At 41.0% G+C, this 107,409-nt stretch overlaps 1 protein-coding gene across 16 annotated transcripts; it reads left to right on the plus strand.

Annotated features, from left to right (window-relative positions):
- The first annotated feature begins 17,619 nt into the window (after positions 1–17,619).
- On the plus strand, positions 17,620–98,333 carry smoc1 (SPARC related modular calcium binding 1). Of its 16 annotated transcripts, none has more exons than XM_077238355.1 (15): positions 17,620–17,999; positions 36,111–36,276; positions 40,003–40,089; positions 44,069–44,181; positions 44,596–44,695; positions 47,484–47,534; positions 48,636–48,683; positions 51,786–51,875; positions 51,983–52,063; positions 69,493–69,685; positions 71,014–71,096; positions 74,945–75,050; positions 75,833–76,077; positions 82,846–82,879; positions 96,474–98,333. In XM_077238355.1, exons 1-15 carry the CDS (start codon positions 17,895–17,897, stop codon positions 96,511–96,513), a joined length of 1,542 nt encoding a protein of 513 aa, XP_077094470.1. In that variant the 5' UTR covers positions 17,620–17,894; the 3' UTR covers positions 96,514–98,333. The 16 variants fall into 16 exon arrangements, with proteins under 16 accessions (XP_077094470.1, XP_077094464.1, XP_077094476.1 ...); XM_077238349.1 differs by having other exon boundaries at positions 51,786–51,869; positions 82,846–82,899; XM_077238361.1 differs by having other exon boundaries at positions 51,819–51,875; positions 96,477–98,333.
- The last annotated feature ends 9,076 nt before the right edge of the window (positions 98,334–107,409 follow it).

Below are 107,409 nucleotides of genomic sequence, written 5' to 3' on the forward strand. Positions count from 1 at the left end.
ACAAAGTTTTATTGAAAGCCGATTTTGCCAGCGGATGATGTACCGCTTTAACTGTCCAGAAAGTATGAAAGAAACCTTGACAGACTGGTCATGAGATGTATCCAACAAATTATGTTTTATTAACAAAATTAACAAATTGCCTATCCAATCAGTACAAGAGTTTATATATACCCATCAATACTGTGTGTATATATACCAAAAAAAAATGTGTGCATATATACTGTACAGCCAACTTATGTCTTAGTGTGAACTCATGAATAGCAAGCCATTACATTATCAGTTGTGCTAAATTAAATCTAAAAACAAACAGGATGCGTTTTAATTGGCCTCCGGAGCCACTTTTCATGGAAAAGGATTAGATAACTGGAGGGGGAGTCTGTGGTGGTGACCCACTAAACTTTTGACCCAGTGTAAGAACAGTGCGAGTTTAATTGGCCCCGTCCATGGATTCCGTCAGAAGAGCTGTGAGATCAGGGTGACATCAGGGAACGTGCAGGATGCCTTGTCATTTTAGGGCATGAGATCTGGGGGGTTTACGGGAGATATAGACATTGCACAGTTCACTGTTCACAATGGTATGTGCTGGGGGTCACAGAGAGGTGAGTTGCATGGTATAGTGATGAAAAAGGTTGGGGTTAGCGGATGGAGACATAGCATATGGAAAGGTTTCTATGCCTTAATCAAGACACATCAGGGTTTTTTTTTTCCCATCTGGATTGCATTTCAGTTATGAGCACTATGTCATGTCTAAATTGCTGCTAACATATAGTGGAATATAGAAACTTGACAGTGTAATGGTGAGTTTTTGTAGTTTTTGTTTTTGTTTTTGTAATCCTCATGTTAAACTTTGATTATACACACTGTGCTGTAATCAAAATCTAATTGTAATTAAAGATGCAGTAAGGGATTTCTGAAAAAAAGCTGCTGAGAGTGGATCGGACTGAGAAGCACAACACACTTGTAGCCAATCAGCAGCGGGGGGGGGGGGGCATGTCCACTCATGATGGGGGAGGAGAGATAGCGAGATTTGAAGAAAGACTGTAGAAAGAGAGATGGCTGAGAGACATTACAAAAGAGAAAAGCTCAGAGGAATTTCACTGGAAAAAGAAGGAGTATGATCAGGCAAGAGCTTTAGGAACCGCATTAATATTAGAAAAGCTTTCCAGCGCTGGAGAGACCTAAACGGGAAGAGCTGAAAACGGACACAAGGTTGCGTTGTTTCTGCTCCATACGTGAGTAACATTGGTTTTGTTGTTTCACAGAACCGAGATATGCTGTTGTTGTAATGTAAGCTCTAGTAACAGCACAGTTTTGAGTGTCATTGTTTGTCTGGAGCTGCTGGCAACTAACAACTAGCTCTTGCTTGTATATACTCTTGTCTCCTGTATGTTCATTTCTTGTTCTTCCTTGTCATTCGTTCGTCATATTTGCTTTATTTTTCTCAAAGCATTATTTTGCTTTGCTTCAGCAGAGGTACAGAAACAAAACAAAAACTGTACTCAATTAAAAGTACAAGTACTTATAGAAATATTTACGTAAAGTAAAAGTAAAAGCAATAATCTTAAAGGTTACTTGAGTAAGAGTAAAAAAGTATCCTGTGAAAAAAACTACTCAAGTAGCTAGTAAATAGTTACATCGGATCATATATAGGCATATATATACACACATATTATTATTTCATTTATTTATTTATTTAAATGACTATTATTATTATAATTAGGCTATCTTTACCACAAAAACTGAAGAGACAAGCATTATTTCTGGCATCTGTAGCCCGAAATCATTGCCTGTCCTTTGGTTTGTATAAAAATAATTTATACAACTACATTTGAATTATTAATCAATGTCGAAATAAAGTGAATCTGCAAAGTTTTGCATTCAAAGGCGTGTAAAGGGAACCACTGACACAGAGAAGAAAGAGTTAAAGGGATGGTTTGGAGTAATTTCAACCTAGGGTCCTTTGCACAATGAGCTCGAGCCATTATTAAAGCCATTATTAACACTAGCCATTAGTTACATCTTATTGGAAAAGCCCGTAAAAGTCTTGGTGTTGCTGAAGATTTTTTTGGTATATCCAAAACATTTTTGTTTACTAATAATTGTTGCAAACTGGTACTACCAACAAAATATTAGTGCATTCCTGGAATTGGGCGTCATTACACTACATCCTTATTCATCGCTTTCTGCCAGGACTTTTATGGGCTTTTTCCAAATCACGGAAGTGACCTCGACGTCCAGGTTAGCGGTAGCATAAACCATAGGCAAGTGATATTTAGATAAACTCCTGATGTACTTACAAACTTTCCAATGCCTCGTTTTATGAGTACAGAACCTATTTGTACTACTGTAGAAGTTTGGTACCATTCCGGGCATTATTACTGGGGTAAAAGTGGGGTAATTTACAAGATACAACCTTGGATCCATTAGCGCCTGCACTAATTCATTCGGCTGATATCTCTAAACAAGCTCTAACTTTAATAATGTTCGACCAAGGGAAAAAAGCTTCTTCTTTTTTCTTCTTTTATTTGGGGTGTTTGGCTCGAGGTCATGGTGCAAAGAACCCTAGGTTGAAATTACTCCGAACCATCCCTTTAAAACTCTTCACAAGTGCTCACGTTTAAACTGGTTAAAGGGGTCATATAATGGTACATGCACTTTTACAAGTTGATTGTACTGCAATGTGTGTTGGCAGTGCCAACCATCACACAACCATCATATAATGATAATTTTAATTATCATTATATGTGTTCCCCTGTCTCAAATCGAGGCGTTTCACCATGTGACGTCACACGGCGCATGACGCCCCTCCCACGGTTGTTGATTGACAGCAGTGTTTCAACACAGCCCCGCCCTGAGCGAGCTGTCATCATAGTCCGTCATTCTTAATACACTGGAGCGGAATGGCGTCTAAGCGATTGTGTTGTTCTGTTCTTGGGTGCAATAACAAACACAGAAATCATTTTGATGTTCCTAAATTTGAATCGCTGAAGACGCAGTGGCTGAGTTTTGTTTACGATGGGAATATTCCCAACGATCAACGTAAATGCGTTCATTTTTGCGCGAATCATTTCACACCAGACTGTCATTATAAAGCTGGTTTTGCTAAGAAGCTGCTCCTGAAAAAGGAATCGGTACCAACTATTCGTGTTCCTGCTGCTCCTCCTGAAGAAGTGAGTACAACGTTTTATTAACCTTTTACGATACATATTAATCTTTGCAAATCGCTTGCACGCTTCACGATGAATGCGGCTAATGTTTACACTCAGGGTACATTAGAGCATGTATTCTATGTAACGTTACGACGTTCTCAATATAATTCATAATCCCACGTTTATAATGAACAACGCGTTATGGTTATTGTGTTATTAAAAACTGTGTACGCTGGTGTTACAGTTAACGTGCTAACACTAAGTAAAACATTTTCGTACTGCACTAAACATAAACATACAACAAATTCTTAGGTATCCTTCAACTACTGCTAGAATCATTACTGACATGACAGGACATGTTTCAGTCACGATAGTTGTACCGAACACTGAGATAACGTTACGCATCACTGACAAGCCTACATTTACCAAAAAAAAGTTTTTCAACATAAATCTGTCCATGAACTAACCTATACAGTAAACACATAGCGTATGTATCCCACTACTCTACCCTGACAGACATACAAAAAATAGATCAAAGTGACATTACGTTAACCAACCATTCAGAAACGTCCTGTTCGAGCCTTAATGGTCGAACTTCTTCGGGTCATCTCGGGTCATCAGTCATCTTGTTCCGGGTCCGTCTCCGGTTCAAATTGGTATGGCAACACTACAGATGTGTCCTCAGAGACTCCCGCTGCCATCCTTTTGCCAAAATATACCATCAACTGTTGTCAAGGCAACACTCCAGGTGCGTTGTGTCAAAAACGCCCCAAAGAACAGAGGGCGGAGTCAGCAAGCTCATTATAATTTAAAGGCATATACACTGAAACGGCGTGCTGAAAACAGAGCTATTTTTGAGCAGGTAAATTTTGTGTTTTCTTAAAATACTAATGAGAATTTTTAATAAAAGTATATTACAAAGTTTTCATTTTGTAGCAATGTTCAGGGAAGAAGGAGGCGGGAACCGGCAAACAATCAAAATATACTTTATTTAAAATTAAATAAACAAACCAAAATACCGCCAGCAGCCCCTCACGGATGACTTCTGGCTAAAATAAAATAAAAATACAAAAAACAAAACACAACTAAAACACAGGCCTGTTCCTCGCTCTACCATCAACGTCGTCGCTCCTCCTTTATGCTTCCGCTACTCCATGAGAGATGCGAGACCGGTGTGCTACACAGGTGTTGCTCATTAGCAATCGCATCACCGGCCTCACGCCGTTCTCTCACGTCCCTCGGCCGTCCTTCGCCACACATTTAAATCCTAAAGATTCATATTAACTTGTACAAAAATGGCATTATATGACCCCTTTAACAGTGTCTAAGGCAGACAAAGGCATTCGTTTTTAAGACGAGTTCCCCTGCCACTGCACAATACACACAAATTACAGCGGGATGGCGGGTGTTCATTTCACAAACTGTGAACAATGGCTTCTTTAATGTATAAATTTAGGTATATGTCCAAGAAACTAGTAATGTCATACTTTGTAGTACTGCTATCGTGGCGTAAGCTAATAATCTGTTTGGTTGTAAAATGTATTACCTGAATGAAATGAAATTGAATGGATTGTCCTGTGGAATTATTCATTCACAGACAGAATACAAAGATGTTCAACTAATAAAGATCTTCATCGCTGGCAAACAAAATAATACATTTGCAGATTTGCTTTCACTAGACTGTAGGTCCACGGCCACTTCATCCAACACTCTTGATGTTCTTAAATCTTCCTGTTACGAGTCCGAGTGTGAAACCGCTTCAGGCTGATAAAACGTTGTTGGGGTAATTTCGATTCACCTGGCTACGCAGAAGCGATAAAAAATTCTCAGAGCCACCAGGCACTGGTTTATGCAAATTAGCGGCCGGATCGCATTAAGGGTTTTTTGTTAGAACGGTGTCGTGTTAGCGGCCCCTAAGTTAATAACTAAGTGAATCAATCAAAACTAACTTTAGCTAGACAATAACTTTATACTAGAGCTGCTGTAAAGCCAAAACAATCTCTGTTACTTTAATTTCCTATTATCACTGTAAAGCTGCTTTGAAACCGTCCATATTGTTAAAAGCGCTATATAAATGAAGGTGACTTGAGTTGACTTGACTTCAGACGATTCAGTGCGTGCAGGAAACCGAACAAATCATTCAAACTGATTCGCAAACTGATTTAGACATATCTGTCAATTGTTTGATTAAGTCTTTGAACAGAATCGATTCAAAGAGTGATTCATTTGTGAATTGAGCATTGCTCATGCCCAGAAAAAAAAGATACGGAATAAACTACGCATTTAACAACATATTGCATTAAAATAAAGTAACAAGAGGAACGTCGGCCAACTTAACGAAGTAAAAGTATTTTTTTTTTTCATTAGAAATGTACTCGAGTTAAAGTAAAAGTAGCCACATTTAAATCTACTCTTAAAAGTAAAAATTTTCTCAAAAAATACTCAAGTAAATGTAACGAAGTAAATGTAAGTAAACCCATCTCTGCGCTTCAGCTATGATACAAAAAAATCATCAAATCTTGCATTGCGTGTTTGACATTTTGGGGGCGGAGCAATGAAAGGATGGGTGTGTTTGTTTGGGTTAATAAAAAGTGTTTCTCAGAAATTGCTTACTGCACCTTTAATTTCACTGAAATTCAGATTATTGGATTTTAGAACTGGTGCATTGTGGATGGATGGATAAAAAGGTTTGGTCTATATATGAAATTATAGACAGTATGAGACATCTCTCTTTTATTTGGCAAACACATGAGTTCTATTTTTTAAGTTTTTTTAAATTGCTTATACTATTTCTCAAACTGTGGCTCCTTTTCTCTGAACTCTACACAAAACCACAAATAGACACAACATGCACAACATCACACATCTCAAAAGCAAACACTTCATTCAAAACTATTATAACTCTTCTAAAAATGTTGTTTTTGTATAATAACTGTACAAGCAAACCATCAAATGATCAGCCATACACATAAAACTACACACAAATGTGAAAAATATTGTCTTTTGCTTGTTCAGTGAGCAGTGGAGTGTACAGGAGTTTGTCACACAGGAGTTTGTCACACAGTGCGTATGAGCACAAATACACTGTATATACAGTATGTGCACAGTTGATGAACTTTACAGTTATTGAACTGAACTGAATCAACACTGAAGTGACTTCAGCTTTATAATGACTATTGGCGTGTTAGAGCTGCTTTACAGCAGAATTTGAATCTGTTACTACTGTGAAGCCGCTTTGAAACGATATAAAGAACTATAGAAATAAAGGTGACAACTTATGAATATTCAGTTTATATTTAAAAAATGAACATAAATGCAAGGGTGAAAATTTGTTTGCTTCTCAGAACATTAAGTTTTGATTTCTAAGTGATCAAATTAGGTATATTTACACTTTAAACAGAAATGCAAGGCGTAAAAGTAATGTATTTGTTTCTCAAAACATTGAGTTCCCTTTCAGGGAACTCGAGCTGCGTGAAACGCTGTGGGAACGCCCCTGCATGAGTGCGTCATGAAGCACGTATGAAATCAGTACAATGGCGAGACGGAACGTCATAGGTGGGTGACGTCATCGACCAGGAAACTATACAAGCACCCCCAAAACACAAGCGCATCAGCTTCTGAGTCTTCAGCAAGCGCTCTGTGTATGAAAAAGTCTGTGTCTCAAGTGTTTTTGTCTGTCCTTAGAAATTGCTAGGCAGGAGTTTTTCACACACACATATATATATATATATATATATATATATATATATATATATATATATATATATACTATAAAAGAGACTATATATATATATATCATGGCGAGCGAACAGCAGTTCAGAAAGTGTGTTCATCCCTGCCCACGTTATATTACGGGTGGGGACACACACAATCTGTGTGTTGTTTGTTTGGGAGTGCTGCATGCCCAGTCAGCTCTCGAGGGAGCTGATTGTGAGCATTAGGAGCGTTTGTCTATAAAAACGCTCCGCTCCCGCCGAGCCCTCTTCGAGGAGAGTGGTTCGGTGCGCGCTCCCCACGGTTCGGGTCCCGCTGCTGCCGAGGCACAGCGAAGGCTTCAATCGTGGGGATCGCAAATGGATCTATCAGCGGGGATTGAGATGGGCTCTGCCTTATCTCAGCCCTTACCTGGTAGATCCAGTGCCTCAGATCCGGGTTCGGAAGCACGCGCTGCGGTTTCTTCCGGCCAGGCTGAGGCACCATCACTTCAATTATCCAGTTCTGAGGATCTGGATGTTGAAAGTATTGATACAGCAGAGACTGGGGACTCGTCACTTCAGTCTCCTGCTAGTGAGGAGCTTATGGAGGTGCTCACTCGTGCTGTAGAAAAATTAAGCATCGAGTGGCCAGCTGATAGACAGGAATCTTGTTCAAAGAGTAAACTAGATGAAAGATTTCTGCCCTCTCGTGCTGCACCTCCACGCCGGTGTCTTCCTTTCTTTCCTGACCTCCACACCGAGGTGTCGAGGTCATGGAAAAGACCAGTGTCATCCAGAATATTTAACCAGCAAACATCTGTTTATTCAAATATTTCTAAGGCTGAAGAGACTTTAGCGAGTCATCTATCTCCAGTTACGGCATCGTCATTTAAGACACCGGCATTGCCCACCAAGCCATTAAGAAACACCTCGGCTTTGGTGGGCAAAGCTTACTCGGCGGCACGTCAAGCGGCAGCGTGCTTACACACTATGTCGCTATTACAAGCCTATCAAGCAGACCTATTAAAAGATATGAGTGAGGGGGATGAAATTAGTGCTGACGTAATTCGAGAATCATCTAGGGGCAGGGCTGATCTGAGGACAGTTATCGTTGCCAAGATGGCCTCGTCAAAGAAGAGATCCTGGCACCAAAAGCGTCAGGATGCTGAGGGTGGTCCCCACCGAGAGGGGAGGGTGTTCGCCGCATTACACGGTGCCCGTTCTCTCTCGGTGCCCTCAGGGGCCTGTTCTGCCAACCCAGCCTGCGTGCCAGGGCGTAGACGGTCCCAGCGAGCGTTTTCCCGAGGGATGCTCGTCCACTCTGAGGAGTGGCCCAGAGTGGTCAGGCCAGTTGTTCCCTGCCGGTGCGCCATTACAGGGCACTGTGTCTACCACTCAAAATATTCCAGAGGCCAGTCTCGAGAGACTGGTACCCTTAGTAGAATTTTTGGCAGAGTGGAAAAGCCTTCCAAATGTATCTCAATGGGTCCTACAGACTATCGAGTGTGGGTACGTGATTCAGTTCAGATCATGCCGCCTCGCTTCAGAGGGGTTCTGCCCACAGTGGTGGGCCCCGAGCAGGCTCTGGTTATGGAACAAGAGGTGAAAACTCTTCTGCTGAAGGCGGCTATAGAACGAGTTCTTCCTCCCAGCAGCGAGTTGGGTTATTACAGCCGATATTTCATCGTTCCGAAGAAGGATGGGGGGTTACGTCCAATTTTAGATCTGCGCCTATTAAATCGCTCAGTAGGGAAGCTCAAGTTCAACATGCTGACTCTCAAGCAGATCGTGTCACAGATCAGGTCCGAGGACTGGTTTGTCACGATAGATCTAAAGGACGCATACTTCCATATTTCCATCCTTCCACAACACAGGAAGTTCCTGAGGTTCGCTTTGGAGGGCAAAGCGTACCATTATCGGGTTCTTCCGTTTGGCCTAGCACTGTCTCCCCGAACTTTCACGAAATGCATGGATGCAGCTCTGGCTCCGCTGCGACTCCAGGGCATACACATTTTAAATTATATCGACGATTGGTTGATTATAGCTCAATCGGAGCATCAGGCGATTCGGCATCGAGATGTCGTGCTCGCCCATATCAAAATGTTGGGGTTAAGGCTCAACGCCAAGAAGAGTGTGCTTTCTCCATTACAGAGGACCACTTTTCTGGGTGTGGTTTGTGATTCGACGACGATGCAGGCACGTCTGTCTCCTGCTCGTATAGCTTCGATTCTCTTAGCCGTCAAACAGGCAAAGCTAGGCCAGTCACTTACTGTAAAAGAATATCAAAGAATTCTGGGTCTTATGGCAGCAGCGTCCAACCTTATACCTTGCGGCCTGCTGTACCTGAGACCGCTGCAGTGGTGGCTCAGGGCCAAGGGGTTCTCCCCGAGGGGAAACCCGCTCCGCATGATCAGAGTCACGCGACGGTGTCTTCGCGCCCTGGCTATGTGGAAAGAACCTTGGTTCCTGTCCCAAGGGCCTGTGTTGGGGGCTCCGTGTCGTCGTGTAACACTAACGACGGATGCCTCTCTCCCAGCTCAGGGTCTGTGGCAGGGCCATCGTCTTCAATGGCATATAAATTGTCTAGAAATGCTGGCGGTGTTTCAGGCTCTGAAACACTTCCTCCCAGACCTCAGAGGTCATCATGTTCTTGTCCGGTCAGACAACACATCGGTGGTCTCTTACATAAACCATCAGGAGGGTCTGCGTTCGCGCCCGTTATACAAGCTGGCTCACCAGATCCTTCTATGGTCCCAGGGGAAGCTTCTTTCATTAAGGGCGATTTATATCCTGGGGTATTTAAATCAGGAGGTAGACATCCTGTCGAGGCAGGGGCCAAGGCCCAGGGAGTGGATACTCCATCCCAAGGTGGTGGAGCTCCTGTGGAAACATTTCGGTCGTCCCGAGGTAGACCTATTTGCATCCAGTGAAACATCACACTCCCCACTGTGGTTTTCCCTAAGTCATCCAGCCCCTCTGGGGTTGGACGCGATGGTATAGTAGTGGCCGAGGTCACGCCTGTACGTATTTCCCCTGATTGCTCTGCTCCCAGGAGTTCTTGAAAGGGTTCGCCGGGACGGGGTCAGTCTACTGTTGGTAGCCCCGTACTGGCCGGCCCGAGTTTGGTTTGCGGACCTAATTCCGATCAGGAGGGACCTTCTTTCTAATGCGAGTGGGTTGATTCTTCACCCCCGCCCAGAACTATGGAGGTTGTGGGCTTGGCCTCTGAGGGGGCCCAGCTAATAGAATCTGGTCTCTCTACTGAGGTCGTGGAAACCATCCTCCACTCCAGAGCTCCGGCCACTAGGAAATGATATGCCTTGAGATAGAAGATGTTCACCTCTTGGTGTGGGGAACACCAGTTGGACCCAGTTAACTGCCCGGTGGGTGCAGTGCTGGAATTCCTTCAGGAGCGTTTCTCCACAGGGTTATCCCACTCCACACTGAAGGTGTATGTGGCGGCCTTATCTGCTTATCACATCCCTTTAAGTGGAGCATCTCTCGGGAGACACCCACTTATAACTCGTTTCCTTCATGGCACTTTGAGGCTGAGGCCAGCAGTTCGCACGAGGGTGCCGACCTGGGACCTTGCGGATGCTCTAGAAGGTCTCTCTCTAGCACCGTTCGAGCCAATTGAAGAAGTTTCTGAGAAATTCATTACTCTAAAAACTATCTTTCTTCTTGCTATCTCTTCATTAAAGAGAATAGGGGATATTCAAGCTCTATCGGTCTCTCCCTCGTGCTTGGAATTTTCACCCGGCATGGTTAAGGCTTTCCTCCTCCCTAGACCGGGATATGTTCCCAAGGTTCCAACTAATGTTGTCAAGGCCTATTGTACTGCAGGCTTTCTGTTTTGACGTCGGACCAAGAGAAACTAAATCTGCTCTGCCCAGTTAGGGCTCTAGATGCTTACGTCCACAGAGCTGCCCTGTGGAGCAAATGTGAACAATTGTTTGTTTGTTTTGGACCCCCTAGGAAGGGCTGTCCTGCATCTAAGCAGAGGTTGAGCAAGTGGGTGGTCGAGGCCATCTCACTTGCCTACGAGTCTGCCGGTCAGCCTTCTCTTTTGGCTGTCCGGGCTCATTCAACCAGGAGTATGGCTGCCTCTAAGGCTATTTTGCCAGGAGTATCAATTCAGGAAGCTTGCAATGCGGCAGGCTGGTCCTCACCGCACACATTCGTAAAGTTTTACCATCTTGACTTCAGCTCCACTCCAGGGGCGCAGGTGCTTTCGTCCGAATGTGCGCCTTGACTACACATGACGAACACTTGCTCGTATGGCGACGTTGGTATTAGCGTTCCCAGAGCGTTTCACGCAGCTCGAGTTCCCTGAAAGGGAACGTCTCTGGTTACGTATGTAACCTTAGTTCCCTGAAGGGAACGAGAGGCTGCGTGTCTGTGCCATACTCCCAGCATGCCCGTGAGCACTTGCTTCAGTCTTATCAGAAGCTGATGCGCTTGTGTTTTGGGGGTGCTTATATTGTTTCCTGGTCGATGACAACACCCGCCTATGACGTTCCGTCTCGCCATTGGACTGATTTCCTACGTGCTTCATGACGCACTCACGCAGGGGCGTTCCCACAGCGTTTCACGCAGCTTCTCGTTCCCTTCAGGGAACTAAGGTTACATACGTAACCAGAGACGTTTTGATTTCTTAGTTAACAAATTATGTGTTTTGCAGACGTGGTCTGAAGATTAGGTACTGTACATGAGTGAATGGCCTCAAGTCACACTTTTAGAGTGTAAGCCATTTTTAAAAACTGTACTACATTAGAGCATAATATCTTTTCTTATTGGACTTTTTTTCTGGATTAAAAGTAACCAGCGAAGCACCGCTGTCCACACAGTGAAGTGGAAGCTTATTGGGATTTTTAAGTTTTGATCTTAAATTGCCATGCTCCCTTCAGATAGTCATGCATGCTGTTAGGTAGGCCTATATTTTGTCTAATTGCCCAAGCAGTAGTGTATTTATTCTCTATGCCATTCAAAAATGTTTACTTCTTATTTTTTACTAAGGCTGCATTATTTGATAAAAAATACAGCAACAACAGTAATATTGTGAAAAGTAAAAAAAAATCCTGTTAGTCCTTGTGACTGTGTGTGTGTATGTGTGTGTGTGCGTGCGTGTGTGCGTGCATGCGTGAGTGCGCATATGTGTGTGTGTGTTTGATTTACCTCTCAATACAGGTATAGGAAGCAATACTTTGTAGGCCCCAAACATGCAGTATGGACTACATCCAGCCTTGCGACCCAGCTTCCACCTGGCAGGCCTGTCCTTGTGAAGAACGGGACCTCTGAATGCCCCCAGTTCACATTTCTTGCTTGGTTTTGCCAACAGCAAAGGCCACGCTTTGCTGACATTTTGACAACTCTGCGCTCTCGACCCCTTGGTCCCCCCCCCCCCCCCCCTCCTCCATCGAGCTGGCACAGAGGGAACGAAGCCCCCCTCTCCGGTGGGGTGAAGGTCCCTGGGACCAAGCTGTTAATTCAATCAGGAGGGTGGTATGCTCAATTAGGCACTCATAAGGGCCCAGGAAGGGTCTGGGGCCCCAGCAGCCCTACCCCTGAGAGCCATTAATTGTGGATGACAGTGTGTAAACACTCGGGTGAATAGCCGGTGCAGGTGTTGGACACACCACTCGTTGGACACTGTCTCAATGGTTCTTTTCACACCCCGCGTCTATTACTCAGTACTTAATTGTGTAGTCATACTGTAACATGGACACCTTTAAATAAAACATTACGCTGTTATGCCACAAATGCTGTCGACTGAGCTTAACTTCTACAGAACATGGAATATTCCCTCAATATACATTTATATTAAGTCTCTCTTTTTCTGTCTCAATTACGCTTTGTCCATCAGATGAGGTGGACGAAGAATAAATCGAAATGTGCGTGCGTGTGTGTGTACAGTGTGTACCGTGTGTGTGTGTGTGTGTGTGTGTGTGTGTGTGTGTGTGTGTGTGTGTGTGTGTGTGTGTGTGTGCGTGTGCGTGTGCGTGTGCGTGTGCGTGTGCGTGTGCGTGTGCGCGTGTGCGTGTGCGTGTGCGTGTTCAGAGGTATCCTTTAAAGAACACCCCAAAGAAGGTGTAAAAAGTCAGTGACTGGACTGAACTCTTTGGCCAGGCCTGGAATCATGTGACTCCTCCAGATACGGGAGCTTGTGAAAATTGCAGCCAGTACATGTAAAAGACATGGAATTCCACAAATGAAAGCCAGATGAGGGACTTTAAAGTGAAAGGGCTCTGCATCTGACCTAACATTCTCTTGTTTGAAGTCCTCTCACTGTCCATCTCTTTTCTTCATTCTTCCACGGTCAGGTCAAAAAGGCACTTGTGAGAAATATGGACGAAGATGTATTAAGCAATACTCAGATCTGATATGCCTTGTTATATGAGTCCCTAAACTCACAATGCTTTATCTTAAAGTATTAAGTGACGAGGAATAAATACATACATACACACACACACACACACACACAAACACACACGGTGCTGGGTTGATTACTTACTAATTGCAGTCAATTACAGATTTCAAATTACATGACAAATGTTGTTGAGTCACAATAGGACAGGGACATTTTAGGTAATATATTTGACTACTTTTTAGATGAGTAAATTATTAATTTATTACATTTAAAGTCACAGGGGGTACTTAAATATATTAAAGTACATAAAGTCAATATAAAGTAAATATATTTTTATATTTTATAGATAGAAGTTGATAACTTACAAATTGTAATGTACTGAATGTAATGTAACGAACTAATTCCAAATTACAAGACAAAAATTGTAGTTAGTAAAGTAATCCATTACAGCATATTTTATGTAATATAATCAGACTACTTTTTGATTACTTTTGACCATCACATTGAATTTAATAGGATAATATTGTACCATATTGATATAAAAATACAAAGAGAAATAAATATATGTCTTTCTTTGTTATCAACAACATGAAGTGCATTAAACATTACATTAGGTCAGGTTAGTTTATTTTTATTTATTTTTTAAACTAAAATAAACTAAACAAAAAATGTAAATAATTTTAAAATAATAAAAATCATAATAAAAATGTGTTGAAGGACAAAGGCCTTACAAAGACACATCAACACATTATTCAATTTCTGAGTAATAATTCAAATAATTAATTAATGTGTTCGAGTTGATTAAATATGCAATGTTGCAATGTTGCAAAAAACAATTATTTCTGTAAATCCAGTGGTCAAATGCTGTGTGGCCTCTCAATTTTCTGTGTGATTTTATTCACCTGAGTGGCTAATCTGTATGTGAAATTCCAAAACTGCAAGACTTTCTGAATGTATACATATATTATGAATCATGTACTGCTATTGTGTGAATATGTAATCATGTGATCAATAAAAATGTAATTTTAGTCTGATTATTAGAATTTTTAAAATGTAATTTAATCTAATTACAAGTACTTAATTTGGTAATACTTTATTTTGCAGTGTCCTTATTACATGTTACATGCACTAGTAATAACAGTAAATTATGCAGAATTACATCCTAATCCTACCCTAATCCTATAGTAAGTACATGTAGTTGCTTAATATTGCCACGGTGCACTGCGGGTTGAAGAAGGACTCAAAGGCAAAAGCTCCAATTTAGACAGTTTACTCCAAGAAACACTCACAGGTACAGACAGGCAGGAAGACAGGCAATCACACGCATGAACACCACTAAACAAGACTAAATACGACTAACAACCGACAAGGACTAACTGAACAGAAGGCAACTAAATACAAGTACAAATGAACACTACCGAGGTGAGGACAGGTGACACAGATGATGATGACGAGAAACAGGTGGATAATGAGGGAGTGAGTTCAGGTGTGGAGACAAGGAGGATACTGGGAAGTGTAGTGAAGACGAAGACTGTGACAAATATTACTCAGTACTTAAATATATAATTACACCTTAACAATGACCCCTTAAAACAAAGTGTAACCCTTTTTTTTGTAATCCATATTACATGTATATTACCCATCACTGAGAACACAGACACACCTGTAGGAACGTACAGCCTCTAATGAGATCTCAGTTATTTCTCCATTGAGATTACACTGAGACTAAAATGAGACTTCTGCTTCTTTTTCTCCTGAGTAAAAGAACACAGTGTGCAGTTTCAGGACAGATTTTGCAATCATAAATCTGAGATTTCAGTATGAACTTCAAAATGTCTCATTAAACTCATCCAATAATAAATTCTTAGTCATAACTATGCACATTAATTGGATAAACTGGTTTAAGGTGACTTTGTTGTAATTGCCTTTAAAAAATACTTTTTTTAATAAAAGAAAGGTCTTTTTGGTAACACTTTGATTTACAGTGTCCTCGTTACACGTTACATCTACTTAATAACAGTAAATCATGCATAATACATGCAAATAACCCTAAACCAAACCCTAATCCTAGCCCTATAAGTAATTCATATTACTCCATACTTAATTGTACAATTACACTGTAATATGAACACCTTAAAATAAAGGGTTAACTTTTTTGTGATAATCAGCATTGTGCAATTATGCCACAAATACTGTCAACTGAGCTTTACTTGAACAGAACATGGAGTATTCCCTTAATATACACTTACTAAATGTTAACAATTTAGTCACTTGTCTATTTTATTTCTCCAAATGAGTTTTATATGAAAAAACAGAGACTCTTGCCACTAATTTTAAAGCCATGCATTTCTGAAAAGAAGAAAAAAGTGCACATAGTAAATCATTTCATGGATTAATTAGACATCTGGCGAGGATCCGTACATCTAAGACAATTGCTGTCAAAGACATTAGCTGAAGGAACCTCTCAGGACTGAAACTTTAACTTCTCTGAAAGCTGGTAAAACCACAATAAAGCTCGGTCCAGATGTCTAATTATAAAAGCTGTAAATGGGTTTAACAGCAGTTAGAAGCACACAATTTAAAGTACAAAGGTATTAAGGACACTTAACATGAAGCGGGCCTGTCATGCTTATCTAAGACATCATAATAACATAAGAGACCTCTCCTCTGTACTGATGTGTTGATGAAAGCCACGAAATGTGCGTAGCCTGGTAATAATTGCGTTGGAGTCGGCAGGGTGCCCGCTGGTTTGGGCTGGCTGCTCTTGTCTACAGACACCTGCTAATTTTCTGTCGGCTTTGCTTGCTATAAACAGACAGTGAACCGCCATTGAGGATCTTTGGAAAGGGTCGGTGTGATAATTGGGCAGCACAGACCTTTCTGCTTGTTCGCCCTTTCCTTTCTCTCTACCCCTTGTCAAACATTTGTTTCAAGTCCAGCCAAGTGACAACAGCCGTCTGTGTTGGTCAACGTTTCTCCAACAACAATATTTTTTTTTTTCACACGCCAGAAAGCGTCTTTGTTTTGTATGAGGACATGGTTAAAGGAAAGTGGATACAGGACATAAAGTGATCTCGTTAACATTCCATTAGACACTCCTGTCCCCCCTCGCCTCCCCCAGAGGAACTTCACACAGTCCCGGACACACAGACCAGCTGACACGCTGTGGAACACGGCATAACCGAGATCCCAGTGGAAACCTAAAGGCAGATCGAGGTTCATCCCACATCCATGATAAGAGAACCACACGGAGGCAGACCTGAGCAGACCTGAGCTTCTCTTTCTCTCCTTTTCTCCTTAAAATGCAGTTGAACAGGGTAGAATTTATCTTTTGAGAAGCTGGGAGAATGGTCCAAATTTAATTATAGATTTTTAATTATAATTTTAATAATTTTAAATAAGTTTTTTTTTAAATCAAACATATTATCTAGATAGATAGATAGATAATGTAGACAGACAGACAGCTCTATCTATCTATCTATCTATCTATCTATCTATCTATCTATCTATCTATCTATCTATCTATCTATCTATCTATCTATCTGTACGTCCGTCCGTCCATCCATCCACCATCCATCCATCCATCCATCCATCCATCCATCCATCCATCCATCCATCTATCTATCTATCTATCTATCTATCTATCTATCTATCTATCTATCTATCTATCTATCTATCTATCTATCTATCTATCTATCTGTTTTATTTTATTAGTTTACTCTTCCGCTCTTTCTCACACACTTAGACACATAATTAATAAAAAAAGATAAAATGGAGTGACACAATTGTACAAGCTAATAGTCACGTCTTGAAAATTATTTTTTACAAAAAGTAAAATCGAAGTAGCCTAAGGCATCACAATATTTATAATCGCTTGATTAGATTTTTTTTCTTATAATACAATAATACAAAACAAAATATCCATAGAATATCAATATTTTAAACATAAAATGGGCTTTATAATTTAATTGGGAATATATAAACAAGCGCAGAATTGCTTGTCAAAGCCATTGCCTTCACTGAATGAAGTCGCATTTATTGAAATAGGCTAATAATCATAATAAGAAGAAGGAAGATTAAACATTTGTGACATCCTGCCTCATTCTCCCTTAGCCTATATAAAAAATAAATAATATAAATTATTAAATATTACATATATCAATTATTAAATATTACGCTTTTTATATTTTACGCTAATAAAACAACCATACAAAAATAAATAAGTTGCGTTTAGGACAGTTGTGTCAAAGAAAGTCGTAGAGTGCGTCATTACTCTTGCTATAACCCAAGTGGACTGATGATAAATCCGCGGACTTTTGCACCCCCACCAACGTCCAACAGCAATGTCATTGGACGATCCCGCTGTCAATCACGCCAAGCAATCCCACCTCCTGAGGTTTTAAATGCGTCCCAAAGTGTAGGACAAACTATTCAACCTGTAGCTCTGGAAAGGACAGTACATCCCACGCAGTGGAAAGAGTGTATCACTACGACTATCTTCATCTTGTCTGCGTTCTCTCTGGCACTATGAAAACGCACACATGTGAAGGAGAAACCCGCTGAAGACGAATTTATCTGGGAACAAACTTTTGGAATTTCATGCAACTTTGGGACCTTTGCCAATTTATAAGTTAATCTTGTCCGTAGGCTGTCAGTTGTCTTATTACTTCAACGTCAGACAGAATGTATTTCCACAATCGTGTCCTTTTTGTGTTTTTGTATTCTCACGCGCTACTGATGATGATGTGCTTGCCACCAGCCTCAGCGCAGAAGTCCAGTGGTCCTCGGGTAAGTCCGTGCGTAACACCGCACATTTACGCATTTGTCATTCTGATAACTTAAGTGCGTCATTCAAAGTTGTCAATGTGACGCATAAAGTGCTTATACTGTGACGATGTCAATGCATTATGCTAACATAATGCTGCAATTCAATATTCTGATACAGTGTAATTATGTATGAACATTTAGACAATGCCGTTAAATTAAAGTGCCCCAAATATATTTCACTGCATCCTATACTCAGAATATGGGTTTGACCATTCTTCTTACTTATTAGTGATATAGTCTACATAACTATGTGATAGAATGCACAATAAACCACTGAAAATGTTACAGCATCTTTTTGCTGCCTTAAACAGTGACACTGAGTTAAAGAATAATGCATTGCATCCTGAATACCAAGGCAACTCATTCTCCTTATTATTAGTATGATACATATTAGTTATTGGAAGGATTAAACATACTAGAATGCGCAATAACCCAACATCAGAGCATCTTTTGGTGATTCAGCTGAATAGTTGGGTTTTGCTTGCTGAGGCACATTGTCAGTGAGACTTGAGTACACCCATTGACCTTTTGTCATAAAGGTCTTTTGCTTCCTGTGCACCCCTCTGTGCCCATAGAAAAGAGGACCGTTGCCTTTCCAATGCAGCATTTCATACGATTTCAACAAAGACAACTGTGTGGAGTATTTCTTTCTGTGGCTGAATCAGTTTGCTGACAAAATATTGAATAGTTGAGCTATATGCTGTCTCTCATATGTCTTGGAAAAAAATGCTAATTCATCTGTCAGGATTTCTATAAGTCAGTAAGTTTGTGTCAAGGTGATGATCTATTGACCTTAACATCCTTTTTGTTTTAATAGTATAAAGTAAAAAAATAAAAAATTAAACGATCTTACATGTGTGATTATAACACTATCCGGTCAAGGCATGAAAACCAGCCCCAGAAATCGAATTGCCGCAGCATTCTTTTATGTCCTCAAGTATTTGAGCAATTCAGACAGAAGAATGGTTTGTCAAGATTTCCGCAGAGCTCTTGTGGTAAATGTCCATTCAGTTGTGCACTGAGACCATTGAGAATGAAAGTGAGAACAAATCAGAAAGAAAGCAGAAGAGAGAAATTTGTGGATGCTGCTGAGGTATTGTAAAACTTGTCGTTGGAGGAGGTGGTCGGTATAAAAATCTGATGCGCGCACACACACACACACACAAACACACACACACACACACACACACACACACACACACACACACACACACACACACACACACACACACACACACACACACACACACACACACACACACACACACACACACCACACCACTTGTGTCTATCTCCAAAAGTGAACAGAGTAAAGATTCAGTTCTTTAAAAAAACAATTGCTTTGCTGAGAAGATTCTAATAGCAAGTTACAAAAACGTCACATTTTTTGTCTTCAGGAAATATTTTCCGAACCAGTTGATCTGCATGGAACACATTGGACCTCAATGAGATATAAATAGGTTTTAAAAGTGTATCAAAATAATTCCTTGGGATCGTCAGCTGCATCACAACTCACATCACACACATTTATAGCCCTGCGTCTAATTTATTTCTTAATTATGGATGAGAAACAGTTATGCATTTTGATAAAAGCACCACAGTTTCTGCATGATTATTGAAAGGCATGAAGTTCTGTGTGATTGAATTGTGGTGCTAGTTCTTGAGGGCTGTTTAGAAGAATTGAGAAGCATTAATCTTTTTCATTAAAGACGTATTCCCTTTTAATGATTTTGCTATGTAATGTTATATAATGTTATTTCTATACTTATGTAGCCGCTTTCTCATTTTGCTTGCCATTAACACCCACAGACTTTTATCTCTTATGAAATAATATCTGCTTATTTATTAGATTTTTTGCAAGAACTCTACAGACTGAAATGTACTGTAATAGTAGCCATACAGAGCGTGTGTGTGTGTGTGTGTGTGTGTGTGTGTGTGTGTTTGTGATTTGTTTTGCTCAGCAGCAGAAAACAGTGCAGAAATATCTCCACAGTGCTAAAATATCCTTCATCATCCTCATCTAATCATTACAGGAGGCCAGAAAGGTTGCGTTAAAAAAGCTATTTAAAAAATCTGGAGTTAAACGCTTCAAAAGTTATACTCCCTTCTGTGCCTCATTTGTAAAAGCTTATCTCTGAATGCTGTCAGCTTCAAGAACCCAAAGTTTCATGAGGGCTTATGGCTGCTCAACTGAGCTGGAAGACGTATTTGGGCCAATAACAGGATCAAGCTCTTTCCTGAAAGCCAATTGGGTGATTGGGTTTATATATAAAAAAAGAGAAAAGAAAGAAGGAAAGGAAGCGTCCCTTGACAGTAGAGGGATTTTAGGTTTCCTTTTCCACATTTAACACGAATTTAGCACACTTTTCCAGTCACAGTTATTCAGAGCTCTTTGACCGAGCCAATTCTGACATGCCGCAGACTTAGAAAATAATATTTTCTGAGGATTTAATTCTGTCAACATGCAGTGATGCGTCTGAGCACAGTGAATATACCGGCTTTTCAGTTGGCATTGGTCTATTCATTTTAAGATCTTTGGGTTCAAGTATAATTTATTTCTACTAGCATCACCAAATGGAATTGCATAAATAATTATATGAAATAATCAAGTTTCCCAGACACGCCCCTCATCTGTCATTGGCTGTATAAACAGATAGTCCTGCCCCCAATCTCACATGATTGGTTGAGCCAACATTGCTGTGTTTTCATAGTGCCACAATGAATCAACCATTCTTAGAGTTGTCATGCATATAAGGCTGGATAAAGTTTTTTAGTATCAAACAAATGACGCACTTAATCTGTTCTTGTGCAAAGGTTACTAGAACTTTCTCTGTTATTTACTTGTTAACAGTCTGACAAACATGATCATCGTGGTAGTTTGACATTTAAAAAGACGACTCAGAAAAACAGAAATAAAACTTCACAGCTTGAGTACCTCAATAGGAAACACATTGTCAATGAAGTTTAATGGTGAATTATATCACATTATTAGCATTAAAAATGGTGATGCATTTGACTTTAGCATTGGGTTGACATGAACTGGGTAGTTTTATTCTTATTCTTGTTACAAAACACAATATGTAAGGCCAAATAACCTTATTTAAAATCAATTAAAAGCTATATGATACAGATACAAATTATGATACTGAACATACAAGCTACTGAACACATAACTTAAGCTACCTGTAATGTACAGTCTGCTAAAAAAGTCTGCAATCTTTGAACGTTTTGACTAATTGGTGAGATGCATTTTTCTTACACACAGACTAAACCTGGGTTGTACACTGTATTGCATGTTATATCAGAAACAACACCTTTCAACAGAACACTCATGATTCGTACGAAACCTTTTTAGAGCACTTTAATATTCCATTCCCTTTGAAGTATGGCCTTAATAGAGTGTGAACTTTTTCCAACATGACAAAAACATACTCTAATCTGTTTTCATTCACTAGTTCAATTAAAAGATACGACATAAGCATTCCCACACATTTTTAAGAAATAGCTATCCACACAAACAAATCATCATGGCATTCTGGTTAAGCTGCCCTGTAAAAACCTAACCTAACATAACATAACAGTGATTGAAAAATGGACACATGGAGGAAAGCGGTGTATACAACATACCTGCTCGAGTACATCACTGAAACCTTGTAAAGTCATGTAAAGAACAAACACAGCGAGGCGAGTGCGAGTTTCATGCCAAGACAGCATTCTCCCAACGCCGCAGATGAACGCCAAACCCCCCGCCCCCCCTCTCTGCTGTTTTATTGGAGCGGCCCACATCACACCCAATGACCCAATGATGCAGGTGTTAGTGTCGCGTGGGTTTGTGGCTGAGAGAGAGAGAGAGTTTATGTGGGGGTTATGTATATGTCAGGTTCTTATCTGAATGTATTTCGAAAGAGTGTTTGTTATGTGTGTGTTGCATGAGTATTAACCAGGCATCTAATAGTCTAGAAAAGTAGTCAGTCAGCAGGTCATTGTTAACCTTATATAACTCATGATACACTGTACAGCATCAGCGGACTGCGCTGTTCAACAGTCTATGAATGTCCGCACAGCTGAGATGCGGATGGGAAAGGAAAGCTTGCAGATTTCAATTCAAACAACTTGTAATGTCATAAAACTCATGCCAGACTCACTATAATTTCTAGTGTCTAGTATAATTTCTAGTGTACAATCGTAAACCTGGCTCTCAATCTCTTCCATTCCAGATAGAGGATCCCCAAGCGTTGTGATTCAGGTAGTCAGGAATAGTATTTTAGCCTTCATCATCCTCCTTTTTTTATTCTAAACTATTTTAATATATTTTATATCAATTCTTATTCTCAACTCTTATTTATTTTTCTTGTTGTTTTTATTTCTTATGCATTTTTTTTTAAATTCCTATGCATCATCTGTTGTAATTTTTTTGATTATTTGAATTCCTTCTAAAGCACTTTGAATTACCATTGTGTAGGAAATGTGCTATATAAATAAACTTGCTTTGCTTTGCCTTGCCTATAATTTGGCAGAGGCTATGTGCACTAAGAGTACGTTCTCACTTGGCATGTTTGGTTTGATTAAAACAAACCCTGATGCGATTGCCCTGTTAGTGCGGTTCATTTGAATCAGTGTGAACGCTGCCATCCGAACCCTGGTGCACCAAACAAGCGGACTGAGACTGAGATTGCTGTAAAGATGTCTCTCGTCCGCCTCCAAAACTAACTCTGGTGCGGTTAGATGGAAAAGCTATTCAAATAAAAAAAAATTTTGTCATTTTGACAAAAAAATATTCAATCAAATATATTTGTCTAATGCTTTTCACAATACATATCATCTTGATGCAGCTTTACAGAACGTCATACTTTTATGTCTATAGTGCCTTTACCATAGAGCAAATTGTAGGGCTAGGCAATATGACGATATTCAGTATAACAATGATACAAGTTTATCAGGCACATGTCGGAACATTTAAGGCAATTAAGAGATTTAGATATTGGTCAGAATTGTCTTAAGTGAGAGTAACAAATTCTCAAAAAGTAATAGTCAAAATATTATGGGTTGTTGCAGGTAAAAATTCTGAAGAGTCTGATGCTCGGGCATATGCCTGAATGTTGCATTACGTTTTTTTCGTTTTTTTCTTCAATGAAGATACGACCAGCTGTCGTAAGGGAAAAATAGACAGTTGTCTGATATGAGTATAACATTTTCCAAATGTAATTAGCAGTCATTAAAGTGACAATGTTGAGAAATATAGGATATGGCTGTAATTAACATCTCTGATTTCAGGCAGAATTACTATATTGTGAACGATGGTTGAAATTATTTTATATCTTGGCAAAGAGATTGAAGAATGAAATGTGAATTAAAAGTTTAGAAAATGCAAAAATAGATGGGAATGGATGCATGAGAATTTATTATGCAAAATGAAAGATTCCAAGTGTAGTCCAGTGGAATAATTCATGTGGCATTATTTAATTTTTTTTAAGACCTCAATGTCTATTTCTTTTTCACAGTGTGAGGGCAGAATAGCCAAGCAAAAAAGCTGGTAACTGTCACGATTCCTGTCTTATGTTTTCCTTGTCTTGTGTTGACTTTTGTTATTTCCTGTCCTGTGCCATGTTTTGTAGTCCTCTGTAGTTTTTCTTGTTTATTAGTCTCTCCAGGTGTTTCTAATTAGCCCCGCCCCCTTGTTATCTTGTTTGCCTGTGTATTTAAACCCCTGTGCTTCAGTTGTTGTTTGTCGGTCGTTGTTTTGATGTTGCTGGTAGCTGTTCCGTGTTCCTGAGTCCATTGGATTACCTGTTTGTTTTATTAAAGTGCTTGCATTTGGATTCTCTCTCCGCTTCATTTCTACCACATCGTAACAGAACGACCGACCCTAAATATGAATCCAGCAGCACGGATCTCGCCTGATCTACACAGGCTAGACCAGGAGTTCGCTGGACAGATCGCGGCCTTGGCCCTGGAAAGCCTTGATTTGTTCCAGTACACCTGGGGGTTTGTTCCCCTCGCTGCCTCCTGCTCTCTGGGTGATGAGGCGATTAAGATGTGTTACCGGCTGGGGGCTAAGGAGGTCGACCCGAGGGAGCTCCCCGATCTCTCCGGTCTGGACTGGAGAGAGGCACTCTCCAGATGTCTGGATAGCTTCCTCCCGTGGCACGCCACGTCATCACCTGTTCTTCACGTTCAACAAGACATGCCTGAGCTTCACCACGACATGCCTGAGCTTCACGTCAGCCACGTCCGGCCAGAGCTTCACGTCAGCCACGTCCGGCCAGAGCTTCACGTCAGCCACGTCCGGCCAGAGCTTCACGTCAGCCACGTCCGGCCAGAGCTTCACGTCAGCCACGTCCAGCCAGAGCTTCACGTCAGCCACGTCCAGCCAGAGCTTCACGTCAGCCACTTCCAGCCAGAGCCTTCACCGCTGGTCCCGTCCAGCACAGAGCCTTCACCGCTGGTCCCGTCCAGCACAGATCCTTCACCGCTGGTCCCGTCCAGCACAGATCCTTCACCGCTGGTCCCGTCCAGCACAGCGCCCTCACCGCTGGTCCCGTCCAGCACAGCACCCTCACCGCTGGTTCCGTCCAGCACAGCGCCCTCACCGCTGGTCCCGTCCAGCACAGCGCCCTCATCGCTGGTTCCGTCCAGCCCAGCGCCCTCTCGCTCTCGGAGACGGAAGAGGAAGAGGACTTCCCGCGTCCCGCAATGCCTGGAAGTCCTCCCTGTACTTCCTGTCAGCCCAGAGTCCTCGCCGCTGGTCCCGTCCGATCCAGAGACTGTTCAAGTCACGTCTGCCGATCCAGAGACTGTTCAAGTCACGTCTGCCGATCCAGATACTGTTCAAGTCACGTCTGCCGATCCAGAGACTGTTGAAGTCACGTCTGCCGATCCAGAGACTGTTCAAGTCACGTCTGCCGATCCAGAGACTGTTCAAGTCACGTCTGCCGATCCAGAGGCTGTTCAAGTCACGTCTGCCGATCCAGAGGCTGTTCAAGTCACGTCTGCCGATCCAGAGGCTGTTCAAGTCACGTCTGCCGATCCAGAGGCTGTTCAAGTCACGTCTGCCGATCCAGAGGCTGTTCAAGTCACGTCTGCCGATCCAGAGACTGTTCAAGTCACGTCTGCCGATCCAGAGACTGTTCAAGTCACGTCTGCCGATCCAGAGACTGTTCAAGTCACGTCTGCCGATCCAGAGACTGTTCAAGTCACGTCTGCCGATCCAGAGGCTGTTCAAGTCACGTCTGCCGATCCAGAGGCTGTTCAAGTCACGTCTGCCGATCCAGAGGCTGTTCAAGTCACGTCTGCCGATCCAGAGGCTGTTCAAGTCACGTCTGCCGATCCAGAGGCTGTTCAAGTCACGTCTGCCGATCCAGAGGCTGTTCAAGTCACGTCTGCCGATCCAGAGGCTGTTCAAGTCACGTCTGCCGATCCAGAGGCTGTTCAAGTCACGTCTGCCGATCCAGAGGCTGTTCAAGTCACGTCTGCCGATCCAGAGGCTGTTCAAGTCACGTCTGCCGATCCAGAGACCGTTCAAGTCACGTCTGCCGATCCAGAGGCTGTTCAAGTCACGTCTGCCGATCCAGAGACCGTTCAAGTCACGCCTGAACCTGATCGCTCTATGTTTGTTTCTGTGTTTACGTCTGTCCTTGTGGCTGTTTCTGTTCTGGTGTCTGTTCCAGAACCGGAGCCAGTGTCTGTTCCCGAGCCATTCTGTGTGTTGTCTGTTCCCGAGCCAGTGCGTGTGTTGTCTGAGCCCGAGCCAGTGCGTGTGTTGTCTGTTCCCGAGCCAGTGTGTGTGTGGTCTGTTCCCGAGCCCGAGTGTGTGTTGTCTTTTCCCGAGCCCAAGCCAGTGTGTGTGTTGTCTGTTCCCGAGCCCGAGCCAGTGTGTGTGTTGTCTGTTCCTGAGCCCGAGCCAGTGTGTGTGTTGTCTGTTCCTGAGCCCGAGCCAGTGTGTGTGTTGTCTGTTCCCGAGCCAGTGTGTGGTCTGTTCCCGAGCCCGAGTGCGTGTTGTCTGTTCCCGAGCCCAAGCCAGTGTGTGTGTTGTCTGTTCCCGAGCCAGAGCCAGTGTTTGTGTTGTTTGTGCCCGAGCCAGTGTGTGTGTTGTCTGTTCCTGAGCCCGAGCCAGTGTGTGTGTTGTCTGTTCCTGAGCCCGCGCCAGTGTGTGTGTTGTCTGTTCCTGAGCCTGAGCCAGTGTGTGTGTTGTCTGTTCCTGAGCCAGTGTGTGTGTGGTCTGTTCCCGAGCCAGTGTGTGTGTTGTCTGTTCCCGAACCAGAGCCAGTGTGTGTGTTGTCTGTTCCCGAGCCAGAGCCAGTGTGTGTGTTGTCTGTTCCCGAGCCAGTGTGTGTGTTGTCTGTTCCTGAGCCCGAGCCAGTGTGTGTGTCTGCTGTTCCTGAGCCGGTGTCTGCTGTTCCTGAGCCGGTCTCTGCTGTTCCTGAGCCGGTGTCTGCTGTTCCTGAGCCGGTGTCTGCTGTTCCTGAGCCGGTGTCTGCTGTTCCTGAGCCGGTGTCTGCTGTTCCTGAGCCGGTGTCACCGCCCTGGCCGCCCGAGGGGTCTTCACCGCCCTGGCCGCCCGAGGGGTCTTCACCGCCCTGGCCGCCCGAGGGGTCTTCACCGCCCTGGCCGCCCGAGGGGTCGTCTTCACCGCCCTGGCCGCCCGATGGGTCGTCTTCACCGCCCTGGCCGCCCGATGGGTCGTCTTCACCGCCCTGGCCGCCCGATGGGTCGTCTGCTTCGCCCTGGCCCGCCGATGGGTCGTCTGCTTCGCCCTGGCCGCCCGATGGGTCGTCTGCTTCGCCCTGGCCGCCCGATGGGTCGTCTGCTTCGCCCTGGCCGCCCGATGGGTAGTCTGCTTCGCCCTGGCCGCCCGATGGTTCGTCTGCTTCGCCCTGGCCGCCCGATGGTTCGTCTGCTTCGCCCTGGCCGCCCGATGGGTCGTCTGCTTCGCCCTGGCCGCCTGAACTGCCTGCTCCGCCCTGGCCGCCTGCAAATCCTGCTCCACCCTGGCCTTCCGCCCTGGCCGCAGTCTCCAGGTCCTCTTCCGCTCCATGGGCCTGGCCCTCCATCCCGCCCCCGGGTCCGCCTCTGCTCCACCTCCCTCCTGGACTGTTCATGAGGAGCGTCTGGAATCCGCTCGTTAAGTGGGGGGCTATGTCACGATTCCTGTCTTATGTTTTCCTTGTCTTGTTGACTTTTGTTATTTCCTGTCCTGTGCCATGTTTTGTAGTCCTTTGTAGTTTTTCTTGTTTATTAGTCTCTCCAGGTGTTTCTAATTAGCCCCGCCCCCTTGTTATCTTGTTTGCCTGTGTATTTAAACCCCTGTGCTTCAGTTGTGTTGTGTCGGTCGTTGTTTTGATGTTGCTGGTAGCTGTTCCGTGTTCCTGTCCTGAGTCCATTGGATTACCTGTTTGTTTTATTAAAGTGCTTGCATTTGGATTCTCTCTCCGCTTCATTTCTACCACATCGTAACAGTAACACTGTATTTTAAGGTGACATGGTAACATGTTACAGGCACTTACAATAGTAGTAACAGTAATTATGCATTGCAAGCAATGCGGGGTAGCAACTAATTATATGTTATTATTATTATCTATTATCAATTACGTAGATATTATATAGTATCTATTTTCTATTATCTTATTATATATTACGTAATCAGATTAAAAATAAATTATTGTAAATAGATTGCAGTACTTAAAAAAAATACTCATAATCAGAATACAGTTTATTTTTTATTATTTCATGATCACTTTATATTCACAGAATGGCAATAAATTATTCTGAATTCATTGAATCACGTTAAAATAAATCATAACCAAAAATCCAAAACACTACAAGAGATCTTTCTTCAGAAGTTCTTGTGATGTCAGTCACAGTAAAAATTCCAAGCGATACAAAAGAGCCCGAAAAATTATACACAACCAAGTACGTCAAAGTGTTGACTAATGATTATTTCTTGCACAACCTTTGAGTTCAACCACTGTGTGTGTGTGTGTGTGTGTGTGTGTGTGTGTGTGCATCATACTCAATTACATTAGACAGACAGCAGAGTTGGGCAAGGACTGGAACAGACTGAGAGAGAGAGAGAGAGATAGTGTGAGCAAGACAGAAGATAGTCGAGTAAAGAGAGGAAATGTGTGTGTAAGGGATAGAGAACAAGTTGGGAGACAGAGTCCGGGGACAAAAGGCTGTTCTCCCTGTGTGGGCCAAAAGCAGCGCTGTGTGCTTGATATACAGTGAGCGACAGCTGGGATTTGGATAAGGAAGGTTTTCTGACAGAAAGAATGTGTTCTGGGTCAGTGCTATGGCATTTTGCTGTGGAGAGATAGCAGTGGCTATCAGCATTTAATGATACGGCTTTCTTTGAGAAAATACCAGAGATTACCAGCCTCCCAGAGGCTTCAATTACAGGCAGATAAAAGTATTGTCTCTTTAAATTCACCGGACAGCCATTAGTCATGACATAGCAGGCTTCATCTCCTGAAAAGCATGTCACTAATTCGTCATATTGGCACGCAGAAGCACTATCTTCTCTCTACTGTGTGTTTTGCTGTTTTATACTGAACTTATTGTGCTACTGAAATGGGCAAACAACCTTTACTGGTTATTTAGTCTGCATGCTTTCATTTGTGTCTACAAGCTCTGGGGACAAATAATCAAAAGTATTTTGGTAAACAACAAATTCCTACAACAAATGTAAGAAAATGGATTGTTGTGTGTTGGTAGATGGTCTGCAAACCAAAAGTATAATTTTTTTCCCTAATGAATGATAAAAATGTGAGGGATTTATGCCTAATGCTAATTCATACTTTTTATGTGGTTTCAGCAGTGGTCAGTCAATCAGTTTCCCATGATGACTTCATTGATGTATTGTATGGTTAGACATAGAATTCAGACCAGATCATACAAGACCCAGAAAAAAAAAGAAGAAAAAAAAGAACCCCTAGAACTCACACCAAGACTAGACACCCCAAATCATAAACTGGGATTAACCAAGAACCAGATCCATTCTTGTTGGTCCAAGAACCATACTGTCCATTTTAATGAACCCAGACCCAGATAGTGGAATTCACTCAATGTATAGTTTAATTGATAGTGGCCCTGCATGTTTACACCTGATATTAATATGCATTTTGGTCGATCGAATCACACATAGATGAGGGAGACACATTCCTGTTTAAACTTGGTGTTTTAATCCGTCTCCACTTCTGTCCTGATTTCTAGGGGAGGGTCTATGGGTGGGTAAATGTATGTGTTTTTTCAGATCTTTTGATCTAATGGACAAAATAAGCTATTTACATATGAACGCGACCGGAGACGATGGAAAAACATAAGGAAAGCATCAGCTTTCTTTTCTGCTCTGACAGCCGCAAGACCAGCCGAACGCTGTAAGTGTGTGTTAGAAATCAGGAATGGTGAGAGAACAATGTGCTTGGTATGTGAGCTTGACTGACGTGACCTGCCAGAACTAACGCCATGCTTGATTTGTTCCTCAAATACAATTCAATTCACATTTATTTGTAGAGAGCTTTTCACAATACATATCGTTTCAAAGCAGCTTTACAGAAAATCCATGCATCTACATTTCAATTTAGAGTGATCTGTTATCAGAAGTGACTATATCCAAGTTATGTGTTTGGCAGATACAATGAGCTCTTTGAAGTAATTATTACAAGTTGTGAACATCATGATTACAATATCTAAAAGAAATTGCATTGTTGCATGTTGATTCCGAGTTTGCATCCTCGCAGGAGTTGGCGCTCTCTCTTCACTGGTGTTGAGGCATCTGAAGTCTTTGTAAGAGGCAAAATACTCTCTGGTTACTTCTGGGAGATAGTAATAGTCCCTGAGATAGAACTGAAAAGCAAATGGAAAATACTTAACGTAGCTGCTGTTCATAACATTTCAAGCAAAGATAATCATGTGCTTTTGATCTGATTTAACTGGAGTAAAAGGTTCTGAGATACATTATGTGAATGCTTGACTAAAGAGATCTAGATTTAAACTGGGAGAGTGAGTCTGAGCCCCGAACATTATCAGGAAGGCTATTCCATAGTTCCCAAATGTGAAAACGCTCTCCCTCCTTTAGTGGACTTAGGGTGCTTTCACATGTATAGTTTGGTTCATTTGGTCCGGACTAAGGGCGAAAAACTATACTTTGTATCATTTGCAGGCCTTTTGGTTCCTTTTCACACCAAACTGATTGCACTGGTACGAATCAGATGATGAGTTAATGAAACGAACCAAAATGCAGTCACGTGACAACATCCACATCACTCGTCGGCCAGAGGTAACTGCACTTCGATTGGTCAGAATTAACGTGCGGGAAAATTCCAGAGCTCCCAGAAGTTAACAAAGAGGAGGAAAATCTGGCAGACAGCTTTTTACTATGGAGCTGAGCTGTTTGCTAAACAAAGCAAATAGTTCGCTGTTCTTATGAGTTTTGGAGAGTTGGGAGCTAATATGGTCATCAATATGGTCATCAGACCAAATTTCTATGAAGCTCCGCACCTCCTCAGAACTCCACGTTTATCCGCGAGCTGCCATGCTAGTGCAAACTGTCAACAAACATTAGTCCTCATCCCATAATGCACAGCGCAGCTGACTACGGCAGCTGGTTTAGTCCAAAAATGCGCAGTTCTTTGTCAGTTGGGTCTGTTCGAGGTCGGTTCACCTTCTCACCACAAACGGACCACTCCAGAGTTCGTTTGAAAGTGTACCGAGAGACCTCCTCACGCTTGTTTGGTCCGCTTTTGGTGCGCACCCGAGTGCGATTTCTGCTTTGACAGCTGCCAAACGAACCGCACCAAAGGGGAAAACGAATTCTAGTGCGATTCAACTGAACTAAACGAGGCAGGTGTGAAAGCACCCTAAGATATCCTGGTGATATCTTGGTACTGCCTTGGTACTACATTTAGGGCCTTATAGGTCAGTAGAAATACTTTGTAATCGATACGTAACTTAATAGGTAACCAGTGTAGAAGATGACGAAATAGGTGTTATATGATCATATTTTCTTGAACTGGTAAGAACTCTAGCAGCTGCATTTTGAACTAATTGTAGCTTATTGTAATATGATTTTCGAAAGAAAAGTTCCTGTCGAAAATTACTGTCAAAGGCAATTTGCCTCAGTCTTATCTGAATTTAATAGAAGAAAATGACTGGTCATATAACATTTTATATCACAATCCTTCCTTACTTCCTGTTTATTTTTTTATTAATTTTTTTGGGTGGTCAGACAGTCAGTGAGATTCGCCAGAAGAAATAACATGACTGTTCCTTAGCCAAGTTGTATCATTAGAGTGATAAACTAGGAAGTTCAGGAAACAGATTTCCCGTTAGCCTGGATATAATTTGTCTAATGATCAGAGAAGAGGGATTATGATTGCAGATCTCCTTCGTATGAAATCTGACAGTCGTTACTGAATAATGCAAAGCTGTTTTATGAGGGGATTTGAAGTTTGCATAACCAGTTTCTCACACTCTGCTTTTCAATTTGCATGTATGCACTAAAGTGAATAGCTTTGTTTGTTTTTTTAATTGTTTTTATTACATAAACATTGGTCATTACATAATTAAGTGTAATAACCTTATAAGTTGAAAATATGCAAAATATTGCTTGAAATTGAGTTCTAATTTGAAACATAATTCTCCCTTATTTTCTGTACCTTTTTGTCAGATGCCAGCTACATTTGGCTAGGCCCGCTTATTTTGTAACAGCCAATCAGAATTCGGCTTTTGTGCGTCATTTTTGTTGTTATTCTTTCTAAAGGTAATGAGTGCTTCACACATTATAGAGAGTAGCTCTGGCACTCCTTGTGAAAACCACACACACACATACACACACACACACACACGCAGAGAGAGAGGGAGAGAGAGAGAGAGAGAGAGAGAGAGAGAGAGAGAGAGAGAGAGAGAGAGAGAGAGAGAGAGAGAGAGAGAGAGAGAGAGAGAGAGAGAGAGAGAGAGACTGCCAAGAATAAAAATCCATCTGTGCAATGAGATTTCTCTGGTGTCTCCAGCTCGTCCAGAGATCTACACTTTATTGTGAGGAGTCCAGGCAAAAGTTAAGAGTATCCTTGTTCTCAAAATAGAGTTCTAAGAAGAGACATTAGTCATAAACCCCAAACTGAAAAACAAGAACATTTTTGGAGATCACTTTTGATTAGAAAAATGTGCTTGACAAATTGTTTAATCAACAAGAGGATTGTTTTTAACGATTTACATATGATTTTAGTAGTGTCAGAGTAGGATTTATGGATTGCTGACTACTGAACAGATATTTCACTCAATAGGAAAGATGTGTACTGATTGAGAAACCATACAGTGGCTGATACAGTGGCCCCGAAAGGTATTTATGCACCTGCGCCACAACTAAATACAGTTATAAATCTATGAATATCATTGCATTAGTTGCAAAAACAAGGAATTTACTAAAGAGATATAATCAATATATGTTTGTTAGGTTATAAATGGTAAATGGTATTTTGGTTGTCAGATATTAGTGGAACATGTCACGTTTGGTGAACGTTAGTTAACATTTATTCATTTAGCTGACGCTTTTATCCAAAGCGACTTACAATTGCTATATATGTCAGAGGTCACACGCCTAGCAACTAGGGGTTAAGTGTCTTGCTCAGGGACACATTGGTGTCTCACAGTGGATTCGAACCCAGGTCTCTCACACCAAAGCAATGTGTCTTATCCACTGCGCCATCACCACCCACTAGTTGTGAGAGAAGTTTTAGTATCAGTTGTTTGTTGATGCCATTCGGTTTGATATTTTGTTAACTAATGCAATGCATTAGAAATGTGTGACTTAAAGTGATAGTTCACCCAAAAATGAAAATTCTGTCATCATTTATGTCATAAATGACACCGTAATGTCATTTTAAAACCTGTAAAACCCATCTTTTTGATCTGAGAGCTTTCTGTTCCTCCATTGAAAGCTACGCAACTGACACCTTCAAGCCCCAGGTAGTAAAGACACACCTTTCTGGTATACCCAAGTAATCCATGTTACTCCAGTGGTTTAACCTCAGTTTTATGAAGTGCAGAGAGTGCTTTGTTTGATACCTTCACCCTTCCCCCAACCCCCCGCAATTTCATTTGTGTTCCGAAGAGGAACAAAAGTCTTACTCGTTTGGAACGATTTGAGGGTGAGTAATGACAGATTTTTCATTTTTGGGTGAACTAGCCCAACATTAAGTATCCCAAAATCTACAAATACTTTCTGGGGACGTTATTGTTAAATGTGAGAATGGCAGATGTTTATGTTGTGTAGGCTTCTGTGCTCCTCCGAGTTCTATGCTTAACTAAACTCCTGCCCACACAAACTGACAGAATGTGTGTGATTCATTTCACTTCCAGTTATACAGTTAAACAGTCTGTTATACTTAGGCTCATATTTTACAAATAAACACATTTTCACAGACTTAGTCATATATTAGTATGCTTTCAATACAAGGTGATGCATAAATATGTCCTCTGTTCCATGTCAGTTGTGTATGTTTTTAACTTCCCAAAGCCCCTTCTTATGTGTACTTATCAATGTGTGTTTGCAAGGCAACGCTTTTGGACACTTAATTGCATGTTAATTCCAATAAAATGAACATTTCTTATAATTCAAATGTATGTTAAATGTCATGTCTTTAAATATATTTCTAATTACAGATTTGTAATGAAGTTGCAATTTAGTACATTTTAAAAATATATTAACTTTAAATGTAATATTTCACACTACAGTTAAAATTATGATCTTGCACTTTACATGAGCTTTAGTATGTTAGTCAGAACATCAAAATAAGTGTACTTTAAAGCACAACAAAAATATTAAATATTAATTACATATTAATATTAATGTCAAACTATACATTTTTAACAAGTTCTATCAACTACCTTTGTAGTGGTTTTCATGTCGTTTTTAGAGTTCAAATGACTGGAAATTCTGTAAAATATCTTGTTTTTTGGTTTCACAGACAAAAGAAAATCATGCTGGCTTGTAAGTGTGTGTTCACACATGAGTGTGAAAAATGATGACAGTATCTTAGACTATAAAGAAGTGCACTATAGGTTGTACAACTGGGTACTATGTTAAGCCTTATAATGTAACCATACAGAACACATCACTGAAATATGCATGTGGTCAAGATGAATATGGTAATCAAAGTTTTCTGAGGGAGACTACAACTGTTTGTCTATGGTAGCTTTGCCTGTTGCTTTCTTTTTCTTAGTTTCCTTCACAGAAAATGGACAAATAGGCAACTCACCATCTGGACGTGTATTGAGTTCTAAATCACCTTTAAAGCAGCTTGCTTTGGATGCAGCATTTATAGTGCTACTTAGACAGGGCAGCTTTCAACAGGAATATTTTGGCCTGTCTTAAAAAACACTAAAGATTTGCTTAGGCATTTATTTTTAATGTTGATATTCTGGATTATTTACCCCAATGAGAATTAAAAAATGTACAGTTTGATATGGACATACTTGAAACTGATAGTATTAATATATAAGCATCATTTAGTACAGTGCATGGAAAAGGAGCCGGATTTAATAATGGCATACTCTCAGCTGAAAAATAAAAAATAAATGTCTGATCCATCTGTCATCAGGCACGGATTCACTCCATGTCTATATTAGTGGCATCATTTGGCTCTATTTGCTTAGTTGCTCAACTCAGCAGATTCAGTCCTGAAGCAACCTTTTGTTGTTTGCGGTGCACTGTATGTATGTGTGTGATCAGAAACGGTCAGCTCTGTTTAGTCAGATGGGTCTGGTTAAAATGGAAAATGTGCCCTGTGTTTCTGGCAAAAGCTACCCTTTTTCCAGTAGAAGTTCTCCAGTTTGTGTACCTGATATGCTGTGAGACCACTGTCACTGTCAGAAGTTGCACTGCATGATGGTCCAGCAGCTACAGCACAATCTATAGCAAATTTGTCTTGTACTACTGTAGGGAGCTGGCCAGCATATATCCACACTGAGTTAAACTGGCTTTTCTTTCTGTTCAGACTCTTCTGGCCCTCTCAAAGATTGAGGGAATGTGAAATTGTGGAAATTTTATATATGTGTATATATATATATATATATATATATATATATATATATATTTGAGGTGGCCTGTTACATGATAAATGCAGCTAAGGGAAAATAAGTTAGGACACTGGTTTAGCGGGTATGATACGTTTTTTCCAATTCCAGTGAGAAGAAGAAAAATACTTTTTTTATGTCATACAGTATGACATCAGAAATTAACCTGTTTACTTCATAATGCACATTCCTGGTCTTATTGTTCATGATTCATGAGTGCAGATTATTCCAGGGATATAAAAAATGCCTCCAATCTCGTATGGAATTCTATTTTAAAATTTTCACCTAATCAATCAGTTACTAAGAATAAAATTAATTCCATCCCATTTGTAAACACATCACATTTTGGAAGTAAAATGAGTAGAACTTGAATTGAGTGTTGTGTTGACTTAAAGCAAAAAATCAGTCTATGGAGTTTGAGAACGGGAAAAAAAATCTTGTAAAAATAGTCATTGCTGCTCTAAAAAGTAAATGGTCTGAAGGGAATTTTCTTCACATTTAGGCTATATCTGTAATAATAAATCAAATCAGGCATCAGCCAACAAGAGGCATGTGAGACAACTGAATTTGATATCAGAATTTCAAAATTAAAAGATAGATAGATAGATAGATAGATAGATAGATAGATAGATAGATAGATAGATAGATAGATAGATAGATAGATAGATAGATAGATAGATAGATAGATAGATAGGTAGGTAGGTAGGTAGTTAGGTAGGTAGGTCTTGTTTATGATAAGTCACAACAGAAATCTATATAAGGCTATGTGATATTTCAGCTGAGCTATTTTAAGATTCATGATTCATGGCAATTGCACCAAATGATCTGAGTGTTCCTTCTACTTAAACCTGTGAAACTCATTGAACTGTTTTAAAGCTCAGCAGCTCTGTTTAATTTATTGCACAATCATTAAAGTCTAGTCAGGATATTCTGTCAAGTGCTCCATGGCTTATTAAATTGTCATGTCCTCACTGCTCTTTATATATGTACATATGTGTGCAGTGGCTTATAGGGGAAAGAGAGAGCCCATGTTCCCCTGCATGCTCCAGAAGTCACGGCAAGCCTGTGTGTGGGTCAGACGGACGCAGTTATGATACCAACTGTGACCTGGAGAGGGCGAAATGCAAGGACCGCACTCTCACCCTCGCCCACAGGGGCCGATGCAAAGGTCAGTGGACACCAGAAACTTTTGTGTGATCATTTCTGAAAACCACTGAGGCATCTTGAATTGCATTTGAGGATTGTATCGTGTCAGTTTCACTATATTTTGATGGTCCTTTAACACATTCTGTTGACTATAAGTAACGTTGCACCTACATGTCTACTAACTGTCATTAGAGTGTTAGTACAGTATTAGTAGACTGGTAGGGTTAGGGTTAGAATAAGTTGACATTTAGTTGCAAAGTTACTTATAGTCAGTAGAATGTCTGTTGGGGAGCATCACAATAAAGAGTTAGCAGATATTAATAAGACAGTCTACTAATAATTTAATGAGAGTTAGTTGAGATGTAGTTGCAAAGTTACTTATAGACAACAGAATCTTCAAAAGGGACCATCAAAATAAAGGGTTACCGTAATTTCTTTTAGAAAACAGATGCGGTATACAATAGCACTTCAGCATTGCACAGTATCCAAATATTTAAATATCCTTAAAGCAAGACAAATGTACTTAAAATTGCATAAAATATTTTCTGACTAGTTTTCTCCAAAACAACACTACTGTGTTTTCCCCTGTGACCTAGTTTTTTACCATGTTGTCTGATTAGTCATTTAGTTCACCTGTCATTTTATTAGTTATCTCGTTAGGTATTTATACCTTGTGTTCTCCCTCATTCTCTGTCTGTTCTTGTCTGTGTTTTACGTGGTTGTGTTCTCATGTGTTTGGATTTGATCATTAAATACCATTAACTTGGACTATTCCTGTCGTGCGCTTCATTCAACACACGTTCCCAGACTGATACAGGTTAATTTTTGCGGGGTTTTTCCCCTTTTAATTTTCATTTTTCACTATGGATCTGGCCACTGTCCAGCTGCTCCGCCTGGAGCTGGGAAAAAAACACAGCTGGAAGAAAAGATTCGGGACTTTATCCAGCTTGCGTGTCAGACACAATACCTGGACTGCTCGCTCTGTATTTTATCACACCAACCTGAGCGAGCTTTCCGAGAAATGCATTCCAGCGGCCGGTTCAAGGGAAGACTTCGGCACATCCGTGGAGTGGGTGCTAGTGAACAACAACTCCCCGTTCACCTTCGGCCCGGCTGAGGACGTCACCAGTCCCACTCCACATTCAGAGACATTGGACTTCAGCCTGCTGCAACTGACAAGACCGAACCTGAAGAGAGGACGGAAGGAGTCGTCGCTCTGGAGCCTGCACCACAAGGTGTGTCTGACAAGGTGCATGAGGCCACTGCATCATGTGCTGCTGAGGGACTGTTAATGGAGTTCGAGAGCTAGGAGGAAGGCCCCGCCAACAACCTCACTGCGGTGGATGGGATCGCTATGGTTGCTGGAAATTTTTTTGGACAATTGGATATGTTTGAGAAGGTAATTCCTCTGTTCCTCCTTTCCCCACTGGTTCCGTCCAGCCCTGTATCGCCTGTGATCCCTTCCAGCCTCCCTCTCCCTCTTCCTCTAACTGCCTGTTCCTCAGCCTAGTTTTCCAATGTTGTCTGATTATTAATTTAGCTAACCTGTCGTCTCATTAGTTATCTGGTTAGTCCCTGTGTATTTATACATTGTGTTCTCCCTCATTCTCTGTACGTTCTCGTCTATTCTCGTCCACCTCCTCTGGTACCCTTCAGCCTCTCTTCATCTCCTGCACTGAAGTGTGTGGATCCACTTTGGTTCTTCAGGCCACTATCTGAACCCAACACTCCACAGCAGCCTGTCGATGCATCATCTCCGTCCTGGCTCCTCCCTCCCTCGGCTCCACCGGAAACCTTCTGCCTTACGACTCCACCGGGCTCCCTCATCCCACGGGCTCTGCCTTGGTCAGACGTCGTCCTGGATCCACCTTCGTTTCCGTCTGGCTCAACCTTTCCCCCAACTATTCCTTCATCCTCAGTTCCACCGGCTCCGCCTCAGTCTTCAGGTTCCTGTGTTTCACCTCGGATGCTCGTCGCTCTGTCTCCAGTTCCAGCAGTGTCTTGTGGGTTCTTCGGCATGTCAGCTCCACCTGAGTCTCTGTCTCCAGTGGCGTCTTCATCGGCTGTTCCCAGGGTTCCTGTCAAGTCTCCACCATGGCTCCTCCCACCTTCGACTCCACCCTGGGGTTTCATCATGGTTGGTCTCTGGACCAACATCTGGCTCCTCCTGCTCTGGGCTCCATCTTGGCTCCACCCACCCTCCACTCCCCCTTGGACTTTTTTGTTGGACTCTGTTTTGTTTCACCCTTTCCTTTGCCCTCCTCCAAAGCATCGGCCCTCCCTCCTCAGTTAAACTGTTCTGTATGACGCGAGGACTTGCCTTTTCAGGAGGAGGCGTACTGTTGCGTGTATATTGTGTTTTCCCGTGTGACCTAGTTTTCTCATGTTGTCTGATTAGTCATTTAGTTCACCTGTTGTCACATTAGATATCTTTTATCCGTTCTTGTCTATGTTTAACGTGGTTGGTTCTCTTATGTTTGGATTTGATCATTAAATATTATTCCTGCCGTGCACTTCATTTAACTCACACATTCCCTGACAATATCAGCTTAAATCTTACAAACTTTAGTGAGGTTTAAAAGCAGAAAAAAATATAACAAATGGGGAAGGAAAAGCAAACTTAGCTATATTATCTGAAAACAGGCTTAATTGTTGTATGCATTTTGAAAAATTAAGCAGTGGTGCTCATGCGTAATACAGGATTTAATATTCTATACCACTCGATTACTGAACCCTACTAAAGTATGACATGTCCACTCAAGGCTAATCAAGGTTATGAACTCAAGTGCAATTTAATAATAATAAACATGAAAACTTAGACCAAAAACCTCACCAAATGCAGAGTTATATATAAAGACGAATCTAGACAAGAGGGCTATAGACCTTAGTCAGGGTTGACACCATATTGAATTCTATGGGGATGAAAATGAGGCTGTGAGTGATAGACTTTTACAGTCTTTACAATGGCATGTGCTGTATAAAGGTCCTTAATCACATGTCATTTTCACAACTAAGAACTTTTACATCTGTTTTATTATGTTTTTGTCTACTGAAAGTTTTTGGAAAGATGCTTTATCAGCTGAACAATATGTTGTTAAACAACAGTACAGTCAATTGAACACGCTGTAACTCTATCCCTCCCTCAAACATTGAAAGGTCTCACAAGAAAGCTAATCCAAAACCTGCGCTTTGTCCGAATTTGCTTACTGACTGAGTAGGTACCAAGAAAATCTATATAGTATCTATATAAATCTATATATTAATGCTTCAAAAAAATCTATATAGTATGAATGTGTTTAGAACTATAAATTTAAACTAAACGTATACATCTGCCATGTTGGCATTGTCATGTGACCCAAGGCATCAATTGTGATGCTTATCTGGCATTCATGACTCTGTTCCTGTGTAATGGGACAGTAAAGTGTCCAACAAAAATTGCTGACTATAGTTTTATTTTTTATACTACTCTTTTGGCATATTATTTGGAGAAGTAGGCATATTCGAAGGCAGTGCTGAAAACTAGTGATAAAGGAAACAGGAAAATGACAGACATGAAAAAATGAACAGAGGCAACAGGAACTAGGAACAAGAGCTTCAAAACAAAAGCACATTGCAAAATAAAAGACCAAATTCAAAAACATGAAGCCAGAACAAAACTAAACATACATGACAGTAAGCTAGACTGTTCCTTGAGTATTTGTGTTAAGTAATAAATATGTAATTGTGTTTTTTCTTGTTAATATTGAAGTTTCAGGTAAAAACTGGGCGAGGATTGATCAACCTCTTCCTGCGCCCACACTGGTTTCAGAGGTCAAAGAGCTAACAGCTATGAAAGGTATGCGCAATGAGATGAAAACATATGAACACTTTAACCGTTTGTATCACTCCGCTTGCAGCATTTCTCACAGCGAGTGTCATGGCGGAAGAGGAAACCCACTATAATTTTACAAATAGTACTGTTGTTGTGTCACGGAATGTAATTTTTTATAAGTGTTTAGGCTAAACTGTAGTTGTTTAAACTTCACATATGTGGTTTATTAATAAAGATAGCGCCTATCTTAAAATTTGCTTCGATGCTTATACAAAGCTGCCAACTCTCATGCATTGACCGTGAGACTCACGCAATTGACCCTTTTCACACGCTCTCACGCCACACATTCATTTTCTCACGCAGAGAAAAATCGCGGACAGAGAGGACACTGACACCGACAGACAAGACAGAGAAGGTTACTTTTGATATGGAACAAATTCTCTGCTGTCAGATTCTGTCAATATTTTTACGAGATTCACACAATAAATAAGGTTTTGGCGCTTTTAAATGTGACAAATCGCTGTAGCGCATCAGTTTAAATGCCACGTGATACAGTAGGCTACAATGCCCCCCACCCCCCCACCCCCGTCTACAAATCTCACCCCCCAACCTTTAGCAGGTAGCTTATAGCTTTAAAGTATTTACATTATAATTTTACGTATAATAGCTTTTTACTTAAGTGAAGCAACTCAGCGTTCATTCGTTAATAGTTCTAGAGTGGCATTTTTAAAATTAGTAACGGAGGCTTGGGCTTGTCTGTTAATCAGTCAACTGCAGAATTGAATGTAAAGAATTAGTTCCACACAAGACACAAGAGGGTTTCTTAAGTCACCTAGTTGTTTTTATTTACACACTTTTGTATAAATGCAGTATTGTACTCCTACTCGTGTTGTGATGGGAGAAATTAAGCTTTTCAAAGCTTTGAATCAATTTAACCAATTATTTCGCAAAATGTTTTATGTTCACAAACTGGTGAGACTTGCTGGTCAGGACAGTGTAAATACAACAAAATTCCAACATGCATAAAAACACCTTTTACAAACCCATTGCAAATACTTTATTGAAAGTAAAATTTATCAAATACATCTAAGCATCTAATCAGATTAAATATCAAGTTTCTGTATAATTTGTGTTCTTTTATCAAGGTTTAGGGGCTTTTTTTTCAATGATTTTTTTCATGGATGGCTCCACTAAACAGGACAATAAGATAGTATTAGCTACTACTATTCCTATTAATTATACTAATGTCTAATTAAAACGACAAATGTATAAAACCCATTGGATATGTTGTTGGATATGTTTAGTGTCCCATTGGACACTTGTTCAATGGTTCGCCGCTGGGCAGTGATCACAGTGAATCCGCATGATTCATGGGTTCATGGGTTCACAGAGATCATCCCCCCCCCCCCCCCACCCCCCCCCCCCCCCCAGTGGTGAACCATTGAAATTTGGAAACGTTTCGAAGCAGTCATGACGTAAAGAAGCCTCATTTACTGAAATCTGGTGACTTTGGCAGTTTGATACAAACCACAAACCACTGATTCGAAACAAGATTCGTAAAGGTTTCGAGGCTTGCAGTGTTTCGAAATAATTACTCATGTGATATTGCTCATAAATATATATCACCTACTTTTAGCTAAATACATTTAAAACTTCTGTGGCCACTTTGGCCTCACATTCCTCACCTTTTAAAAAAAAATTGTATTGTAGTTTTGTCTTAGTTTCAAGTGTTGGCACCAAAAAGGTGTCTGATCTCAAATAAACACATCTGTGTGCATGTCAGTCTAGAAAGAATATACAGTCCCTGGAGCATTAGAGCAAACTACCTAGGGGACGCGTATGCCCACTGGTATGCATGTAAGTTTTTGCAGGCCGTGTTCACATACTGAAAGGCAGATTGATTGACTGTGTTTAAGTCACGGTCAGCCTGCATCATAAGTTTCTTAGACTGGACCGTGTTAAACTGTCAGTTAAAGGTGCATGATCGGTGTCATCACTGTTTTTTTTTTAGGAAAACACTAATTGGTGTCTATTAACAAACTCTCTTAAGATGTTTCAAATTGTGTACTGCTAAATAGAAACTTTGGTTGAATTACATTATTTACTCAGGGTAAAGTTCTTATACCTTACAAACAAAAAATATCTTTATCATACTGAAATAGGAAATTGAAAATAGAAAACAAATGGAAAGTTAGGTTTATTAGGGCCCGAGATTAACAAAGACAGCCATTTACCAAAGAAAATTGCATATTTTGTCCCATAGAAATCTACATAAATTCACTGAATTGTAAATATATTATATACATAATTAAGACTTGTTTTGTGCTGATTTTTCAAGAAATGTTCCTGGATCAACATTTAATTCTAACAGTTTCCCTACCCATAAATTATGTCTAAAATCCGAGGGAAGTAATAGGTGAATAACATTGATTTAGAGGCACCTGACTCTGGTTGTAAGCCTAAACGTGTCATAAACTGTAAACTTGTCCCTCAAATCTGATTGGTTGATTGGAAAGTTGTTCCAGGATCAACAAAGATGTTGATCCAGGAACATGTTTCACTTGGTGAAATCACATGTTCTGCATGTTGTACAGTAAGAAAAAAACTAAAAAGGTCACATTAACGACAGATGTTTTGAGGTTTGGTTGTTCTGTATATATCAATATAATTAACTCTTGTGTTGTCTGAAGCTGACTGCAGCCCACCTGTCTCTTCCTGTCGATCGGTCACAGACTTCATAGATACAACAGGTGTTTCTCATTTTTGCATCATGGATGATTTAAGAGCATCTGCTCACAGGCATCCTTAGGGCAGATTTGCAGTTTGTCTTTGTGTGCTTGCTGAACTTACATCTGTCCGGGTTCATATCTTCACGCAAGTATAGCAAGCATTTTAGGGCTGAACTGTGAACATATTGAAAGTTAAAAGTGTTAAAATGATCTGCTGGTATCACATGGTTTTTAGCCTCCCCGTTTCTTGGATGCAGTCCAGCACTGAGGTCCAACTTGTAAGTGTTGTTTATTTGACTAGGATGACTAAATACTCTCTTTATTCATACAAAGTGCCTACATGTTGGAACACGACACTCAGCTTTGCCATTTCAAAACCTCATATTTTCCTTGTTTAGATGAAGTTTCAAGATTAAGAATCTTCATGATGCATTTCTTACCACAAGTGATGAGATTTCTTTAGATGGTTATTTAATGAGATGGCTTTTCCAATAATCCTATCTTCAGAAATCCGCCTGTTAATTGTTTTCAGGATTTCCATGGTCATAGAAATAGTCAGCTATTTTAAAAATTGTGGTTTTTAAGCCAGAAAAACTCATGAACAATTAATATCTTAAAAGGTTATGGAAATGGCATTGATTTTTTTTCGCGAATATATATTTTTGTAGTTGCCCATGACTAAAATAGAATAGCTCTTTGTGATTGAAATTTCCCCCAAAAAAAATATTTTTAAAGGCTCTTTCCTAATAATCATATCTTCAAAAATGCGCCTGTTAGTTGTCTTTAGGATTTCCATGGTCATGGAAACACCAAGCAATTTGAAATGGTGATTTCCAGGGCTGGAAAATCAGAAAATGAGTAATACATTTGAGTAATACCTTTAAATATCATGAAAATGGCATGGAAATTTCTATTACTTAGCTCTAAAATATAATTGCTCTTTGTCAGTGAAATTCTATTTATTTATTTTTAATCCCTATCCAGTAATTATGAACAACTGGAAAAGTCATGAGAGTACACTGGTCAAAAAGTAGGGGGGAAAGTGTGGGAGTATTTATGTGTCTTATGTGAATTTCCCCCCTTATTACTCAGCCTTATACACTATTCAATTTGTTAATTTCCTAGATAATATTTTCCAAAGCAACATATAGTGAATACAGTTATATATTTTTTTAAGAAAATCCCTGCAGAATCAAACCCATTTTGTCACTAGCTTTATGTAAGTTTAGCATTAATTGTGTGTATAATTAGGCATATTTGTTTCTGTATTACAGAAGCAGGCCAGACGAAATGTCGGACTGAGAGGATTCAGGCTCTGGAACAAGCCAAGAGGCCACAGGAATCCATTTTTATCCCAGAATGCAATGATGACGGAACATTTGCCCAGGTCCGACAGAGTCCCGGGCCGCTGCACTTTTAGGACGAATCCTAAAGCAAACCTATCTAGTGGACAAATTAGCCTTCAAACATCTTTCCTGGCATCGATAGGATTCCAAAAAAATTGCACTTCCCTGTGTTTCTCATCAGCATGGCTGCTTTGGGAATCTGAATGGAAAGTGTACATTAAATCGCATTTATAGACTCGCAGCCTCTATTTCACCTGCGCCTTTGCTTTGTTAAACAGCGATCATCCAGTCCGCCTAAGCTTTTAATGCCTCGTCGTTTATGATAGTCGTTTTTCACTCTGAATAATTGTATTCCCCCAGCGCAAGCGCCGGGACGTTTCGTGCGGGTCGTCCAGGAGATACAAGAGCAGTTACTGGAATTTCCTCTCACCTCTCTCCGTCTGTATCTCCTCCAGGTCCAGTGTCACACCCTCACAGGATACTGCTGGTGCGTGACCACAGATGGCAAGCCAGTCAGCGGTTCCTCTGTCCAGAACAAAACGCCAGTGTGTTCAGGTACTGTATGTATGCAGATTTATCTCTAGACTGTTTGCTTGGATTATCGCTTTGTGTTTAGGTCGTGCTGAAAAGCAGAACCGCTAAACCATCAGGTGCCTCGGTCAAGAAGCTGTGCCTGTAGTCCATCACTTTCAAAGCCATTAGACTTTGTTTGATTTAAATTGTGCTCTTTGTTTTGATGGAGTCAGCGTGATGTTAAACTCTAGCCACTGCTCTGTTTAGTTTATTCCTACTGTGTTTGTGCATGGAGCCGAGATGTGATGGATAATATCCTGGAGGACTTGCGCCGACTCCGAAAGTTCATCCATTTTTCTTTTCTCTACTTTAAGGTTTCTACATTTCTGCTTTTTATCTCTTTCTCTCTCTTTCCAAATTCACACTCCATCAATCTCTGTCTTCTTCTGTTTCATTCTCTACAATTTTTCCTTCTTCTCAAACATTGCTTTCTCGTTTTCTTTTTCGTTGTATAACTGCTTACAGTGGACGGTTGGAATGAGGGAGCTTTTCTCTTCGTAAATGAATGGGAACACTTATCTCCAACAGAACAATCAGAGCCATTTGAGCAAACACCACCGACTCCTGCCAGAACCGGATTACTTTATGACTGGAGCACCTGGTTCTATTTTTTTCTTGTGTCTCGACATTTTATGGTTACATGCCATCTCATGCTTACCTAACCCTGATGTTACATTTCTACTAGCTTTCTGGATGTTCCCTTCAACCGTTGTCAGTTCAGTTCATCTGTAGCGCATTGCAGAGACCTGTGAAACTTTTTGAAATTTTAGCTTGTTTTATATAATGAATTATTTTATCATCATTATTATGATGGGATAGTACAAACACATACTTTTTACATAAGTTACTTTACTTAATACTGTTACCATTTCTGCACCACTAGAATTGAAAAATGTAATTACCAAACAAGTTTCCAAACAGATTTCCCAAAAACCCCAGACAGCAACTTAGTGTCTGCCCAGATCTGGGCCACATCTGGTACATGTGGATTCCACGCATACCAGATGTGGGCCGTATTTGGGCCAACACTATGTCGCTGTCTGGGACATTTGCTACGTCCCAATTCATCCTAAATAGTATTCAAATTTAGAATTGGCGTGTTCCAAAATGTAGTATGTTGAAATGAGTATTCCAAAGATACCCGGTTAAAATCCAAATTGCGAATCCTTGCACATAATGGCTTATATTGCCCACAACCCATTGAGCATTGGATAAGTATTCGATTACAACTACAAAGATGAATAAAAACTGTCAAAAACCTACAAACATGTCGAATGTGAGAGACTGACGGTTTAGTAGAGAGCTTTGGATAAAGTAGTTTGAGTGATTAATAATCAATATCAGAGTTCTCTGCATTAAAGACCCACAGCTGGCAGATCAACGTGCTACTGCATTTCTCTCCAAAACGGAATTAAATTGAATGTGGAGGATTTTAACTGTGACAAGATGATTGACAGGGCAGGTTAAACAGTGACCGGATGCACGTAACAAAGCTGTCCGTTAAAGACGCAGTTATGATGAAGTAGTATGTCCCAAAGCTTGCCAACTCATCTGATACACACTCAAAAGTATTTACTTTTTCTTCACGAAATAAAGAGTACATACTTTTAGGGAATAATATTGAGATGCAGTATTTATTGGTTTAATGAACAGGAATTTTCAGTCATGCTGTGTCATTAAGTTGAGTCATGAAGTGTGTTGGACTTCATGTGGCGCTGCATACACTCATCGATCGACACCACGCCACTGTCACAAATGCAAGAGCTCGAGAGCAGATTCATTCTGCACAGCTTCTCCAGTGCAGCTGGAAAAACTCTTTTCATGTAATCTTAATGTTATATTGTAACATGTTTATCAAAATAAAACCGATTAAAAAAATAGATCCCTTTTTATTAATATTTAAATAGTAAATAGGCTTATTTAGAATTTTATTCTTATACATGCACATGTTGTTTTGAAAGTACTGAATGTACTGAATGATGTTCATGTTGCTACATGAAAAGATCTGAAACATTGATGTATTTGACAAATACTTAGCTCTGACTTGACGGCTTCGTTTTCAACTCCTCCCAACTTAAATCCAGCCAAAATGGAACACTCTTACTGTTATTATATTGGGCCACTCAAATATACAGCAATGTTTTGTGAGCATCACATAGCATGCTACCATACTACTCTCCGAAAATTGCCTGCCCTACCTTTAACCAAAAAAAACCCACTGATTCCAGAACGATGGAATCAGACGTGCTTAAATGCTATGAAATGTTTATATGTTTTGGGGATGACAACTGTAAGGCACTTGCTAGATGCTGTTAGGCACCTTACAGTTAGATAACACTTTAGCTCACAACTGTTTAGCATTTCATCATTTACTGTTTCACATACTAGTTTTTAAAATTCGTAGACTGTGTACTGTGTAAACTGTGCTTCAGTGCATCAGTGAATAAAAGGCTTACTTATAGTTGTCTCTGCACATTTAGCTGGAATAGTTTCTAGATTTTCTTTCTGCTGCTTGTTGTCCTGCATAAGATCCTGTAATTGTATTACTGTTTCTTTCAAAAGTAAAGTATTCACATTTAGGTGCCAACCAGTGATTTTAGTTTTGTTTTGTTTTTTGCAATAACGTCACACTCCGATGTATTCTCTTGTCTCAACATTGGCTCATTGTTCTATATTTCATGAATGCTCAAAAGATGGACCAGTCCTGTCCCAGAAATGAGTGAATCCCATGAATCACCACTTAAGTGAAATGTCTTGCACACGTTTGCAGGAAACTTCCGTGAATTTATGGGAACTCATGCTGGGACAAGTGGATTGTCAGGTAGTAAATTTCATTCCAGATTGCCCTTTTGTTCGAAATTCTCTTTCTCTCCAGCATTTTAATTTTTTGACTGTCTAATCTTGAACTTACGCATGCCTTTAATCCTGAGCATTTGCACGTACTTGGATCAATGTGATTGATGATTGTTTCTGCATACAGTAACTATCCTCTCCTCAATGTATTTGATCTGTTTCATGTCACATTAAACTGTGTTTTATGTATGTATATTAAATCCTGGAGATATATCTAGCTGCAGAATTGTGTTTCAACACTAATCAAACACAACAGAACAATCTTTACACTGATGTCTACACAGGAGACTTAAATCATGAAAAACATTCTGTTGTGCCATTCCAATCAGAAGTGCTCAAAACAATTGCTTAAAATGTGGTGCGTTAGAACAAGGTCGGGAATATATTCTGCAGGAAGGTATGTCTACAGTACCATTGTCAATAACAGTAAATAATAATAATAATAATAATAATAATAATAATAATAATAATAATGGTTGTAATAATTGTAACAATGGATGAATAAAATATTTCTTGCGTGTGTGCGTTTGTGTGTGTGTGTGTCTGTGTGTGTGTGTGTGTGTGTGTGTGTGTGTGTGTGTGTGTGTGTGTGTGTGTGTGTGTGTGTGTGTGTGTGTGTGTGTGTGTGTGTGTGTGTGTGTGTGCGTGCGTGTTATTTCTTTTTCATATCCATAAATGAATGAATGCAACCAACACCTGGAATAATTTAAGGGATTGCCATTACGGGAAACTTAATTTGTAGATAATAACATTTCAACATATTTAGAAATGAAAAATGAGGTTTCAGAGTGGTCTAGTCGTTATGTATTTTTTTCTTGTTTTTTGTTAGGGGGGGAGGGGGGTCTTTTAACTTTTTTTTTCTTGAGCTGATCACTGTTTCTCCCATTTGTGTAAGTTGGGATGTTACAGTTGTCACTTACATTTTGAATTCTTTTTTATCTGACTTTCCAAAGTGCATGATGTGTTCCTACAAGTGCAGGTTAAACATATTTAAACTGTTCTCCCAAAGTGAGGTGGTTACTGTACTGCATTTCAAAAGTTGAGTAAACATTCTGCTCTCTCTTTAAAGGGTCAGTAACCGATAAGCCACCGGGACCTCCAAGCTCCGGCAGAAAAGGTGAGTTGAGATTCGTAGAAATGTGAGTGTGTGCACTTATGTATGAGAGAAATAGAAAACTAACAAATCTGAAGGATGCCATACTGCAACGCCACTAAACTTTCTATTTTGTGTCTCCTTTTATTTATTTATGTACGATTAAATGTGTTTCAGCACATTTAAATAGATGTCAAATTTGCCCCATTTTTCTCTGTCATGCTCATTTGGCCTGACTCTTTCTGTCAAGCTTTTACTTCAGACTTCAGTTTCTCGAAGGACCGTAAAGGATGAAAACCTATTCCAGTTGTTCTGTTTAACTGCCAGCGTAAGAACCTAGCACACATCAAAGACTGTGCTCTGTTACAGCAGTGAAATCTCAAACAGCTAATATAGATGTTAACAGCAGCAATAGCAGGCACCTACTTTTCTGGGCCCTAACTCAGGAAAGCCAGATTGTCATTTACAGGCCCCGAGGGTGGCGTATAGGGGTTTGAGAGTGCGTTTAGTTTGAACCACTGGGGTGGGAGATGGTTATGCTGGGAATGTGTGGTAGGGTTTGGGAATGGAGTTTGCCTCTGTTTTTTCAGATCTTATTTCACCTCTTCTGCACTGGGTGCACTCAAGACAAAGTGCATGTGCACCTGATGTTTATGTCAACAGCAGGTGGAAGGTGGTTGTGTACAACTGTACGTGAGTCTTTTGCACTCAGCCCTATAGAGATCACTGTAGTGTTCCAGAAGTATAAATGCCATTCACACTCTTATTACATAATTGACATTAACACTTTTTAAGAAAGACCTACAATGAGCTCTGATGTTGTTAAAAATAAAGAGTCTATTCATTGTTGTGTTTTGGGCTTTAACGCTTCAAAATCACATGTAGTCAACTAGGTAGTTGGCTAAGGGGTAGCCTCCGCTAGTCTGTAAAAGTCTAGTCTTAGCCTCTGACGTCACGCCAAAGCCAATTGAAGGCAAGCCTGTAAACTTAGGCTAAAAAAGCATAACGCCTGCTGACGCTGCGGTACACAGGGAAAGAGGCAATAGACCTTTTTTAATCGATGCCAATGGAGGAGAGGCTTCATTACGCTGAATAAACTGCTTTTGTGAGCTAATAGCTTATCATTTACTGAATCGACAGCCCATGGGCTAACTTTCAACATGTTTGCTCTTAAACATCCGAGTTTACACCAAAAAAAGGCTGTTTTATAAAAGAAGTCACGGTCAATTGCGCAACAGGTATGATTTGGTTTACAGCACTTCTCATTAATTACTATGGTATCTGCAAACAGTGATTGACTGTTGCACAACTATGAACGAAATTCAAGGATGTCAAGGCTGTAATGTGATTGGTTATCAAGGCACACGTGATCCAAGTTGGCGTTACGCTTTCTCCAATGTTAGAGCCACAAACTCGTATATCTCCCAATAATAAGACCATCTCTGGTCACGCCCATGGACCATTGGTAGGAAATTGGAAAACATTTCAGGAGTTTCGAAGTCGTCATCGGATTGGTTGAATTCTACAAGATTTCGGGAGACGTGTGTGACATGTTCTTTACCGGTCCACCTGGAAACAAAGCCGTCAAGATGCCAAACCCCCTCATGGAAAAAGAAAGATGTCATGTTTCCAACTGTGACAATGAGAGCTTGTCAGGATCAACTAAACACTGGATTTTTTTAAAACAATTTATAGACTGATTGTTGCCATTGTTGCAGTGAATTTTCACAACGTTCTTCAATGAATGATTTATTGGTTGCATGTTAGTCTGTTATTCTAGCAATATTGACTATATATGTTTTACCCCCTAAACATGACACTGAACCAAACAAAATGTGATTGGTTGCTCTACATGTCAGTCAGGCGGCCTCTGGGCGGTCCTTGGCCAACGGAAGCTGCTATGGAGTACAGACCTTCTGCTGTCAGTCTGAAGGTTTGGCTTCACAAGACCAGTAAAAGTCTGACTGTGGAGAACTCTTTTTAGTATTTTTTTTAACAGGCTAGTGGAGGCTAGCTAGGGCACTCGTTAGCTAGCTACAAAGCTTGCTACATACATAGCATTATTTAATCTGCACAGCATTAAAAGGGTAGTTCTACCAAAAATGAAAATTCTATAATTTTCTGACCCTTATGGTGTTCCAAACCTGCAATTCGTTTTTTCCCCGCAAAACAGAAGATATTTTGAAACATTTCTCAGTGTTTGAACTATCCTGCAAATCCTAAAACACAGTAGTGATTTGCAATTATAAATTTGTAAACACAATATTGTGCCTTTTGTCTTTTTTTTCAATCTTCAATTACTTTGAATCAAATGATGCGATGCTGAAATTAATCTTGAAACTTTTTTTCTTTTTTTTATTGGTCACTGTTGCTCTCAATGACACATTCTCTGACTCAGTCTTAAAGATCTTAAAGATGTCTGTCTATAAAAACAAACAATCAACAACAAAAAGAATTGTTTTTTAACAGTTTATAGTTCATTTTATTACTATTTCCATTATCTTTCTAAATGACCCTTGTTTATATAAAAGACAGCGAATAATAAAATTCACTTTCAGAACATGTACTTATTTTGCCGAGGGGATCACTGATTTTAATTGCAAACATGGTGGACAGGGAACATTACAATGTCACTTTGGCTGTAATTCAGTTCAGTGAGCTACATGTATTCTTTGAACTGGTTTTCGCTGCCACCTTATTGTGGCTTTAGCACTGTGGCTTTGGCCCCTCCACTGCCAGGGCCTACAGTGATGTGAGCCACAAGGAAATCACCCAGAATGCAATAGAACATAAGTGGGTAAGTACTGTAGGAGATTTGACATTTCTCAATTACACTTTTGACTGAGTGTGTTAAATGATCTACAATTGCCTGTTTATACACAAACGTATTACTATTTATCTAAACAGTATGCATATGAAAGCTAATTTACGCATTCTGAGATGTATGTGTCTGTTCTTGAGTGGATGAATACTCTTATTTATCTGTGTTTTCTGACTTGTATTTTCTCTCTTTGTACCCTCTATCCCTCACCCACTTTGTTTTCTGTGCTAATGGCCGGGCCATGTGCAAATCCCAATCATTCAACAGTTGTGGAGAGTAGATTGTATTAACCTCAATAATGGTAGTCTCTTTCCGTTTCTTTCTCACCCTCAATCCAGATGATGGCTCCAAGCCCACACCAACCATGGAGACGCATGTTGTCCCAGAAGGTGAGGGTAAGTTTCGACCACATGCAAATTCAAGCGACATGAGCACGAGTCTTGCATTTATGTATATGACTGAAATACAAGTGCAAATCAATTTGTTTGTTTTATCACCACAGAGATTACAGCTCCAACATTGTGGATTAAGCAGCTGGTGTACAAAGAGAACAAACAGAACAGTTCAAACAGTAGGAAGCCAGGTGAGAATCTATCCATCCATCAGCAGTCTGATATATTCTGATCTATCAATTCCAGTTGTCTCACAATTGTTAATAGCTGATTTGATTTCTTAAAGATATAAATGGAAAGAAAATCCTGTTAGTCCATTTCCCTCTTAAAACAGTAATGACCAAAAACACACAATTTTAAGCAGAGCTTTGTGTTGACACACACAAGACTGATGGCCAGCCTACACAGCTAGAAATATTTCAAAGCATCGTCATTGCAGCGTCCAAGTTGGTACATTCAAGTGCATTTGATTGTGTAACATTTCTGTTCCAGTTTTAGATTTAATATTCAGCATGTCCAGGGACGAGAAACCTAACACCACTAGAATTATGGCGCCCCTCTTTCTCTGTTTGTCTCAGCTCTCCTCGGTGTAATTTGTTTAGCTTTCTGTGTCTCCTTTACAATTTCCTTCAAATGAGTCGAGCACCCTCTGGGCATGCTCAGTCAACTCCGTCAAGTTCTGTGAGGTTTTTTGGCAGTGCGGTTGAGAGGTGTGTGTGTGTGCGTCTGTGTGTGTATGTGTGTGTGTGTGTGTGTGTGTCTGTGTGTGTGTGTGTGTGTGTGTGTGTGTGTGTGTGTGTGTGTGTGTGTGTGTGTGTGTGTGTGTGTGTGTGTGTGTGTGTGTGTGTGTGTGTGTGTGTGTGTGTGTGTCAAATTGTGTATATGCAGTTCCAGTGGTGTTCCCTTGTTTATTGCCTGGGTGGCCTATAATTGGTAATCACTGAAAAATAATCTATTTATTTCACCAGAGAATAATTGACAAAATTTTGACAAAAGATATTCTGTGCTGAAGGAAACGCTTACCTTGAGCATACACGTTGTATATCTAATTTGACATGTCTTTGGAACGCTTCAGAGTCTCCTCCTGTGACCAATTAGCATCTGTTGCACATCAACACTATTCAACCAGAGTAGCAGATCCACGGTCATCACAGGGGTGCTATTCTTGCAGAAGTGACGGAGTTGGCATCAGGCTCCACCGGTGCTTGTTCATGGGAGTGTGTGTGTGGGATCTGGAGTAAATTGAAACACTGAGATGTTGCTTTTGCTGCTAAAGTAAATCTCGAAGAAAGCCAAGTTTCCATCTCTCAGTGCATTGTGGGTGGTACGCATCAGTTCGATCTTTCACACATCAACTCGTGCAGTTATAACAGTGAACATGCTCATCTAAGGTGAGGTAAATTGTGTGTTTCTTTGGTAATTGTGGTTTTGGTCCCCATGAAACAGAACAAGCATAATTATCATTGTGTCCCCTAAGATTTGGGGGTTGTAGTAGCATTACAGGTTTGGACTAGCTACTGTATACAAAGCTCCCTATAGTGGTTTGAGTGCAGGTATAGATATTCGGCAAAAAAAGGATATATAGAGTTACTGTGATACCACAAGCTCTAGAATAGCCTTTTAACCATGGTGACTGTACCAGCAATTTTGTCATTCTTAGGAAATGTTGCCCTTTGTGCCTTAAAACTTATAGGGTTGCAATTTCCATAGACATTTTTGGACCACCACATGGCCTCAAACTACTACTTCTAATCCGTATGCATTGTTATTGTTATTTTGAACCCGACACAGTGTGAATTAAAATACTTATTAATATAATTTGAATGAACTGAGTAAATTCTGATAGTCAGTCAGTCTCAGCTATATCAACTAAAAAGGGAAAACATTTTGACATTTCTTTTTTAATTTTCTGCACCAACCTTGTTATATTTTGAAATGTTTCAGGTATGACTGTAATGGGTATTATATTATATTATATTATATTATATTATATTATATTATATTATATTATATTATATTATATTATATTATATTATCTGTTTAAATTACTTAAGTTACCTGTGCTTTTGAATGTGGCCCCTAAACATATATGATACCAATCCTATGATTTTATATGAGCAAACCAACCAAACAGAAAGTGTGAAGAGGAAAGGTTTTTTTTTTTTTTTACTAAATTATTGTTCTGTTCTTAATCTATTTCTATTCTTATTTTATTCTATTATAACAGCTTGTTAAAATGTAAAAGTGATGAATGGGGACATGCAATTGGCTGACATTTTAATGAATAACAAACATTTAAGTATAAAATGTAATTGATTTTCTTTTGCATTCTACAGAGTTAAAACCATTAAATTACTGTATATGACCAAGTTCGGTATCTTGTTAATTAAAGTCAGTAGTAATAAATTATGGGGAAACTAATTAGGAATAATCCCAATTTCTCAGAATTACCCAATATGGTAAATCACTTTGGATAAGATAATCTGCTATATGGCAAATAACCAGGATGTGTCACATGCTCAGGAATTTATTAAGCGATCATTGGCTCATACTCTGTGAAAAATATATTCTGTTTCTCGATATATATCCAGTCACCAAACCTACTAATGGCCACGTGAAGGAAATACAAATGAAGATGTTAGAATACTTCTGAGGATGAGGAAATGTTTGACATGATTGTCTATAAACCTTTCCATTTAAAAGTTTGAGGAGAACATGGTGCCATCCCCCCTCTTCTGGCCCATCATGCCCTTTTCTGTTACATTATGAGCTCAGAATGCATAGATCCAAGACTGGAGTGATGACTTTCCCCACAGTTGAATATAATTGCAGGGATGGCATATGAAGAAAGAGAGATAGAAACAGAGAGTGAGATATATGCATCTAAAACAGAGAGAGAGAGAGAGAGAGAGAGAGAGAGAGAGAGAGAGAGAGAGAGAGAGAGAGAGAGAGAGAGAGAGAGAGAGAGAGAGAGAGAGAGAGAGAGAGAGAGAGAGAGAGAGAGAGAGAGAGAGAGAGAGACCACTTTGTTTAAAGGAGGCTGATAAGTCTGAGTTTCAAGCTATTTTGTTTGGCCAGATCTTGGCACGACGAAACACATGAGGCTCTGATTTTCAGCCGTGATAGTGAGGAAATCAGCAGAGTTTACCTACAACATACCGCGCATAAACTAATCAATACCAGCCTGTAAACAATGAGAGAGAACAACAGCAAAGCATTCTGGGAGCAATGAGGTCTCACCTCGGCTGTATCTCACTTATGTCTGTTTGTTTAAACAGAACTCATGCAACTCACTTCTTGGAATAAAAAGGGACAGAGTGCATGAAAATGACTGTACTCTGAACAGAGAGGAGGGTCGGATCAAGTTTTACGTGCAGATCTTGAAAAAATGAATACATAACAAAAATGTGACGCAGGTAGGATTAAATTGGATCTGAGACTGTCCATCCTTTTCTGTACTGTTTTATTGTATTATGGCGAGAGAGAGAGATAAAACAATTTTCTTTTGGGAATCCCACCTGCTTGGCGTCAGTATACCCTCGCTACAATAAACAGTGCTAAATTATTTAGATATGAAGGAACCTTGGCGGGAAGTGCAGGAGTCATGGACTGTGATCGTGATCACTTGAATATGGGTTGTGAGCCCATCTCTGGAAAAGAGGACGTATTAATGCTCTCCCCCGCAGTCAGGTTCCACTTAAAACACCCCAAGCCTTATTCCCGATCAAGCCAACGCTGTCAGAACTTACCAGAACTGTTTGTAATGAAGACAAAAGCAAAAACAGCAGGATTTGGTTACACTGAACGGGCTTATAGCTCATGGTTTTCATTTGGAGGCTCAGACGAACACTCTGAGTGGGCAGTGCTGTTCTCAGTTTAATTCTCTCACACTCCAGATCTTGTCCTTCCTCAGTACCACCCCTCACCCTCCGGCCAGGAATTTATACTTTGGTACAAGTTCATTTGGGGACCATTTAGAGGTCCTACTTCTTACTGTTGAAAGAAGAAAAAATAACTGATACAATGCTCTCCATTTTATTTTTCACTTCCTATTCATGTGGAGATTGTTATTTTCCAACCCAGGCCTATTAAAATACATGCTTATGACAAAATCTCTGCAAAATGATAGTATATGTATGATATCATATATTATATTGTAATGCTATTATATAATGTATCGCTGTTGTTCTGAAATGAAATGTTCAGCGAGTAATGCTAAATTTGTAATGCTCTATCGCATTGAAAACTAACATACCACTTTCCCTAAACTTAACTGATAGTATTAACAAAAGCAAACTTAACATAAAAACACATTTGCTGAAGCAACCATGCGATTTTAGCTTGTTTCTACAAGTCTTTGAGCTCTTTTATCATGACTTGTGCTTCACAAGACTTGTACCCAAGCTCTCTGCATCGCAAGTGCAGCGCTAAACCAGGTGTTTACTACATAAGAAAAGCTATATAAAGCCAGTCCCTCCAGGATTTCACGATATTTTTATGTGATTTTTGCGATCAAAATGACTGATTTTGTGGTAATTTCCAGAAATTTGTGAAAAATGTGGGATTTTTATATTTTATAATTAGGACATCACATTTACCATAATAGTATTATTTCAGATGCACAATAGTCATACAAGACACAAATCACACAAAAAATGCTTAAAGCTTGTTTATTTGGTCTAATCAAATACTTTTTTTAAAATTGTGCTGTAGCCTTTTGTTGTTGTTTGATTAACATTAACAACAGCAGGTAAATTAGGTTACTGTCACTTTAAGACCTACTACAGTAATGAAAAACGTCCCAATCAGTTATTACTGATTGTTTTACGTAAATACTTGCCAAGATGAATATTTTGAAGTAATTGTAGCTATGTGTATTTGTTCAAGCGCTATAAAGAGAATTCAATATTCTAACTAGGCCGACAGGCGGTGACACGCAGTCAGTCATTCAGTCAGTCACACACACACACACACACACACACACACACACACACACACACACACACACACACACACACACACACACACACACACACACACACACACACACACACGCACACACTTGCAGTCAGAGACAGACTGTCACTCGACTGGCTGAAATTAGTTCTCTTTCACGGTATACTGCGCTTTTAAAAATTATTTTTAGTACCATCGAGCATATCATATTTTTTGTTATGTCATTCAATCATGTTAAACGCGTTAATAAGTTTGCCATACTGCCCAATGAAAACCTGGGCGCTTATGTGAGAGGGCAGGAGAGACGCATTTTCTTTCGCCATGTTTCTGACAGACCGCACACAGACATCACGCGTGCGCAACATCTGTACCCACGTAAAAATGCATTGAAACTTTAATTAACTAAAGATATTTCAATTGGGTGATTATAATTTAATGTTTTGTGAGGTCTTTTTTTGAATTTTTGTGATTATTTTGCTTTTAAATTAGGAATTGTGCAGAATCGCAAAAAAATGCGACATTTTGTTGATTTTGCGTTGTATTCAGCGATCGCAGAATCGCGAAAAACTGGAGGGACTGTAAAGCAGGTTACAGTAATTGATGCATAACACCAACATGTATTTGTTAAAACAGTTTTGAGGTGATAACAGCACTTGAATGCAAAAGGAATGCAAAAATAAAGGTAGAGGTACATATTTCTAATGAGCCTAGGTTGGTTATTTGATATGTTGAGAAAAATGAATGATAAACAAACAGTAGTCTGGGAACTTACAATGTAGTTTTATAAAAGGCAGGGTAGGTAGCTTTGAGAAACTAGCAGAAAACTGCTGGATTTTGAAAGTATCCAACAGAGAAACTCCCACCCCCTCCCTTCTGGGCTCCTTCCAAAGCCACACCCCCAAAACACATGAATGCGTGATTCTCTTGGTCGACGTTACGTCACAAATCATGTGACCTGCATAGCAACAGCCGCCGCCGTGTTTGAAGGGTAAAACAAACCGAAGGCAAAGCCCGAGGCAAATCAAAAAGGTATCTATTCACAGAAGTTTTGCTGTGGATTATGTCAGTTATGGATACCAACGGAATACTTTGTATTAATGATGAATGATATCTGTGTATGCGAATGTATGTCGGTGGTGAGAAGTGAATGTAATAAAACACTCATGTAAAGCGCTTTGTGACTAGCTAACGTTACATGTCTGTGAAAGGCGCTATCAGCTATATGAATACAGATCTTCTTCTTCTATTACAGAATGTCTTATCAATATATAGACAGTCTCCTAGCGCCTGCATTGACCAGGTACCACAGAAAGCTGTCGCTTGTAGGTTTAGCATTACAATATTGTCCATCGGCATCCAGCTGAGTCCTGGGAGAACAAACCAAAAGCATGGCCCAGGCTCGAGTTTCCAGACATACAATTACCTCATCAAATCCTAGGGTGGCTATTTCCATAACACCAAAAAGAAGGACACATATATTTTGTTGACAAGTGGGGGCGGGGGTGCTGAGGGCACGCAAGGTCTCTCGCTCTCTGCCGCGCGCTGCACGGTTTGGAGCACATACGTTATGTCCTGTCTCGCATGCACGGCTCGAGATTCCAGGAGATTTTAACTAATTTCCGGGCATCAGGGAGCCGCTATCAATGTGCGGGATTGTTATAGGTTAACTTTTTTAAACAATTCAGCGCAACTCCAAAAAGGAGGACAAATGAGTGTCCGGCTAGAGGCTGCGCCGGACAAGTGGCTTAAAATCCGGACTGTCCAGACAAAATCCGGACGTATGGCCACCCTATCAAATCCCCTGGTATGAACACCATGTGTACAGACCATGTGTCCTACACTTGCAGTCATGTTTAAATACCCATCAAGCATCGATTACATTAACTATGTAATCGATTTTTTATTAATTAAAAAAACAAAAAACTGTTCATTCAAAAGCACTGTGTAACAAAGTGGCTGTAATGAGCTGTAATGAGTCTGTCAGTGGCATGTCAGTGAGGGACACAGTTTTTTCCAAAAAAAAGCCAATAAAGGCTAACTGCATAAATGTATAGTTTTTAGGCATTATTCTCGGCGCTTGTTTATCTTCCGCTTTCGTGTTGCTTAATGGCGGGCGCTTGTTGTTTTACCCTTCGCCGCGTTGCTATGCGCGCGCAGTGCATTATAGGAGTAAAATTCCCGGATGTCCGACCTTGAGAATGACGACCGCTCAGCTGGAGGATGCGTTAACCAGCGGAGATGAGCGCAGTGCATGGAGTGACATCACCTTTTTTTTGCCTTGTTTGTCTACGCTGACTGTATATGCAGGTACAGAAGGTACTGGGAATTTTGACTGCTCTTTCTCTGCCATAATTGTGAGACTTCGTGGCTTGCAGTCGGTACGCATCCCTCCTCTTGTGAAATGAGCGAGTCAACCGAGTGCACGCATGTGGGCAGCTCCTGTTGCAGAAGGGCTGGTAGCCATAGCAACGAGGGAGAGTGACAGTCGCCCAGTCAATCAGAGCACTCGGTCCGAATGGAATAATGAGCTGTGTTTATTGCAGCCCTGAGAGGACTACAGACACTCTATTTTTATAAACTCCTTTTCAGAGTACTTACATTTTATATATGTATTGGTATATAAAGACAGTTTAACCCTCTGGGGTCTGAGGTGTTTTCTGGGTCCTGGAGGTGTTCTGACATGCTCTGACATTTGTGCTTATTTCTGTTACTTGTGGCTAAAGTCTTATTACATTGTATTCAGCGCAAACTCTGCTACAGTAATATGTCAGCAGCATGTATGTAAAAGTTTGTAGTTTTAAAATAATAATGTTTATGCGTGGTTTGTGAAAAAACAAAAACAAATGTCACTGAAATAAGGTCATAAAAAGTACTTGGTTACTAACGTAACCTCGGTTCTCTCTAGAGAGGGAACGAGTACTGCGTAATATCTTACGCTGTGGGAAAAACCTCTTTTCCACGAGATATTGAAGCCAAAAATTATCCTTAATTTTGAATCAATGTAAAACGCGATGCGACAGCATGCCGACATAGGCAAGGCGGCTCGCGCGCCTATTGTCTGCCCTGCTGCAACAGCAGCAGCCTATCGAGAGAGGCCCTGCGTGACGTGATACCCAATGGGGGCGCTTTGCGCCCATTTACGTCACGTCCTGCCAGAATAGGCGTGGCCTTGGCCTATAAATATGGCTCGACAGGCTGATACAAACTGGTTTTCATCGCTGAAGCGAACCAGAGCTGTTGTATGCATGGCAAGATACGCAGTACTCGTTCCCTCTCTAGAGAGAACCGAGGTTACGTTAGTATCCGAGTACGTTCTCTTACGAGAGTATCTCTCGTACTGCGTAATATCTTACGCTCTGGGGAACGCAATGCAACACACCGTGCGTATTGGGATCCGACACCAAAGTCCCAAGGGCAGTAGTCCGGGGCTCATATAGTGCATAATCACCATAGACTCACAGAGAGTCGGAGAAGAGAGGCTGCAAGCATCATTCCCCATGAAATAGCATCCTACAGGAGCTAGTTATGTTAACAGTGTTTCCCGCAGACAGGGTGAACGTGTTCAGCCTGAACTGGGTAACAGTATTGGTTATTAAACACCCATGGAGCTGTTCTATCGATCAGTGAGCGATGCACAAGCAAAACTCAGCATTCTGCGCCGGCGCAGCATGGCAGATAGTACTGAATTCTAGACCGACAGCAGCTTGGCCTGTAAGGCGGGAACCTCTAGGTTATAAAACCTTATAAATGTAGACGGCGAGGGCCAGCCTGCCGCCATACAGATATCTTGCAAGGAAATCCCGCTAGACCACGCCCACGAGTGGAGTGCGTTCTGACACCCAAAGGACACTGCAGGCCCTTAGAAGTGTAAGCCAGTGCTATGGCATCGACTATCCATCCGGATAGGCTCTGTTTTGATGCGGCCAGTCCCTTGGAGCGTCCGCCAAACAAAACGAAGAGCTGCTCGGTCTGTCTAAAGACAGACGAGCGGGACACATAAGCTCTCAGTGCCCTGACAGGGCAAAGGAGACTCGCATCCTCCTCCTCATCATGAACCGGGAGGGCGCAAAGGGAAATAACCTGGGCTCTGAACGGTGTGTTGAGGGATTTGGGTACGTACCCGTGCCTTGGTTTGAGAATGACTTTTGAGTCATTGGCCCAAACACCATACATGACGCGCTTACTGAAAGCGCGCGTAAGTCCCCTATGCGTTTCACTGAAGCGAGAGCCATAAGAAACACCGTTTTGAAAGACAGATGTTTCATGTCTGACAAATGGATTGGCTCGAATTGGGCACCTTTCATGGCTTCCAAAACCGTAGAAAGGTCCCACACAGAAACTGAGGGGTGTCTGGGAGGATTCAGCCTCCGAGCTCCCCTGAGGAATCGCACGACCAGGTCGTTTTTCCCCAGTGACTGGCCAGACGTCGGTTTTGCAAACGCCGCTACGGCCGCCACGTATACTTTGAGCGTGGATGGGGTTCTGCCCTTATCCAGCAGCTCCTGAAGGAAGGAGAGCACTTCCGTAACCCCGCAGTCTACGGGTGAAAAGCCCTGAGCTTGACATCAGGCAGAGAACACCGACCATTTCTAGGAATTGAGCCGTCTAGTAGACGGGGCTCTAGCCTGCGTGATTGTGTTTAACACTCCCTCCGGGAGGTTAGCGGGTACCAGTTGATGGCCCATGCATGTAGGGACCATAAATCCGGGCGAGAATGCCAAATCGAGCCTTTTGCCTGAGAGAGGAGATCTCTCCTCACCGGTATAGGCCACGGGGCAGTGCTGGTCAGCCGCATCAGGACTGGTTCGTCCAGAGCGGAGCCACGAGCAGCACTGGGCATCCGTTTTCCCTGATTCGTTCCAGCACTTGAGGCCGGAGCGAGACGGGGGGAAAAGCATAGAGGGGGCAGCCGGGCCATACGTGGGCCAGCGCATCCCTGCTCTTGAAGAAAAAGTTCGGACAGTGAGCGTTTTCTTGGGACGCGAACAGGTCCACCTGCGCTCTGCCGAATGTCTCCCACAACAGTTGGATCGTCTGTGGGTGCAGCGACCATTCCCCTGCTGGGACATTGTTTCTGGACAGACGGTCTGGTCCCAGATTCAGGTGACCAGGCACATGTGCTGCTTTCAGTGAAAGCAGGTTGTGCTGAGCCCAGACCAGGAGGCGTTCCATCAGCCTTTAAAAGTTTCGGGACCTGACGCCGCCCTGGCGATTTATGAATGCCACCACTGACATGTTGTCCGACTGGACCAACACGTGGTGGCCTTTTATCTGGGGACAAATGCGCCGTAGCGCGTTGTCGGCTGCCAACATTTCCAGACAGTTTATGTGTAGAAGCTTTTCCCGTTCTGACCACTGGCCAAAGAACGATCTGCCCTCGAGCAGCGCTCCCCATCCCGAGGTAGAGGCGCCCGTGGACACCACCTTCACACTCGAGGGAGTCCCCAGACTCACGTCTGACTAATACCAGTCGGCTATTTTCCTAGGTTCCAGAGCCGAAACTCTTCGCCCAATTGACTGTGAGACCCAGATTCTGGAGATGCTCGAGTAATGTGGTTCTGTGTTCTATGAGCTCTGAGTGTGATCGAGCTAGAATCAGCCAATCGTCTAAGTAGTTCAAAACTAGCATGCCCTGAAGTCTCAGGGGTGCGAGAGCCGCGTCCATGCACTTCGTAAATGTACGGGGTGCTAGGGACAGGCCGAACGGTAGGACTGTGTATTGGCATTCTGAGCTGGCGCTTCACAAGCACTCTGTTCAACTGTCGCAGATCTAGAATGGGTCTGAGACCCCCGTTTTTTTTCGGTACCAGAAAATATCTGCTGTATAGCCCCCCTTCGCTCTGAGCCTGAGATAAAGGTTCTATGGCCCCTTTGCTCAGTAGTTTCGCTATTTCGGCTGGAAGTAGATGAGATACTTCGTTGTTTACCGTGGTTTCGACTCGCACCGTGTAACGGCGGGGACGTCGAGCGAACTGTAGCGAATAGCCTCTTTTTATAGTGTTCAACACCCATTTTGATACCCCGGGAAGCTTTGCCCACGCATCTGCGTAAATAGCTAAAGGTAGAATGAAATCCGGGCTCTGGCCGCGGCATAGCGGCGGCCGCAGAGCTTCGGTGTGCTGAGACGTAAACACTGTGTTTACAGTGTGCGAGGCGGGGGGGGCGCCGATCACAGCGGGCAGCCTGGTCGCGCTCGATTTCTCTATGACAGATTGTGGAGAGAGAGTGAGCGAGACAAATCCCGTGGCGTTGAGCGTGTCTGTGAGGGAATGTGGGCGCGGGACAGCGGGCACACTCACTGCACTGAGAACACCGTCAGTTTATTAACCCTCTGAGGTCTAAGGGGTTTTTGGGGTCCTTGAGGTGTTCTGACATGCTCTGACATTTGTGCTTTTTTCAGTTATTTATAAACATGTTAATGGCAAAGGTGTAAATTCACTCTATAAAGCACAAACAGGGCTACCGTAATATGTGAGCAACATGTATGTACATGTTTGTATTTTTTAGAGAATAATGTTTATGCGTGGTTATTGAAAAAACTAAAACTTAAAGTGTCTGAAATAAGGCCACAAAACACATACTAAATATGTGTCCACAAGACTTTTGACTAATAAGTGTTGTTGCCTAGAATTTTTGCTTCAAAATGATCTGAAAATCATCCTGCCTAATCATTTACATAAAACAATACATTGATTTAAATTTTATAAGGCACCTTTTGTTCGGAAAGGCAATATGCGTGGAGGCGTGTTCACACCTGAGAAGACAAAGGCCGGATAATGTGCCACATACATAATGAGCTGCATATTAATTAGCCCTTTCACACAGGTGTGTCACAGGATCCCAAAGAATGCAAGGACAAAAGAAATTATCTACATATACATATTTTACAATTAGAAATTGTAACCAATTACAAATAGGTTACAATTACAATTTTAACAATATTTCAAGTGTATTTCTTTGTGAAAAGTATACATTTTATCATACATATTAAAAAAGGTAAGGATTCATTACTTTGAATATTGGAACAAACACTATAATAACATCTTAGTTGATAATTCAATATACCTACTTTATTTTTGACAAAATATCATACTATAGTATATTTAACTATGAGCAGAAATTGGTGAACAAAAGCGTACCTATTTAATGTGACAGTAGTCCTTTTTTAAAACTTTATAATCTATCCAAAACTAATCACAAAATCTTGTCTAAACATTCATATTTAGTCTGTAACATATTGTGTATGATATATTAGCATATACATGTGAATTTGCAGTTTGTTGCTTATACAGACATTTTATTTCAACATAGTTCAGTCTATTTTTACTCATCTTAGTAGGCTATAGCAATATAGTTTGGATGTGTTCATGTAAACATAACGTTTACTAATGTAGGTGCGAGAGTGAATGAACGGCACAGACATGCGCTGTATAACTGTAGTAAACGAAGCGCGTGCGCCTGTGCCGTTCATTCATCATTTAGTCTACACACAGACACGCAATTCATATTTAAACAGTCTTTTTGCGATTTACAGTCAGACACTATTCAATATCGCGATTAGAACAAAGCACTTAAGAATAAATGACTTACTACATCAGCTAGATCCGTTGCTCCGCGAAATGAAACTACCAGTTTTCCAGGGTTATTAGATACTATTATTCCTCACAGCGTATGGATACGCTGTGTACACAGCTCTAGTAAGATACTTACTAAACACGATGTGTTTTATAATCCAGCTGGTGGGTGTTGGCATGTTTGAATGGCTTGCCTTAGATCATTTGCGTTTGAATACCGCGCACTCTCCGTGGGCGTGGCACATTAACGCGTAATTAGGTATAATGAGCTGGAAACAAAAAGACTGACATATCTCTCTTAATACAGATTACATAAACTGAGAATATTTTTTTTTTAATATAAATTAATTCATTTAAAAGAAGAGAGTTCAAGCTTCTTTATGGAAAAACACTCGTGCCTGTATGACAAGTATTCGCGGAATTACAGTTAATTTTCGGACGCGTTTCAGAATGGACTTAACTGACAGAGAGAAGGCAGAACGCGCATCATGTTTGTTTTTCTTTATTTGGCGAAAAGCACAACACTTTGTTTTTATTGTGAGTATCCACAAAAAAAATAGACACTTATCAGGATCTAATGATGTACAACACTTAATATGTAAGATCAGAATCAACAGAATCAAAGTAACTGATACTTTGTTTGCACAGTCCTACCGTAATTTTGTGAATATGTAATAAACTTGTGAACAGTTGTCAAAAACGTTTGCTGATAATTTACCTTACAGTGTTATTCGGCTATCCAATGCTGAGCTTCCAGAGACGCTTAAGATGAAAATTCACGAGACCGGCGAGATGCAGCACAGGGTGTGAGATACGCGGCGTGATTGACAGCTTTGACACCAAATGGATATACGTGAAAATCAGATGACATGATTTCACAACTTTTCATTGGTCATTTAGATAATGTGAAGCACACTGTATACGGAAATGAACCTGGACATTCTATCCGTCGAAAAATCTCAAAATCTGCAAAATGGACATACGTGGTTTTCATCAGACAGCGACGATATGTTTCTTAAAATATTTCTATTCGTTATGAAATGAGATGAGTTTTGCGTGAAGCCTAATGTGTGGCGTGTTTTGCTTTTCAAACACACAGCGTGACTCAGACCCAAACTCAGCGCGTGCAGCGATCGAGCCGCTCCAAACTATGAAACATTATAGTTACATTATACATCTACGTTTTAGCAGATATCCACAAACACAGTATTTAACAGTAAACACAGGTCTAAACATTAAAATATTCACCATATTAGAATAAACACTCATACTAGCATACTTGTATCTCATTTCATAACATTATAGGCTGGCACCAGTTTAGTAGCTACAATGTAAAGTTTATGCAACAATAAAACACTTACTATTATGTCACTTACCTTAAATTTTTTTCTCAAAATCAAAACGTTTCCTTCTGAGATAAATCCAAGGTAAATCCACAGCACAAACAGTCTTCCAAACTGATGAAAAGCAGAGAAATACTGGAGTCACTGATTCTTTGTTTCGAGCTGATGAGGGCGTTAACAGCTCTGCGTTCCTTCACGTGGATCATTTGAATGAGAACAGCTCGCACGCGTGGGGGTGTGGTCACATTAAAGTTAATGAGCTCGGGCTGGAGAAACTGTACATGTCGTTGCTTTCATACGGATTTCTTAAACTGAGAATATTTGTTTTTTATATGATTTACTTCATTTAAAAAAGGAGACTTCAAGCTTTGTAAAGACATTAATTTCATGTGTGGGTGGCAAGTATTGGCTGAGTTTCAGATCATTTTCTGTCACGTTTCAGAATGAACTTCACATTGATAGAGAAGACAGAACGTGCATCATGTTTTTTTTTCTGTATTTTACGAAAAACACAACTTTTTGTTTTTATTATTAGTGTACACAAATAAAAGAAGACATTTAACAGTTTTTAATAATGTATAACACTTGCCTGTATGACAAAAACCAACGGAGTTATTTGAGTCTCTTTTGCACTGATAAGAAAAAAAGCGAGCCGACCCCAGGGGGTTACACAAATTTGGCAAAAAGTGTTTTAGAAACAAATTGCATACACTGCCTTTAAATGACAAAACATTTTTTAAACTTTAAAATATGTTAAATGGTCACTATCACTCATTGTAACCTCAGAAATATATAAAATGTGTGTGTGTGTGTGTGTTGAATCTTCATTTATTTTGGGATTTAATGTCTAACTTGTGTGATTAATTAGTTACATTTTTAATCAGTTCACAACCTTACTTTTAACATTACAAGAATGAAGAAACAGAAACGAGGAAGAAGAAAGGAAAGACTTGAGAGAGTTTTGTATAGCTTATGCATCTGCCCAATTTAATGATTAACAGCTTGAGTGTTCCGGGCTGTCGTGCAGAGGAAAACAGTGGTTCTGATAACTGTTCTTGCGGCACGATATTCACTAAACATCTGATTAAAAATGACATCAATCTGGAGTGTTAAAAAGCGCTTCAGCACCCTGCTAGCTGGATTAGCCTCAACATCTGCTGCTATTATACTTGGCCCATTGCACTAGTGAGCAGCGTACTAAATGTATTTCAACATAAATAGAGTTTTATGAGACAAGGTGTTAAAACATTTAAAATAACATCTCTCAAGTGTCCTTTGTGTTAATAAATACATGAAAATCAAATCCTAATGGGTCAGAAAAGAAAAGGGGCAAAGAAGCCCCTTGAAAGTCTTTGTCAATTCTGCTTCAATTAATTTTAACACACTTTTGGTGAAAGTGATATGTAATTTTTGATTACACCATTTCCATTATAAATGGACATTTACAGCACAGATCTTTCAGGACTTGAATTGGTTCAACTCACAGATACACTGAATTCATATATTGAATGAAAACATTTGCAACAGTGTTAATTAATGACGTTAACCATGAATGTAAAGTCGTCTCTTAAAATTTGTTAAAATTAAAGGTGCAGTAAGTAATTTCTGTGAAACACTGTTGAAAGTGGATCGGACCGAGCAGCACAACACACTTGTAGCCAATCAGCAGTGGGGCGCGTGTCTTCTCATGATGGGGGAGGAGAGAGAGTGGGATTTGAAGAAAGACTGTAGAAAGAGAGATGGCTGTGAGACATTACAAAAGAGAAAAGCTCAGAGGAATTTCACTGGGAAAAGAAGGGTTATGATCAGCAAAGAGTTTTAGGAACCACGTTAATATTAGAAAAGCTTTCCAGCGCTGTTTGTTTGTTATCTTCACATTATCTTTCGCAAAGCATTATTTTGCTTCACTTCAGTTATGATAAAGAGAAATCCGATCTTATATTGTGTGTCTGTGCATTTTGGGGCGGAGCAATGAAGGGAGGGGTGTGTTTGTTTGGGTTGATTGCAAATATCATCAGTGTTTCTCAGAAATCACTTACTGCACCTTTAAGGGAGCATATGGTGAAATGATTGATACAGTGGATGCATGACTTGTGTTGCACATGTTATGCTACCTGTAGAAAATCTGGCCTAATTATTTATTCCGATGGTCCACTTTAGACATTCTAACAACTATAAGTAACTTTGCAACTACAGGTCAACTACCAGTCATTAGAGTATTAGTAGACTGGCGTCTTAATATCTGTTAACACGTTATTTTGTTGCTCCCAAACAGAATTTCAACTGAAAATAAATAACTTTGCAAGAACATGTCGACTTATTCTACTAACCCTATACTAACAGTGTACTAATACTCTAATGTGAGTTAGTTGACATGTAGTTGTAAAGTTGTTACATCAGTTCTACTTCAGTTAGTAGAATGTATGAAGTGGACAATCGAAATGAAGTGTAACCTTTACATTTTAAAGACATGTACAAATCATTTCTATTTCAAATAAATGCGGTTCTTCAAACTTTCTCTTTTAAACTTTCAAACTGACACTGTACCACAGTTTCTGCACTATGTAAAGCAGAAAAAAAAGAGTTTTGAATGCATTTTTAAATAAATGCAGCCTTGGTGAACATGAATTTTCTTTCAAAAATGATAAAAACTTACTGATCCCAATCTTTATCCATCTTTGTACGGGGTACAGGAAGAGGGAATAAAGTTATAGGGAGTTAGAGACCTAAAATGGAGGTTAAAAGGAGGCTGCGTAATTCTCTACAGTGTTTGCAAGCTAAACAAGCTAAAGCTAAACTTTAAATTCTTCCACTTTGAAAAGTGGTTCTAAAAAGACTGCTAAGAAGACAACGACATTCAAACAGAAAAGCTGGAATTGGTTCCCAACCTTTTTTTGTCTGAGACCCCCTTTTTCCCAAGAAAATATTTTAGGGCCCCCCTTCACATTTAATGATATTGTCGCTCTTGTAAGCTTGCAGCAAGGATGACAAAATGTTTTTTTTTTTAAACAAACAGTATGTTTATTACTATAACCATATATGTGTATGCAATTTTCAATATTATACGCTATTATTTAGCGTATAATATTGAAAATACTATAACAAAAACATCTGTAGGCCGTTTGTAATTTAAAAACGTAAGCCTAAGAGTAGACTAATATTTGGCCCTATTTGAAATGCAATAACAAAAATATCAGTATTCAAACTGGTGTGTAGGAAAAAAAGAATTAATATAGGCTATTACAAAATGACTGATGTCTGGGACCTCACTACTTGCATATTATGTGTGAGGCTTTATCAATCAGAGTGAGGGTGAGTCATTATGTTTATAACGAGTCACGCAGGCACTGGGCTGCACCGCAGCGGAACGACCCAAACCAGTGTAAAATAGTCCCAATATAAACACTTATCTTAGGTGTACCATAGTGACTCAGGATAAGACAAAAACACGGTTTGGAAAATGGATTCATGATGTACTCGCTCATTAAATAAATTTTGCAAATTTTGTGGGCCGAGACCCCCTGGTAGGGAACTGATGACATAAAGGATACCGTCTCTCTGAGAACTTTGACTGTTGCCATGCTTCATGCTTTCCGTGGTGTCCCTCTTTGTACATTGTTCTAGCTCACTATATATAGACTAATATATTGCTTTATTGCCATTGTTGAAGAATATGAAACCATACCTGAAGTGCACTACCTGATATGAGAGATTTATATGTATTGAGTGTGTTTGTCTTGGTTTTAGAGAAAGTTCCCTCTTGTGACCAGGAGAGGCAGACGGCCCAGGATGAGTCTCGGCAGAATCCGCGGGAAGCCATCTTCATCCCTGACTGCGGCCTGCAGGGACTCTACAAGCCGGTCCAGTGCCACCAGTCCACTGGTTACTGCTGGTGTGTGCTGGTGGACACTGGGAGACCCATACCTGGAACTTCTGCAAGGTAAGACAGAAAGAAACTGTCTGATGACAAATTTTGTAATTGTGTCATTAGCGCTGCCTAAGACATTAATATCAAAATATAAAATCAAGACATAATTATCTGTGCTGTAACCCCATTATTTATTCGACATGTTTCTGGATGAGCTTGAATGCTCTAAACATCTCAAAATCCCAAAAGAATGGCGATCATCCAATGCGACTGATTAGTTTAGTTGTGAAATGTTATGACAATCGATTTTCTCTCCAAACCACAGTCTTTATTTTTCCATGAGCAAAGCTGTCAGTGCTGAATTTTGTTTATAAAGCACTCAAATTGAAAGCGTGACACGTCCTGATGTGTTTCTACCCATTATGAGCTGTGATTTATTTTCCACTTTTGGAGATGTGTAAATTGCTCTCTTTTCTTTGCCCTGGAAACATTGAGAAGGTTTAGCCAACTGGTTCTTGCTGAACGAAATTCGCAATTTGAATTCAGGCATGGAGCCCATACTGCCTCTGAACCATGCTGAGATGGCGTGATCCTTTGGATAGATGTGCTGGATGTTTTCGTTAAATCCTAGATTTATTGTTGTTCTTGTGGGAAGCTGCAGTGTCATGCACTTTTATGTCTGTCTTACTAAAAGCCAGTGAACCAAATTAGATCAAACAATGAAATCAAATACTCAGGGTTTGTCATTTCTTCATGTGTTTGAATAGCTGTTTTAACTGAGACAGGACTTCTCTCTGAAGGCTTGTTACAGTGAAGGCCAAACTCTTTGAACAAGAAAATGCGTGATGTTTGTCCATGATGATTTGGTTGCCAAGTTTATATTTTTTTTGTTTGTCAAAGTTTTCCGAGATGTTGTAGGCACATAGCTAAGCGTTATCTTGGAAGTTCTGGGTGGCTGCCTACTGTCCCAAGTCAAAAGACTCCATGAAAGCCATGATATATTCACTGTGAAGTTCTGTTTTATTCTACACTTAGGGTAAGTTCAAAATACCTTTGCAGCATTACTGAGAACTGTAATTCAGCTCTCCAGTCCAGTCAAGTCATGTTGTGTTTATTTATATAACACTTTATACAATTGATTGTTTTAAAGCAAGCAGCTTTACAGTAGTAAACATGAAAAATGTCAATGTCGCTTTCAATTAGAATTACAACTTCAAGTTCTACTATAAAGCACCTCTCCAGTGTGTTCATGTTTTCACTCTCAGATGTCTGACTTCGACAGACTGAACTAAAGAAATATGGCTCCACATAAGGCTTGTGGGGCTTTGTACAGATACTGATAATAGAGGAGAAGATGTATACACATTGTAAAAGTGCCTCATGTTTGTGTTCTCCATCAGGTATAAAAAACCAGAATGTGACAGTGCTGCTCGTTCTCGAGACTCAGAGATGGAAGATCCTTTTAGAGACAGAGATCTGACAGGTGAGCAGAACAGTTGACATGAGGTGCATCCCAAATTCTCCCAATTTGCATACTTATACACTGTTCTATGTTGATTTGTAGTATAAATAATACCAGGTTCAGACTACTCAATATTTTTGTCAGATTGTGTGATTTTGGCTTCTAAATTCTTGTCACGTCGTTGACAAGAAGCTTGTCCGACTACATGTTGCTTCCAAAACATTATCATCGACATGCTTGATGTCATCAAGAAAGTGGGACTAGTTAATGACTTCCGGAAACAAGAACATAAACAAACAATGTTTGTACTATCTTAATGCTAACTCCAGAACTCGCGCCTCTGCTATCTTTTTTAGCTGTAGTCCATCGAGAAAACATAAAAGGTTGCTCTAGCTCCACGAACCTTTCCTCCATTGCTCTCTTCCCTCTTTTGTTTTGCCATGTTTGAAAGCTGTGTATGGAAGAGCTTCTGTGCTCCTATTGCTCAACGTCATAGATGTGACGGGAAAAATGTAACACGCTATGACACTATACGAGATAAAACGATCGATTATTGCATCCCAAAGCCCATTGTCATTTACGAATCACCACAACACCCTAAGTCAAACGGATCATGACAAAATGGGGCTGATATTGTGTAGTCTGAACCTGGCATGAATGTCATACACTAGATGGTAGAGTATCATATGTATAGTACAGTGTATAGTATAAGTGCATCATGTATATTATGTAATTTAGGACACAACTATGGACTATAGGGGGTCGCACACTGGACGAGAAGCCGCATCACTTCATTAACATTCAAACACATTGTTTTCTGTGAGTGTATGCACACAGGCGTCACCACTGTGTATTGTGCATTTTTTTCAGTGAAACGTTTAATTTTATGTGGCTTGAAAAAATCTATTTGCTTAATATAGAGAGCTATAATGATATTGATCACACATTCTCTGTACGTTTGCCCTGTTTTTCCAAAAACCAAACTTTAAAATTCATTGATGCTACTTTGTTCTTGAAGTGAACTGAATTGGTGTTGAGATTCACTGTTTGTGTGCATCGGTGTGCGATACTGGTGAGTTGTCCATGACATGGCATGGCGTTTGCCGTTCGGTGTGCGCCCGGCTTAGCTGTCTTCATTACTGCATTACATGTCACTCCTTCTGTTTATATGTAGGCTAAATAATTTCTAAAACAGTTAGATAGTTCCTGACTGGTTATACAGTGTGCCCGTCATTTGTTAGCTTTATTAGCTATTAGCTGTGAGGTCACACAGCTATACGATAGTGTACTCCTCAAAGTCTATTTTCTCTTCTGGGACAATGAATCAAAATTATAGATTATTTATTGATTATTTTCCCAATCAGATGCTCTTTAGAATGAGAATATTCTTCCCTGCAACTAACTAGCAAGTAGAGGCTAATGGCTACGATCTAGCTAAAGCCTATTGCTTATTTTGTTTTATGTGATACAACGCCACAGAATAAAACAATTTAAAAGATAATTGCGACTTTTGTTCACAATTGCGAGTTTATATCTCGCAATTCGGACTTTTTTTTCTCAGAATTGCAAGATGGCATTGCTGAAGGGTTGGGGTCAGAATCCCTTTATAGTATCTTCACTATAAAGTCGCAATTGCGTGTTATAAAGTCAGAATTGAGAGGTTTAAACCTGCAATTCTGACTTTTTTCTTGAAATTCAGACTTTTTTTCTTGTAATTGTGAGTTTATATCTTGCTTTTCTGACTTCTTTTCTCAGAATTATTAGATAAACTTGCATGTTTATGACCAATTCTAAGACTTTATTACAAGCAAATGCGAGTTTATATCAGGCAATTCTGACTTTATAACTTCCAATAACAAGTTTACATCACGCAATTGTGAATAAAACAATCAGAATTATTTTTGTATTCAGTGGCGGAAAGAAGCTTCCATATATTGCTATATGTTTATTTAAATTATTTTATTGTATATTTTAATTTTCCTTGACTATGCTTACAATAAATAAGAGTATGGGTTTATTTTTGTTCTGCTAATAACGTTTGACAAATGGTTGCAAAAACATACAGCACCACATGTTAGCATTTAAAGGTGGTTTTCCCTTGAAATATTAGGCTTTCTCTCGTTCCAGTTCTTTCCCTTTCATTTAGAATTTCATTGTAACTCCTTTTTAATTCCCCATCTGGTAAGTTTACAGAGTAAAACATGGCTCCTGACTGGGTAACAGATGTGTGGAGTAGTTTATGACGGTGTGGACCACTGGGGAGGACAGCAGCGGGGGGCTGAGAGGTGCTGTCAGTGCCCGGGGGGACTTCAGTCAAATTATTTTTATGTACTCTACCTGAGTGCAACCTGGCACCAGAGCAAAGAGTTTTGGTTTCATCCTTTCAACATAGGAATGGGGGGAAGAACTTTTGGATAGATGTACTATAACTATTTCCACAGACCAAATTCCACTTCAAGACCTACCTGTAGCATCATCATACTAGTGCAAACGAACAAACAAACTCATGGCTGATCTACATCAGGGCTTCCCACAAGCTGGCGTTAGGAAGTATACATCTGCCAAATATAGTATGGGAAGTTTGACAAGATGAGTCTGATTCCATATGTTCTAATTTAACACTTGGGCAAAGAAGCACTGAGCCGGCACGTCATCACACTTGTCCAAACCTTACAGATACTAATTGGAGTCTCCTGGTAAGCCACAGGGCCCCACCTCGCAAACTGCCCTGAGCCAGCTAAATTAGAGTGAGGATGGCACGAGAAAACCAAAAATAACCAAAGTGAAAATGTAAACTGAGATTATTTTATTACATTCTTCTGTTTTAAGTCACCCTTTAAGAGACACAATTAATGCTGAAACATAGACTCAAGTAGTGCACGCCATTGCAGCCGAGCATCTGGGACAGTTAAAAAAAGCACTACCCAAGGTGTTCAGCAATGTGTCGTAAAAGTTAACTGGGCTGCGGTGGTCTGCAAAAGTGCCCTCGTCACCTTGTCGATCTAGCTTATTTGCTACTTTACATTTCACACGTGCACTCAAGCATTAGCAAATGCTAACATCTTTTGTTTGGCATATTTTATTTTTGAATTGCTTAGATGTTAACCCTGAGATCAGCGTTGACATTTATGTTAGAACAACCGTATTGCATGATGTTGTATTTTTCATTGGGACAGCTTAATAATACTTCCCTCTCTAAAGCCGCCTTTCCACTGCACACGACATACCCCCCCCCCCCCTTGTGTCAGTCGCACGGAACTTTGCAATTGGTCGTGAAGCAACCGTTACTCGGCTATTCACAAAGGTAAAATAAATGATATGTAATGCATGCATGAATATATCCACACAAAACAAATGACCCTCAATACATCTAAAATAAAAACATAGTAGATTTTATAGAGCTAATCAATATAAATTATTGATTTAATTATTATAAAATATTTTTTTCTGCCATAATTATTAATAACCGACATTTTACAGAAATAGCGTTTACAGAATAACATTAAACAGTTAAAATACTGGTAATTCTAGCATCGCGCACATAGTTTTGATTAGAATACATCTCGGCCGGTCGTATATGGTCTATCGCAGAAGGTCAGATATTTCAACGCATCCAAAGCTCAAATCGGATCCGAATTTTCCGCATACGCATATGATCGGAACTCCACGCAGCTCCCGTGCGACTCTCCATTGGAAATGAATGACTTCCGGTCCTACGTCTGTCGTTTGTCATGTGCAGTGGAAAGGCGGCTTAACTGTGAACATAATTGAAAAGAAAATTTTAATGTTAAAAATACCTCTTTTGTGTTTTGCTGTAAGACTAAATGAGAATGCTTGTGGTTATGTGGGTCTCTCTTTAAATGTTACAGGGTGTCCAGAGGGAAAGAAAGTGGAATTCATAACCAGCCTGTTGGATGCCCTTACTACTGACATGGTGCAAGCTATCAACTCACCAACCCCCTCTGGTGGCGGGAGGTAAGAACTTAAAGTGATGCGTTATTCACAAATGCAACAGCATTTTAGTTAAAATAAACAAATGGAATACAGAATACATTTTTATCGATTTGACAATAAAACTGAATTGTTATTAGAATAAGGAGAATAGAAGAATTCTCTAAATTAGGAGAATAAAGCTGAGAAAAAAAATATTATGAGAAAAGGCATAATTATCACAAATTGCTTTTTCAAATGAATGTGAAATTTATGGGAAATTTATTTTTCTGTAAAATATTGCTACTATGTTTATTTGCTTAACTTAACTAAATTTTATGTTTAGATCAAAGTCGTAATGATTTGAGAATCACACATTAGATTAGGGTCTAGTTCTCACTATTAACTAAATATGAACTACTACTTTTGGCTCAATAAACTCCTAATTCTTGCTTATTAATAGTTAGTAAGGTAGTTGTTAAGTTTAGGTATTAGGTTGGATTAATGGATGTAGAATATGGTCATGCAGAATAAGGAATTAATATGTGCTTTATAAGTTCTAATAAACAGCCAACATCCTAGTAATATGCATGCTTATAAGCAACTGGATAATAGTGAGAATTGGTCCTTAAACCAAATTGTTTCCTAAATAGTGTTACCCCATATTAGTGACAAATTTCCCACAACTTCCCACGTCTCTTGACTATATGTGAAGGAATATATAGTACATTCCTCCAACTGGGATTGACTATACTGGGATTGATCTAATGACTATATGTGAAGGAATATATAGTACATTCCTCCAACTGGGATTGTTTGTGCTCCAGGTTTGTTGAGCCTGACCCAAGCCACACACTGGAGGAACGGGTGGTTCATTGGTACTTTGCCCAGCTGGATAATAATGGCAGTCACGATATCAACAAGAAGGAGATGAAGCCCTTCAAGCGCTACGTGAAGAAGAAAGCCAAACCCAAAAGATGCGCCCGCAAGTTCACCGACTACTGCGACCTTAACAAGGACAAGACCATCTCCCTTCAAGAACTCAAAGGATGCCTTGGAGTCAATAAAGAGGGTGTGCAGCTTTTCTGAACGCATTTATGATATAAAAACAGATGATAAAGTGCTTTGGTGGAGGTTTTGGTGAGGTTATTTGGTTTTGGCGAGGTTATTACGGAAGTTACTTAATTTCCCCTGATACTTCCTGTTTCATTGAATACACAATGAAAGGTGGCGTTCCTACCAACTTCCTACCAATTTGATATGTTGGAGTTAGTAGTTTCTGGTAATAGTATTTACATTGCAAGGAAGGATAAAGGTTTGACCGAAATTATTTGTAAATAAATCCGTAAACAATTGAATGTAGATATTTCCAAGGTTGTTTATAAGTTTTTGTATTTAAGCCCCTGTAGAGGAAAAAAAAATCAGCTAACAGTAGTTAGTCAAGCATTAAACCTCATGTTTTGTTGGAAATTACTTCCTACTTTTTTTTAAATTAACCTTGTTTCCTCTGATCTAAATCAGTAGACAGATGTTATTGAAGTGTATCTATATTATGAATACTATTATCATATTATTACAGAATACAAATGTATTTTTTTTACAAATGTGACTGTCCAAAACATTAGCGTTGTGTCTCTGCATTATGTGCTTAACCACTGATCCATATTATTAATGCAAAATTTGTTTATAAGATCCCATAAGATTAGAGAAAGTCATGAAGTTTTTTCCCGTTCCAGCCGGGTTCGTCACTTATTGGGCTCCCCTTGAAACATTTCCGTTGTGTTTCTGTATTTGGTTGTGTTGTGAGTATTTGGAGCACCAAGTGTTCCCTTTCGAGGGAACTAGCACTGCGTCGTTTAAAACGACTCTTTGGGGACGCTCCATTAGCGTGCGCCTCTGAAGTATGAATGAAACTAATCCAATCCTGATTGGTGTTGCGTCATGACGTAACATGTGATGGCACATAAAAGAGACGCCGGCACACACACACATTAGCTTTCGCTCTTCAGCAAGTGCTCTCTGTGAAACTGTCTGTCTTATTTGGTGTTGTTTTGTCTGTGCAAAGCTCTATATTTGGCGAGTGAACAATACACTAAGTGTGTGCACCCCTGTCCTAGATATCTCACGGGTGGGGACACGCATCAGTTGTGTGTGTATTGTTTAGGGGCGTAGCACGCACAGGCAGCTCTCGAGGGGGCTGTCTGTGAACACTGTGAAGCACTTCCTATTAGAGTGCTGCGCTCCCGCTTGGCTATATTTTCTGATGATGGCCAGGCACGCGATCCCTGCGATTCGGGTCCCGGCTTAGATCCGCGGCTTAGATCGTGGGGATCGCAGAATATATATATATATATATATATATATATATATATATATAAATATCAGCTGGCCACAATATAAGCAGGATGATCCCCGTCAAAGCAAGCTAGACGAGAGGTTCCTGCAGCACTATTCACAACCTCAGCGCCGGGGCTTACCGTTTTTCCCTGATCTTCATAAAGATATCTCTAGATCCTGGGAAAAACCCCACTCTTTACGTATCTCATCACATTCATTATATGATTATTCGAATGTGGTGGGTGCGAGAGAGGCGGGTTATGGCAAGATGTCACAGATGGAGGAAGCTTTAAAAAGCTATCTTTCTCCTGATGCGGTATCTTCACTTAAAGCCCCGTTGCTTCCCAACAAACCGTGCAGGGACACCTCTGCACTGGTTGGCCGGGCTTATATGGCGGCTGGCCAGGCTGGTGCGTGCCTGCATTCTTTACGATTTGCAGGCGTACCAGGCCGATCTTCTTAAAGATTTAAATGAGGGCGAGGGACCGACTCCTGCTTACTTCGCGGAGTTGAGAGGAGCCACAGATTTGTCTCTCCGGGCCACTAAAGAGACGGCACGTGCCATAGGCCGCTCTATGTCAGCTGTGGTGGCTACTGAGAGACATCTGTGGCTAAATTTGTCCGGTATAAAAGAGAAAGACAAATATTTTTTCTTGGATGCTCCGCTATCATCTTCTGGCCTGTTCTCCGATGCTGTAACTACAGTCGTCGACAGGTTTCAGGAAGCGAAAAAACAGTCAGCGTCGTTCCAACAGTATCTCCCTCACCGCTCTAAATCTGGATCTAAGAGGGCTGGTCCAAGTGGCCAGCCTCAGCCGTCAACCAGCTCCTCCCATCGGCAAGAGCAAAAAGAGAGCATTGCCTCTAGAGCCCCTCCTGTGGGAGCCTGGCAACAGAGGAAGCGCTCTCAACCGATGTCCTTCAGGCGAAGAGGGCTTCGGGAAAGAGGTCCTAATTGTAGTGTAGGACCTTTGAGAGCAGGAGCCCTCGGGGAAAAGATGTTGTCCCGCCGTCCTGGACGCTTCGGGCCACATCGATTTCCAGCGAACGCACACCGTGGCGTTCGCCCCAAAATCTTGCAACAGGGCACCGACTATGGTCACAAAATCTTTCTAGACTTTTTCCTGCCGGTCTTCCACTTCAGGAGGTCGAGAATAGTGCTCGAAAAACACCCGGGGCCAGTCTCGATGGGCTGGTTCCCTTAGTAGATTTTGTAGAAGAATGGCAATGCCTTCCGAATATATCTATATGGGTCCTGAATATTATAAAATATGAGTAAAGATTGCAGGTCGGTCACCGTCCTCCCAAAGTTTGCTGGGGTGGTACCAACTGCAGGGGTTCCAGAACAGGCTCGGGTTATGGAACAAGAGGTAAAGACTCTACTGGATAAAGGGGCCATAGAAAGTGTTCCCCTACCTGACAGGGAGTCCGGGTTTTACAGCCGGTACTTTATAGTTCCAAAGAAGGATGGCGGACTGAGGCCAATTTTAGATCTAGGCTTTCGATTCGTTCTTTGAGGAGATCCAGGTTCAAAATGCTTACTATTCCCATTATCGTGAACCAAATCATTTCCAAGGACTGGTTTGTCACGATGGATCTAAAAGACGCTTATTTTCATGTCTCCATCCTTCCATGTCACAGGAGGTTCCTGAGGTTCGCTTTAGGGGGCAAAGCATACCAATATCGGGTTCTTCCGTTCGGTCTTGCATTCTCTCCCTGCACGTTCACTAAGTGTATGGATGCGGCTCTGGCTCCACTGAGGCTTCAGGGCATCCGTATACGGAATTACATCGACGACTGGCTCATATTGGCCCAGTCTCGAGAAATAGCAGTTCGGCATCGAAATGTCGTCCTTGGCCACATTCAGAACCGGGGGTTGAGACTCAACAATAAGAAAAATGTGTTGGACCCAGCTCAGAAGACTACTCTTCTGGGTGTGGTATGGAATTCTGTTATGATGCGGGCACTTATGTCTCCCGAGCGTATCGAATCCATCCTGGCCATGGTGTCCGGGATAAAGCTAGGCCAGGCCATCACTGTAAAGCAATTTCAAAGACTGCTGGGCCTCATGACAGCAGCATCCAACATAATTTCTTTGGGCCTGCTCCACATGAGGCCCCTTCAGTGGTGGCTCAAAGCCAAGGGTTTTTTTCCCCAAGGGGAATCCGTTCCGTAATATAAAGGTTATGCGCAGATGCCTTCGTTCCCTATTAATATGGAAGAAACCTTGGTTCTTGTCCCAAGGGCCAGTGTTAGGGGCGTCATGTCACCGAAAAACTGTTTCGACAAACGCTTCCCTCACTGGCTGGGACGCAGTCTCGGACGGCCACTTTGCCAGAGGTCTGTTGCAGGACCATCATCATTCTTGGCATATAAATTGCCTAGAGATGTTGGCTGTGTTCAGGGCTCTGAGGAGCTTCCTCCCAGACATCAAGGTTACCACGTCTTTTGATACGTTCGGACAGTACATCATTGGTAGCTTATCTGAACCGACAAGGGGGACTCAGATCGCGCCCTCTATCCAGATTGGCGCATCAGATCATTTTATGGTCCCAAGGGAAAATATTATCTATAGGAGCAATATATGTCCCGGGGGTTCTGAATCAGGGAGCAGACATCCTGTCGAGGCAGGGGCTGAGGCCCGGGGAATGGAGACTCAATCCAGAGGTGGTGGAGTTGATATGTCAGAGGTTTGGACCAATGGAAGTGAATCTGTTTGCGTCTCGAGGGACGTCCCACTGTCCACTTTGGTTCTCCCTCACTCATCCAGCCCCACTGGGGTTGGTTGCCATGGTACAGGCCTGACCGAGGCTTTGCCTGTACGCTTTCCCCCGATCGCTCTGCTCCCGGGAGTCCTGCAGAGGGTCCGTCAGGAGGCATCAGTCTTCTTCTGGTAGCCCTGTTTTGGCCAGCCCGAGTATGGTTTTCAGACTTAATTTCACTCCTGATAGCTCTGCCATCGCAGATTCCTCTGAGGAGGGATCTGTTGTCTCAGGCGGAGGGCACTATATTCCATCCTCGTCCGGAGCTGTGGAAATTGTGGGTCTGTCCTCTGAGGGGGCTCAGTACCTAGATGCTGGTCTATCATCTGGGGTGGTCGAAACCATACTTTATCTCTAGGGCTCTGTCTACTAGGAGATTTTATGGCCTCAAGTGGAATGTTTTTTCCACTTGGTGTAGAGAGCATGAGTTAACTGCCCAATGGTTTCAGTTCTGGAGTTTCTTCAAGATCGTTTCTCTGCAAATCTCTCCCCGTCCACACGTAGGGTGTACGTGACTGCCATTGTGCGTTCCATGCACCACTAAATGTTGGGCCTTTGGGGAGGTACCAACTGGTCATACTATTTCTCCATGGTATTTGGAGGATGAGACCGACAGTCAGGTCCAGGGTTCCTTCCTGGGACCTGGCGGTGGTTCTCAAAGGGCTATCCCTGGCTCCCTTCGAATACCTCCAGTCGGCTTCGCCTAGGACCTCACAATCAAGATAGCCTTTCTCTTAGTAATTTCTTTAAAGAGACTGGGAGATCTCCAAGCCCTGGCATTATCGCCAGCTTGCTTGGGGTTTGCCCCCGGCGGAGTAAAGGCCATCCTGCATCCGAGGCCCAGCTATGTGCCTTGAGTGTAATCTAACATGGCTAGGTCCATGGTCCTGCAAATATTTCATCCTCCAACTCATGTGTCGGCAGAAAAGGAGAGGTTCCTTGCTCTGCCAGTCAGAGTTCCGAGTATTTAACTTGAGAGGTCCTCTTCTTGGAGGAGGTCGGACCTACTGTAGTGTGTTTTGGGTCACCTATTAGGGGCTCCCGGCTATACAAACCATAAGTAGGCCTACAAGGTGCGCAATTTGCCTTCACCTTTGGCCGTAACGCTCATTCTTCTAGAGGCCCTCCTCTCGGAAGTGCCCCTCCAGGAGATCTGTGAGGCAGCCGGTTGGGCTACCCCGCACACTTTTATCAGGTTTATAGTCTGCACCTCCCAAGTACGCCTGGCGCACATGTGCTCTCGTCCTAGCTGAGTGCCTGAGATCAGTTTCCCTCTAGGGCAGGCGTTTGTCGGTGCGTGGCCTAGTGGGCATTCGTTCCCCAAAGAGTCGTTTTCAACGACACAGTGCGAGTTCCCTCGAAAGGGAACGTCTCGGGTTATGACTATAACCCTTGTTCCCTGAGAAGGGAACGAGACACTGCGTCGTCTTGCCATGCCCCTCTATGCCTAGGAGCAGCTTGCTTCATCGCGAGGCTAATGTGTGTGTGTGCCGGCGTCTCTTTTATGTGCCGTCACATGTTACGTCATGACGCAACACCAATCAGGATTGGATTAGTTTCATTCATACTTCAGAGGCGCACGCTAAGGGAGCGTCCCCAAAGAGTCGTTTTGAACGACGCAGTGTCTCGTTCCCCTCTCAGGGAACAAGGGTTATAGTCAAACAACATGATTTGTGGGCATTCGTTCCCCAAAGAGTCGTTTTCAACGACGCAGTGCGAGTTCCCTCGAAAGGGAACGTCTCGGGTTATGACTATAACCCTTGTTCCCTGAGAAGGGAACGAGACACTGCGTCGTCTTGCCACGCCCCTCTATGCCTAGGAGCAGCTTGCTTCATCGCGAGGCTAATGTGTGTGTGTCCCGGCGTCTCTTTTATGTGCCGTCACATGTTACGTTATGACGCAACACCAATCAGGATTGGATTAGTTTCATTCATACTTCAGAGGGGCGCACGCTAAGGGAGCGTCCCCAAAGAGTCGTTTTTCAACGACGCAGTGTCTCGTTCCCTTCTCAAGGAACAGGGGTTATAGTCAAACAACATGACTTTATATCTCACAATGGGACTTTATATCTTGCAATGTAATATTATATCCTGCAAATTGAGACTTAAAGGGATAGTTCACCCCAAAATGAAAACGATTCTGTCATCACTTACTCACCCTCATGAGTAAGTGGCTAAATAAGTAAGAAACTGTATGAGTTTCTTTATTCTGCTGATTCCAGAAACTAATCAGCAGAATTAGTTCAACTTCTTTTTAGTTCAACAGAAGAAATAATCTCGTACAGGTTTGTAATAACATAAGGGTTAGTAAATGATGACAGAATTTACATTTTTGGGTGAACTAACGCTTTAATTTCAATTAATTTTTAAATCCAATTGTGACTTTAAGTCTCACAGTTGTGATTTTATATCTCACAAGTGAGTTTATAGCTCACAATGCTGCTTTATTTTTTACTTTTTATCACAATTTGAGTTCATGCTAAAACCCCAAATAGGACATGAGAGTAAACAAGACTCAGGAAAGACAACCGAAAAATATTCTTTATAACTCTTCTTTAGTGACTGTTTAACATGAGTCAAATACAGGAACAGAGACATCTTTGTAAGATTCAGTAGTTACTGACTACAGGAAAAAAGGTTGGAAACATCGATAGCAGAAACACTTGTCTGGGAAAACATGTTACTCGGATCTTTTTCTTATTATTAACTTACATCTGTCTTTCTTGTATGTTCTGTTTGCAGGTAGCACTACAAGCAGCAGCAGTCAGGGGACAAGGCAAGGGACAAATTTGTTCAGTAAGACCTGACTAATTGCTTTCGCACTAACATTTGCCTCAGCAGCTGCAGAGAGCAGAAATTAACATATTAACAGTTATGAATATGAACATATTAGCCTATTAACAATATGAATAGATAGCAAGCAATGTAGTGAACAATATAAACCCTGGCTTTTTACGAATGAATGACGCATCTTTATGGCCACCCACATTGTGTCTGCGTTTGTGTGTGCATGTATTCTTTGTGAGCTGGATTACTTTAATCAAAGTTTTTCATGGTAGTCATGGAGCTGTAAGTAATTGAGTCAGAAATGAACTATTCTCAGATAATAATCAGGGTCTAAACAATTGTAGATAAAAAGAAAGTGACATCATTACTTTAAGTAATTTGTAGAAAAATTCACATTCAACTCCTAGAGACTGTTGAGCTGTCATCTCAGTGAGGAAGATATTAATCTTTGCTTGGAGGCACTTTTTTTAAGCCAAACTTTTAGATGACAAGGAAAAGCTAATTAAATTGTACAAAAACAACATATGGAAACTGTTGTAAAAACCTTAGAAATAACATTACAGTAAGTGCACTATTGTATAACACTATTGTTGTGAATTCATGCTTTAGCTGTTTAATGTATGTGTTGTTGGTTGTTGTTACGGAAAGCATATTCACAATAGCAATGTTTCCATCCAACTACTATTATGCGCATTGTGGGATATCACATAAAAAAAAACATCTGGACGGAAATGGCAAGATACACATAAATTAAAAAAAAATGTGCATAAAAAACGTATAAGCTCGTTTGTTTCGGATACATTTTTTATCCGATGAGAAAACATGCACATAGACTACGATGGAAGCACATTTGTGACCCTGGACCACAAAACCAGTCACATGGGTACATTTTTTGACATTGAGATTTATACATCATCTGAAAGCTGAATAAATAAGCCTTTCATTGATGCATGGTTTGTTAGGATAGGACAATATTTGGCCGAGATACAACTATTTGAAAAATCTGGAATCTGAGGGAGCAAAAAAATCGAAATATTGAGAAAATCGCCTTTAAAGTTGTCCATTTATGTTTGTGATTGTGCTGCATCCACTCACAAAAATAAATGTTTATATATTTACGGTAAGAAATTTACAAAATATCTTCATGGAACATGACCTTCACTTAACATCCTAATGATTTTTGGCATAAAAGAAAAATCGATTTTGACCCATAGAATGTATTGCAATTATGCAATACCTATTGCCACAAATATATCCGTGCGACTTGTGACGTGACTTTGCGCGATGGGATGGCATAACCAGCAGAGCGATCTGTTTGCACAGCATCTGAAATTATGTTTTGGTTGTTCTGATATGCCTGAGCAAAGTCTGTCGTCAAAGTGGTTAATTACCTTTCAGAACTGTATTACACGACTGCGTTCCCAAACAGCAGGCGTCTGCCTTGAAACGCAAGATAAAACATTTAGTGCACTTCGTCTGCATGCTCTGAGGCGCAAGTAATTTATTATATGCGAAAATTATTATATAGAGTGGCTTCTCCTACTTTTTCCACCAGACAGTGACAAATTAGAATGTTGGTATGAGTTAATTAACCAGCTAACAAAGTGGTTCTGTTTACCAATGTTCGTTCATTGTTCTGCTTCAGCTCATGCAGCTCAATTGAGTCAAATTTCCAGCATTATTGACTATGTGCAAAGCAAATCAAATAAGATGTGCACAATGGTTTAGTGAGGTCATGTACCAACTAAATTATGGTGAACAGCCCTTGGATTGAAACTTGGAAGCAACTACAGGGCTTAACCTCAGATAACTAGTATCCCACAGTCTACCTGATCCTCCACTGATCAAGTTAAAATAATGCTACATCCCATCATTAACTGCACCAGAAGTTCTGCTACTCCATCACTGGCCGAGAGACTTGCTGCTTATGTTACTTATTACAAGAAGACATCCCGTCTAATAGCTTTTGTTGGACAAAAGTTGCAGGTTTGGAGTTACTCTCTTCTCCTCAAGCACATCATTTGTTCTGCTACATAGATAAGCAATGACAAGTGCATTAGTAGGTCTGTAAAATGTTTCCAACCTCATAAATCTAGTAGGAGAATACGATTTCCAAAATAACCATCAGGAGTTGACATTGGTTTTTTTTTCCGTTTTACATAAAAAAAGATTAAAAAAACTATATATATATATAGGTTATAACCTCATACCAGGTTATGAGAAGGAAAGTGTGGTTTTGATATTAATCCTGATGTGCTTCTTCATATCAGCCTCCTCTGGTTGCGGTCCTCTAAAGTGGAACTTTAGGGGAGAAATTATTTATCTAAATGCTATAATTCAGTGTGTCCAGACCCACCTGTTTCTCTTTGCTAAATTACAGCGTGAGGTTTAATTCATTGGGCTCCTGTGTGTAGACGCTCAGAAGTCATGCGCAGCTTTATAACTGGTTTGAATAAGACTTTGTGGCACCATTTACTTCACATTTGATTAGTGGTAGTCTTCAGTGATATTTTCTTTAGAGCCAGAGAAAAAACACACTTATTTGGAAGCATGACTGTTTATTTGAAATGATGGCAACTGTAATAGCTCTGAGACCGAGACTGTCTCACTTGTGTTTTTTTTTTATTTTTACCGTTTTGGAGACAGAGACACAGAGCAGAAAGCAGAGACGTTCTGTCTCAGAGCATGATGACAAGTCGCTCTCTCGCTCCTTTGCGCTCACTGTCTGACTTTTGCCAGCCATAATGTTTTGCTTGTAGTTAGGTGTTTAGCGTTTGATGACAGGCTCGCTAGCCCACTAGCACCGTTTCTCGCTAGCTCACTCTGCGACCAGTGGGATTCCCTTGTTATTAGTCGCATAGCTGCTGTTTACCCTGGCTTGTGGGTTCTGGTAGCCTAGCAGAGACCCACCAAGGACCCAGCGAGGGCTGAGATCATGTGTTTACCCTGGCGCTGCCCACCTCAACCTAAAAACAGTGGCCGGGAACGGGCAGAAACTCAGGCCCAGTGGACCGTGACTAGCACTGCCAAGATAAACAGCTGCTTGGTTTGGAGAGCTGAGGGGGCTTCTCCTGCCCACAGCCAAAGAGTTTGCTTTTCGACACCCCCCCTCTCGTGTACACACTCGAGGGTTGATGAATTGGGCCAAGCTTCTCCTAAAAGACAGTTTTATGTCTTGTCGCTTAAGTGTACTGGAAGTAAAATTGATGAGTCTGATGTAGTCGGGTTTTGGGACCACGCAATGCCAAAATATCTACAACGTGATGAGAGCCAATGGACATTTCCTTCATCTGGCTGTGGCTGTTTGACAGTGAATGTATGACAAATAGTTACATTTATTTTGGTACAATATTAGTTGCTGCAATCCAGACACCAGAATTATATTTTTAAAATGCTGATGATGCTCCTTACTTCACTGTGCACCTGGATATATGGTTATAACCTGGGTCATTCGCAGGGGTTGAGGTTTTCTTAACCCTCTGGTGGTCCTCAAGTGGTGGTCAAAAAGGACCTTTTTTCCAATGTAATGAATGTACTATATTTTATTTTGATAATGTTTTTTTATTAAAAAAATGTTTTTCTAGGGGATTTGTTTGGGACTAAATTATATTTATGAAGTTATAATCCATTTATTACCTGTTAACCACTTTTTGAGCATGCAATTTAAAAATTCAACTGTTATGAATCTTGAATGCTTTGGAGCACAGAAAAACTCTTTTTAAAGAAGAGACTTGGTTGATTATAGCTGAAGTAAAACTAAAAGTTAACTTTAAAAAACATTATAGCAGTTTTTATGAGAAATATGTTTTCCAAAAAATGTTTTACTCTAAAACTGTGAGAAAACTAAACCACGGATAAACCGCGGATTGGGCAGATAACGTGACGAAAAAAAATATTTTAATTAAATTCGGGCGGGTGGCGTCCGGTTTATAGTCTCGCGGCTGTCATCAACGGAGCCTTGTATCGCACAATCAGCGGATGGTGGGCGGGTGCGGTTTTGAAAATTGGTCAAAAACGCTGATGCGGATGGATGGCGGACTGATGATGAGTTTTGTGATGCGGTTGCGGATGAAAAAATAGCCCATCCGCGCATCTCTAGCGTGCGTGCCTGCATGCGTGCGTAAATTCCTGATTAATTATGTCCGTTGTTTAACATGTCTGTCATAAAACAGCTGTCAAATATTAAATATTTAGTTTAGCTACTTACATCTTATCCCATACTGTCAACTGAAGCTTCGCTCTGGGATTCGTGTTCAGCCGCCTTACTACATTTATTTAATTTGTAATAAAAAAAACATTGACATTGATGAGCACTATTAGCTTAGAACTAATGGCATTTATTCAAATCTGCATTAAATGTTGAAAAAAAAAGTTAAGTAAAACTATAATAAATATGTAAAATAATGCCTATTGGGATTTATTGGATGGGAGGCGGATACAAAGTTATTTTATCAAGATCAAGTCTTGTTGAATATGCTATTCACTATCAAACCATCTATCATACAGGCATTCTTTTCTTTGTATGTAAGAAACTCAGAAATAAATGCACTATGTATTAGTCTCTAATGCGCGGCTTAGCTTTTATGTTTTTGTTGGAAATTAAGAGGGCTATTAAAACAAGGGTGGGCCATCCTTCCAGGCTAATTGTTTAAGGAGAAATATCACTAAATGGGACTCACCTGCTCTGCACATTTCTACAGATTCTACCAGTGCATTGTAACACTTATTTTGGTACTTCCTCTCATTAATTTAGTTTATAGTGTTTTAGCAGCATATTTGCGATAGCATGCATGCCTCTTAACTGTTTTTGAGGTTTAAGTGCTAAAAATGGTCAGTTGCTCTTGAATGGACTAAAAGTAGATGTCAGACTGAAGAAGTTTTAGTGAGCTGGAAAATACGTCAGTTTGTTTGCTTTAAATTTTACAGCAGACGTGAGACTCAACTCGCTCTCAACTCTTATTTCTTGCGTTAGAAAGAGACTTTGTTTGTACGTGCCATTAGACTTGTGAAAAAGACGCTTTTTAAGCAATCTGGCTGGGAGAATGTTGCAGACACACTGATTTGTTGCATCTTTGTCATTTGCGATAATTATGGATGACATCATGGTGATGTTTTCTATGGAGTATGCAGAAAAAGAAGCAGACTACTTGCTCACTTGGGAAATTTGGCGCTGTCTGGGAGTGAATCATCCTAGTTTTTTTTTGTTTTTTTTAAGGTCATTTTCTGTAGCCTTTTGTATACAAGCACAAGTCTAACTTGAGTTTATTGTATGTACAGATTATATAGCATTTGCTATCAATTTCCAGATTTTGCAGTAGCCAATATTTTTGGTGATCCAGAATATATATGTATATATATATATATATACATATATTTCAGTATTTCATTTTAAGGACATTTTTTGTTGGCTAGTTCTAAACACTATTGGTATTGCTTTGGGTTTCCACTTAATGCCCAATATAAAGTCTTTAAAGTCCTTGAGCAAGGCAAGTCGAGAACCACTATATATTCTGTATCAACTCCTGACTTTGCAGAATACTAGTAGAACCCCTCTAAATGTTGAACAGATCATGCACAATATACGTTTATGAATCAGCATTAGTTATACCTTAATGCACACCTTTTCTGCCATAAGGCAGTATCCTCCCCTTCCATGTCTCCAATGTAAGGCCTACAATCAGAGATCAGCAGTCAGGTAGAGCAGCTCTCAGACACACTGGATCTGGTTTCCCGGCCTTTATCAGATGAGGGGGACGGGGGTGAGCAGGGAGAGGCTTTGTGTCCTTAATGGCACAGTCATTTCATCACTTTACCGCTCTGAAAGAGTAGAGGCCAAAGTGGACCCTTTTTCTGGTGCCTGTTAATTACCGAAGGGAATTGGGCTTTTGAGAAGAATGAGTATGCAGACACTGAGAGCTAAAAGAATTCTCCACACTAACAGACAAACAAGACATACTCTCAAATTCACTGCAAAACCGCCCCCGCGACTATGTTTAATAGGTATGTCTGTTGTGATAAATTTACAATACCTACAGTATAACATGTTTCTGTCCGTGTTGGGAAACTGTCTTGAAAATGTAGCTTATTAAACTGCAAGCTAAGTATAATTTAAAACAGTTCAACCACAGTTAAATAAACTGCTCTTTTGAAAAAGTAGTTATCTATTCTACAAGCTAATTGCTAAAGACATTGAAGCTAAGAAGGTAATTCTAGCAATCAGGGTGAAAACAATGGGTGAGCCTATAGCTACAGTAAGCTAGTAAATTCTGCAGGGACTCGAAATAGTTAAAAATTGTTTTTATTGATTAATTTACATGTGCAAACCAATTGAAATAGAATGAATCAGACTTTGCAACAGTCTTTCCAGAGAAAGGACAGCATGTAGCGTGTACAACCTCACTTCAGGTCACTGTAAAGCTATCGCACAAGACATAAAAAATCACAGTTTTATTGTGACAGTTGTTGGACAAAGTAGGTTGTTACTGAAAAATCTTATTGGTTACTGGTATTGTTATGCTACTGCAAAAGTTAAAGGTGCATTATGGAACTGTGGCCTCTCTATCACCATCTGTGGTTGAAAATACATCTTTGGTTTTTCGTATGACAGGTCTGTCATTCTACTCCAAGACCGCCTGACATTAAAAAGAAAGTCCTACAAGATGAAACATTTCTTGACTACGCAAGAAGCATACGTCACATCATAATAGCCGGACCTTCTTTTCTTTACTTACAGACATGATATAAGCATTTAAGGACAAATTACAAATAATCTGTAATTTCCTGCTAAATCCAACTCAAAATATAAATCATTATTGTAGGTACGTAGTGAATCAGGGTACACACAAAAAAGCAGACATCCTCCACAGTACACCTTTAAATAGCAGAGACACTTTTAGTCTGGTAATCCCCAAGGTTGTGGTTTCAACTAAAGCTAAAAGTATGCCTTTTACGTGTGCGCTAGGTAGGGGTTGCATGACTACTGATTTCTGCTAGTCGATTTCTTATCAAAACAATAGGCCTACTTGAGTTACTCGAGTACTCGTGGTTCATGCTTCTGTAAATTAAAAGACATGAAATAGTTCTTATCAATAAATGTTTATTCATTCGTAGCCTAATGCAACAATTACTTAAGTTGACTCTCAAAATTAATTATGACATTACATATTTTAATTTTCATGTAACAGAGTAAAGCCAAATAAATAGCCGTTCTTGCCTTTCATTTCAGACGCAATGTCCGCTTTTATGGGCCGTTCACATATCGCGTCTTTTGTGCGCTCAAGTTCGTTATTTCAAATGTACAAAAATCAAACGATCAGCTTCGGCCTTTCCGTAACAACATGGAAAGCTCGGCCGAACAGCTGATCATTGCTGTACAGGGCTGCTTTTTATTTCTCATCTCTATAAATATATCTAGTAGTAAAGCTAATGCAAGGGCTAGAAAACAATTAATCCTTTGCTGATACTTCCTCGCCATCATGGAGAGCGCAGTTCATGGTTAGATAGCAATGATAGACGCCACGGGAGCGCACACGCTTGTGGAAAGATGGAGACTTTCCACACGTTTTAGACGCGATATGTGAACGGCCCCTTACAGAGTTGCCAAATTATGATATTTTTGTCATCCTTGATGAAATACTTCCACAAATCTGATGTGTGGTGTCTGTTAGTGACGACTGCCATTCTGAATTCATTTATGGTCGATGGCATGCAAGCTCAAGTAGTTGAAGTACTCGATCTCATCAGCATTAGAACGTGCATACTGTATGCATGCAGCCCTTTTTTCTTTCTTTTTTTTTACTGAGCATACGTCTTGAATTGTTTTGCACTAATTAGGTGGGTGAAAAAACACAGGCAGGCCATGTTTTACAGTTGAAAAGGAAATGTAAGGGATGGAACAACACACTACTTTAGACCACAACAACAATAGATGCCTGCATTAACGAGCGCTTGTGTGACTGGCTGATAGGTCCTTAACTCAATCTGCTTGCAATCACATGGTTCTCTATATGGCACAGCTGATTGGTTCCTGCTGTATCAGTAGCCAATGAGCTCTCATGCTCAACCTTCATATCTTCATATCGCTTTCAGAAACCTTCCACCTTCCCCTGTATAGATCTGCTATGGGTAATTCATGTCCATATGTTATTTGTGTGTTTTATGCTCCTACATAACAGCTTATTTTCATCAGTTCTTTTGTTTTTGGGTCGTTATATTTCTCCTAGATTTCTGCTCGTTCTAAATCAGATACAGATAAAGTAGCACAGTAAAAATTGCATGTAAATGAATGCATCAGCGAGAGAGCGAGTACATGTGAATTAATTCTAAGTTTAGCTTACGCTATGGGAAAGATTCATCTTCTCGAGATATTGAAGCCAAAAAAAAAAAAAAAATCCTTAATTTTGTATTCATTGTCAACGCAGTGCAGCAGCTAGCCATCTCGCGTGCTCATTGGCTGCCCTGCGGGCAACTGCTGCTGCCTACCAGTGAGCCCGGCGTGACGTCACGCCCAATGAACGGCGCCCGCGCCTTCATAGCGTCACAGCCCGCCGGAATGGGCGTGGCTTAGCGTATAAAAGTAGGGGCTGTAGGCTGACTTCCCTGATTTTTCGTCTCTTCAGCGAGCACTTCGCATCGCTGGATCTGAGAGAAGCCACCGCCGCCGTCGAACAGCGAACAGCCAGCTTAGGACAGCGCCGAGGAAGCCGGCCGTCTTCGCCACCTTCAGCCATTCATGCGAGCTACGCTATCCGGCGACGTATCCTTTACCTTGCTAACCTATTCTTAAAGAGCAGCGAGTGTCTTTTTAAAGATGCCTTGCGCTTCCTGCGACTCGTGTAGAGCCCCGCTCAGCGCCAGAGACCGCCACTTGATCTGCACTCTCTTGATCTGCACCCGTTCCCTGAGAGAGCCGGAACCTGTGGCCACAGCGACGCGCTCGCCGGAGAACCTCCCTTGAGCCTCGCTTTCACCTTCCCCGCCCCTCCTCACCGACGCACAGCTGCTGCTCACGAGCCTCACTGCCGTCACATCTGATGATGAGGCCGAGGGATTCGCCACGAGAGACTGCTGCTCCATCCTGGCATCAAACAGAGAGGAGTGGTCACTTCACTCCGCCTCCTCGTCGATCCAGGAATCCACCCGTACCCACGCTGGAGCTGATGCGGAACTGATGCGCCTGCTGACGCAGGCTGTTGACTGTCTCGGGCTCGAGTGGTCGCTGCCGAAAGAACCCGCGCCGCAAAGGCTCGAACAGGCAGGTGCATATTTGGTCTCAGATGCACCTGCGTTTGCTGAGGGCGGCGCATGTGCCTGGCCATTTGAACGACGGCCCAGACAAACTGTCCAGGGACAATGTTCCCCCAGGAGAATGGTCCCTGCACCCCCAAATGGTCCAGAAGCTGTGGCGCCTATTCGGCAGAGCGGAAGTCGACCTATTTGCGTCAAAAGACAACGCTCAATGCCCGACGTTCTTCTCACAGGACGAGGACGCGCTGGCCCAGGTTTGGCCCCAGCCTCACGCTATATGCTTTCCCTCCGGTCTCTATGTTACCACAGGTGATCAAGAGAATCAGGGAAACGCGCCACTCGGTGCTTCTCATAGCCCCGCGTTGGGAGAATCAGATTTGGTTCCCGGAACTAGCACGGCTGTCACTTACAGCTCCGTGGCCGATTCCGGTGAGGGCAGATCTCCTCTCTCAAGCTCGCGGCACGATCTGGCATCCCCGTCCAGAGCACTGGTCTCTGCACGTATGGTTGATTAACGGGTAATCGTTGCCCTGCCAGAAGGAGTGATTAACACGATCACGCAGTCTAGAGCTCCTTCCATGAGAAGGCTCTACGCATCTAAATGGTCGGTGTTCTCCGGATGGTGCACCGACAGAGGGCTGGACCCACGGACACGCGGGGTGGCGCATCTGCTCACCTTCCTACAAGAGCTGTTGGATAAGGGGAGGTCCCCATCCATGCTCAAAGTATACGTGGCGGCCGTGGCAGCGTTCACAGAATCGACGCACGGCCAGTCACTGGGAAGACATGAGTTGGTCATCCGCTTCCTTAGAGGAGCTAGAAGGATGAACCCACCGCGCCCCCCGTCGGTTCTTATGTGGGATCTTTCATTGGTCCTCGAGGCCCTGAAAGCCTTTCCATTTGAACCACTAGACTCCGTGGGGTTGAAATATCTATCACTGAAAACCGTCTTTCTGACTGCACTGTCGTCAGTAAAACGTGTGGGGGACCTGCATGCGCTGTCTGTCAGTGCGTCGTGTCTTGAGTTCGGGCCGAATGACTCTAAAGTCATCCTCAGACCTAGACATGGCTATGTTCCTAAAGTGATGGGCACTCCATTCAGAGCGCAAGTTATTTCGCTGTCAGCTCTGCCAGCATCTGACAGCGAAAGTGAGGTAAATTTCCTCTGCCCTGTCAGGGCGCTGAGATTTTACATTACGCGCTCCGCCTCCTTCAGGCGTTCAGAACAGCTTTTTGTTTCGTTTGGTGGGCGCACCAAGGGTCTCGCCTCCTCGAAACAGAGCCTGTCCAGATGGATAGTGGACGCTATAGCAGCTGCTTATGCGTCAAAAGGTCTGCAATGCCCTCTGGGCATCAGGGCTCATTCCACGAGAGGCGTGGCCTCGTCGTGGGCATGGTCCAGTGGGATTTCTATCCATGACATATGTGTAGCGGCGGGCTGGAGCTCTCCGTCTACCTCTGCAGGTTTTATAACCTAGAAGTTCCTGCCTTGCAGGCTAAACTTTTGTCAGTTTGAAGGAGAGGTGTATTCTGCCCAGATCTTCCTGCTCAGATCACTCTCACGTGACTCCGCTCTCCTGGTTGAGCTGCACTAGTAGGGTATATGCCATGTGCCTATACAGACCGGCGCGCTGCTCTGTATTCCCTATGTGTGCTTATGTACAAGTGATGGCCCGCGTGGCTGGCCACCTTATGTTTTCCACTTATGGGGTTCCCCTGAAAGTTCGGGGTCTCATGGTGGATGCTTGGCGCGCACCAGCGTTGACAGAGTGTTCCTGTAACGTAAGCTAAACTTACGCAATAAGAGAGAACCTCTCGTAAGAGAACGATACTCGGTTACTAAACGTAACCTCGGTTCTCTCTAGAGAGTGAACGAGTATTGCGTAACCGGCCGTGCTCGCGCCACGAGCGACTTCGCTTCAGTCGACAAAAAACCAGGGAAGTCAGCCTACAGCCCCTACTTTTATACGCTAAGCCAAGGCCATTCCGGCGGGCTGTGACGCTATGAAGGCGCGGGCGCCCTTCATTGGGCGTGACGTCACGCCGGGCTCACTGGTAGGCTGCAGCAGTTGCCCGCAGGGCAGCCAATGAGCACGCGAGATGGCCTGCTCTAGGTCTGCTAGCTGCTGCACTGCGTTGACAATGAGAACAAAATTAAGGATAATTTTTTTTTTTTGGCTTCAACATCTCGAGAAGATGAATATTTCCCGTAGCGTAAGCTGAACTTACGCAATACTCGTTCCCTCTCTAGAGAGAACCGAGGTTACGTTTAGTAACCGAGTATCGTTTTAGGTACTAAGAAATATATGATAGAAGTTTTCAGTTTCATTGTCACAGAACAGTGACAATGTTTCTGCGCTACTGAATGTTTCTGTGTGGTCTGCACGTGATGTGCAAGCTTTGTTTGTGCGTTATAATGCAGCGGTTAATTTATGTGTACATTAAACTGTTTAAAACATGCATTCATCTAATACATTTTGTGCATCCAGATGGTATAATCAAACATATCTTGTGGAGTGCTCTTGGAGTATGCATTTATTTGTCTTTTTAACTGTTGGAAATGGCGCGTAAAATGGACTTCAAAGATTTCATATCCTGTTGCACCCTCTATAGGCCATGACCATCGACTAGTCGACGTCAAGCTTACTGCATCATGGCAGAGCATTAAAGTCAACTAGTCTGTACAACCTCTAATTGGCAGGAGCAAGTCCCGTACATGCTCTGCAGTAGCAGATCTATTCCACCAAAACCAAATATATAAACATTGTCATATCCATTACCTTGCCAATCACGCCGAGAGTTGTCATGACAGAACTGTAGTTTAAGTGTACATTTTTATCAGTCATAAGTTCTAGAAAGGCAATGCACTTGGCTGTATGCATACGCCACTGCAGGGGTATTCAATTAAAGTTCCAAGAGGTCTGGTCTCTATATTTCCTTCCCAGCGGAAGTCCAGAAAATACTTTTTTGGAACAGTTATACATTTCCATCAAGGCAGCCCAAAATATACTTTGTAAAAGAAACAAAAATCCTAAACACTCAAAATAGTCATCAAAGATGCGAATCCTGGGCCCAGAGAGCCAAAACAGCTCGTTGTTTTGAAGCGCTGCTCACTTTAATCTGTAGAGACGGTAAAATGGCCATTTGAATAACTCTGCGCTACTGTAAGCATTCGTGTAAAAACTGAAGTACACTTTAGGCTTAAATTTGTGCAAGTAATAAATTCAGCATAGGTGATAAAGCAGGTCTGTTCCTTTTGAGTGCCACCTGCATTTCCCCACCCCCAAATGCCTGCTGTTGACCTCACACATACACAGACATCTGATGGACTCTCCAGGGCCCGGGACCCCCCTCCGCCTGTCAGTCCCTTCCCCCATGGGGTAGGGAGGGGGTTCTTCACTGAAACTCTTGTACTCCCTTCTACAGCGGCCATCTGCAAGCAATCTGTCTGTGTTACCCATCTCCCAAGTTCCTCTCTGATTGATAGCCCCAAAAGGAGTCCTATAGCCCAAACTGTGGACACCAAATGTCCCTGTTCCCAATGCAATCATGATCCAATTACACGCCACATCAGTCCGTTATGGTTAACTGTACTGTACATGGCGTGTACTAAATACTCTTTCTGCCGCATGTTGGGTTACTTTCTATACTGAGAAGCAGCAATTTGCACGAATCACCAATGATTTGTGGGCTAATGTCAAACGTCCCAGCCTCAAAGGCAAAATGGATAAGTGAGAGAATTTAAGACAAGGAGGTAGCAGTAGAGAAATAATTACACATCAGCCGCAGGGGAAGTGTCTGTTTCCCAAATGACTTTCCAAAGAGAACAAACATGGCCTCTTATCCTTCCAACAACATTACGATGCTCGCATAAGCACAACATCATTTGAAGGAAGCCAGTGTATCTTTGGAGCTGACATCGAACATATCATCTTGAATGCATTTGGTGCATCTGGAGATGTTCTGCTCACAGACAAAGCACACACATCCGACCATGTTGTTTGCCCCATATCTCTCTTCCAGTTTGTCGTGTGTGTGTGTGTGTGTGTGTGTGTGTGTGTGTGTGTGTGTGTGTGTGTGTGTGTGTGTGTGTGTGTGTGTGTGTGTGTGTGTGTGTGTGTGTGTGTGTGTGTGTGTGTGTGTGTGTGAGATCGCAGACAAGATCTAGGGTGCATGTATGTGCGCATATGTGAATGTGTGCATGCATGAGTGCAGATAATCTCAAGAATGCTGCCGTCTTGTCACGCTATGGGTGTGTTTTGACGCATCTGTAGGCCAGCAAGCTGAATGCAAACACCTAGCCGCTCACCTGTCTCACCAGACTGTCTGTTTTCCAGTAGGTCGTCTGGTCTGAAGACAGAAAGTTCCAGAAGATGAGGCGGTAGGACGAAGCACAGTGGGAAGGCATCTGTTCACTGCTGGAAGAGTACAACGAAGGATTCTGAGAAATTAAGAGGTTCCTCAAGAAAAAAAAATGGAGCCAAAATATTTGCACTTTCTCCTCCCATTGTTAGGCATTTTATAATGTCCTTTGTTTTGTAAACGTTTTATTAATATGACTTAAAGAGTGACAAATTGTAAGTGTTGAACAATTATCTGCTACCGTCCACATTTTCAGCACATCCACACTCACTGCTAATCCAGACAGTATTATATAGTTGTTTTTGAATTAGTCATTTTTTAATGTCAATTCAAAAATAGAAACAAAGCAAGCCTTCCATTTTGAAATAAGCTTGTCTTTAAATGTCGTCTGTTTTCTGTTGTTTTTGAAAATGTCCATTCAACCAATATGTTTGCTCCTTTGTTCACCTTGGCAACAAAACTAATGGAGCATTAGTGGAAAAGAAATGGAGTGAAATCTTTTCCGTCAACAAACATTAGCTACGGTCTCTCAGTCTTGCACCTCATGACACTAGTAATGTACACCCAACCATCGCCTGAGAATTAGCTGTAAGTTCTACATGGTTTGTTCAGATGTCAGAGGTCAAAAACACTATCACGCAAAATTAGTTTAGTAAATGTCACGAAACACTTAGCTTAGCTTTGCTTTCTTCAAATGGATTATTCAGTAAGTACAGTTTGTCTCACATACTGAACAACTGGTGTTGCTTTTTCACAATGTTTTATCAAATCTTGAACATTACATACAACATTAGATAGTACAGGGTTTTGACTGAGAAATGCACTCAACTGGCCTGGTTTAGGATTCATATTTATAATATCCTTTCATAAGAAATACTTGAGTGTAACATTTTTCCATATATCAGTTCTTGGCATACACTAATAGACAATACCCTAGTAATACCTTTCTACATGTTCCATAGTATTCTTTGAAGTACTTAGGAGTGACATGTAAACACCATGGAAAATTACAATGTAATCATTCAGTACCACTGTATTTTTTTTCTACCATGGTATTACCTTTTTTTTTTTTCGCGCATTTTCTTCTCTGGCTAGAAGAGGATTTTCTAAATCAGGAGGTTCATGTAGGTCTTACTATAAATGGAGTGTGTTCGAAAGCAGTTTTTTTTTCTCAGCCAATGTAATCAGTTGTGTAGTAGTTATGTTGCAGCAACGAATACGAGAAAAGGGTAATTGATTAAAAAAAAAATAGATGTATTTTCATTGACTCAAAATTACATTCTATGTCATAATTTACTGGGCTTTGGAAATTATAATTTCTTGTCCATTCCAAAAGCATTACTTCAACATCCTGCAAGAAAACAATAAAAATAGAGATATATAAATATATTTACCCCTTATTTCTTTTTTCGATAACTTTCTATTTTAGGAAAGATGTGTTTGTTTGTGTGTGTGTGTGTGTGTGTGTGTGTGTGTGTGTGTGTGTGTGTGTGTGTGTGTGTGTGTGTGTGTGTGTGTGTGTGTGTGTGTGTGTGTGTGTGTGTGTGTGTGTGTGTTACATGTACTTGCAAGCCATTACTTTGGCTTAAAAAGTAAAATGGTCAAGTTGTAAATATTTTTTTTATTTTTGGGCTTTTCTCCAATTCAATCTTAAAAAATTGTTTAGCAAACTCTGAAAGCAATGTCAAAATCAATTAGATTATATCTTAGAGTAAATAATTGTGAGTAGACTGTTTTGCTCTCATCATGTCTGTTTAGTTTTTTTTGGTCTTTTTTAAGTCTGTTCAACACAATGTAAAAATGACAGCCAGTGACAATACACATTTAAAAGAAAATAACTGTGTCCAATTGTTTTTTGTTTTTTGGGGTTTTTTTCATCTGATAATGTACATCTTTTGCTTCGTGAAGATCATATGGAGAATCATACATTACCCTGTGAAAAGACATACAATTTTAAAATGAAGTACATTTAAATTATAATAACTCACAACTCAGATAACACACTAGAGTCATGTTACTAATCAAGTACTTCACATGTGCTTTAGTATGTTACTCAACACCTCAAATTAAGAGTTGCACTTTATTTTACAGTACGTGTACTTACTTACATGTACTTACAGTGTACTTACCTAAAAAAGCACTGGTAATATAATTGGGTTAAGGTTAGGTTTAGGATAGGTTAAGGGTTAGTACCTAGTTATTACTCAGTTATTGTAAATTACTATACTATATAGTATGTATGGGGAACAGGACTGTACAATAAAGTGCTACAAAAATACATTTACTTTTTAAAGCACGACAGCAGAATATTAAAATAATGATTTCAAATGTACTTTAAACTAACACTTTTATTTTGACATTATTACAAAGTGTACTCTCTTGAAGAACACTTAAGTGGCTTTTTATGTCTTTAATATTATATTATATCTGCAAGTACAGTTTTGTTATATATTATTTCAATTACACCACAAGTACACATTTAATTAGTACACTTCAGGCTTTGTCCTAAACTTTAATTTGATGAAATTAACCTCTTGTTTACTTTTAAATTATTTTAATAAGCAACTTTTATATAAGAATTTAAATATTTTTTTGTTCTCATCATTTAAGGATGTATTAACCAGAATTTTCAATGTTAAGTGTGTTTTAAGCAGGCCTGAAGGTTTAATGGTCCACATTCAGTCATATTTCTGAAACTGGGTATGTCAATAGTAGTCCTGGGACAACTGAGTTTTTGAATAGAGAAGTAAACACACCCTTGTTCACAGCTGCCGCCCATTTTCTTATTTACGCCCACCTGAAACGCAGGTCTGTGCGTCCCCTGAAGTACTTCCAGACCTCAGCTGAGGCCTCATCACATTTTAAATGTTTCAAATCGTTTGAGCTGTAATCACGGCCAGTCAAACGAGGCAGCCAATCTGGAGAGAGGCATAGATTACTGTTAATATCACAGATAGACAGAAGGTGCCTCAAAAGAAAGGGAATGGGCCTAAACCAGCCATTCGAAGGTCCACTGCAGCAAAGAAAAGCCCACATGTTCAGAATTGTATGGAATGGCAATGAAAGGGAGACCTTCTATAAAAGAGGCGACTCCCTGTTCCCAGGTGCACAACTGATCAGATGTCTAGTGATACATATCGATCAAGGACAGATCCAAAGAGGATGTGAGATCATTGTTGAAGTGCAGTAGAGCATTGAGGTACCAAAGTTTGATCTTCCCTTGGAAGCAGAAGCAGGGAGATAAGTTCTTGAAGACGAGGATGGTGTCAGAGGTGGGGTCAAGGATTTTGGTGATAGCGGGGGTGGAGAAATGAAATAAGGGTTGTAAAGCAGCTGGGATGCATGTGTCTAACACGGACAGATGTGGCATTTGACTTTCAGTGTGAAGTTCAAAAGAATTTTCTAATGACGCAGCTGCTTAGGGATGTGACATGAAAGAGTGTGTGTGCGGGTGCTCTGCGGAGGAGGATAATAGATTTCCATTGTTCTTAAGAAACCTATTGACAAAAAAAATAAAATAATTGGAATTACTTAGAAATGTTATGTTGAGTGGTTTCATGCTGTTAATTAACATGCTGTTAATTATTTTCATAAAATAATTTATGCAATCATTTATTTAAAAAAAAATAGCTTTAAAACAAAGATCAGACAATTTGTATTTAAAAAAAGCATAACTTTAGACATTCTACTATAAGTAACTTTGCAACTACATACCAACTACCTCTCATTAGAGTATTAGTAGACTGTCTGCTTAATATCTGCTAACTCTTTATTTTGATGCTCCTCAGACATTCTACTATACGTATCTTTGCAAATACTGTACATGTCAACTTATTATATACTAACCCAAACCTAAAACCTATAATATTCTAATGAGAGTTAGTTGACATGTAGTTGTCTTTATAGTTAGTTGAATGTTTAAAGTGGATGACTGAAATAAAGATTTAGGGACAAGGAAAATTTAATAAAAAGATACTCGGTTACTAACGTAACCTTGGTTCTCTCTAGAGAGGGAACGAGTATTGCGGAAGTTTAGCTTACGCTACGGGAAAGATTCATCTTCTCGAGATATTGAAGCCAAAAAATTATCCTTAATTTTGTATTCATTGTCAACGCAGTGCAGCAGCTAGCAGACCTAGAGCAGGCCATCTCGCGGGCTCATTGGCTGCCCTGCGGGCAACTGCTGCAGCCTACCAGTGAGCCCAGTGAGTTCTCTCGTATTGCGTAAGTTTAGCTTACGCTACGGGAACACTTTGTCAACGCCATGCGCGCCAAGCATCCACCATGAGACCCCGAACTTTCAGGGGAACCCCATAAGTGGAAAAATAAGGTGGCCAGCCACGCGGGCCATCACTTGTACATAAGCACACATAGGGAATACAGAGCGGCGCGCCTCGCACTGTCTGCAGTGCGAGACACTCGCTGCTCTTTTAGAATAGGTTAGCAAGGTAAAGGATACGTCGCCGGATAGCGTAGCTCGCACGGATGGCTGAAGGTGGCGAAGACGGCCGGTTTCCTCGGCGCTGTCCTAAGCTGGCTGTTCGACGGCGGCGGTGGCTTCTCTCAGATCCAGCGATGCGAAGTGCTCGCTGAAGAGACGAAAAATCAGGGAAGTCAGCCTACAGCCCCTATGTTTATACGCTAAGCCTAGGGCTGCAACAACTAATAGATAAAATCGATTATAATCGATTATGAAAATCGTTGTCAACGAATGTCATTATCGATTAGTTGGTCTGCTTACGTCACGGGGAGCGTTTACTGGTACGCACACACACGCAAGGTCTCTCTCCCTCAGGCGCTCTGCCGAGCGCGCGCGCTACACGGTTTGGAGCAGTCTCTTCTGTCTCGCATGCGCGCTCTTGCTTGCGCGCTCTAGATTTCGGGAGTTTTAACTAATTCGCGGGCATCAGGGAGCCGCAATCAATATGCGGGAGACTCCCGGGACTTCCGGGATGTCTGTATTTTGTCTCGAGCATCAGGTTGTGCAATCAGTTCGCTCGCAACGTAAGTGATGGATTAAAATAGCGCTACCGCAGAAATAGGTTAAATTAAAACGGTGTTTACAAAGTGAAGCATTAAATACAAAGGCAGTTAATAACAGCAGCAGTAAAATATTGTTTTTTAGTCACTGTACTCAGTGGTTTTCAGCGAATGCTTGTGCACTAATGCATAATTTCTCCTGTCCTTCACTCAAGCCTGTTAGCTTGCTGGGTAACGTTACCTCCATTCCGTTCTCTTTTTATAGCATTTGTCTACTAAGTTTTAATTGTTTTTCAAACGCGATCTACTGCGGCTCTACATTCACACAATTGTTTTCAGTCTTTCTATATTTATTTAATCAATTTATCCTTATATTATATTCTTTTATATATTATATATATAATATATATTATATTCTTTATCCTTATATTCCTTATATATAATTAATTTTAAATAAAAATTAAATGAATTATATATTTTAGATGTTTTTAGTTTGTTTTTAGTTCAGATATTCACATCTGAACAACATGTCTGTGTAAATTTGTTTTAACAAAAATTGTGTTAAAACATAATATGTTGGATATAATTTTTTTAACAATAATCATGTTTGTCAACTTGCCATCAGCAATTATCATTAAAAACAATGCAAATATTGATATTAGTAAAACTCAATGTGTGGCTTTTGCACTTTTTAAAGTACACTTTTACACATAAATACCCTGATTTACGGTTTTATTTAGTTATAATAAAAAAAAAAATCTAATTTAATTTCTATCCGAATAATCGATTAATCGAAAAAAGAATCGTCCGATTAATCGATTATCAAAATAATCGTTAGTTGCAGCCCTAGCTAAGCCACGCCCATTCTGGCGGGCTGTGACGCTATGAAGGCGCGGGCGCCCTTCATTGGGCGTGACGTCACGCCGGGCGCACTGGTAGGCTGCAGCAGTTGCCCGCAGGGCAGCCAATGAGCACGCGAGATGGCCTGCTCTAGGTCTGCTAGCTTCTGCACTGCGTTGACAATGAATACAAAATTAAGGATAATTTTTTGGCTTCAATATCTCCAGAAGATGGATCTTTCCCGTAGTGTAAGCTAAACTTACGCAATACGAGAGAACGTCTCGTAAGAGAACCAACAACAATATTTAATTTTTTAAAAATATTTTAGGTGTATATTGTGAGTATATTAAATAGGTTTGGACAAACTCCAGAATAATTAAATTGGCCCTTTTAAATTAAATTGGCCACTAGCCATATGTTGAATTAAAATGACCGAAACATTAGAGGAACATCAGAATTTCATTAGTCCATTGATTCTTTCTTTTTTTTTCTTTTTTTTTTTTTTGCTGATTATGCCTATTTATTTGCAAAATGCATGTTATTCAAAGCCTTTTTGGGTAAATTAAACCATCCGTTCTTTGAAAGAGTGTTCATTCTTTCCTAATATGCTAAAAGTCTGATATAAAAATAAAGTTAAAGACTTTTCAGCAGTCTAGTGTGAGCTACAAAAACAGTATTTTACTGTATTTCAATGGACTAAAGAAAAATAACCAGATTTGATTAAAAGAAATGGGTCGTTTAATGTGTTTTATGCATTATTTTGTAGGAGTCAGTCCAAACGTTGTGATTCACTAGTGTGAAATAAGGATCTTACATAAGCAGTTCCACACATGTGCAAAACTCTGTAAGCCATTATAAAGCACATTAGAGCTCATGGAGGCAAAATACCTTGTGAAATTAGAAAGGGACATGTTAGGTCTAGCAGTGTGAACCATTTGTGTGAAAACACTGCTGTCTGTCTGTCTGAAGCAGCACCTGCCTAACAGGCCATGCTCTCCAGGGTCAGGGGTCACCTGCCAGGAGGCCTAAGACTGAGGTCAAAGGTCACATCCCAGACAGGCATGATGTGTGATTGAGAACACAGCTGGACTAATCAGGGCAGGTGTCTGTCCTTTTTTACCCTTCATCTTGAGCTACGCATCTGAATGGAATACTAAAGTACTGCTTACTGTGATAGATAGATAGATAGATAGATAGATAGATAGATAGATAGATAGATAGATAGATAGATAGATAGATAGATAGATAGATAGATAGATAGATAGATAGATAGATAGATAGATAGATAGATAGACAGACAGAGAGACAGAGAGACAGACAGACAGACAGACAGACAGACAGAGAGACAGACAGACTGACAGACACACAGAGAGACAGACAGACAGACAGACTTCTGAAGACTGACTTCTGGTTCATTCATACAGACAGACTTCTGAAGACTGACTTCTGATTCATTCATCACACTGGAAATGGAAGTTCAATTTAAACATAGTTTGAATGAACATAAGCATTAAACTTCTGCACTTAATTCATCTTGCTCCTTTTGTGCTACAGACATGATACCTGATAATGAAAACTTTTTTTTTCCTGGCGTACGATAAAACAGGTGGAAAAGTCAGAGCCATACTGTAGCCCTGTGGGCAGGTGCAGCAGCAGCATCATCCATGACCTGAGTTCCAGTCCTGTGTCCCCATAAACAACATCAAATCTTCATTTTCTCATTTCATTTTTATTTCGTTTTGGTGTACGAAAATAACTAAAAATAAAAATAAACAAAATTATCTGTTTGTGATGGAGAGCTAATTTAACACGTTTAATGCACGCTCGTTTGGGATTTATACTCTTTTGGATTCAGTTTTGGAACATCTGTATTTTATTATATTTTGGATTGGAAGAAACTGTATTTTGATTGTCTCAAATTTTCCCATTTACTGCAATGGATCAACAATTTTATCAGCACTGCCAGTTTGGAAAAAATGGAAAAAGTTTTCTGCTCATGAATTTCAGTAGTTTCTGTAGTAAAAAAAGAAAAAAGAAAAAAGAAAAGAAAAAGGATTGGGTATCAGGCCAGATGTTTTTTAATCACATAATCCACTCTCATTGCAAATCATTAACTTTAGTACAGCTTCATTCTAAATAAAATGAGTACTGCAACAAATTCTAGATTAAATATGTTTTTTGTTTGTTTAGTTCTTATGTTTAAGATCATAAACAAGAAAAGCTAATTTATGAAATGAACGTTATGGTTAAAGATTAAATTATTAAATTGAATAACATCAACTTTACTGTAGCTCTGTGGCAGTATTTATAGAAGGGCAAGTCATTCTGTGTGAACGTAGGCCCCCTATTGGGGGACAATGGAAAAAACATGTATCCAATTTTACTTTTGGCCTCTGTAAGTAGAATGAAAGTCAAAGTAACATTGAGTTAAAATATCCACTTTCTCAAAACTCCTTGAAATAAAATCAGTGAAGCAGTTAAATTAGAATTTTATTTCAAGCAATCTGAGCACAATGAAACAGGCGAGCAGCCGAATGACGTGGTTTCTACGCTAACAGCAGTGAGTCACATGCTTCAGTGAGGTTTACCTGGAACGCAGCCCCCCTGAGGGCACACAGAGGGCACTCTGACTTTATAGTGTTTTCACCCACTTTTATGGTCAGTCTGTTTCTGCCCACTTGTGATGTGGTCTGTGCGCAGGAATGCCTCTTCACCTCTCTTCATTATCCTACTGTGTTTGGCCTCCCCTTTTTATTCTCTTGGATTGGCTGCTCATATGAAGTACCCTGGGAATTCTTCGCCTCCCAATTGGCTTCATTTCCTCAGTGCATATGAAGTGTACAGTAAATCATGATCTGAAGTCTTAATGAGTAGATACATCTGGCTAGAGATGAAGCAGCCCACATGTTCAACTCCAATTGGTTTGTTCTCTATATGGCTTTTTTTCACACTATAAGGATTCCTTGTCTCAGACTGAACACTTGATTAATTTAGGAAAAGCTAAATGTGTGATGTGTAGGAGTCTAGATTGAGATAAATTACTTATGCATTACAGCACATGGGGATTTTAACTTTTGCAAATGCAAATGCACACATGAAACGTGTTTAGGGTGCTTCTGTTCTTTAGAAGGAGTCTTGAACGTATGTTACTACTCATTATTAAGATTTACTAATTATTTTTTATAATTTATTTAGGCGGCATTCTCAAAGTCCATGTCCAGATGGCTATTTCTCCATTTAACCCCTCAGAATTAAATGTAGCCAAAGGACAATCTGACAAGATATTAATGGGTTTTTGACCTAAAAAAAAGGTGCTTTTTAAATCTCTTAAAAAAAACGTCTCTGGTTACGTATGTAACCTTAGTTCCCTGAAGGGAACGAGACGCTGCGTGAAACGCTGTGGGAACGCCCCTGTGTGAGTGCGTCATGAAGCACGTATGAAATCAATCCAATGGCGAGACGGAAAGTCATAGGCGGGTGAAGTCATCGACCAGGAAACTATAAAGCACCCCCAAAACACAAGCGCGTCAGCTTCTGATAGACTTAGGCAAGTGATCTCGGGCATGCCGGGAGTATGGCATAGACACGCAGTGTCTCGTTCCCTTCAGGACGAAAGCACCTGCACCGCTGGAGTGGAGCTGAAGTCAAGATGGTAAATCTGACAAATGTATGCGGTGAGGACCAGCCTGCCGCATCACAAACGTCCTGAAGAGAGACTCCACTCAAAGGGACATGGTAAGCAGATAAGGCCACCACGTACACCTTAATTGTGGAGGGGGATAACCCTGTGGAAAAACGCTCCTGCAGGAATTCCAGCACTGCACCCACCGGGCAGTTAACTGGGTCCAACCGGTGCTCTCCACACCATGATGAGAAAAGTTTCCACCTCAAAGCATATAATTTGTTATTGGCCGGAGCTCTGGAATGGAGGATGGTCTCAACGACCTCGGTCGAGAGACCAGATTCTATAAGCTGGGCCCCCTCAGAGGCCAAGCCCACAGCCTCCATAGTTCTGGGCGGGGGTGAAGGATCAACCCACTCGCCTGAGAGAGAAGGTCCCTCCTGATCGGAATGATAGGGCCCTGAAAGCGAACCTCAGGAACTTCCTGTGTTGAGGAAGGATAGACACATGGAAGTAAGCGTCCTTTAGATCTATCGTGACAGACCAGTCCTCGGATCTGATTTGTGACACTATCTGTTTGAGAGTAAGCATCTTGAACTTGAGCTTCCCTACTGTACGATTTAGTTTTCGTAGATCTAAAATTGGACGTAACCCCCCATCCTTTTTCGGAACGATGAAGTACCGGCTGTAATAACCTGACCCCCTGCTGGGAGGAATAACTCGTTCTATAGCCCCCTTCAGCAGAAGAGTTTTTACCTCCTGTTACATAACCAGAGCCTGCTCGGGGCCCACCACTGTAGGCAGGACCCCCCTGAATCGAGGCGGACGAGACCTGAACTGAATAGCGTAACCTTGTCGATTCTCTGCAGGACCCAACGAGATACATTTGGAAGGCTCTTCCACTCTGCCAACAAATCTACTAAGGGTACCAGCCTCTCGAGGCATGCCTCTGGAATATTTGGAACTGCAGACACAGCGCCCTGTAACGGTGCACCGCCAGGGAACAACTGGTCTGACAGCTCTGGACCCCTCCTCAGAGGGAGCGAGCCCCCCTCGGGGAAACACTCGCTGGGACTGTCTACGCCCCGGAATGAAGGCGGTGTTGGCAGAACGGGCCCCTGAGGGCACCGAGAGAGAATGGGCACCGTGTAGTGAGGTGAACTCCTTTCTCTCGCGGTGGGGACTACCCTCAGTCCCTCAGGCGTCAGGACTTCTTAGACGAAGCCTTCTTGGCGATAATGACTGCCCTCAGATCAGCCCTACCCCTCAAATAACTTGTCTGAGAGCGCCGCGTCTCGTCCCAGTTTTGCTGAGGAGGTGCACGAGACGCGACAATCTGTTTCTGTTGTGTACAGTGAGAGGAGCTAGTCGACGGCCGGGGCTGCCCCCGCCCAGCAGCCCCAGGGACGTGAACCCAAAGGGGAAGTAATTTTTGGAGCCCTGGCGCCTGCTTCTTTTCTTCCTGAAAC

This window comes from Siphateles boraxobius, unplaced genomic scaffold (genome assembly GCF_051911475.1).
Source record: "Siphateles boraxobius isolate OS27281-9 unplaced genomic scaffold, OSU_SipBor_1 22, whole genome shotgun sequence".
NCBI classification, from domain to species: domain Eukaryota; kingdom Metazoa; phylum Chordata; class Actinopteri; order Cypriniformes; family Leuciscidae; genus Siphateles; species Siphateles boraxobius.

Excerpts from the sequence above, each read along its gene's own strand:
- smoc1 (XM_077238355.1), top strand. The coding sequence starts at position 17,895 with ATGTATTTCCACAATCGTGTCCTTTTTGTGTTTTTGTATTCTCACGCG. Across the intron at positions 51,876-51,982 it reads TGTTGTCCCAGAAGGTGAGG|AGATTACAGCTCCAACATTG; the intron begins GTAAGTTTCGAC and ends TTATCACCACAG. Across the intron at positions 69,686-71,013 it reads ATACCTGGAACTTCTGCAAG|GTATAAAAAACCAGAATGTG; the intron begins GTAAGACAGAAA and ends GTTCTCCATCAG.